Source organism: Protopterus annectens, chromosome 17.part0 (genome assembly GCF_019279795.1).
Source record: "Protopterus annectens isolate FY-2018-M chromosome 17.part0, PAN1.0, whole genome shotgun sequence".
Lineage (NCBI taxonomy): Eukaryota > Metazoa > Chordata > Ceratodontiformes > Protopteridae > Protopterus > Protopterus annectens.
In genome coordinates this window covers 419,818,713-419,962,891 of record NC_056751.1, presented here as the reverse complement: position 1 = coordinate 419,962,891, position 144,179 = coordinate 419,818,713, and positions in this window count along the sequence as shown.

Genomic DNA, 144,179 nt, shown 5'->3' with positions numbered 1-144,179 from the left:
GGTGGCTTCAAAGGAATCATCCCATTCAGTCAAGGGAGCTGATCAGCCTACAAATCAGCAATCCATTGGCTCTTCAAAACCTGTTTTATTATATAAATCACCACCTGAGGATTATCATGTACTAATTTTAATCCCATAAATATAAACTTGTGTTGTACATTTGCTTGGATATGTTTAGACAAAGCACTAGTGTCTTTTCTTAGTGTAATGCAGTGGCGGCTGGTGACTTCAAATCACAGGGGGGCTGCAGGAGACAGCTGAATGGGTGGGGTCAAGGGGAGGGGGTGTGGTCAACCAGAAAGGGGAGGAGCTATGTACAAAACCACAAAAAACTAACTTTAATTAAATACGCTGCCCTGGGTGGCAAACCATCATTATGAAAGTCCAATAAAGACAAAAATAAGTGTAGAAGAATAAAAATATTTCAATGCATTGGCTGTATGACAGCTTACTTAATATCTAGATGGAAACAAAAGGTTGTGAGGCATGAAAAAATAAATTACTTTTGAAATACATTACTGGAATGCCAGTCAAAATCAAGTATAAGAAAAACCAGAAGCACTCAACTCAAACCACTTCTCCTTGCACTGCAGTCCTAATTATAATATATTCAGCTTTATTAAAGCACCAAGTAACATGCTGAAAGTAGAAATCTATGTGATGCCCCCACTTGTAAAAATGTTTCTTATCCAAAAAGACCTGCTGCCTGACAACTTGTTTCATGGGGAAAACATGATAAAAGTAAAAAATGAAAAGCAAACAAGAAACAAGCTCAAGATACATTGCTTAAAGGATTACTGTACAGGTTATGGACCACACATGATTGGCATTCTGTTTAGTTTACGGGTAAAGTCTGTAGAGATGACTGGAAGTCTCCAACAAGTGTAATGAGCTTTTTAAAATAATGGAATCCTGTCCTTTAATACCCAAGGCTTATACATTATCTAGTCAAGTATTCTCTGCATGGCAACAACAGAAAGGCTTTCAATGTTGGCAATTCTTTAACAGTATGCTTATTAAAGCTTACTTGCATCTTACGATCTCAGACAAGCTTACCTTATGGTCATTAAAGCATTGCTACTTAAAAACACAGAGCAACAGGCACTTTGAGTAATAAGTATAAAGCTGAGTAATAAGCATAAATCAACAGTACAAAAATATGACAGAAACCAGACCATTCTGCAAAATCAAGGACAGATGAAAAGCCACTGTAGTACTTATGCAGTGTGTCCTCCCCATCCAAGGTGGATACAACTACTCCTTGCCTTGCTTGGACACATCCAGAGTCACTACATGGGGGAGTGGGGTGCAACAAGCATGTCACAATTTGAAATCTCTCTGGCTGACTGTGATGGCCCTGACGCATTTGTCATACCTCTCAACCTCAAGAGCAAGAAATCTAGACAAAGCCATACACAGAAGTGGGACAAAGGCCCAACAATAAGGACAATTTTTAAATATTGCTCTAATAAACTTAGAAAGATAATAGAATAGGTCTTGCATTAGTATGAATTTTCTGAAGGGTATAAAATCTGAAACTCAAATGTCTGTCATTTTCTAACTTCAGTCTTTAGTGATTTGTCACTAATTTGCCAAAAACACAATTTTATGAAAAATGGACCAAAAATGTGATGCAAAAATATAAAATAGACACACAATACAGCTGCTACCTGTCAAAGAAGGGACACTTTAATATTAGTACTGCTACCTTGAGCAGCTGACAAAATATAAAAGAATCTACATGCATTTCAAGTAATCTATAACTTTGATTATTACAGTTATTTCTTAATTGTAAACCCTCCACGTTTTCTTCCAAAATTGCTATTTTGCGGAGGGATTATTAGGGGGAAGAGCAACATTTTGAGCCAAAAATTAGGGACAGTTGAGAGGTTGGCTATGCCTAATTCTATAAAGCAATTTATTTGCATGTACCTCTCAACCTGTTAATGCAGTAAATCTGAACAAGGCCAAATATATTGGGGCACATATAAACAGTACTAAAATTGCTCTTGTATAAATTGAGACAGTTGATAGAACAGCTCTTACTTTAACATGCATTTTCTGAAGGTTATGAAGTCTGAAACTTATTATTGAGTGACTTCTGGCAAATCATTTAGGAATTAAAACTACAAATTTTATGAACAACAAACCAAAAATAAGAAGCAAAAATCTATTCATTCTTTGAAAATCTGGACAGTTGGGAGGTACAGTTCAGCTGGGCCTGTATGAGTTTGCTGCCCTTCCCCCCTGACAAAATAATGGTTGAATGGAGCCTCTGCAGCCATTCCAATGAACCATTATACTTGGCTATTTCACTCCATTTACCATAAACACTAATGTGCATACTGCTTTACTTCTATGATGAGTTGGACTTCATTTGAAAGTTTTATTTTGTATTTTACAGCACAAACACTAAGTCATCTGTTAAACAAAGCAATGCAGTCTCACAATGAAAACTTAGCATTAAAACTTCTCTGCCCTTGAAACTCACATTCATTGAAACAGCATTGAAACCCACATTCAAAGAAAATACATTTTGCCAGTGGCAGATAAAGATTAATTTTGGGCTGTTTTCGAATCATAGGCCCCTTGCATATGAAACATACATGTGCTCTTTGATACACCTTCCTCATTGTACTAAAATTATATTCCTTGTACAATACAGTACACTTGTTAGAGGGTGTTTTAAATTTGTTTTGAACATTTTTCCAGTAAGCAATGAAACAAACCATATGCACCCATAATGGCAAAACTGCCAAGATGAGAACATTTATCATAAAAGTCTACTCAGACTTCCACAGTCCACCATTATTAGTAAATATACACAATTCTACAGTCCACCATTATTAGTAAATATGCTCAATTCCACAGTCCACCATTATTAGTAAATATGCACAATTCTACAGTCCACCATTATCAGTAAATATGCACAATTCTACAGTCCACCTTTATCAGTAAATATGCACAATTCTACAGTCCATTATCAGTAAATATGCACAATCTCTGAAGTAAGTCATCTAAATAATTCCACATTAAAGAAATCTGTAACTAATGAAGCGGTTGCTGCTAGCAATCACCTTTATATTTCATGGTTTCATCGAAAAATAAAGTGTCTGTTGCCCTCAGGAATAAATTGCCTATATTACATTAAAAAATGATAAGCTAGTAATAATATTGCAAGAGGAAATGGATGGCAAACTGATAACGAACTCATAGTTAGTATCTTCACCAAGGAGAACATTCTCAGTACGGCAGCAACCACCCCTTGTGGGAGTAGAACCCACAGCCTTCTGCATCAAAAGCAAGTACACAACCTGTTGTGCTATAGTATTAACTAGGCAAAGCACTAAACTTCTATTCCCCTGCAGCTCTCAGCTCCTTGTAAAATCTACTCAATACTCAACTGCATCTCAACTTCGCAGCTCAAGAAAACTGGAAAAAGCCAAAATGTATTGGGGGGGGGGTCAAAAGCCCAAAAAACAGGGACACATTAAACATTGCTTGCATAATCTTGGAAAGTTGCTAGAATAAAATGTTGTGTTGCCACCATATATTTTACTGCCAAGGTCCCTGAGCAAAAACAGTCAGAGTAACATACCACTACGCCACATCAGCTGCTTTGTAAAAGAGAGGAAGACTGAAACTTAAATGGCTATCATTTAGTGAATTCAGTTCTCACCATAGCTGTCAACCTCTTAGTACAAAACACCTGGACAAACCCAGTAATGAGGGAATATTGTGTGACCATCAGTATAGTTATGGACAGAAATGTGTGATTATACCATATAGCTATGATGAATAAAGAGGGTTGCAGCATGCATGACTTGATACAATGACTTGATCCTTCATCTCTGGAGCAGATATGCAGGCTTGCTGCTGGATAACATGCTGAAGACGTCCCCTGCCATCAGTCTAGTCACGGTTTTCTTTTGAATAATTCAGAGACCAAGTTCATTTCTTGTCACTGTATCTGTTTATAAATTATGCTGTATAATAAGGAAAAGAATTCTCCTTCCTCTATTCTGAAAACCTAAAAAATGTCAGTGTTTCTTATGCATATTCTTCCTAGCTGTATGCTGTCTCTAATACTGACATCTGCTCTCAGACCCACAATGTCAGTATAACTGTATAGATTACCTGTATCCTATGGTTCTTCTTTTCCTAATGTATTGCAGGATCTAACTCTGTGTAAGGCTTCCCTGTTGCTCCAGTTCCCTTCTATATTCCAAAAGTATGGTGCTAACCTGGCTAAAATAAACTTTCTCACTATCTGCCATATGTATACAAGAGGGCAAATGACAACAGATGTAGATTTCACAAGATCGGTGCACCTTATTTCCAGTGATAATCAAGAGAGTAAAACCAGAAACTTCACACGGTAGAAATAAATGATGCATTCTAACAGCTAATTCAAGTTTCCATCTCAAGCAAAACATTAAAAAAATTCTTGGTTAAAGCCAAGTCATTCCACACTTGGGTTTACTTTGACTCTGACTATTACTAATCTGCCCACTGTCATGCCATAAATCCACTAGCTGCTAGCCATCAAGAACCCTAACTCCTGGCAAAGTTCTTAGTCTACCATGAGAAGCAGTTGTCTCTGTTTTCCTGGGCAACAGCCCTCACTTTTAAGATCGTCACAGACTGTGCTACTGCTTAGTTCCTGTTGGTTTGCACTTTGCATCATATGCTTTCAGTTACATTTCTTGTAGTATGAATTCTTATTCAATAATACTTTATATGAAGAAAACAATATGTTTACATCAAAAACAGTACTTGAACAGAAAGCAGTATATTTTTCATTTCCTTAAGCTAAATATCCCCTATGCTGCAATATACATGTTTGTGCATTCTGTAACTGTAATTTTTTTAATCATGTTTCCACTTGTTAGTCAGGGGATGGGAAAATGGGTAACCATTTGAAATGTCAGGACCCATTAGAGTGAGTCCCAAAATACGGGGACTGAATGGTAGAATGCATAGACTCGCATATACAAAGTCTGCCATGCTATTTCTCAGAATATTCTCTTTTCCTCCGAGTTGGTATGTATTAGAAGTTTGAGGGGTGTGGGAACTTGTCCTCCTGTGAAAATATTTTTTTTTATGGAGAAGAGCAATTATCATGATTCTCTCTTCTCTGGTTGTTTGCTCTTTGTTTTTGGCTTTTCAGCACACGTCATTTGAAAATAAGTAATGAAATAAATAGTAAAAAATAGTAAATAACTCACCTGTTGATTCCAGATGAAAGAAGCAGGGAAGGCAAGCAGCAATAATAAATCCACCAGGTCCACCACAGTTGTTGTCTCACGCTCTTTGTCTCTCGTGTCAAAAAATAAAAAAAAATGTTTATAATTGTAAATTTGTACTGTTAGTTTAACAGGAAAAAAGGTCACAATAGGTCCAAGTTACGCCGAAAACCGACTGGCTGATTCTCGCTCTTTTCCCAGGACATAAAGCCCGGGAAGAGAGCGACAACCAATCAGCAGCATTTGCCCAGCAAGCACGTCATGACGTGCCTGCGGACGTCGCAGTCTGAGCCCCTTCCATGTCTATGCGGTTTGTGTCTCAACCGCATAGACTTCTGGGGAGTTCTGGGCATCACAATGATGCCTTCTTTGCTCCCCCGGGCTGCAATCAAAACATTGCAGCAAGAATTAAAAAACGCTGTTGCGCTAGAAGCGCGCAATGCGCATGTGCGTAATTTCGAGTCGCGGACTCGAAATTTAAAGTTTTAACAACAGATTTAATTTTTTTTTTTTTACATTAAAAATAAAATAAACTAAGTACTCAGCTGTCTAGCTGAGGGGGTTGCAGTCCGGCAGCCCGATGCCACGAGCCGCCCCTGGTGTAATGTCACTAAGGTGACATAGAATTCTATCTTTGAACTGCCGATTAGTCTTACCAACATAAAATCCATTACAGAAGGTGCAAGTAGCTACATAAATAATGTTTTTGGTGTTACAATATGCATAGGTTTTTAGCTGATGTAACCTTTTTGTAACAGGATGTCTAAAGAATTACTACTGTTAATTGAATCACATGCCCTGCATTTCCCGCAGGGAAAAGTTCCATTCTTCAAGTTTGTTTTCTTTGATGGAACCCCATCCTTATAACAGAGAAGTCTCTTCAAATTCATCTTATTTTTAAAACAAAACCTCGGAACCTCACCCACTATATCCTTTATTTTGTCATCCATTGTTAGTATGCACCAATTCTTCTTAATAATCTCACAAACCTGTGAGACATTACTGCTGTACGTAAGCAGGCATCTTAGGCCACTTTTATTGCTGTTATCTTGCTGTGGTATGGGACAGGTTGGTTCTGATGCAATATTCTCTGAAAAGTAAAATGTCCTCTTGTTATTCTCATATTCCTACTGGTTGTGAGTCCCTGTTGGACCTTTTGTTGTGTATAACCATGAACATGAAGACATTTTACTAACTGTTCAGTTTCCTTCATATATACTTCATCAGTGCATGGAGGTATGAAGCAACTGTCCCTTGATAATATACTGGTATACATGTGCAGAATGCATACTTGTCCTATGCAGAAGGTGGTTCTTCCAACAGTCCTTTTTATGTATCCATAAATCTACCCTGATCATCCAATAACAATGTTACATCTAGAAACTCTATTACTCCAGTGGATCTATAGGTTCATAGGTAGGTACTAGGCTATCAGCCCTGGGGCCTATATAAGCCTAGCCAAAAAAGTTATCTGGCTTTCTAAACCCAAGAAAGTTATTTTCCTGCACCCCTATCTAGCAGAGCCACAGAAGTGATCCCCATGGTGAATTTCCTATTTTCCATCCAGTTGTCAAGATTTTTCTTAAAGAGGGCTAATTAAGAGCTTTGCTTGACATGAATGGGTAGTCTGTTCCAGAGCATGGGAAGTCTCTGGGACAGGAATCTATCCCTCCAGCATATTCTGTTTATTGTGGTGGCAAGGTTTAGGTCCCTGGAGCGTGTGGCTCGGAAGGATTGGGGTTTCTTTAAGTGTAGCATGTCCAACAGACATGGGATTGTATGTTAGGCAGAGGTCGCCTCTGAGTATGTGATAAGCGATGGAGTAGAGCTGGAGTTTTTTGAGACGGTTTGCGTAAGGCATTTGTTTGAGAGTGGTAATCCTCTTAGTGAGTTATTTCTGTGGCCTTTCTAGTTGTTGTAGATATCTTCCAAAGTACATGCCAAATGGGGCATTGTACTCTATAATGGGTCTGATGAGGGATGAGTAGAGAGGAGACTTTTTTCTGGAGGTGAATCCCTTTGTGATGAGGTGTGCCACATACAAGGATTTCCTGACTACTGTGGCGATGTGACTATCAAAGGAGAGTCTACTGTCCACCTGTGTCCCAAGGTCTCTTATCACACTTTTGGTGTTTAGTAGGCTACCGCCTATGTAGTAGTTCATGGGTACAGCATTTTTCCCAAAGGGGATGACAATGCACTTCTTGGCATTGAGCTTGAGGCCATGACTTTGACACCAAACATGTCTCAGTGAGGCCCCTTTGTAGAATGTCCACATTATTAGGTGATTCTATTATGGCGCCTAGTTTGCAGTCATCTGCGAACTTCATTAGCCAAAGACCTACTGTATTAGCCTGGACTTCTGAGAAGTAGATGCCAAACAGGAGAGGACCCAGGACTGAGCCCTATGGTACTCCACTTCTCACTGGTCTGAAGTTGAATTTGGAGTTGGCTATTTTCACTGTGTGAGTTCTGTCAGTGAGCCAGTTGGCCACCCATCTTATGAAACAGGGATTTATGTCCAGTTTAGTGAGTTTGTCTATAATTCCAGAGTGGGGGATGGTGTCATAAGCCTTGGTGAGGTGAAGATAGGCTGTGTGCACCACCTTACCCTTGTCCATGACTCTGGTGACTGCTTCAAAGAGGTCAATCAGGTTTAGGAGACATGACCTACCTTTTACAAACCCAAACTGAGTGGGGTCCAGAGTTTGGAGGTTACCTATGTCCTTGTTTATAAGCTCCAAGATGATAAATTACATGGCCTTGCAGACCAGGCTTGTCAGACTAATGGGGTGGTAGTTCCCCTGGGTCTGTGGTGGCACCCGCTTTGTGGAGTGGGATAACCATTGCTGTGTGCCATTCAGTAGGCACAAAGCCTGAAGTGGGGCTATGATTGAACATGGTACTTAGGTGGGGTGCCAGTTTGTTCTGTAGTTCGTGCAGAACGCAGCCTGGGATGTTGTCAGGTCCCATGGATGCTGTGTTCTTGGCTTTGGAGAGTGCGTCTTTACTCATGCAGCTGTGATTACAGGGGCTTTGCATTCTTCCTGTATAGTGATGGGCCCTTTGGGGAGTGGGGGGTGGGGGGTGAAGTTTGCACTGAACCTATCTGTCAGGATGTTGGCAATATCAGTTGGTTCTGTATATCTAGTACCATTGTGCTGTAGCTCAGAGCAGATCTGAGTGTCACCATTGAGATTCTTGATATAGCTGTAGAATGCTTTGTGGTTATCTTTAGAATCAATGGCAATTTTATTTTCGTAACTAGCTTTGGAGGGTTTTATGAGGGATCTCAGCTTCTGAACTGAGTCTGACCAGGGAGTTCCTGCAATCAGGGGATTTTACTCTTTTCTGCAACAGCTTCTTCCTTCTGTTGTAGAGAATGTTTATGCAGGGGACCACCAGATTGGCTTCCTTGTTTTTGGAGGATAGCATCTTGGTTCTGTTGGAGATGGCACAATCCATGCACTCATGTATGTGCTTATACAGTGCATTTGTATAGGATTCAGTAGTCGTACCTCTATTTTCTGTCTGTATGGGTGTCGTGAAGCTTGCCACTTCTGTCTTAAGAAGCATGAAGTTGGCTTTGGAGAAGTTTTTTACGGTGGTTTCCTTAATGGGGGTGGGGGGTGGGGGCAGGATATTGATGTCTGGGGTGATTAGCTTGTGGCTGGATCTGAGCAGTGAGGAGTTGACCTCTGGCATGGAACATCGGTTGCCCATATTGGTATTGACCAGGTCCAGGATATTGCTGCCCCTGGTGGGGGTATGGACAAGCTGATCTAGGACATTGGAATTTATGAAATTCGGAAAGCGTTGAGCAAATGAGTTAGTACATGAGTAGTTTTCCCAGTTGATGATGGGGTAGTTGAAATCGCCCATTATTAGGGTATTGGGCTGTACCTTAATATTACCCAGTATATCAAGAAACGTGGAGTGGGCATCCTGGGGCATGGTGGGAATCTGTAACAAGCTACAACCTGGACTGCAGTCTTGCCCAGTCTTAGTTGCACTTGGATAATTTCGGATGCATTATGTTGAGCAACTAGCCTGGATGTCTGGATATCCTTAATGAATATGGACGCGCCTCCTCCTTTAGTGTTTTGGTCCAGGTTATGTGGTCGAAAGCTGTGGTATGAGTTATAGCCTGGTAATGCAGGGGTGCTTTTTGGAGCCTTGAGCCAGGTCTCTGTCACTGCACAGATGTCGATGTTCTCCATTTTAAGGAGTGCCTTGAGTGAGTGCATTTTGATGTTTAGACTTCTAGCACTGAGTAGCATTACCCTCAGATTTTGCTTGCTTATACCTGCTGTGGTGGTGAGTTTGTCATGCAGACCTTGCCTAAAAAAGGCACTATAGAAGTGGCAAGAGCCTTAGCCAGTATCAGCTATACCAGGGGCAACAGGTGCGAGCCATCTCTGGCAAAGCATCGTGGTCTGCTGATCATGTCATCCCAGGCAGACAGACACTGGATCCCCTTAGAATGACACCAGAAACTTAGCCAATTGTTGAAGTCAATCATTTTGTCCTTGTATTGTGGTATCATTCTGGGTGATGGCAGGATGCTACTCAGGGCTAGGGTCATACCTTCCTGGGCTACAGTCATACCTGCCTGGGCTACATGATTCGAGAGCTCCTCCATGTCTCTTTTCATGTAGTCCAGGGAGGTATGTCTCAGGTCATTCACACCAGCATGGACAATGCCAGAGTTATATTTGTACTTGTTGTGGAGTGACCTGAGTGCTTGCGTTATGCGGCAGATCCTGGCACCTGACAGGCAGCTGACTTTCTTCTTGTTTAGCCTGGTGAGTGGAACATCAGTGTGCCCGACTATAGAGTCACCTATGGCTAGTGTGTTGGGTATGTTGTTTTGCCGTATGGGCTAAGGTTGAGTGGAACACTGATTTTGTGGGCTATGTGTCATTTGGGTAGTGTTGGGGGGTGGTGGTTGCTTGCATTTCAGCTTTGGAGGTCTCTGTTGTTTGGCCAGATTTTTATTGAGAGCCTCCACAAATGTAGGTGTGTGTTTTGTGTTACTATGTGTGGGTTTAGGTGGTGTAGGTTTTGATGGACTATGTGTTGGGTATGGTGTGGTGCAGGTGTTTACCTTCTCCTCTTGACTGCCTAGTGCAGTCTTGGCTGGAGAGAGCTTGGCTTCCTTAGGTGTTATAAGTGCATCTTTCACAGGTTGTAGTGTTGGGTGGTAGGAGGAGAGGGTTGTCAGTGTACATGAGGCAATTGCTACATTGCCCCAAGATGCCCAGATTCATCAGGTGGACAGGGGAAAATACCGGGAGCTGACCCTTAGACATGCCTGGATAGGTGCTTATTAATTTAAGTACTAAAAACTGTTTTCCTCCTAACAAGTGAGGAAAGTTTAGTGCTGTGATAATTTGTAGATTATTTAGTGCTTGCAACAAGTTTTGAACAACTGCTGAGCACAAGGAAACAGTTTTGAGTGCTAAAACTAGAAAGCTGGCTAGTTTTAAGGGAAAATTAGGAGAGCAGACTTTCTGGCACCGGGAATAGTTTAACCCTAGTTAAATGGTGCTGCTCGATGTGCAAAACCAAGCAAACATGAGTTTTTAAACAGAATGATGAAAGGGATAGAAATAGCCCAAAATGGCCAGTAAAACTACAGATTCTGAGCTGAAACCACTCCTCCAGCGACAGATAGGCTGCTCAAAGCTCACCACTCTCACTGATGAACAGAGAAGCTTCCTTCTATCTTAGCAAAGTCTGGGCAACACAGAAACTACAAAACAGCCCAGAATTCAGCAAAATCTGAAAACCGGACTCTACTGGTTATAGGAAGGTGGGAAACAAGTAGAGAGAGGATTTTATGGGGGTTTTTTTGTTTTGTTTTTTTCAAAAATTAAACCAGATACAGTAAAACAAATACTTTTAAAGCAGAAAAATGGCTATCGCACTTGAGTGTGTAGCCTTCAACAGTTCAACAGCTGAAAAACACTTACAAATGATCAGTTAAAGTGCAAACAGTATTAGAATTCAAAAAACAGTTCAAATAAGTTGCAAAGTTAATAAAAAATGCTCAGAATAGTGCGGCTAGCGAAAATAGGCAATTAAAAGCAAAACAGAGGTACTTAATCCACTCTAAGTCTCACTTTTCTCTCCCTGCTGATGCACAGCTCTGCAGGACACCCAGGCAGGATCTTGCTGAGGTAATACAAGTGCAAAAACAGTGCAAACATTGGTTTTTAAACATAAGGATGAAAGGAATAGAAATAGCCCAAAATGGCCAATAAAACTACAGCTTCTGAGCTGAAACCACTCCTCCAGTGACAGATAGGCTGCTCAAAGCTCACCACTCTTACTGATGAACAGAGAAGCTTCCTTTTATCGTAGTAAGGTCTAGGCAACACAGAAACTACAAAGCCCAGAATTCAGCAAAATCTGAAAACCGGACACTACTGGTTATAGAAAGGCAGGAAACGAGTAGAGAGATAGGATTTTTTTGTTTTTTTTTTTTGTTTGTGTTTTTCAAAAATTAAAACAGATACAGTAAAACAAACACTTTTAAAGCAGAAAAATGGCTATCTCACTTGAGTGTGTTGCCCTCAACAGTTCAACAGTTGAAAAACACTTAAAAATGATCAGTTAAAGTGCAGACAGTATCAGAATTCAAAAAACAGTTCAAATAAGTTGCAAAGTTAATAAAAATGCTTGGAATAATATGGCTAGTGAAAATAAGCAATAAAAAAACAAAACAGAGGTACGTAATCCACTCAAAGTCTCCCTTTTCTCTCTCTACTGCTGTAGAACTCTGCAGAACACCCAGGCAGGATCTTGCTGAGGTAATACAAGTGCAAAAAATGCATAAACATGTTTTTTTTAAACAGGAAGATGAAAGGGATAGAAATAGCCCAAAATGGCCAATGAAACTACAGATTCTAAGCTGAAACCACTCATCCAGCAACAGATAGGCTGCTCAAAGCTTACCACTCTCACTGATGAATAGAAAAGCTTCCTTCTATCTGAGTAAGGTCTGTGTAGCACAGAAACTACAAAACAGCCCATAATTCAGCAAAATCTGAAAATCTACTGGTTATAGAGAGGTGGGAAATAAGTAGAGAGATAGGATTTTTTTGTTTGTTTTTTCAAAAATGCAGTAAAACAAACACTTTTAAAGCAGAAAAATGACTATCACACTTGAGCATGTAGCCCTCAACAGTTCAACAGTTGAAAAACACTTAAAATGATCAGTTAAAGTGCAGACAGTATCAGAATTCAAAAAACAGTTCAAATAAGTTGCAAAGTTAATAAAAAACGGACATCAACTTCCAAAAATGTGGTGGTATTTGCTATGTACTCACCAAAGTAAGAAAGTTCATTATCACTGCCACACCACAAGAGAAAAATGCCAACAAATTGTCCATAATAAACAATATTGTCCCGCCATATATTCTTGGCATTGAAAGTATAGTCAGATTTCCATTGGGCCATCACTATATTGGAGTGGCTGTTGGCACATGAAGTGCTCATTGCCACTCCCCATTTCTGTTAAAAGAGCTCACAGCCATATAAAAAGTTGTTATTACCAAGTATAATATCCAAAAGTAGACACACCTGTAGATCAGTGTTGTCTTCTATAACATTATTCTGTCTTAAAAATTCCTTAGTAGTTCCAATGCCATGGCCATTAGGGATTACTGTAAATAGATTTTAACATCCATGGTCCATGGTAACTATTATAAGATCCATGGTGTTGTTTCATGTTTGTACACAACAATACAGAGCATCTAAAAACTGTGAGGTGTCTCTTAGAACAGTAGCGGCCCTGGGTAAAACTTGTTTAGTAAATGCTCCACATAAATAGAAGCTGGTTCTGTAAGCCATCCACCTCCAGAGACAGTCGGATGTAGGGGTGGGTTTTGTTTATTCTTGTGTATCTTGGGCATGCCTTTGATAGTAGGTATTACTGGATGTTCGACCTTAAGATATTCATAGAGGTCCTGACTGATATTCCTCTTCATAAGCAAATCATGTTAGGTGTGTTTTACCTTCTGGATGATTTTCTTGATCTCCATTTTCGTACTTTCAGATAGGTGCATGTATCCCTGAACATTTCAGCCATTCTTCTATGATAGTCATCTGCATCTAGAACAGCAATGGCCCCTCCCTTATCAGCTGGCTTAATAGCGATGGCATCATTGTGCATCAACTCATGCAGTGCTCTGTTTCCTTCTGTATTCATACTGTAGAAGCCTTTATGGCTATTCCCATGTTTCATGTTGGCTACATCAGTCTCACACATATGTGTAAACATCTCAACCACTGGATGAGAGGCTGGTACAAAGGTATTAAGTTCCTTGAAGATAGTAGTACCCTCCTCTCTAGTGTGCTGACCAAACATATTCTTAAGAGGGATGTTTTTGCTAAAACATTTTATATCTAAGGTAAATTTACTTAATCGAGATTTAAGGGCTGGGATGAATGTTAACCCTTTATTCAATAAGGACATGTGCTCTACTTAGTGAACATTTAGACAGATTCACATCCAAGATGTCACCAAATATTAAGCCTTCTAATGTATAACTTTCCTTTTCTTCCTGCCTCGGTTCACTGAGAGAGTTTTGTATGGGAGATGCTGTCTGAGTTGAGCAGGTATATCTGGAAAAAAATGGAATATGAGAGGCATTTTCCTTAGCTTTTGTTCCTAAATTAAGGATGCTCAGTCCAGAACCTTTCTTACTGGCTTTTGTCTCACTCGTTCCAAATGTTATGTCATTCGAAGGGCTTTGTGGCATACATTTGCTACCTTGATCAGATGTATTGTCAGCGCTGTTATTTTTTAGCATTGTGAGCTGTCCATGAATAATCATCTTTAGAGTTCTGAGAAATGGTCATTGTAGCTGTTTTAGACATTTCAGGATTTATATCCTTCATTCTGCCATCCACTTGTGTTCTCAGCCACTCAAAAATATTCCCTTGTTTAAAGTCCAGGTAATCCTGGCTAATTTCTTGTTCTTTACACTTTTTAACTTCGCATCATAAAAAGATAGATTGTGCTATAAGGTTTCAATCTTTTCCAGGAGCATATCGGAAAGGGACGCAGTCTCCAATTCTGACTGCTTTGTTTTAATGAAACTAGCTGCTTCACTCTCATAAGATTTAAAGTAATCTATCAATAAATGGATATACTGAAAACATGTCTCAAGATTGATTGCCTGCCATCTAGCCAGTAGCTCAGAGTGAGAGCTACTGTAGGTAGGCATGCATTTTATCCTCAGACCCTTTGGGATAATGTGATGGTGCAAACATGCTTCAAGGTAGAAATGCTGCCACTGTAAACACTTCAGTCTATACTCTTCATTTTCCACTTCTGAAAAAATCTGATTAAATGCTTCACTATTAACAGGTGTGCTACTTCTGCTGCTATATCACCAAGATTTAATTTAAGCGATGGGTTAGTCTGACTCACCAATACATTTGGCAGTGTCCTGGGTTGAATGGAATGATTCCTTTGAAGCCACTGTTGAAAGGGAGGAGACTTCCTAGATAAAAATTAAAATTTTAATTGGCTGCTTTTTGCTTCAAAGGGGAGGAGTACTGGCAGCAATGTAGAATTTGATGAAAGGGAGGAGACTTCATAGATGAATTTTAATTTGATACTTTTTGCTTTAAAGGGGAGGAGTACTGGCAGTAATGCGGGATCTGATGAAGGCTCTATAAGTTGAAAGCGCTTATCCCTGTTTCTATGCCTGTGCTGCTTTTATGCCATTTTATTGTTTTATTAGTCACTAAATGTTTCTCTATGGTGGCCTAGCTCTGCTTGTTTTCTGAATATTTTTGTTTGGTTGAGCAGCCTTTAGTGATCTGGAGTTTTTATATATTTCTATAGTGAACTGGCTATTATCTGCTTTCTCACTGCAATTACACAATGTTGTATTTGGGGATTCCAAGATGGTGGACGTCTTCTGACCACTGTTTCCCTGCAACTCTCATTACCAGAAAAAAATAATTGTTGAACAGCCATCAGAATAACAATCAGAAAGTCTTCAGAAGAAGTGCCAAACATTATCTGATGCAGATGAAGTAATAACTGGGGAAATTAACAACCTCCAAGCTCAAAATACCTTAAAAAAGTAAGTTAGAAAATCGAATACCTTAGAGCACATGTGCTGAGGCCTACAGCCGTTACAGGAGAAAAGAAAAGAATATGCAAGACTTTATAAAATATCTCAAACAACTGAGCAAATGAATTTACAAGCTACAAAAACCAAGTTGTCACAAATTAACTCACCATACAAAGAAACAGTTATCAAAAGGTAAAGAAACCTCAAAACTGAATACTAAAAAAAAATCAGAAGCATCTTATAACACAGATGAACTGAAATCTGCACTCCTATGTAGGGTTTTTCAGAACAGCTAACTGGGTTTGGAAATAACCTAGAACAAATAGCCAAACATCTTGAATAACAGAAGCCAAAGCTATAAAAAAATGAAATGAAAATAGAAGAACTTCAGAACGAAATAACATCTAAAGCATCCATAAAGGAAATCCAAGAAAAAGACACAGAAATAATCTGTTAATAAGAGGTATACCTGAAAAATATGAACAACACCAACTACAAGATGCTCTTACACAAATCATAAGTATTCTCTTAGAAGGTGAAGAAATGGCAAAAAATGGACATTGAGATAATACATAGAGCTCTCTGCAAATCTCAGGACATAAGCAAGCCAAGGCAAGTGTATGGCAAATATCTTAACTTTCAACATGTGCAGAAAATACTACATGCAGCTAAAACTAAAAAGTTTATAATCTGGAATGGACATAAAATTATCTTTGCCCAGGATTTGCCAATACAAATAAAACAACAAAGAAAAGTACTTTCTCCCTTCTATGCATTCCTAATAAGCAAGAAAATCAAGTTTCAAATGAAACACCTCAGCTGCCTTTCCTTTCAATACAAAGATTACAGATTCATGGTTAACTCAACAAAAGAAGCAAAACCAGCATTTCTTCAAGCTTTCAGCTCACTAACTGACTAGTGAAATCTCCAAGCATCAAATGGCAGCAAATCCATAACTTAAAACACCAAATGTGGCAAGTATATTCAAGAAAAAACAAAAAACAAAAATAAATGAAGAAATCCCCATCTCATCATTCTATCTGACACAGCAAATTCACACATTAACAGGAAGTAGACAGTGTGTATTGAAAAGAAAGTTTCAAACTTCACTTTTACACCAGGTCCCATTTCAAGGTGGAACACTTTCTATTTCTGCTGCCAGGACAATTCACAGAGCCTGGGACGACAATCAAGAATGAAATGAAAGAAACCACTCCACTCCACTGGAAAACAATGAAAACAAAGTGGAAATAGAGTGGAGAACTCTTACACTACCTAGAAATAACAGGAAGCTCAGCACAAATCCCAAGACAGAATGCTTTACTAATGCAATATTTTGAGGTATTGTATGCTGTTACTATTTCTTTTCAACAAGGTCATAACTAATTAAAAAGCCTTTCCTTGAAAAAGGATAAGAATAGACATAAAATAGACTCTAAGGACACTAAACTGAAACCTGTGACCTTGATATATGTATGTATACTATGTATATAATATGTGTGTGTGTGTGTGTGTGTGTGTGTTTCTTTTCTTTCATTACTGTATATATAGTGGAATGTTGCTGGTGAGCAAACATAAGACAAATGGGTTGATTAACTTCTAAAATTGCAGAATATAGCAGTATTAGAGTGAAAACATCTCAGAATCATATGTAAACACTAATAAATATGTAAACCAATCTCTGGAATATATTATATATAGGGCTAGCTCTCTGATTTGTTATTTAAATGTTTGGCATGGTTTTTACTCACAATCTAAAAGGCACTATTGAGAAACTGAGAGCAGGAATTTAGGATACTGTGTTGTACAGGAATATCCAGATATTGAGTGCATTAGAATTTGTATTATAAAGTTGTGCTTTTAACTTATATCATCTATTACATAAAAGTGGTATAACGTTACCTTATGCATACTGCACTAATTGAAATGTTTTTGACACTTACATTTTTGATTCTCTTCCAGATGGGGTAGATAAGGTTAGGCACTAGAGTTTTTCTGGAGGGACCAGGTGTTGCAATAGCTATACCTAGATTAATGAAAACAGTTATTAAAACAATCCAACAAAGTATAGGGGAATTTGCTAAAGTTATTTTAACTATAACCTACAATGTAGAGAAAAAATGTGGATATTATTTTAACTATAACCTACAATGTAGAGAAAAAAATGTGAATATTATTTTAACTATAACCTACAATGTAGAGAAAAAATGTGAATATTATTTTAACTATAACCTACAATGTAGAGAAAAAATGTGGATAATCAATTCATGGAACGTAAAGGGACTCCAAGATAAAACAAAAAGAAAGCTACTTATGCACCTACTTTTTCAATCTAAGGCAAACGTAATATTTTTACAAGAGACCCAAATGCTTGTTGAAGATTGGGAAAAAGACAGAGAAAAAATGGCTATTTAAAATAATAGCATCAGGCAATAGTACAAACTCTAAAGGTGTTGCAATTCCTATTAAAAAATCCTTCAGTTGGGAAATAACAGAATGCTTGGTAGACCAAAATGGCAGATGGTGTTACTTTATTTGTACTAATACCCACTGTTTAAAACCTGTTTTATTTTTAAATCTATATAGCCCATGTGTAAAACAGCAAGATTTTATTACTGAGATATATATAATATCTTAATGAAATTCCCAAGCTACTATTACATACTAGGAGGTGACAGGAACATGGTTTTGAACCCAGGAACATGGTTCTTAATCCAGAAACAGACAGAGCTACTAAAAACAAAATATACAACTCCCAATTTTTATTAGCCCTAAAGGACCTAATAATAGATTACAAACTAGCTGACCCATACAATTTTAGTGACAGCAAATCCTCAATTAATAAATATATGGATTACTGTCCATGTTATAAATCATAGTCTAGAATAGATTTCTTCCTGGTCTCCGAGATACTTCTTGAAACAAAAACGGACTATAAGATAGAACTCAGATTCCTCTCAGACCATTCTAAATTTACCATAGCACTGATCCCACCTAGCGACAAGAACAATAAACCCAAATGCCCATCATGGTCCTTAAATCCAAACCTCTTGCAAAATAAGGATGTAGTCCAAGAAATACAGTAAATAATATACTACTGGAAACAGACAAGAATCCTTTAGATAAGAACATACCGTATGATGTACGGTGGGCAGCTTGCAAAGCAGGAATGAGGGGAATATTAATTCATAAAGCATCCGATTACAAAAATATATACAGAGAAGAAGAATATAAACTACAAACCAAGTTGAAAGACATTGAAATGAAAATTCCAATCAAATACAGCTCAGACCTAGAAACACAGATGATAAACTTGTAAAAAGAATTATACCTCTTACATTGAAAACAATACTCTTTTGTTGAGATGAAGATGCTAGCTAGATATGCTGACAGTGCTCAAACCCCTTCCAATCTCCTAGCAAGAATAATCACAGCCAAACAAGCAATACCAAATATAACAGAATTAGATTATGAAGGAATGAAAATTAGTACAAATCAAGAAATTGTAAAGACCTTTGAAGACATATACAGAAACTTGTATGGACCATAGAAGCAAACTAAATCAGAAGATTGTACAAATTTCCTAAGAAACTTAGCCTTCTCAAAAATACATGAACAACAAAATGAAATGTTAAGAACACCATTCACAAAAGAAGAAATTCTAGCTGAAATAACTAAACTAAAATCAAGTAAGGCATCAGGACCAGATGGTTTCATGAATGAATTTTACAAAACCTTTGCCCAAAACTTAGCAAACAATTTACTAAAACTATACAACCACATCAGGGAGTTTGGCATTATAGATCCATACCTAAATGTCTCAAGCACTATCTTTATTCATAAGCCTAACTCATAAAAATCAAATCCACTAAACTACAGACCAATCTCACTAATAAATACTGACAACAAAATCCTAGCTGCTATCCTAACAAATAGACTTAAAAGAGTATTGTCAGTAATCACTCTCCAGAACAAGCTGGGTTTATCCGCTCTTGGCAAACCTTAGATAACACACTTACCCTAGATGCAATAATGAAACTATGCGAAAAACAAAATACACAAGGTATGCCCTGGATTTAGATGCTAGCAAAACCTTTGATAAAGTTAATCAAGAATTTCTATTTGAAACACTATCATTCTATAATATTCCAAAAGAATTCACTGACATAATTAGAAAGACATATAAAAGGTCATACAGCAATTAAAATAAATAAAATAGAATCCAAACCAATAAGAATCATAAATGGCACGAGGTAGGGTTGCCACCTCCCTTCATACCTCTTCTGTTTATATATTGAACCTCTATTCCTTCTCATATTCCAGTGCACATATCATCACGTACCACAGCTTCTAAATAATAACATTGACCTAACAGCTTTCGCAGATGATGTCAATATATATTTCAAAACCCCTAATACAGACCTCAGTAAAATTATGAAATATATTAAAAATTTCTCAGAAGTATCAAACTATGAAATTAACACATCCAAATCCAAAATCTTTCCAATTAATCCTTTAGGCCATAAAGAATACTATATTCTGAACACACCAATTCAAATTGACTACCCCCTCAAATTTTATTTATTTATTTATTTAACATTTGTTAACCAGGAAAGTCCGACTTGGAACAAAGCCAATTTTCAGCGGAGGCCCGGGGAGAAACACTCCAGATGCATGTCTTTGTAACTTAGCAATAATCCCAAACAATTTAGGGAAACTATGGACAGAGGTAAACCAACACTTCTATAGATGGAAAAATATGAAGGTATCAACCTTAGCTAAGGTTTGCGGTCATTAAAATGAATGTTCTTACAAAACTGATTTATCAATTAAATGCAACAAACACTAACATCTCTGAAAACTTCTTTCACAAAATCTGCACAGAAATAACTAAGTTCTTCTGGTACTCGAAATCAGCAAGGATCAATACTCTAAATTAATCCTACTGAAAGAAAGAGGGGGACTGGGTCTTCCAGATTTCAAGCTATATTATGATATAATTTACTCTAACAGTATAATACAGATATCAGAACACTCTCCTATGGCTAAAGAATGGTCACCAACATAGGTTAAACTATGTTAAATCATTAAATATTAATCCCAAAGTCCTACCTTTTATCCAGAAAGAAAGTACAGTTTTGTACCTACCATAAATGTAGATGTTCGAGGATCCCCATTGCTGCAGTCCTTACTATTGGGGTATAGTCCGCATCCAGTCGGCCCGAATACCAGAGTATAAGGCTGACGTCGGTCAGGGCGCATTAGACTGACGTCAGTACGTCAGGGTACTAATGCGCATGACCGACGTCATATCCTCAGTCTTTTCTTGCCCCAGATGTCAGAAGACCTTAAAAAGACAAGGCCCAAAATACCTGCACCAAAAATATGTACAATATATACAAGAATATATACAAAAAATATAAGCATGTAACCTCACCTACACAACCACCCCTAAACACAGAGGGGAAGGAGGGAGGGTAAATTGGACTGCAGCAATGGGATCCTCGAACATCTACATTTATGGTAGGTACAAAACTGTACTATGTTCTTCGTTCCCCATTGCTGCAGTCCTTACTATTGGGTAGAATCCCAAAGCAGAGGTAAGGGAGGCTGGCAAATCATAGAGAAGCAGGAGCTGACAACATGCCTTGCAAAACAGCTGTGGCAAAACCAGCCCTAGACTTAGAGTAGATAGGAAGGTGATAATGCTTAGAGAAAGTATGCACTGAACTCCAAGTAGCTGCTTCCAAAATATCCTTAGTTGCCACCCCTTAGAAATGCTGTTGAAGTGGCAGTAGCCCTAGTGGAATGAGGCCTAATCCCAGCTGGAATCTCCTTGCCATGATGGGAATAACAAAATGCAATGCAAAAGCCAATCCACCTAGAAATAGTTTGTTTTGACACAGGCTTGCCCTGCGAACTCAAAGCAAAAGAAACAAACAACTGCTGAGACTGCCTGAAATCCTTAGTCCTGCTTAAATAATAACGCAATTGCCTGTGTACATCTAAAGTGTGCAAAATCTTTTCCCCTTTATTTTGGGGTCTGCATAAAAGTAGGCAAATGAATAGCTTGGTTTAAAGCCACACTAGAAACCACCTTAGGCATAAAGGAAGGATTAGTACGTAATGATACCCTATCCTTATGGAAAATCAAGATGGCTCTACTGCCATAAGGGCCTGCAACTCAGACACCCTTCTTGCAGAAGTAATAGCCAACAAAAAAGCAGTCTTCCATGACAAATATTTCAATTCAGCAGTAGCCGCAGGCTCAAAAGGTTGTAGAGTAAGTTTTTCCAACACAAAATTGAGATCCCAAGCAGGAGTAGGAGCTCTACGTGGGGGTCTTATATTCTTTGCCCCTCTAAGAAACTGCTTGAACAAAGGATGTGAAAACAATGGTGGGTCACAATCATAATGAGCTGAAATTGCTGCAGCATGAATCTTAATGGAAGAGAAGGACAAACCTTTGTCCAATAACTCAGTAAGGTATTGAAGAGCCACACTCAAATTAGGCTCAGAAACCTGCAAATTCTTTGCTGTACTCCAAAATAAAAATCTCTTCCATTTTTCTGCGTACACTTTCCTTGTACTAGGTCTCCTAGCTTCCATAATCACATTTAAAACTTGTTGAGGAAGTTGAGACCTGCTGTGTTTCAACACAGAATATGCCAGGCTGTTAGATGAAGAGAGTGAAGCTTGACATTGAGCAGATGACCATCCTTCTGAGATAACAGATGAGGAATCAGAGGTAAAGGCCATGGAGGCTTCCTTACCAGACTCCGTAGTAGTGGGTACCAGTGTCCGAGGCCAATCTGGAGCTATCAAAATCATCCTTGGCCTGTCTTGTCTGACCTTTAATAGTACCTTTGGAAGAAGAGGCAGAGGAGGAAAGGCATACACATGAAGGTTTTTCCAACTGAAAGACAGAGCATCCACTTTCCAAGCTGTGTGATGAAACCCCTTTGTGCAATACTGTGGCAGCTGGTGGTTTAGTGGAGAAGCGAACAGATCTATGTCTGGAGTTCCCCATGACACTGTCAATTTTGAAATACATGAAGATCCAGTTTCCACTCGTGGGGATCCATGATTTGTCTGCTTAACACATCTGCTAAGGAGTTCTGTGCTCCGGCAGAAACCTTGCCTGAAGAGTTAGTTGCAAGCTTAGCGCAGTCTCCCATAAAATCATTGCTTGCCTGCATAGAGGATAAGAATGTGTTCCCCTTGCTTGTTGATGTACCACATGACAGTTGTGTTGTCTGTTAGAATCAACACCTGCCCTGGAAGAAGTAACTCCTTGAAAGCCATTAATGCAAACTGGACTGCTAACATCTCCTTCATGTTGATATGTAGATGCTGTAGTCTGGCAGGCCACTTGTCTTGTATCCACTTTCCATTTAGATGAGCTCCCAAGCAATGTCCGAGGCATCTGTCGTTAAAATCTGACTCGCCTCTGGCCGGGTCACAGAGAGTCCCTTGTTTAGGTGACATTCCTGAGCCCACCACAAAAATTCTTTTGAAGGCAAGGTATTATTTGAATGACAGTGTCCAAATCCTGGCAGTGCTGTGTCCATACATTTTGAGATACCATTGTAGCTTCCTCATATGCAGTTTGGCATTGGGAAGCACCAGAATACAAGATGCCATGAACCCTAATGCTTGAAGGACTGTCCTTGCAGTCAGCACGGACTGATGAGATAGTTGATGGAAGTAAAGTGATAGACTCTTTTGTTTGTCCGGGGTTAAAAAGGCCATCTGGGCTGCTGTATTCAGTCTCACACCCAGAAAGCACATGTCTTGAGAGGGTACTAGACTGGACTTTATTTCGTTCACAGAATACCCTAGGCATCTTAGCACTGCTATGACATATCCCAGATGCTGTAGAAGGTCTTCCTTTTCTTGAGCCAGAATCAGGCAGTCGTCCAAGTAAGGATAGATTTGAATTCCTTGAAGCCTGAAGTAAGCTATCACTGGAGCCAGAACCTTTGTGAATAGTCTGGGCGCAGTAGATAAGCCAAAGGGCAATGCAGAGAACTGATAATGAGAATTTCCAGCTCGAAACCGCAGATACTTCCTGCAACTTAGCCTTATAGGCACATGAAGGTAAGCTTCCTTGAGATCTAAAGTTACCATCCAGTGATCTTTGCCCAGCAGAGGTAAAAGCTGTTGTAACGTCAACATCTTGAACTTGGGAATGTCCAGAAAAGTGTTGAGGAGAGATAAATCCAAAATTGGTCTCCACGTGTTCCCCTTCTTTGGTACTAGGAACAGGCGAGAATAAAATCCTAGGCCCCTTTCTGATACAGGGACTGGCTGAATGGCCCCCATCTGGAGTAACTGAGAAACTTGCTTGTGAGCCTCTTTTCTTTGTGGAGGAGGAACGTCTGGCATGCCTTTGAAAGGGGCATTGTATGGAAATAAAATCTGTAACCGTGGTGAATGATATCCAACACCCATTTGTCGTGAGTAATTAAATCCCAATTTTCTTTGAAAAGAGACAGTCTTCCTCCCAAAGGAGCTGCCAGGCGAGAATCTACTGGCAGCTGAAAAGACAGGTCATTGGGTCTGTTTACGAAAGGACTGACCCCTGCCCTCACCAGAAGTCTGAGCAGGTGAACTCCCTGTTCTAGGCCTAAAAGAACCCTGAGCCCTGCCCCTACCACGTCTAGACCTACCCCTAGACTGGGAATCATAAGCAGGATATGTCCACCCCTTAGCAGGCCAATTTCTACTAAACTTCGGTGGCTGCACCTGCAAAAATCTTTAACAGTTTGCATAGACTTAGCTTTGTCCTCCATTTTCTTTAAAACTGCTTCCACAGGCGATCCAAACAACACATCAGACTGTAAAGGAGCATCCAAAATCCTTGTCTTAACATGCTCAGCTAAATTCTGATCCTTCAACCAGGCATGCCTGCGAAGAACAGAACTAGTAGCAGCCACCCTCGAGGAGGCCTGTACAGCATCAAAACCACATTGCAAAGAATGCTTACCCACTTGTTCAGACACATGAACCAAATCCAGCAATTCTTTACACTCAATACCTTCCGCCAAAGCATCCACCTTAGATTTTAATTGTGAAAGGAGATAATTCTGATATTTTAGCATGTGAAACTGACAATTCAATGCTCTCATGGCTAGAGTGGAAGAAGTATACACTTTCTTTCCCCACCTATCCAAAGCCCTTGCCTCTTTATCAGTGGGAACAGGATTTTTAATCACAGAAGCTTTAACACCTTTAGGCCCTTGAGAAATAGTTTCTGGGTCCGCCCTAGGACTCTTAAACAAATACTTATGAGCTTCGGGCACCCTATAATACCTATCAGGCTTAACAGGAGCAGGAGGCAAAGAGTCTGGGTTTAGGGAAGCCTCTGCAAAACATCTTCCACCACATTCAACACAGGAGGAATAGCTAAGGGCCTATGCTGGGGTAAAAACAAGAATTCCCTAAGCCTTTTCCTGGAATCAGAGTAATCCTGGCCTTCCCATTTAAAGTGCTCCCTCATGGAATGCAGAGTCTCTGAAAATGAGAAATCCTCAGGAGGAGAAGCTGTAGGAGTGGAATCATCCACATCAGAATCAGAATAAGTAGGATACTCCTGCAAGTCTTCCGCAGAAGACTCTGAAGCCTCTGAACACTGTTCAAAACTATCAAACTCCAGTTCCACCCTAGGCCTCTTATCAGGCGGGGGCATAGAACCTCTAATCATAGTAATCAAATCTTCTGCCATTTTAAGCATATGTTTCTTAGGTACAGAACCCGAAATGCTAGGAGAAGCCCCGACTGAAGCTGAACTAGGCCTACCTCTCAAAGAAGTTTTGGCAACAGAAGGAGAGGCTCTAACTACCTTGGGAAGAGAGGGAAGAACAGTTACCTGAGAAGCCCCCTCAGCCTGGCCTACCTCCTGAGAAGGCACATCCTGTAACAGTAAAGTTTCTGCCTGAGACTCCATGGAAACTCCTGGCAAAACCTCTGGCTCCACTGAGCCTTCTAAAGAACCGACGTCCGGGACTGCCGGTTCATCAACCCTAGGCTTCGCTGTTTTGTCCTTGCGCTTCTTGGACGAAGCGGGCGTCGGAGCATCCGACGGCATTTTATAATTGCAACGCTTCCCAAACACTAACCTGGCACAGTCTAACCTCCTCTTAATAGTGCGTTTGTTAAACCTAGCACAAGAGCGGCAACCAACAACGTCGTGCTCAGGCCCTAAACAAGGTATACACAAGGTATGGTAATCCCTATGAGGTATCTGTTTCCCACAAGAAATACAGTTATTCACTTTTTCTGACATCCGGTTAAATACTGAGGCAAGAAAAAACCAAAATGTTCCCCAACGGGGTACTTAGCCAACTCTGTTTCGGTCTGAAACTCCGGTCTCGGAAATATTTCAGAACGCCAACCTGCACTCGCAAAATTGCTTCTGCATCGGACCATGCGGCAAAAAAGACTGAGGATATGACGTCGGTCATGCGCATTAGTACCCTGACGTACTGACGTCAGTCTAATGCGCCCTGACCGACGTCAGCCTTATACTCTGGTATTCGGGCCGACTGGATGCGGACTATACCCCAATAGTAAGGACTGCAGCAATGGGGAACGAAGAACATCTACTCAAGACAATTTGATTACATAAATCATTAAAAAATAATATTATATTCTGGAAGTTACTTGAATCTATAAACCTAGTACATACTTTGACTCTTCTGCAACCTATACATTTAAATCCTAATCTCAAATTAAATAACAATATGATAAATCTCAATCAATATCCACATATTACGAACTATGTCATATGGGACATTCTCAAAATGAAAGATTATACTATAGAAGACACCAGAGAAAAGCTGAAGCTCAGCAAAAAAACATATAATTCTGAAACAACTTAAATATCTGGCTGCCATGCTGGGTAACTTTAACAATTGATTACAAGCAGATATAGATACTACAACATCACTGCTACAATGCCTTTCTTATTAAAAGAAAATGCTCTCTAACACATACAAGTTAATTACATCCATCAAATGTCAATCATCTTTACTGTTGTCTGTCTACTGGAATGAGAAAAATGAAAAAATTATCGATGAACAAAAATCCAAAGCGATAGAAACTACACTATAATTATCCCCTTTCAAGAGTTTAATTTATACACAATTGATGATCAACAATAATGCCTACTACACACCAGTGATTTTAAATAAATTTAATTCAAACTACTCCCCAAACTGTCCTTATTGTCCAACAGTGAACAGTGATCTCTTTCACATCCTATGGGGCTGTAAATTTACATACAAGTTATGGTGTTCTCTGAAGGTGAAGTTAGAAAAAATGGGTTATGAGCAGTCAACATTATCGTGGGAATTTGCTATCCTACATATAACTCTCCAAAAATTACTTAAGCAGGACACACGGGTATTAGTCACATTATTTGCGCTAATGAAACTATATATCACCCAGAAATGGACACATAGAACCAAACTATCATGGGAGGAATTCAAGAACAAAGCTACTAGATATGTTACAGCACATAAATTAATCACACCAGATAGTAATAAATGCACGTATTTTCAAAAATACTGGAGTCTCTTTCTGAACCACATTCTAAAAGGATGAATATTTTTCAAAGAATTAAATCATCACATTGTATACGAAATTCCCCTATACTAAGTAAAATACAAATCAAAGAAGTTTAGACAAGCAACTTAAGGATGAATCAAATACAGATACATCTCTCTCATGCTTCTGCCCTTTAGCTGCTGTTGCACCTGCTGAAAATATTGTCTATAATGTGTTAGAGTTTACTACACCCATAGGCGCCGGAAGCTGTTAAAGATGGGGGGGCGACAGGGGCACTTAGTGAACTAAAAAGGGTAATTTTTTTATAACTATTTGCTACCACAATATAGGTTCACTTGGACAACATTTTAAGCTTAGCCAATTCCCTTTTGGTGCTTGAATTAACATTTTCTGATTGGTCTTAGCTATCCTCATGGCTGATAATAAGAAGTTATGTACCTACCATAACGTTCCATGTTAGTTGTCTTCTCTCGCCTTCTTTCTTGCTTGATGGGTTCGGAGCCGATCCTCGGCTCCGACTCGGCACTTGCTTTAGCTCGAGAACTCCTTTTACCAGCTCGAGGCAGCCCCATATCCCATGATGCAAGGCGGTAAGTACCCAGATCTCGTTTGTTGACAAAGGGCAATAACACCAAGCATAAAATACTTCCCAAAGGAAGAAGAAACTTACAGATGGAAAAAGGACCAGGTCTGAATGGTCTTTAGCATAATAGTTTCTTATACAAGGTCTGTCCAGGCCAGGGGAAGGAGGGAGGGTCGCAGAAAGAAGGCGAGAAGACAACTAACATGGAACGTTATGGTAGGTACATAACTTCTTAATGTTAAGTTGTCAATCTCGCCTTCATTCTTGCTTGATGGGACCGTCCCTAGCACCTCTATCCTGGGTGGCTCAATGGAACAAACTCTTGAGGACTGTAGAGCCAAAACTGGCTCTGTCCCTGGAGGCCAAGTCCAATTTGTAATGGGAAACAAAAGTGTGAGGAGTGGCCCAAGTGGCCGCTGCACAAATAGTGTCCAAAGGAAGTCTAGCTTGAAAAGCTGTAGAAGTAGCTAAACTCCTAGTTGAATGTGCTTTAGGTTTTGAGCACAGCTGTTTTCCCCTGAGTATAAATTTCAGTGATGACCGAAGAAAGCCATCTGGACAAAGTCACTTTAGAAACAGGAAGGCCTTTTTATTATCCGCATAGGAAACAAAAGTTGATCAGATTTTCTAAATTTTTGTTCTGTCCAAATAATATCTAAGTTGACGGTGGGCGTCAAGATAATGTAGCTTTTGTTCAGCTCTATCTGAATAGTTAGGAAAAATACAGGAGATCAATGGATTGATTCAGATTGTTCTTTGAAGAGACCTTAGGTAAAAAGGATGGATTAGTTCTCAAAGATACTCTGTCTTTGTGAAAAATCAAATAGGGGGTCGAACCGAAGAGCATGAAGTTCAGACACCCTCCTGGCAGATGTAATAGCCACTAGGAATAAAGTTTTCCAAGAAAGATATTTCAGGGAACAAGAAACAGCTGGCTCGAAGGGGGGAAGAATCAAAGATGTCAGCACTAAATTTAGATCCCACTGAGGAGGAGGATTCCTGATTGGAGGCTTTAGTAGGAAAATTCCTTTCAAGAAGGCCCTGCAGAGCCTATGGGACATAATATTATGATCTGCTATCCCGACATGAAAATTAGAAATAGCAGCCAATTGAACTCTGACTGTGGAAGAAGAGGAGCCTGCATGAAAAATCTCTGCTAAGAAGTCCAGAACTGCCTGAACAGGGGCAGTAAAAGGATCAATATTTTGGGCCTTAGCCCAATAAGAGAAACGTTTCCATTTGCTTGTGTAAATCCTCCTGGTAGAGGATTTTAGTGAAGCTACTATGATGTCTCTAACTGGGTTAGAGATCAAAGGAAGCCTGGCTAAGGAAGGAAGTGGAGCAACCATGCTGTGAGGTTGAGAGAAGGGATTGACCGGTGCAGCTGACCGGATTGGTGAATCAGTAGATCTGGCACTGGGTCCAGATGCCACGGCTGCACCAAAAGGTGATGATGGAGGAACGGGAACCAAACTTGTCGAGGCCAGTAAGGGGCAATGAGAATCAATTTGGCTCTCAAAGCGGTAGCTTTCTGGATCACCTGAGGGATCAGAGGAAATGGAGGAAGGCATAAAGAAGTCCCTGGGGCCAATCCTGGGTCAGAGCGTCTCTGGGGATGGCCTGATAGAGGAAGAGGCTGAAGAAGTCTGGACATTTGCTGTTTTGGGGAGTAGCAAAAGATCGCAACATGGACGACCCCATTCCAGAAAAATCTCTTCCGCTATAGATTGCTTGAGAGACCACTCGTGAGGCATGAGGATAGCTCTGCTCAATCTGTCCGCTATAATGTTGGTTTTCCCAGGGATATGCGTTGCTACCAGAAACCGATGAGAGGAGATCGCCCATTGCCAAAGTCTGAGCTTCTCGACACAAGGGGTAGGACTTGGTTCCGCCCTGTTTGTTGATATACCAAACTACAGACATGTTGTCTGTGTGGACTGCAATTGTCCCTACGGGAAGAAAGTCGTTGAGGGCTTGCAACGTTAAAAGCACTGCTCTCATCTCCAGGACATTTATGTGCAGATGGTACTCGAACGGTTGCCACGTCCCATGAACCATCCTGCCCTGATAATGACCCCCACCCGATCAGGGAGGCATCCGTGGTGACAGTGGCTATCGGGACGGAGGTACAAAGCACCTGCCTTGGTGAACCTGAGACGATGTGATCCACCAAGCAAGATGTTCTTTGCATGTTTGTGTCACCAGAATCTGGTGACGCATTGGAAGTTGCTGGTATGACCACTGTGTGAACAGCATCCACTGAAGAAGGCGCATGTAGAATCGAGCCAGGGAAGAAGTGTAATGGCCGCAGCCATGAGACCTAATACCTTCAGAACCATTCTGGCCTGTATTTTCTTGCTGGCCAGAATGATCCTGACATGAGTCTGAATGTCTGAAACTCTTTGTTCTGTAAGGGTAGCTGACATCCGAACAGTGTTTAAGTTTGCGCCTATGAAGGTAATAGACTGGCAGGGCGATAAGGATGACTTTTCGAAGTTGATTGAGATGCCCAAATGAGAACAAAGGTCTATTGTGTAATCCCTGGCTTGTATAAGCTGATGCCTGGTGGTGGCTGACAGGAGCCAGTCGTCGAGATACGGAAACACCTGGAATCCTTGACGTCTCAGGTGAGCCGTGACCACTGCCATGCATTTGGTGAACACTCTGGGGGCTGTAGTGAGACCAAAGGGCAGGGCTCTGAACTGGAAATGACTGGACCCCAGCCGAAAGCGGAGAAATCTCCTGGAGCGTCTGTGAATTTTGATGTGATAGTACGCATCCTGAAGATCTATTGAGCACATCCAGTTGTCCTTCTGTAAGAAGGGCAGAATTGACTGAAGAGTGACCATTCGGAATCTTGTCTTCTTGACAGACTTGTTGAGTCTGCTGAGATCCAATATTGGTCTCCAGTCTCCCGTCTTTTTGGGACCAAAAGAACCTTGAGTAGATTCCGGCTCTGAATGGTCTATTGTAACTGGCTGAATGGCTCTTTTGCAGTAGTTTTGCGATTTCTAACTCTGCAATGTCCCTTAGACCGGGTGGTACATCTGGAAGGGAATTTGAGGGGAAAGGATTTTCCTCGAAAGGAATTATGTAACCCTTGGATATGATCGACTGTACCCATCTGTCTTGAGTGAGGGAATGCCAGGCTTCTGGGTACAGTGATAATCTTCCCGACTGCCTCCAAGGAGGGACAGCCGGGCAACACCTCAGGGATGCTGAAAGGGCTTGTCAGAGAGAGGCTCCCTGTTTCCCTGGTTCTTCGGACCCCCTCTGCCTCTACAGCGGCGTCTGTTATTGTTACCCCCTCTGCCTCTAGGGGTAAACTGACCACGTGAATCCGGCGTGACTCCTTGGGATTTACGGAACCACATCTTCCCACCCTTCTGTCCTTTGGGATAAGGCCTAGAAGGGGTGGTAAAACGGACTCCAACAGCAGAAAGAGTCTTGCCGTCCTGCTCGCACCTGGTCAAGGTTTCCTTCACCTGAGGGCCAAACAAAGCTGACCCATCAAAGGGAGAATTTGTGAAGGACGCCTTAAAGGGATCCGCAAAATCACATAGCCGCATCCAGGCTTGGCGTCTAAGAGCCACACCTGTGCCTGCGGCTCTACTCTCCATCCGCAGCATAAGATATTAGCCGCATGGAGGAGTTTGCAATGGAATTGAGGGTTCCTAGCTGAGAAGCAAATTTTTCTTGAGCCCCTGCAGCTGTAGGATCCTGAACTACTTCTCCCAGCTCCTTCAGGATATCCCTTTGGAGTCTGGTGAAGTGACATAGGTAATTCAGCGACGCATAGCAAAGGTCGCTGAGGAAAACATCCGCTTACCGCACCTATCCATGGTCCTAGAGTCCTTATTAGGAGGATGGACGGGCACGGAAGGATCTGCAAGTTCCTTTTGGTGGCCGCAGCCACCACCATGGCATCAGCGGGACACCCTTAGTAAGGAATTGTTTGTCGCCGGGGCAGTGATAAATTTTGAAGGCCTCCTAGGGACTGGCTCTACAGAGTCAGGAGCTGCCCACGCCTTCGTGCAATCACCTGCATAAGGGGTCGAAGGCGGAGATACCCAGGAGGTGGAGGGCCGAGATCCAAACGCCTCTAGGTATACTGACTCATCCTCAGAGGGATTGTTGGTGGGCCAGTTTCCCTCTGTTTCAGAAGTTCTAGGATGTCTGAGAAGGAGACATCCTCAGAGGGGGATCTAGGGGATCCCTCTGACTCATCAAAGTCAGTATCCGAAGTGACAGACTCGGGGGAGTCTACATGCTTCCTCTTACAAGTCCTCTTCCTAGGAGGATCTCCCGAAACATCAGGAGAATCCTCGGAAGAGGGGGAAATTCCCAATGGGGAAACCTGAGGCGGAGGATCTCTGGGTCCTGTAGCAAGAGAAGTGGCAGAGATGTCAACAGGTACTATAGAGGGAGGAGCTACGGGAACAGACTGCTGATACCAGTGGCCAGTACACTCTTCATCACCTCGAATGCTCCCCTCCCAGGCAGGTCCGAGAGAACCCGCTCCGAAGAGCTAGGTACTCCAGGGACCACCGAAAGGGAAGTCTCCGAGGCAGATGTCGGAGCCGAGCTCACCAAGGCCGAGGCTCCGAGGGGAAGAGCGGGCTCGGACAAGGGTCCGATGCCACTCACCCCCTCGGAGGAGACCATGGAAGCCCGACCACCGAATCCCTCTAAGGAAGGTCTCGAAGAGGAGATAAGAGTAGAGGCTGAAGGAACAGAAGGGGGTATCCGTCCTCCAGCCGTAGCAGTAACCACTCCCGAAGACTCCAACTCCAAGCTCTGGGGTAGAGTTGAAGGAGGAACTGTAACGGGGTGTGGACCAACAGTCGTCTGCTGAGACGGACTGTGTAACATTTGGGCCAGTACCTGTGACTTGAGTAATCTACTGACCACTCTCTAGGTCATGATCTGACAACCTGGATGACCTTGAAGATCGGCTCCGATGGCTCCGTTCCGATAGAAGAGGTGAAGTCGAGCAAGTATCGGCTCCAAGGAAGGAGACCTCGACCTCTTCCTGGAATGAGCCATCGGAGCCGATACTACAGATCTTGTCGGAGCCGATTTCTCGGAGCCGACAGGAAGCCTCGATGTATCGGCTCCAGCCGGAGCCGATACAGCCACCAAAGTAACGGTGTCGGAGCCGATCGGAGCCGACACCGATGCCTGTGCCACATGGGTGTCGGAACCGATCGGAGCCGACATCGAAGTGGACAATACAGATTCGGCACCGATAGCCATCGGTGCCGAAGCTGTCAAGCCAGAATCGGCTCCAGCCGAGCCGATCTCGACTCAATGCAGTCGGAGCCGAGGCCGCAGGCTTAGATACAGAAGCCTGGGCCTTGGCAGGTTTTGTTGATTTTGGTGGAGCCGACTTAGCCGGAGAGCCCTCCGGCTTAAGAAGGCCCCTAAGAATCAACTTATTCTCTCCTGCAGGACTCTCTGGCTGAAGGAGTGACAAATAGCACAGGAGTCCTGCAGGTGAAGAGGGCCCAGACAATACAGGCAATAAGTGTGACCGTCTGTCAGAGACATCTTCTGACAGCACGAGTCACACTTCTTAAAACCTGAGACCCTCTCCTTTGACATGGTGCCGAAAAACACAACACACACACACACCAGTCAAAATTAACTTAACAAAATACCAAGAGGTATTCTATAAAAAACCAACACACACACCCTAACAGGGGGGGGATGGGATAGGGAAAAAATTTGACTAACAAAAAATTAAAGAAGACAGGGAATTTCTGTCAGAAAGGTTAGAAAAATAAACTTAAACTATCAATAAATGAGTTTTAGACTAAAAAGGGGCTTAAATATCACAAATGTGAACAACTTACCAGGAGCTGGTAAAAAGAAGACCTCCCAAGCGAAGCGGCAAACGAGATCAGGGTACTTACCGCCTTGCATCATGGGATATGGGGCTGCCTCGAGCTGGTAAAAGGAGTTCTCGAGCTAAAGCAAGTGCCGAGTCGGAGCCGAGGATCGGCTCCGAACCCATCAAGCAAGAATGAAGGCGAGATTGACAACTTAACATTTGTATATTAGCCCTAGTGAGAACAACTGTGATCATACCATAGATAATTTGAGGGGACCATGTAAGGGATGCAGCATTTAGGAACTGCCTTTATCCATTAGTGGCATGAGGAGAAATCCTGGAGTACATTTTCGATTACCCATCCTTAGATCCGAATTGCATTTGAATATGGATGGATGAGCTTTGCTTTATTTTTATGGATATTCTGTTCTGGAACAGTGGTAGCCTCTGTGATATATATCCATCTCTCCACAACATTCAGTTTAGGTACCTGGACTGAGTATTTCTGATGTCATTTGACTTTCTGATGTTCAGTAGGTCTGTTTGTATTATGTCGCAGGATGCTTTGTATGCCAGACATGTCACCTCTAAGCACTCTGTAATACTGAGTATAGTAATAAATCTTTAAGGTGGTCCATGCAAGACCTATTGTTTAGGACTTGTATCCTTTTAGTAAGGTATCTCTGAAGCTATTCCAATTGTTGCATGGGGCTGGACAGATACATGCCAAAGTGGGCATTATACAAAATGATTGACATAATGAGAGCTTTGTAAAGGGGGACAACAACATCTCTAGATCTAGTCACAATCAATTTGTTTATAAACTGTGCAATATAGAAAGGCTTTCTTATGACTCTGGGCACATGTTAGTCAAAAGTTAGGTCACTGTTCACACAAGTCCCCAAATACCAAGCAATTGGATCAGTTCTCAGAGGGCATTTTCATGATTTTGACACCAGATATTTGGGACAAACCTTCCTGCATGATGGTTAAGTCATTTGGGGATTCAATAACTTCTCTTAGCTTGCAGTCATCTCAAACTTAGCTGGCCAAAGCTCTTTGGTATTTCCTTTTGCTTTTGAGATGTATATGCCAAACAGAAAAAATCTCAGCACCGAACCGTGGGGGAACTCCATTGGTGACTGGTCTCTTCCCCTGTTTTGATCTCCTGCATCCTGTGAGCCAAGTTGGCAATGCAGCTGATGATGTAAGTGTTTGCTCCTACGTTATTCATCTTTTGTACTACACCTGAGTAGGGGATTGTGTCAATAGGCAAGGTAATGTGGTGTGAACTGTTTTACCTTCATCCATTGCTTTGGTAGAAAGAGTAGAGCTTAAAATCTGCCCAAAATTTTGAGCCTTTCACACTTTCCTCTGGGCTGTTTTCAAACACATTTTTAGGGCCATGCATACATGTATGCATTTCTTGATTCACCTTCCTGATTGTATTAATTTATATTCCTTGTATAATACAGTACACTTGTTAGACTTAAGTTTGAGTGCATTTTAAATTTATTGTTTAAACATTTTTCCAGTAGGCAATGAAACAAAAATGCATTAACCAATAATGACAAAACTGCCCTATTCATAACATTTCCATCATAAAGTTCTACTCCCACACACAACTGCATTTTAAATTGATTGTTTGAACATTTTTCCAGTAGGCAATGAAGCAAAATGCATGCACCAATAATGACAAAACTGCCCTATTTAGAACATTTCCATGATAACAGTCTACTTCCACACACAACTGCATTTTAAATTTATTGTTTGAACATTTTTCTAGTAGGCAATGAAGCAAAATGCATGCACCAGTAATGACAAAACTGCCCTATTCAGAATATTTCCATTATAACAGTCTACTTCTACACACAATATATAAATACAGAATCATAGTAGTGTAAGCCATAGGCATGTTGCACAGCTTCTTGAACTTATTTTCAATTGGGGGGGGGGGGGTAAAAGGCCAAAAACTAGGGACACATTTTAAACATTGCTTATAAAATTTTGGAAAGTTGTTTGCATAAAATGTTGTATTACCACCATGCATTTCACTGCCAAGTCTTGAACCCAGAACCATGTGCACAACAGTCAGAGCAACATACCACTAGGTTAAACCAGCAGTTTCTTGAAAGACAGGAAGACAACCTTAAATGGCTATCATATCACTTAATGAATTCAGTTCTCACTTCTCACCACAGCTCTCAACCTCTTATCACAAAAATACAGAACAAAGCCAAATAATGGGGGAATACAGCCCCCAAATAGTGGCACATTTCAAATACTGATTTTATAACTTTAGAAAATTGCTAGAATAAAAGGTGTTGTTTTACCACTCCTGAAAACCAGAGGAACAGAACAAAAGTGTGATGCATAAATTCACAAGTGATGGTGGCTAGGGACTTTAGGCTCTTTTTACTTGTATCCAAGGTACAGGGTTTGAGCCTGAGTACCTCTAGCCACCAGATGTATTCCGTTGGGGGCATTTACACACACACACACACACACACACACACACACACACACACACACACACACACACACACACACACACAAGTGTCTCTCCCAGTAACACACACACATCTCTCTTCCAGTAACACACACCTTACTCACTCTGAAAATAGTATGTTTTTCTCCCAGTAAATCCCAACTCCGTCCTCCGATTTTTCACACAGGCAGCTTCTGAAATGAAATCCTTCAGCAGCATTTCACCCAGGCATCAGGCAGCTTCCGAAATTAAATCCTTCAGCAGCTAAATAAAACCATCTGTTCCCACACAAAAGCATTCAAAACCAGCTGGAAATACGTGTGCCATGAGCTCAACTCCGACAGGCTGGTAGCCCTGATGAGCTGACATCAGCTAAAGTGTGAAAAATGAAAAATAATTAAAAAAATAAAGATGTAATTCGGGACAGTTGGGAGGTGATCTGCAAATGTGGGGGGGGGGGGTCCCCTCCCCCCTCACTCTATGGTTCCGGCTCCCATGACTACACCATGCAGTTAGGATAATTCTATACATTTTCCTGTTAAAATTTGAAAATAAATAGTAAATGGGTTTTATTCTATGTGACTTAGTAGAAATATGACCTGACTGCATGTTGAAACAAATATTACTTTATATCTGACAATTTTCATGATTTTATGTATTGTTATCTACTGTAATATACTTTTGGAAAACAAAAATAAATATGGAAAAAAAAAACAATGTTGTATTTAACTTAATGTTTGTATGGCTAGAAGGCAAACAGAGCTTCACTTTGGTATTTTTGTGGGAACTTCTCTCATTAATTTTGTCTGAGGTAAAATTCTATTCAACTAATCTTTTTCTTGTTACTGTTTTTCCATGTGAATATTGTTTTCCTGTACTTCTGTATTAGTAGTAAGTTTTTAAATGCTCATATATTTACTTTTTATTTATTTAATTGTGTTCCTAGGGTAGGGAGCTGTTTCAAGTGACCAGCCCAATATTTGCAATCAGATGAATAATGAGCAGATGGATGCAGTCAAACTGAAATGTAAGTAAACACTGGAATTCTGCAGGAATGTTCAAAACAGAAGTTAAATGTTGACCAGATTAGGCCCATTAATCCAATGACCTTTTTTCATGGGAGACCTGAGGTGGTAGTAATACTAAGTAGGGAAAGTTTGGCCAAGACACTGGAGAAGCTCCCTTACTCTTTTCTATAAGTGGGGATACAATAATGGCTCCCAGTTTGCAGTCATCTGTGAACTTTGTTAGCCAGAGTCCCTTAGTGTTGGCCTGTACTTCAGAGAAGTAGATGCCAAACAAGAGCGGTCCCAGGACTGAACCCTGAGGTACCCTACTTGTCACTTGTCTGGAGCTGGATTTGGAGTCGGCTACTTTTACAGTGTGGCTTAGTAAGTCTATCTATGATTCCAGAGTGGGGGATGGTATCAAAGGCCTTGGTGAGGTCCAGATAGGCTGTGTGGACCGCCTTACCCTCGTCCACGGCTCTGGAGACTGATTCAAAGAAGTCAGTCAGGTTCAGGAGACAAGATCGGCCCTTCACAAACCCAAACTGGGTGGGGTCCAGTGTTTGAAGGTTGCCTATTATTAAGCCAGCTTGTAGGACGATGGACATCATTGTCTAGGGGAAGGGCAAATAACCATATCATTGACATATAGCATAATAGGAAAATATAATGGATCCTTGAAACTCTCCCTTAGTTAATGGGAAACTGTGAGAAATTTCTAAACTTGAACATGTTTTAATTGAGAAGGATTTATCTGATCTGTAATTACTGAGCCACTGGAGAGAGACAGAGAGAGTTGGAGCTAATTCCTTTCACAGTTAGATCATTTAGCAACATTATGTGGTCTACTGAGCCAATTGCTTTTGTAAGGTCTGTGAAACCTGGCTTTTCCCCACATTCATAAACAAACCATACAGTTGCATAAATGCACTCCCATAACTATGTTTGGTATGCCACCTGTCAGAATGGTGGTTCATAGTCAGTGATCACAATACTGAAATGCAGTGTGCAAAAGAATGCCTTTTTATATAAGTGGTACACAGCTGCATATTATACACAATGGTGTACTATGTGTAATCTAGTGCTAAAGACATTACTCATCATTCTGTTGCACTAAAGCACTGTACAGAAGGGAACAACCATTGAAGAGCTATGATTTGTCTACCTTGCTAAATAATGGTTTCTTGCTGTGCTCTGCTCCTCTGCCATAGGGTCATAGGTTCATAAGTTGGTACTAGGCTATCGGCCCTAGGGCCTATACAAGCCTAGCCAAACAATTCCCTGGATATCTCTTCCCAACAATATTTACTTCCCTGGACTTCTGTCTAGCAGGGGGACTGACGTGATCCCCGGGGTGAATTTCCTGTATCCCATCCAATCGTCAAGGTTCCTTTTCAAGAGGGCCAAGGAGGTGCTCTGCTTGACATGTATGGGCAGTCTATTCCAGAGTATGGGGAGTCTCTGGTTCAGGAACCTATCCCTCCAGCATGTTTTGTTCATTGTGATGACAAGGTTTAGATCCCTGGAGCGTGTGGTTCTGAGGGACTGGGATTTCTTTAAGTGGAGCATGCCCAACAGCTCAGGGTTTGACATGGCCTTGTATGTTAAGCAGAGATCACCTCTGAGTAGACGATATGCCGCAGAATATAGCTGGAGTTTTTTTAGATGGTTGGCACAGGGCATCTGCTTTAGGCCTGTGATTCTTTTAGTGAGGTATTTCTGCGGCCTTTCCAGCTGATGCAGATGTCTTGTGAAGTACATACCAAATGGGGCATTATACTCTATAATGGGTCTAATGAGGGATGGGTACAGTGGGACAATGACCTCCTTTTTTCTCGATGAAAAGCCCTTAGTGATGAGGTGTGCCACATAGAAGGATTTCCTGACTATTGTGGCGATGTGGTTATCGAAGGTGAGACCACTGTCCGCCTGTGTCCCTAAGTCTCTCATCGCACTTTCAGTGTTTAGTGTACTGCCACCTATGTGGTAATTCATAGGTACATGGTTTTTCCCAAAGGGGATAACTATACATTTCTTGGCATTAAGCTTGAGCCCATGGCTCTGGCACCAAGCATCTATTTCTGTAAGGCCCTTTTGTAGAATATCCACATCATTTGGGGATTCAATAATGGCTCCAGGTTTGCAGTCATCTGTGAACTTTGTTAGCCAGAGTCCCTTAGTTTTGGCCTGTACTTCAGAGAAGTTGATGCCAAACAAGAGTGGTCCCAGGACTGAACCCTGAGGTACTCCACTTGCCACTTGTCTGGAGCTGGATTTGGAGTTGGCTACTTTTACAGTCTGGGTTCTGTCAGTAAGCCAGTTGGCAACCCATCAAGTGATGAAAGGCTTTATGCCCAGCTCAGTAAGTTTATCTATGATTCCAGAGTGGAGAATGGTGTCAAAGGCCTTGGCGAGGTCCAGATAGGCTGTGTGGACTGCCTTACCCAAGTCCACAACTCTGGAGACTGATTCGAAGAAGTCAATCAGGTTCAGGAGACAAGTATGGCCCTTCACGAACCCAAACTGGGTGGGGTCCAGTGTTTGAAAGTTGCCAATGTCTTTGTTTGCAAGTTCCATGATAATGCATTCCATGCCCTTGCAGATCAGGCTCATCAGACTGATGGGATGGTAGTTTCTGGGATTCAAAGTGGATCCTCCCTTGTGGAGTGGATAACTGTAGCTGGGTGCCACTCAGTGGGCACAAAGCCTGAGATAAGGCTATGATTAAACATGGCACTTAGGTGAAGTGCCAGTTCATTTTGTAGTTAATGTAGTACACAGCCTGGGATGTCATCTGGTCCCATGGATGCTGTATTCTAAGCTTTGGAGAATGCGGTTTCTACCTGTGTGCCCATGATTACTGGAATTTGGCAATCTTTTGGTATTGAGATGGGCCCTTTAGGAGGTGAGAGGGGGGTGAAGTTGGCACTAAGTCGATCTGCCAGGATATTGGCAATACCCTTGGGATCAGTATATTTAATGCCATTCTGTTGTAGCTCAGAGCAGATCTGAGTATTGCCATTTAGATTCTTGACATAACAATAGAATGCCTTGTGGTTGTCTTTGGAATCTTTGGCAATTTTATTTTCGTAACTAGCTTTGGAGGATTTTATGAGGGATCTCAGCTTTTTACTGAGGCTGGTAAGGGAGTTTTTTGCATCCTGGGATTTTCCTCTTTTCTGCAACAGTTTCTTCCTTCTGTTGTATAGTTTGTTTATGGCAGGGGACCACCAGATTGGCTTCCTTTTTTGGAGGAGAGCATCTTGGTTCTATTTGGGATGGCATGTTCATGCAAGAGTGGATGTGCTCATACAGCACCTTAGTGTAGGATTCAGCAGTCGAACATTCAGCTCTTGTCTGCATGGGTGCCATGAAGTTTGTCACTTCTGACTTTAGTAGCATGAAGTTGGTTTTGGAGAAGTTTTTTACGGAGGTTTCCTTACTGGGGGTGGGGTGGGATGTGGATGTCAAGGGTGATTTGCTTATGGTCAGACCTGACCAACGAGGGGGTGACCACTGGTGTGGAGCATCTACCTCCCATGTTGGTAATGACCAGGTCTAGGATATTGGAGGCCCTGGTGGGACAATGGATTAGTTGATCTAGGGCGTTGGAATTTATGAATTTCAAGAACCGTTGGGAAAGGTGTTGGTACCCGAGTAGTTTTCTCAGTTAATGGCAGGGTAGTTGAAATCACCCAGTATTAGGGTGTTTGGTTGTATCTTAATATTTTCCAGTATGTTTAGAAAGGTGTAGTGAGAATCTTGGGGCATGGTGGTGGATCTGTAGCAAGCTACAATTTGGATTGCAGTCTTACCTAGTGTTAGTCGCACCTAGAGAATTTCAGATGCATTGTGTTGGGCAACTAGCCTGGTGGTGTGAATATCCTTGGTGAATATGGACACTCCTCCACCTTTAGTGTTTCGGTCTTGGTTTGGTGGCCGAAAATGTGGTAAGAGTTGTAGCCTGGTATTGCAGGGGTGCTCTCTGGAGTCTTGAACTAAGTCTCAGTTACTGCACAGATATCGATGTTCTCCATTTTTAGGAGTGCCTCGAGAGAGAGTGCATTTTGAGGTTTAGACTTCTAGCATTGAGTAGCATTACCTTCAGGTTTTGCATGCTTGTATCTGTTACGTTGGTGGTTTTGTCCTTGGAACAGTGCCTAAAAAAGGCACTATAGGGGTGGCAAGAACTTTAGCCAGTAACCTGAATCCCAGGGGTGACAGGTGCAGATCATCTCTGGCAAAGCATCGTGGTTTGATGATCATGTTGTCCCAGGCAGACAGATACTGGATCCCCTTTGAATGACACCAGCAGCTTAGCCAATTGTTGAAGTCAATCATTTTGTCCATGTACTGTGGTATCATTCTGGACGAAGGCAGGATGCTACTCAGGGTCACATGATCTGAAAGCTCTTCCATGTCTCTTTTCATGTAGTCCAGAGAGGTACATCTCAAGTCATTCACTCCAACATGGACAATGACAGAGTCGTATTTGTACTTGTTGTGGAGTGATTTGAGTGCATGTGTTATGTGGCAGATCCTGGCACCCGACAGGTAACTGACTGTAATTTTCTCCTTGCTCAGCCTGGTGAGTGGGACATCAGTGTGTCTGACTACAGAGTCACCTATGACTAAAGTGTTGGGTATGTTGTCTTGTCTTAGGGACTGTTGTTGGGTGGCACACTGGTGTTGTGAGCTATGTGTCACTTTGGTTGTGACTGGTGTGTGTTTGCGTTTCAGCTTCGGAGGTCCTTGTTGCTTGGGCAGGTTAATGTTAAGGGCCTCCACAGATGTGGGTTTGGTGCTGCTATGTGTGGCTGTTCATGATGTGGGTTTTGAAGGGCTATGTGTTGATTGAGGTGTAATGCAGGTGTTACCCTTCTCCTCTTGACTGTCTAGCACAATCTTGGCTGGAGAGAGCATTGCTTCCCATTTGGCTATGTAAGTGCATCTCTCACAGGTTGTAGTGTTGGGTGGTAGGAGGAGAGGGTTGTCTGCATACATGAGGCATTTGCTGCATTGCCCCAGTATGCCCAGAATCACCAGGTGGACAGGAGAAATCACCGGAATCTGACCCTTGGACATGCCTGTTTAGGTGCTTTTTTTGTAAAGTACAAGAGCTGTTTTCCCTTACCTTTGCAAGGTACTTTGCAATTATAGGCTGTTTAATGCCTACGATTAATTTCTCCTTATTAACAAGGAGAGTTGCGTGCTTGTATCAGTTTAAGGCTTCCTAGTGCTTTCCAGCAGGTTCTAGAGCAAGTGCTAGTGACAGGGGTTCAGATTTTAGTGCTACTACAAGCTAGTTCTAAGGGAAAATTTGAAGAGCAGACTTTCTGGCAGCTGGAATAGTTTAATCATAGCCCCACTGTGCTGCATGATGCAAAAAATGCACAAACACACACATTTTTAGGCCAGAAAGTTGAAAGGGATAGAAAATCAGCCCAAATGGCTAATAAAATTACAATTTCAGAGCCGGAAACCACTCCTCTAGTGTTATGTCCAATTCAGAATTGATGGACATGTTCCACCTAAAGAAATCCAAGTCATTGCGAGCCACGCGCTCTAGTGAGTAAACCTCGCCACAACAATAAATAGAACATGCTGGAGGGACAGATTCCTGTCACAGAGACTCCCCATGCTTTGGAACAAAATTCCAAACAACATTAGGCAGAGCCCCTCACTAACACTTTTCAAGAGAAACCTTTTCGAGTGGATGGGTAACAGAAAATACACCCCTGGGATCACTTAATTGGCTCTGCTTGACACAGGATCAGTTAATTAATCAATGGGGTGGCAAAATCCAACACACTCTGGCTAGGCTTATAAATGCCCTCGGGCAGATAGCCTAGTACCTACCTATGAACCTATGAAACCAGCAAAGCCTGGGATCTGGACTATACTAGTTAGGAAAGGCAGGAAACAAGCAAGATCATTTTTTTTGTTTTTTTGTTTTTGGTTAAAGCAGGCTAAACAATGCAATAATACAGTGAATAAACACAGAAAAGGCTAAAGCACTTGAGTGTGTAGCTCTAAACAGTAAATGCAATTAAAACTCTACAAAATTAGCAATTTAAAAATTTTGAGTGAAGGAAGGCAAGTGCACAACTGAAAAATGATTTAAGAGGCAGTAATACAGTTAAATAAGTAGCTAGTCTACATATACAGAAAAGTCTATATATACAGAAAAGCAGCTAAAACACACTAAAACAATTCAGATGCAGTGCAACCTAGAGCACTTGAGTTGTAGCAATATTAAGGCAAATACAGTTTTAATAAATGCACTAAAATATACTCTATATTTCCAAAATGTTTGAGAAGCACAGTCAGAACACAAGGAGATTCAGGCTTTTTTTTTTTTTTTGGTAAGAAAGGGAAAAAGGAGGAACAGAAAGAAAGAAACTAAGTGGGTTGGCCTCAGATGTTCTCTCTGTATTAGGCAGAATGCGCTAATGACACTAGACTGGGAGGAGTGTCCCAGATCAAATTTACAGTAGGGGTGGGCAACTGCAAAGCCACCAAGTATAGCAGGAAGACACCAATAGGCAAAAATGATTCATAACTGAAAAAAATGATTTAATAGTAGATTTGTTAATGAAATATCAGGTATCATTATGGAGGCATCCTTGTCTCCAGTGCTTGCAAATTTAGTGTTAACTGAATAGGAAGATGAATTTCTGTACAAGCTAGAATTATTTCAGAATGTTATGTTTTTCTACAAATTGTATTAATGACCTTTTCTTTACATGGAAAGGTAAAATGGATCAATTAAAACTATTTTTCACTATTTTAGGACAGAGTTCCAATTTTACAGATTACATATAGCTACATTTGTTATAAACTGTTTTAATAGCTTTTCATCTTTTATTTATAGAAAAGAAACATTTATTAATTTATATATACACTATCAGAGTTGCCACTGTAAGAGCCAGTTTGTAAGACTGAGTAGGCTGACTTCTGATAATGAGAACTATGGTGCAGTTTTAGATAAAACCCTTTAACTTGATTAAGGATGTAAATGAAGAGGTGTTAAGAAAAAGATTAGTGGAACAAAAGGAGATGGGCTCATTAATAGTAATGTCTTTTGGCTTTTCTTGGTTAGGCATTGCCACAGTGGAACTCCGGTCCGCTAATGATTGGCAGTGGATTTTTACGATGCCGAGGTGCCAACCCGACGCCCAATCATCAAAGAATTCACACACGCACCTACCAGCATGTTTTTAACATCACTCGACTGTGGGATGGACATGCAGACTCCACAGAGAAGGCGCTCCAGCTGAGAATCGAACCGGAGAACCTCTTGCTGTGAGGCAACAACGCTAACCGCTGCACCACCACGGCCTCATTAATAATGGGTTAATTCGAGCCCATTCTGTAGAATCATTAGGTATCATGGATATCATTAGAAATAACTGGAAATATTTATGGATGAGTGTCCTGAATTTATAAACAAAAAAGGATATAATTTAAACATTTTTTTAGAGAATGAGTGCCTGACTTTTAATGTTAATTTTGAAAAGAAAGGAATGTTACTATGTTGGATCTATAAACAATGTAGGTATATCATAACTACAACATCCTTTGAAATAACTAATTTTTTTTAAGCCAATAGCACATATACTTGCAAATCGATGAATGTTGTGTACCTGGTGAAGGGCTCAACATGTGAGACATTTTATGTGGGCAAAACATCTAGGCCACTGCCTAAAAGGATTTATGAACATTCACTTGCAATAAAAATAATAACATGAATAATGCTTTAGACAGGCAAAGTAGTGAATGTACAAATGTTAAGAAGTTAAAATTTTTAGTCATCAAACATGTCAGCTTGGATTACAGAGGTGGTGACAATACAATTTTAGAATCCAGGGAAATTTCATGGCAGATTACATTAAATGCCCTGATTTGATTGGATGTTTAAATATCAAATGTGAATTAAAAAGAAGCAGAATTTTAAATATTATGGAGTGTGCTTTAAGAAACGGACATGAGATGAATGGAAGTTTTTGTTAGTTGCCTGACAGATCATGTGTTTTTGGTACATGTATGTAATGATTTATTTCGTGTTAGTGTATTTGTTTCTGATGAAGTCTTAAGTATTAAAGACAAAAGCACTAAAGTATTCATTCACAGTTGTGACTTTTTTGTGTGCATTTTAGTTTTAATTTATCATTTATTAGGCACAATGAAGGAGCTAGGATTACCATATTATAACAATTATGGGAATCTAGTGCTGTTGGAGTTCCCATTTGCAGGAACTTTGGAGCAGAACAATGTGGGGGCAGGGAAAGGAGTAGTTATGGTAGCATGGTTGCCCGCATCATACAAACCTATAGTTGTTTGTTGTTTAATTTGTTAATTGTATGCTTTTTGGTTTTTGCAAGTAACGTCTTTATCTCTCAATTGTAACTTTGAGTTAAACTGTTGATCTTGGATTTTCGATTTCCATTTTGTATTAATTAATAAAACTAATAAAGATTATGGAAAAAAAGAAACATCCAGTGCTGGAATGTTTTTTTTTTCTTCTGTGCAAACATGTTTTCAATTTAGCATTGATGTGCTTCTCAGATGTGGTAGCTAACCAACATATCAGCAGCACAAGAGAATTGTGTGGTCATAAGCATTTTACCATCTGTAAACAATATGGTTTAAATATCTTAAGTTACTCCAACTGGACCAGCCTATATGCTTTTAGTGTAGAGGTTATGAATTGCTTACGCTTCAAGGAGGGGGTTGCATCTGAATGTGTACTCTATACATGGAGTATTGTCACTACACAATGAGGTAAGCCTTCATACAGCATCTTACATCACTATGTACTAATTTTCTATGACTCTTGTAGGGCTTTGGTATGCCATTCTCTTGTGTACCAGCTATACTCTGTGACTCGTAATGTTTATGAAATAATTTCCAATGTTATTTTCTTTTACCATATTTAGAAACATGCCACCAGTTACAGTACATATGTCCGTCATTGTACTTCTGCCTGTCCAGAAAGTCTGCTGATGTCTGGATACTAAGTTGCATTTAGAATGAAAGTGGCTAACTGAATTTATACCAGTTTTCAAAATAATTTGCCTAGGATGGATAAAATGGAAATTGACCAGAACTCATTGGCAGAAGCAGACTTGGAAACTTTAGGAAGAGGATATGCTGTTCCATGCTTCCAGACACTTGTCATGTTATCATTAGTAAGTCAAAGTTTAAAGATATGTTGAATAAACTCAGAGTGGGGACCATCTGACCCAGCTGGACTACCTGCTGGAATTTGAGCTAAAACCTTTTTCAATTTTCTTTTGGTTTAGTGATCTGAGAAGACTGGAACAATAAAGGCTGGTGGTTCAAAGGTTTGCTGATGGTCATTTGAGGTATGGCTTTCAGTCTGATGGAGTAAAGAAAGTTATTTAAGGAAGTTATACGGAATAAAAATATCCAAATTGTTGATTGCACTATTGTTGCTGAGACTGATGTGTTTCACTCATCTGGTGAAGCTTCTAAAAATGTTTGGGTAATTTTGAAGTGATTTTTGTTGTGATTGCAGATGGCTGACTTTGTAGTGCCTAGTGTTTTTTTTCTTCAAGATTTCTCAGGGTAATGAACTTTTCTATGTTTGGACATTTTTCCATTGCTGTTAGGCAGAACTGCTAAGTTTAAATGGAGCTTGCAATTTTTTTAGTTATCCACAAACTGTAGTGAGTAAAGCTGAGTGGGAAATGCACATCTTGTAGTGTTAAAATTTATTGGTGAGTGATTCAACAGCTGTAGAAGGATCTGTAGAGTTGTATGACGGTGACCAGTCTGCTGAATTTAACTTGAGGTTTGAGAGCTTTTCCATATCTCTGCATACTTTGTTCTACCTTGCCTACTCAGGCAGTATATTTACTTGTCTAGTAATATCCAGAGACCCCACTTGTTTCTTTAATGCTAAAATATCTTCCTACTATATGCCATTGCTTCTCTTTTTAGCTACTATATCACTAAGTAGCCTTAGCTATTTTGGTTATATCCAGCATAGGCTATAACAGCCTGCCAGCTTCCAGAGTTTAAGGGCTCCTACCACATGCCCAAACCATTGGCAGCTTAAACAGAGCTGAAGAAAATCAATGGTGGGGGCTCCAAGCCCTTCAGAACTTTCCTGCCTCAGAACAGTGCTCCGCTTTTGGGCTTACAAGGATCAACAGTGAGCTAGTGTTTCTCTATTGCTGGGCAGATAAATTCTCTTTGGGAAAAAGCCTTCAATATTTCTACTTTTTAACAAACAACTTTTTCTGTAAAAATTATTTTAAACAAGGAAAAGATGTTTTATTGGACTGTTTTATGACATTCAGTCACTTTTTACAGAAAGGTTTGACTTTTTCTTTTTGTGGAAAAAAAGTTGTTAAAATGTGTATTTTCTTTGTTTTTCAACTTTTGTTTGTAGGTTCATAGGTACTTGCTATTGATCCACTAGGAGGGTCTGTTCAGGCTCTGTGATCAAGGCAGAGATCACCTCTCTGTAGCCTGTATGCTCTGCAGAAGAGAGACAAAACTTTAAGATGGTCTACATTTTTTTTTTAATTATGTCCTTAATTTTCTACTAAGAAAGTGTTGTGGGCATTCAAGTTGTGTCAGATGTTTGGGCAGGTGCATATCAAAAGGGCATTAATGACTGGCTTGATGAGTGCAGAATGCAGTGGAATGATCACATCCCTGGAATGGGACTCCATTCCCTTAGTAATAAGTTTTGCAATAAAAAATTAATTTCTTATAATAGTAAATACATGGTGATCAAAGGACAGTTCATTGCCTACATAGGTTCCCAGATCCGTAACTAATGGATCAACTTTCAGGGATATGTTGTCAATGTGATAGACATAAGGGACTTCTTGTTTGCCAAAGGGTACTGTTATACATTTCAGGCATTCAGTGTTAGTTTGTAGTTTTGATGCCAGCTATTGGTTTGGGAAAACCCCTCTTGGAGGATCTAGTTGTCTTCTGGGAAGTTTATGTTGGCACTTGGTCATTCATAAACCCTTAACAGTAACCTTAACAATCTATAACTCCCTCAGTGTCCATCTTACCATTAGCAAAACCCTTTATTGCATCATGGCAAACAATAAGAACTCCTCTATGTCCCAAGGAGTGGCCCAATGGGATGGTGTCAAATGCCTTTGTGAGGTATCTATATATATATATATATATATATATATATATATATATATATATATATATATATATATATATATGGTGTGTACTGATATGCCCTCACTCATTGCTTCAGTAACCTTCTTGAATAAATAAGACAGGTTAAGTAGGCAGGATCTGCCTCTGACAAATACAAACTGGTTTGGGTCAAGAGTCTGAAAGTTAACTATGTCCTTTTTTATTATTTATATAATGATCCTTTCCATAGCCTTATAGATGAGGGTGGTCATATGGGTCTACTTCAGTCTATCGAGTGTTTACAGAAATGAAATTTAAAAGATTGAGATGAAAAGATTGATATCACCAATGAGCAAACCTTTACAATGCTGAAAGTCATAAGAACAAAAAAACAACTACGTGGAGTTTCTGAATGGAGATTGCGGTACAGTGAATATTAGGAAATTTACCCTTTTCCCCACTGTAGTGTGATCTCGAAGTTGGTATATATAATTTGCAGGGGGTGTGCGGAGTGCAGCCTCCATAGGGGGGTGCAGAGGGGGCTTGCCTCCCTGCAAAAATGTACAAAAGGTAGATTTTTGTTTTGAAATGATGTGTTTAAATGGAACAGTTTTTTTTTGTTTTTATTTCTTCTGGCATTGTAAAAGTTCATTCATGTGTGATTCCGATCTTTTCCTCTCATTCTTTTAAATTTCGGTTATGTGAAAATTTGGTAGACTGAAGTAGATCCAGTCAGACATATGGGTCTATAATTTTCAGAGACTGTTGATGCTCCACCTTTGTACAAGGGGATTGTAGATCAATATGTGTATATACCTTTGAGAAGCTATGCAAGGGCTAGCACAAGTGTATAAATAATGAGCACGTGCAAGTCTGACTGCCATTTTGTAGTTAGCTGTTGAGATGTAAACATGCATGTATTTAAGGTCTGTCTGTTAACTAGTTCATTCATATTTAAAGATGCTGCTATTCATCCTGATGTGTTTCTATGTATTAAAGCATCAAAATGAAACCCCAAGCCTTCTTGTCATATGTGTTAGAGCCGAACGAGCGACAGGGATGATACTTGTCCTCCATTCATCCGGTGCAAAGCCTGTTTGGAAACTGACAATGAATAGCCTCAATAGGGGGGTCTGACATGTCTTGTTTCAGGCTGGCCAGTAATCAGCCCAATATATTATCCAGCCCTACAGAAGCAGTGTTCTTGGCTTTGGATAGTGCTTCGAGGACGAGATTTGGAAATGTATGTACAGTTAGAGCTAAATGTATCCACCAGTATATTGGCTATGCCCTCTGGGTCCAAGTATTTGATATTATTTATTATTAACTCTGTGCAGTGCTGGATATTGTTTCTAAAGTTTCTAACACAGTTTCAGAAGGATTTATGGTTGTTCTTTGCTTGAGTGGCTAGTTTTACCTAATATCTTTGCTTGATTTGATAAGGGTCCAGAGTTCCCTGTTAAGTTCATTAATAGTTTTTCTTGCATCTTGAGAGTTCTATTTACTTTTACATTCAATTACTTTTTTTCCCTTTTGTTACACAATCTGTTTATACTTAGGTCCCAGCATACAGGTTTGTGTTTGAATTTGACATTTTATTTACTTTGGAGGGGAACAGATGCATCTGTGCAGTTATTCATATGTGCATAGAATTTGGTGGTAAAGGATTCTGCAGAAGTAGTGGGGTCATTCAGTTAGACCAGGATGTTGAATTTAGCCAGCTCATCACTCAGTTTCAATAAATTAACTTTGGCATAATCTCTAAATACTGAAGTACTGCAAGATGTTCTAGCGTCAGTCTTAAGGCGAATGCAAGTGATTTGTTGTCTGATTTCACCAGGGATGGAGTTACAATTGGTAAGGAACAGAATTGTCCCATATTGGTGAAAATCAGATCCAGGATGTTATCACTCCTGGTTAGTGTGTGGTCTAACTGGTCCAGAGAGTTTGTATTGATGAAAACCAGAAATATGTGGGCATACATGCTAGAGGGTATATAAGTATCAAGGGTATTGGAAGGGTAGTTGGAAGTCCTCTAGGCGAATGCTGTTTAGCTTAATGTTTAGGGGCTCTATACTAATTAAGAAGGCATTATGGACTGAGAGAGACATAGAGGGATTCCTAGAGTTTGCCATGATGTGATAAAGGGTCTTACTAATGGTAAGCTGGACATTGAGGAGTTATAGATTGTTACCTTGTCTAACTAGTCTGGAGGTGAAGTGAGTTTTTACAAATATGGAGATACCACCTCCTTTAGTGACTTAATCTGATGTGGTAGGCCTGAATGTGAGGTAGGAGATGATATAGACCCTAGGTTGATGGTGTCTATATCAGAATCGTGAATTCTGTCTTTTGTGAATACATGTTCATCGACACATATACGTCAAAGAACGAGAACAGTGATGTACCAAAAGAGCAAAATGGAGAATGCCAAATGGATTTTTTTGGCCAGCAGGGTGATCGTGGGGATGAGGAAATGAATCCTTTTCCCCACTGTAGTGCAGTCTCGGAGTTGGTATATATAAGTAGGGGTTGTGGGGGGTACAGGGAGGCTTGCCCCCCTGCAAAAATGTTTGAAAAAGTGTTTTAGGTAAGGTTTGTACAGTTAGGTTTACCTTACCTGTATGGCGCTGTTACGTCCTGGAATGCATTTGGAGCTCTCCGTTTCACTTTTTTGGTACTTCGCTGTTCTCGTTCTTCAATGTTTATGTGTCGATGAACATGTATTCGTGAAAGACAGCTTTTGCGATTATAATATAGACCCGATTTCTGTGACAATGCATATAGCAATATTTTCCATGGTAAGGAGTACTTGTAGGGGGTGGTATATTTTGCTAAGGATCCTAGCACTGAGCAGCAATACCTTTATGTTATCCAGATTCTGTTAAGTTATATTGTAAGCTGTTAAGGTTTCATGTTAAAGCACTTTTGGCAGCTAGGGTAAGTATTTATGTTGCTTTTCACTGTGTTTTTTGGTGGGCAAAAATACTTTTTTGTTACTTACCTGTTTTACCAAGTGCTGCTGTCAGTCTTACCTGGACCTTATGTTTCACTTCCGGCTTCACCATGGAACAAGCTACAAGTTCCTCAGTTCTTTGTTATACCAGACATAAAAAGAATAATATTTCCAGAGAGCCTTTGCCACTTCAGCAGGCTACAAATTTGCCACAGATGGGTAACTCTGCTGTGGCCATTTTTGGTTCCTCAGACCATTCATCTTATACCATGGTTCCCTCTGGTGTGGTCTTTTCAGCCATCATGGACCTGGGGTTAGACGTTCTCTGTGGCTGTTGAAGTGCAATTGATGGGTAAAGGAGAACCACTCTTGTCATTCTCTGAGGAAGGAGTAGGGAATGCCTGTTTGTCTAGCCAGACTGGGATGCCTGTCCTCCAGGGGTGATATCACTGTCAGGAGTTGGTCTGCTTCTATGGAAATTCCTGTTAAAAATTTGCAGAAAGTTAAACATTTATTTTCTTCTATCTTTGTTACTTTAGACAGGAAAGATTTATTAGACTTAGCTCAGGGCTTACTGCAAGTTCTCGAACCTTCTAATTCTGGTGTTACTGGTAAGAAGAAAAGGAATTCTTTATTTTCTGAAGATTCCCAGTGTACTGAACAGGAAAATGACTGTGAGAGGACAGCTTTTGCTTTCACTCCTCAACTGACTGATTCTGACTCTGAGAAGAATGTTTTTTATAATAGTTCCTTGGATGAATTTTCTTTTTCTGAAACCATATCATGAATGAACCACTTGTTTTAGTGGGGAAAATCATGACATTGCATTGTACTTGAAAAATATAATAGTTTATTACAACTGGAATTTCCTGAATCCACTCTTGTTTCTACATTTGAGGATATTTTTATAACAGCATACAATTTGCCTGATAACTAGCCTGCTGCTCTAAGACAGCAGATAAATTGCATAAAGTTGCTCAGTCTTGTAAGTTATTTTCTAGTCTCAGATCTGATCCTGTTGTGATTTTTTTGATAAGTCTTGCTGCTTAAACATCTGGCAAATGCTAATCCCTCTCCCTCTGATAAGGATTGGAGTGCTTTTGACAGATTTGGGAAAAACGTTATATGCTTCTGCCACATTTATTTTAGAATCTTTAATTTTCAAGCTCACGTAATAAAGTTTATACTTGCTTCATTTGAGAATATCAGGACATTAGAGGTGCCTTTCCCTCTTCTGAGGAAACATCCACTATGACTATTCTTATTGCTTCTTTATCTCAAGGGACAAAACACTCTTTGAAATGTGCTTATGATCCAGCTGATGCCTCTTTACGAGCAGCTTCTATTGGAGATGCTATGAGAAGGTTTGCTTGATTATGTGTGCAAAATCCACCTGTGGATATTAAAGCTAAAATTTGAAATTCTCCTGTAGCTAAGACAGATTGTTTTTGGACCATCTGCTGCTGAGATCCTGAAAATGTGTAATGGGAGAAAGAAGCGGATTCAGGGGTTATTCAGATTTTACAGCTTTCCAAGTTTTCAGACTTGAATTTTCAAAAATATTCCAAGCTTATCAAATGTTTTACGACTGCCTCTGCACCCTTTTATAAAAGCAGAATAAGCAGACACAGCAAGCTTCTGGTAAGTAGACATTCAAAAAAAAAAAAAAACAATGGTAAGGAGGCTAAAAAAAGAAAAGAGAGCCCTCCCAGTAACAAGGACACTCCAACAAGTCTGAATGACCATCTGCAGAATGCTCCCCAGCCCCACACACACAAACACACATCCTGTCAAGCCTATACATCTTCCCCAAAATCTGGCTCTCAGCTTTTCTCTTTGGCAATTGATAATCTCAGACAAACTGGTTCTGTGATTGATACATCAGGGATGCAGATGGCAGTGGGAATCCAGACTTCCTTTTCAAGGGATTCCCATTCATCCTCCAAATCAAATTTATTTTTTCCTCCTCTCATTCAGCATCTACTAACTCATGGGGTTGAACCTCCTTCTCTTACAGGGACAGTTTTTTTTTAATTCGAGAATGTTTCTTATTCAAAAGAAAGACGCTGTCTGGAGACCAGTCTTTGATTTTACTTTTCTAAACCAGTTTGTGAAAGTCCCAAAGTTCAAAATGCTATGCCTTCATGACCTCTTTCCTCTGAATCTCCCATTAAGTCTTTTTAGTAATGTTAGATTTAAATTATGCTTATCATCACATTCCTATAGCCTCAGATTTCAAATGTTTCTTAAGGTTTTCTGCGTCTTGATTGCACTTTTGAGTTCTCTGCATTACCCTTTGGGTTATTCACTGCTCCAAGGGTATTCACAAAGTATCTAACCCAGTTGTTTGCATATTTCAGACTGCAACGTGTTCATATTTTTTCCTTATTTAGATAACTTGCTTATCTTTGCAAAGTCTTTTTGAAAGTGTCAGGAATCTCTCAGTTGGTTGAGAGATCTCCTTTACAATTTGGGGTTTCAAGAGAACATCCAAAAAATCTTGTTTGATTCCTTCTCACAGGATTGCTTTCCTTGAGTGTCTCCTAAGAACCTCAGTTCAAAGAGATTTCTTTTTCTTCCACAGGAAAGAAAATGATCACTATCTAGGTCTATTCTTGAGTTTTTCTACTCAGGTAAAGCTTCAGCAAGGGAATTTTTCAGGATTCTAGAATTTATGGCATCCATATTTCTCATGATTCCTCTATCCAGACTCCACATGAGAAAGATTCAGTGGTACCTAAAATCTATAGGATCCCCAATGTCATCATCCTCTGACATTCTTGATTCCTATTTTGCAATTTGAAAAAGGGAATTCCTTTGGCAAAGAGACTAGTTTTATCTTAACCCAGGTCTCCCATTTCCCTTCGAGTTCAAGCACAGTTTGAAGCACAGTTTGTAACTACAGATACCCAAGAAATTGCTTGAGGGGCTGTGTCTATGGGAGTAAAAGTGCAGAGTCTTTGGAACAAAAAGGACAGACCAAAACACATACATGTAAACGAGCTATTCCCAGTAATAAATACACACAAGTCTCTCAATCATCTAGGGTCCCTTGGACTATTACAAGTGATTATTGACAAAACCACAGTAATGTGGTACATAAAAAAATGGGTGGGAGGGAACCAGACTTGTAGCCAATTATATAACATTTCAGCACAGTCTCTCACTACAGTCGTCTTACATCCCACTGGAGCAAAACTTTGTAGCAGACAAGATGAGCAAGGCTAGGATAGACCCTCACAAAAGAAAATTGAATGGTTCTAATAACATTCAGACTCAGGGTGAACATAAAGGGTTTACACAGGTTTTTATGACACACAGAAATTACTTCATATGCAACCTGTCGAGAGGAACCATGAAAATTATGGATACCAAGACTAGTATCCTGAGATACTCCCTGGCTGCAGACAGAAACCGAAATGAGAAACCTAGGAAGAAAACTAAATACTAGTTAACTTTTGCCTGGGTTAAGAATTTTTCTGAAGAAAATAATCTAGAAGACCTCTTAGAAAAATCATTCTTAAAGACAGAAACAAGGAGGAATTTTTGACAAAAAGATAACCCAGGAAAGGAAGGAGTTGAGACCCTCCAGAAAGAGACTCCTAACAAGTGAAAACCAAGGAGTCTGCAAGAGTGAGGATAATTAAGAGGGGAAAAAGCAGGTCTTCTGCAACCAATAAAAAGCTACCACTACAGATAGACATTATGTTGACATCCTCACCTTTGAAGGCAACTCATAGGGTAAAACAAAGAAAAGACAAAAGTATCCCCATGACAAAAATCTGAGGAAACAACTAAACTCTTTGGAACTGTTGCCACAGGGGCAGGTTGAGAACTAATCTTTGAGGAAGGAAGAAGAAAGTGTCCCAGCATTTTTATGAGATCCTTAACAGTCACATATGCTTTTTATTGGTATTTTGTTGCAAAATGGTTGATAGGGGCAAACAAAACTCCTGACTCAAAGGAAAGAGAAACTTTTACAGAAGAAAAACGTTCTGATAACGTACCAGGATACACGAGTCATCACAACAGATGTAACAGATACCTTGAACACAGATACAGTGTAATCATAAACATTTTTAGGAATAAGTTTAAACTCTAGAGAAAAAGTAGTGGTAAACAAGTTCAGAAAAATCCACTTCTTGAAGGTGATGAGACCGAGACAGAACAGTTAGTTAAATAACCTTAGGTTGCACATAATAATAATAATAATAAGGGTCTAGTAGTTCCAAAATATGTATAAAAACCACAGATGAAACAGATAAACATTCTCTTGCCACAGCATCAAAACTTTGCTATTCTTGTACAAAGGAGAAAGGTTGATCTAGAACAGAGCTTGTAAGAGGGTGGCAAAGCAGACTAGGAATGTGAAAATAAACATTAGAGAGACTGTGGAATTTAATAAGGTTTGTCTATGTTAACGAGGACTGCAACTGTAGGCATCCTATAACACTGGCAATAAATAAATGTAGAAGCAGAGAGCAGAATATATGGCAACAGCATAATTCACCTAAAATAAAAAGGAAGTCTCACAAGAATGAATTATCTATCTGGAGCACAGTCTCAGTAAGAAAGAATTCAACAGCTATGGAACATTAACTCAAGGACCAAAATTGCCAGGAGAGTACTTAAATGCTGCTGCAAAACAGTGGGCTGCCCTATAGTCATTCTTATTATACCATGACCCCCCATTAATATTCCAAAACGTGCACGCTGATTGGCCAGCATGCAAGTTGTAAATCGACTTATACTAATGGAAAAAGGTCTGGTCACCCAGACTTTTTCCATCAGTATAAGTCTTTTTTAAAACACTGTCTCGCTATGTTAAAGGAGTTTAACATAGCGACACAGGTTTAAAAAAAGCAACAGAGATCTCTGTTGCTTTTTTTTAAAGCTATCTCGCTATGTTAAACTTCTTTAACATAGCGACACAGTGTGTAAAAAGCAACGGAGATCTTGCTTTCTCCGTTGCTTTTTTTTAAACTTGTCTCGCTATGTTAAATGGGTTTAACATAGAGAGACAGCTTTAAAATAAGCAACGGAGATCGTTGCTTATTTTAAAGCTGTCTCGCTATGTTAAACCCATTTAACATAGTGAAACAGTTTGTAAAAAGTAATGGAGATCTTGCTTTCTCCGTTGCTTTTTTCAAAACTGTCTCGCTATGTTAAATGGGTTTAACATAGCGAGACAGCTTTAAAAAAAGCAACGGAGAATCTCTGTTGCTTATTTTAAAGCTGTCTCGCTATGTTAAACCCATTTAACATAGCAAAACAGTAAAAAACAATGGAGATCTTGCTTTTGCCCACAGCTCTGATGTACTGCATAGGCATACACATGCGCAGTACATCAGAACTGCCATTGAATACCAGACAGCTGCGGAAGGGCAGCAAGGAGGCATTATACAATGCCATTATTTAAGAAAAGTAATTATTTTTTTTCTTAAATAATGTCATTGTATAATAGCAATAACCCACTTCTGGGTGTGGGTAATGCTGGATTTACCCACGGTTGGCTTTGTTTGGTCCTTCGGGCTTTGCCCTCGGGACCAAACCACGCCAACCGTGGGTAAATCCAGCATTACCCACACCCAGGCGTGGGTTATTGCTATATTAACAGATCCCTTTCAGAAGCCACTGTCCCAGAAATCTGGAAAATATCACACATAATCCGCCTACATAAAGGAGGTAACTCCACAGAGCTTACAAACTACTGACCTATAGCGATTCTATCTCCTTTATCAAAAATCCTTGAAAAGTGTATACACTTCCAAATCATTGACTACTTGCACACACGCAAGCTCTTGTCCAACACCCAGCATGGCTTTTTACCCTTCCATAGTACTACCACTGCCTTATTGTCCTTCTTCAATATAGTAAACTCTCACAGAAATAATGGTAAATTTGTTTCTGCCACCTTTCTTAACCTATCAAAGACCTTTGATATGGTTAGACATGACATTCTTATCAAAGAACTACCCAAACTAGGACTCACTATTCCCTACATAGTCTGGTTTCAAAGCTATTTAACTGGCTGTCAGCAAGCAGTGCTGTGGAATCAAGAACTCTCCCCCCTTCTTCCATTTTCTCTGGGTGTCCCACCGGGTTCTATTTTAGGCCCTCTGCTTTTCACCCTCTATACCAATAAACTCCATTCCGCCACTCCCAATGCATTGGTCGTCCAATACGCAGATGATTCTACATTAATTTGTGCAGCTACAAGAACTTCACACATTAACTCAGGAATCTTTCCTCTCTATTGAAACATGGCTATTCAATATCCAGCTCATTCTAAACCCTGCCAAAACCAAGCTACTACTCTTTAAAACCACAAGGTCCACCTTACCAACTTCTACCTTTAATATCATGTCCAGTAACAAAACTACTATCTCCCCCACAGATCATACCAAACTCCTGGGCATAGAGATTGATAATCTAAGATTTGATATTCACATTTCCCAGATCATCAAGAAAGTCCACAAAAAACTAGGTATACTCTCTAGAAATAGACAATTCCTTACTCAACAAACAAAAGCTACTATAGCCTACACTCACTTTATTTCTACCCTCCTCTATGCCTCACTTATTCGCACAACCTTAGAAAAGCAGACCTAGCTAAGCTTGACTCCTTCAACAACAAAATCACCAGAAATGTATCTGACTCCCCATTTAGATCTCACCACTGCTCATCATTGAGGCAGCTCAACTGGTTGGAACTTCCTCAACTCCTACAATACAACCAAATCTGTCTGGCCCATAAAATCCTATATCAACCAAAAAAAAAAAAACCCTGCATTGCAAAACCTACTTCACCTGCTCACCAATAACAGAACTCTTCACTCCAGTAACAAACTTGTTCTCACTGCAACTAAGTCCAATAATACTGCAGGCGATGTCCTCTTTTCTAATTATGTATCCAAAATCTGGAATGCTCTACCCGGTAACATAACTACCATCACTTCATTTACACAGTTTAAAAAAAACACTAAAACTACATCTCACTAATAACTGGCTATGCTCTTTCACTACACCAGGCTAGACCCTCCCCTAAGCTTGACCCTCCTCCACCTTTCTATTCATGCTTCTCAAGATAAATGGTAAGGAATATGTGTAATGACTGTATACATTACATACAATATAATATAAATAGATTGACGTTACAGGTTTGACTCTAACAATCTTTATGAAGCTGTTGTTTTACACATCTCTATAGTAATGATCTTGATGTTTTTAGTATCTCATTTAGAAGAGTTACGTTATTACTGTATTTCTTCTGTGTCTTACTAATAGTTTCTCCTATGTATGTACATACTGCTATTAATTAAGACTCTCAACATTTTGCATGTATTTTTCTTTGTATAATTGGTCTTGTTGTATTTCATATTACTTATTATTGATGTCTGTGGAGCTTTTCTCCCCGGGCCTCCACTGAAAATGGACATGTTTCTAGTGGACTATCCCGGTTAACAAATGTAAAATAAAATAAAATAAAATAAATAAATAAATAATAAAATAGTTGTTTCATCAGATTGCAATCTGTAATTACACCATTTGCTAAGGCAAATACTGCAATCTTAAACTCTGTCTGAATTTTTTTATGCTTTTTTCTAGGAGCATTCATGGATGAATACTGAATAAAGGATGACTTTAAATACCAGGAAATAGGTGTCTAATCTTGGCCATACTAGGAAGAACTATCTGGAAGACTCTCAGACCCAAGGAAAACTGGTTCTCCCATGCCTGAGATAGGCACTGGAGCAGCTGTAGAGAATTTGGCTAACCCCCTGGTCCATAGTGGCTAAAGGAGATACACCAAAGGGATCTAGGGAAAACAGTGAGTGGCTTGAGTAACTATCGGTAGCCACTACAGAATCACCAATTCAAGGCTGAGGTAGATAAAGAGTCCACAGAAAATCAAGGGCTCATATGAAGGAAGTTTCTTTTAGAGTACATTGGGAGAAAGAAAAGTAGGATTGTATAAGGATCTGCGACCCAAAAGAATGAGAACAAGAGCCTTTTGTCTGTAAAGAGCTGCAAGAAGGCATCAGTCAGGAGGTAAGTATGTATTCAAATGATAACAAGCACAATGTACACTTACCCAGTCCCACAGCAGTTCCACAAAAGTAAGGAAAACAGTTCACTTTAACTCCCCTAAAATATAGGAACACCTTTCCTAGAACATATTAACTGCAGAAAGATTCAGCAGATAAGTTCTCACGATATGTACACAACAACATGCAAACTTACCCTGCCCAACAATCATTCACTTAAACAGCACAAGCCAAACACAAATAGCCTTTATTGCCAGGAATAAGTAGGAATATATTTTGCTAGAAAGTCTAACTGCAGAAAAGTACATCAGGAAAGTTGTCGAAAAGTGTCACACAGGCACCAAACACACATGACCCTGCTAGTCTTATTATTTTGAAATATGTACAAACATACATATTTTAGTGTCTGCCAAAACTAGGAACACCTTTCACTTGAAATTGTAACAGAAGAAATATATGGAAGCTAAGTTCTCACTATGTGTACGCAAGCAGGACTCATAAACATAGCAAAGACCTTTCCCCAAGTCTTTTTTTTTTAATACACACATATAAAAAGCAGCATATTAGATCAATCTTAGTAAAAAGGTTTCTAGTCTAAAAATTCTGCTAAAATGGAAATGCGTTAAAAAGCCAGGCCAGTTTACTTAAAGAAGAGACTGTCTTCGTAAATGTCAAAATGCACAAATAAAATACAAAATATAAATAAATAATTTTTTTGCATGGAAGGGTTCCCCATTGGGAACGTACCTGCCAGAATAGCAGAGTAGGAGACGACCACTAATCCCATGAAGCCCAGAGGAGTGCTCAGGCTGCAAGAAGGTACTGAAGTTCTTTCATATACAGACAGCTGTTTTCTCCCACTAGAGCTTCAGCTACATCAGCCAGGGCATGATTGTGGAGAGAAACTGGAGACTTTTGAAGACTGGCCAGTCATTATATCCTGAGCAGGGTATCACCCATATAGCTTAAGCTACTGCAACAGTATTACTGAAGAACTTCTCACCATAACAGTAGATGTTCGAATAGATCACTGTTGCAATAATGCTGACCAATGGAATATATCCTGACAAATATACCATATGTCTTGCCAGTACACCAAAGCTCAGCTGATCTTTTCTCTGCATATGTAAATCTGACCTTAGATCTATGCACAAACGCTGCATGCTGATACATAAGGGATGCATGGGCAGCAAAATCCTCAGAGATTTCTTGCTCCAGGAGGTTACTGAGGCTATGTACAGGTGAGACGGACTCAGAATATACAGGAAAAAGATGGGGAATGGTAGGAAATATGTATTCCATGCCTGTCAAGAAGCAAAGAAACGGTAAAGGAAGGGTGAAGTGTGAGTGCATATACTGCAACAGTAATCTAATTGAACATGTACTGCATTGATACATTCTTACTCAACTGTGCTATGTCCTTCATCAGATCATTGTTGCAGTAATACTGACCAATGGGATGATTCCCAAAGGTTTTTCTGCAGCATACAGGGAAGAGAAGAGACACTCAACTACAGTCCAGTGACCCTTGGAGAGTGGTTCTAACAAAACCAGTTCTGGCCCTGGAAAATGCATCAATTTCTTAATGTTTTATAAAATAAATGTAGAACCAATATGTTGCTTTTAAAATGGACCTGGATCTAGGCCTTTGAAAAAGGCTGCAGAAGATGCCACAGTTCTTGTAGAATTAAATTTGATGCTACCTGAGAGAGACTTACCATGAAGTGAATAGCAAAAAGAGATAACAAGGAATATCCATATGGAAATGGTTTGTCTAGAAATTGGAAGGCTTTGCTTTTTTATTAACACAAATACCCTGGACCAAATAGTGCTTGCTCCAACCAGAGGTTCAGACATACTGGATCTTGTATTTACCAACATGGGGCAGTGCTGCATCCACTTCCTCCATGTCACATTCTTAATGGTGAGGTCAGATCACAAAACTGTCTCCTTTGAAATAAAAATCAACTCATCAAACTGAACTAAACCTTTAATAGTTAGGAATTATTCTAAGTCAAACTACATCCTACTGAGCGACAATCTGTCAAAATTCAATGCCTCCCCCCAAACCCCAAGATCACAACAGCCTATGCACAATTATTCACAGAAACTGTGTACCTGTGAATGGCTGCAGAGGGGCTGCAGTACCTACCATAAGTAAGCCCATAACAAACACCAAATGCATATCACACTGCTTGAATCCCAACCTTAATAGCGTATATAACAAAAGGAAAAAACTCATGGCCAAAATCAGAAAAAGCTATTCTAACAAAGACAAGCGCTTGATCATAAATTAAACAAGAAACTAAGAGGATTAATTAAGTCCAACAAAACCAACTATGATGTCAGGATAGCCTCTCAGGCTAAGGATAAACACAAGGCCTTCTTCGGCAGTATGCCAAGTTGGTGGTACATGGCACCACCTTCACTGAGCAGACAGACATAGTGAATCTACTGGCTGACAAATTCAGCTCAAAACTTCACCCCCCCCCCCAATTTCCCCTGCTATCCACTGTGAAATCCCTTCTAACATATTGCCCCAACTATCAGCAGGGAGCAGGTCTTGTCAACACTTGCCAAAGACACTGCCTCAGTGGGCCCTGACAATATTTCGGGCTCCTTCCTAAATAGCTTAAAACATAACCTTTCAGGATCACTTGAGGCACTTTTCAACTACAGCCTCAAAACAGGTTATATACTAAGTGAATGGAGGACTGAAATGGTCAATCCTCTTCACAAGGGTGGCCCATCAACTGACCCTGGAAACTGCAGACCCATCAGCCTGACAAGTCTAATATACAAAGCCCTAGAACAAATTATCATGGAAATCATCAACAAGGCAATGGTAACTTACAGACATTGGACATATCCTATTATGGCTTCTTTTCAAGGGAAGGTCTTGCCTACTTAACCTGGTAGACTTCTTTGTGAGGGTCACCAAAGCAATGGATGAGGGGAAGATGGTGCATACCACCTACCTTGACCATGCTGTGGCATTTGATACAATTCCCCTACTCAGGTATTGACAAACTCACCAAACTAGGCATAAGTCTCTACATAATGCACTGGATTGCCAGCCGGTTCACAAATAGGACCCAAGAAGTCAGGATTGGTGAGGCCACCTCCACCCAGAGACCATTCACCAAAGGAGTACCTCAGGAATTTGTGCTGGACCCCACTCCTGTTTGGCATCTACTTATCAAAAATCAAAGCTAATGTCAAGGGCCTCTGGCTTACCAAGTTTGCAGATGACTGTAAACTGGAAGCTATTATAGATTCCCCCATGACACTAACATCCTGAAAGAGGGCATAACACAAATGACTGGTGCCAAAGCCATGATATAAAAACTCAATGCCAAGAAGTGCATTATAGTGCTCCTTGGGAAAATGCCCACACAAGCCAATTATTCCACTGATAAACACCCCTAAGAGTTGACCCAGTAGTTAGGCATCTGGGAACATATGTAGATAGTAATCTGGCCTTTGACCAACATGTGGCCAAGACAGTAAGAAAGGTATTCTATGTTGCCCAACTGATATGTAAGGGTATGGCATCCACGTCCAAGGAAGTTGTAGTACCATTTTACTTGGCTCTTATCACACCCATAATTGAGTATAATGCCCCCTTCAGCATGTACCTGACCAGGCATATAAAACAGTTGGAATGCCCACAGAGGTTCCTCGTGAAGAATCCAGGGTATTAACACACTGAAATATACAGATTGTTTTAAGGCTCTGTCTCTAAACTCATTCTCTTACAGGTTACTGAGATGCAATATATGCCTGGCATATAAAGCATCCACGGATCCAGCCCTGATGGATCTTTTGCACATCCACACAATGAAGAACACTTGAGACATAAGATCCAAGGATTTAAACTTTGCTTGTGACATAAAACATGCTGACAGAACAGATATGTGTCTCAAAGTATCCCTGCACTATGGAATAGGCTCCCCATCCATGTGAAGCACAGTTCATACATGACCCTATTCAAATGTAACCTTGACCATTGAATGGAAAATTGAAAATTCACCTCCAGTCTGGATGCCATGTCTCTAATGGACAAATGCCACTCCCCCCCCCCCAAAGCCCTTAGCTACCTCCAAACTAAGATACCCCTCCTAACAGACACCTAAGGTACATGGGGACACAATTGGCTTAGGTTGTATAGCTAGGTTTATAAAAGCCCTGGTGGTTGTTAGCCTAGTATATACATATGAACCTACAAGTAGACAAACAACAGATTTTCTAATTTTATTTGTCTTGTGCAAATAACAACTCAAATGCCTGTGTACATAAAGCAAATGACAAATCTTTCAACTTTGATTTGAGGATTAGGAAAAATGCAGGAAGGTGAAAATATTGGCTCAGTGACATTTCTGTGACTACCTTCGGCATAAATTATGGATTTGTCCTAAAGGAAAAGTCTGCATTTATGGGAAATCAGAAAAAAGGGACAGACATCAAGGCTTGTAATTCAGAAACTCTTTCAGCAAAGGTTAGAGCTACAAAGAGAATAGTTTTCAATGTACACAACTTTAAAGAAGCTGAAGCAGTTGACTCAAAAGGTAGGAAAGCCAATTTCTCAAGAAAAAACGTCAGGTCCCAAGGAGGAGGAACAGCCTTTCTGGGGAATTTGATATGCAGGACACCTTTTAAGACTTGCTTGACCTCTCATGAAGAAAGGGGTGAATCTAAAGGAAGACAGGCTGAGATGTCTAACAGATGTACCTTGACAGAGGTGTATGCCAGGCTTAAACTGCGCAACCAACACAAGTATTGGAGGATAAAATGTATCTCTAAATGATGAGGATTCCATCCTCTCTTTGTGGAACCAAACAGAAAATCACCTACCCTTAGATAAATATAATTTTCTAGTAGCAGGCTTCCTAGCTTCCCTTATTACCTGTAGCACATCCACTGAATGCTGGTGTCTAAATTGAAGGAAATGTTAATCATCCAAGCCATAAGTTTAACAGTCTTTAAGCTGGAGTGGATGAGAACACTTTTGTGTTGTGTGAGCAAGTTCATCCTGTGGGGTCAAGATTCATGATTGTCCTTGGCCCATTGAAAGACAAAGGAGAAAGTACAGTTGTGTAAGTAAACTTAGCATAACAGTAGATGTTCGAATGATCACTGCTACAACAGCCTTAGCCACATGGGTTACATTTTGCTAATGATATAAAAGCCAGACAACTTCTAAAGCTTCAGTGCCCAAACCATCAGTCAGCCCGAGCTGAGCTAATGAAACTGTAATGAAAAAGATAGGTTTGGGTGCTAAGCCCTTCAGAGTTTTCATGCCAGCAAAGTTATGGAAGTTGAGCCCTGAAAGGATAATGCTAGGAACTATGAAATATATGTATTCACACCCTGACATAAACAACACACCAAAAAAGTGAAGAGCATGGAAGGAGGGAGCAGTTACTACAGCAGTGATCATTCAAGCATTTACTGTTATGGTAAGTTTACTTACGCATCTGTACTATGTTCATCATATTGATCACTGCAGCAGTAGCTATGTGGGTAGATTACCTTAGTTACTACACTTGGGAGGTGGAATGGGAAGGGTCCAGAAGCCCCTAGGGAATGGTCCTAGCAAAGCCTGACCTAGACCTAGATAAGGAATCAAGCTTGTAATATCTAATAAATGTATGCATAATGGACCATGCTGATACTTGTAGAATACTTCTAAAGTGTAGCCATTTCCAAAAAGCTATAGATGAAGCCGATGTCCTGGTAGAGTGTGGGCCTTGCCCCTGCCTGGAATAGTTTTGTTGAGCTGAGTATAGCCTGAGACAACCACTTGGAAATAATCGGTTTTGACACGGGTTGTCCCTTCTTCTTACCTTCACAATAAACAAACAACTGATCAGAAGAACTGAAGGGCTTAGTTCTGTCATGACTGTACCTGAGTTGTCTATAGTCATCCAAGGTATGGAGTATCTTATCTCTGTCAATTTTTGGTTTAGGAAAGAAAATGGGGAGACAGATAGTTTGGCTTGAAGTAAACTCAGATACCTCTTTAGACATAAAAGAAGGTTTAGTTCTCAAAGAAACCCTGTGTCTGTGAAAACTGAGATAGGGTTCACTGACTGTAAGAGTACGCAACTCAAATAGTGTTCTTGCAGAGGTCAGAGCAATCAGTAAAACAGTGTTCCATGTTAAAAACATCAAATCATCCAGAATTAGCTGGTAAATATGGAGCTAGTTTTAGCTTCTGTAACACAAAATTAAGATCCTAAGGAGGGGCCATTGTGTTCTTGGATGCCTCTTATATAAAATCCTTTTCAAAAGCATTTTGACATGAGAATGCATTGAAAGAGGACATGCTGAAATGGCCAATAAATGTCCTCTTTCAAGACCACACAAATATTGTAAAACCAGAGAAAAAACATCTTGAAATGGTTGCTGGTTATGTTGTTGGCACCAACTAGAAAACCTTTTCCATTTGCTAATATATGATTTTCTAGTAGCAGGCTTCATTGGCTCCATTAGTACTTGCTGAATGTTTTCTGTAAGCAGGTGCCTAAAGGGAATTAAGACTCTTATCATCCAGGCTGTCAGCTGAAGCTGGTTGGGACTGAGGTGTATAAACCACTCCTGATCTTGTGTTAGTAGACCATTCTGTGATGAAGTTTGTGGTAATTGCCACTGGCCATTTCCAAAAGCAGGGAGAACCACTATTGTTCATGCCAGAAGGCAGTCACCACAATGATCTTGTGGGATTGCTTCTGAATCTTCAGAAATACACTGGGTATCAGTGGAAAGGGAGAAAAAGCATATGGGAACATTCTTGTTCAAGGAAAGGAAAAGACATCTGTCTTCCAGGCCTTCTTGCATGGAGTCCTTGAGCGGAATAATACCAGCTGAGTGTTCAGAGAGGAGGCAAAGAGGTCTGTTGAGGAATTCTCCACAGATGAGTAAAATATTGGAAGACCCCTGATTGAGTTTCCATTTGTGAGGGTCTGCCCTTGTCATGCTCAACTGGTCTGCCACACAGTTTTGCTCTGATGGAATGTATGATGTCTGTAGAGTGAGATTGGGCTGTGAAGCTATATCCTAAGCTAACATGGCTAATTTGCAAAGGAGTTATAACCTGATTTCCTCTTGCTTGTTGATGTACCTCATGACTGGGGTATTTTCTGTAACAACTTGAAGAGGTCCATGGGACAAAAGATGACTCAGAGTGTTGAGTACCATGATCGAGGCAAGTATGTTTTTATGTTTATACGCCTACATCTCTTTTTGGTGTCCCATACACCTTGCACATTTATCTTATAGGTTCATAGGTTGGGACTAGGCTATCAGCCCTAGGCCCTATACAAGCCTAGCCATAACAATTCCCTAGCTATGTCTTCCCACACTATTTACTTCCCTGGACCCCTGTCTAGCAGGGCGACTGACATGATCCCCGGGGTGAATTTCCTTTCTCCTATCCAATTGTCAAGGTTCCTTTTGAAGAGGGCCAAAGAGGCACTCTGTTTGACATGTATGGGCAGTCTATTCCAGAGTCTGGGGAGTCTCTGGGTCAAGGACCTATCCCTCCAGCATGTTTTGTTTATTGTGATGACAAGATTTGGATCCCTGGAGCATATGGCTCTGAGGGATTGGGATTTTTTTTAAGTGTAGCATGTCCAACAGCTCTGAGTTTGACATGGCCTTGAATGTTAAGCAGAGATTGCCTCTGAGTAGACGATATGCAACAGAGTATAGCTGGAGTTTTTTAAGGTGGTCAGCGTAGAGCATCTGCTTTAGGCCTGTGATTCTTTAAGTGAGGTATTTCTGCGGCCTTTCCAGCTGTTGCAGATGTCTTGAGAGGTACATACCAAACACGGTGTTGTATTCTATAATGGATCTAATGAGGGATGAGTACAGTGGGACAATGACTTCCTTTTTCCTGAATGAACAGCCCTTAGTGAGGAGGTATGCCATATAGGATTTCCTGTCTGTTGTGGTGATGTGGTTATCGAAGGTGAGACCACTGTCCACATGTGTCCCTAAGTCTCTTATCACACTTTTGGTGTTCAGTGTACTACCACCTATATGGTAATTCACTGGTACATGTTTTTTCCCAAAGGGGATAACTATACATTTCTTGGCATTGAGCTTGAGCCCATGGCTCTGGCACCAAGCATCTGTTTCTGTAAGTCCCTTTTGCAGAGTATCCGCATCATTTGGGGATTCAGTAATGACACCCAGTTTGCAGTCATCTGCGAACTTTGTTAGCCAGAGTCCCTTAGTGTTGGCCTGTATTTTAGAGAAGTAGATGCCAAACAAGAACTGTCCCAGGACTGAAACCTGAGGTACTCCACTTGTCACTTGTCTGGAGCTGGATTTGGAGTCAGCTACTTTTACAGTGTGGGTTCTGTCAGTAAGCCAGTTGGCAACCCATCGAGTGACGTAGGGATTAATGCCCAGCTTAGTAAGTCTATCTATGATTCCAGAGTGGGGTATGGTGTCAAAGGCCTTGGCAAGGTCCAGATAGGCTGTGTGGACTGCCTTACTCTCATCCACGGCTCTGGAGACTGATTTGAAGAAGTCAGTCAGGTTCAGGAGACAAGATTGGCCCTTCATGAACCCAAACTGGGTGGGGTCCAGTGTTTGAAGGTTGCCAATGTCTTTGTTTATAAGTTCCATGATAATACATTCCATGGCCTTGCAGATCAGGCTTGTCAGACTGATAGGGCAGTAGTTCCCAGGATCTAAGGTGGATCCCCCCTTGTGGAGTGAGATAACTGTAGCTGTGCACCACTCAGTGGGCACAAAGCCTGAGATGAGGTTATGATTAAACATGACACTTAGGTGAGGTGCCAGTTCATTTTGTAGTTCATGTAATACACAGCCCGAGATGTCATCTGGTCCCATGGATGCTGTATTCTTAGCTTTGGAGAGTGCGTCTTTTACCTGTGTGGCCGTTATTACCAGAATTTGGCAATCTTCCGGTATTGAGATGGGCCGTTTAGGAGGTGAGAGGGGAGTGAAGCTGGCACTAAATTGATCTGCCAGGATATTGGCAATATCCTTGGGATCAATATATTTAATACCATTCTGTTGTATCTCAGAGCAGATCTGAGCATTGCCATTTAGATTATTGACATAGTTATAGAATGCCTTGTGGTTGTCTTTGGAATCTTTGGCAATTTTATTTTCATAAATAGCTTTGGAGAATTTTATGAGGGATCTCAACTTCTTACTGAAGCTGGTAAGGGAGTTTTTGCATCCTGGGATTTTCCTCTTTTCTGCAACAGTTTCTTCCTTTTGTTGTAAAGTTTGTTTATGGCAGGGGACCACCATATTGGCTTCCTTTTTTTGGAGGAGAGCATCTTGGTTCTATTTGTAATGACACGATTCATGCATGAGTGGATGTGCTCGTACAGTGCCTTAGTGTAGGATTCAGCAGTTCAACTTTCAGTTCCCATCTGCATGGGTGTCATGAAGCTTGTCACTTCTGACTTGAGTAGCATGAAGTTGGCTTTGGAGAAGTTTTTTATGGAGGTTTCCTTACTGGGGGGTGGGCGTGGGATGTGGATGTTAAGGGTGATTAGCTTATGGTCAGACCTGACCAACAAGGGGGTGACCATAGGTGTGGAGCATCGATTTCTCATGTTGGCAATGACCAAGTCTAGGATATTGGAGCCGCTAGTGGGACTATGGATTAGTTAATTGAGGGCATTGGAATTTATGAGGTCTAAGAACCGTTGGGCAAAGGTGTTGGTACATGAGTAGTTTTCCCAGTTAATGGCAGGGTAGTTGAAATCACCCAGTATTAGGGTGTTTGGTTGTATCTTAATATTTTCCAGTATGTTTACAAAGGTGTAGTGAGAATCTTGGGGCATGGTGGGGGATCTGTAGCAAGCTACAATTTGGATTGCAGTCTTATCTAGTGTTAGTTGCACCTGGAGAATTTCAGATGCATTGTGTTGGGCAACTAGCCTGGTGGTGTGAATATCCTTGGTGAATATGGACACTCCTCCACCTTTAGTGTTTCAGTCCTGGTTTGGTGGCCGAAAAGTGTGGTAAGAGTTGTAGCCTGGTATTGCAGGTGTGCTCTCTGGAGCCTTGAACCAGGTCTCAGTTACTGCACAGATATCAATGTTCTCTATTTTTAGGAGTGCCTCAAGAGAGTGCATTTTGAGGTTTAGACTTCTAGCATTGAGTAGCATTACCTTCAGAATTTGCATGCTTGTACCTGTTACGGTGGTGGTTTTGTCCTTTGAACTTTGCCTAAAAAAGGCACTATAGGGATGGCAAGAGCCTTAGCCAGTAACCTGAATCCCAGAGGCGACAGGTGCAGACCATCTCTGGCAAAGCATCTCGTTCTGTCAATCATGTTGTCCCAGGCAGACAGATACTGGATCCCCTTTGAATGACACCAGAAGCTTAGCCAATTTTTGAAGTCAGTCATTTTGTCCTTATATTTTGGTATCATTCTGGGCGAAGGCAGGATGCTACTCAGGGCTAGGGTCATACCTGCCTGGGCCACATGATCCGAGAGCTCTTCCATGTCTCTTTTCATGTAGTCCAGGGAGGTACGTCTCAAGTTATTCACTCCAACATGGACAATGACAGAGTCATATTTGTACTTGTTGTGGAGTGACTTGAGTGCATGCTTTATGTGGCAGATCCTGGTACCCGACAGGCAGCTGACTGTAATGTTCTCCTTATTCAGCCTGGTGAGTGGGACATCAGTATGCCTGACTATAGAGTCACCTATGACTAAAGTGTTAGGTACGTTGTCTTGCCTTAGTGGGTGGCATACTGGTGTTGTGAGCTATGTCACACTTTGGTCGTGATCGGTGTTTGTTTGCATTTCAGCTTCGGAGGTCCTTGTTGCTTGGGCAGGTTACAGTTAAGGGCCTCCACATATGTGGATTTAATGTTGTTATGTGAGGGTGTTGGTGGTGTGGGTTTAGAAGGGCTATGTGTTGCTTGAGGTGTAGTGCGGGTATTAATCTTCTCCTTATGACTGTCCAGCACAATCTTGGGTGGAGAGAGCTTTGCTTCCAGTTTGGCTATGTAAGTGCATCTCTCACAGGTTGTAGTGTTGGGTGGTCCTGAAACTGCTTCCCATGCAAAATCTGAGGTGTCTGTGGTGATTGACTACTCTGAAGCAGAGAAGGAGAAGGGAAGACCTAGGTTTAGGGAAATTTGCTGTCTCCACTAAGTGATTTTTCTTCTAACAAACCTCAGCACTGCTTTTAGAAAGGACAAAGGATGTTGGTGCCAGGACCAAAGCGACATCAGATGCAATTGCATCTTTCTCAAGTGGAGTCTTGCCAGGGGTATCATGAGAATCATACATGCTATATAATCCAAAATTCTGAGGCATTCCCTCACAGTGACTGAAGTCTGAGTGGGAAACTTTAGAAACAGATAAAGATATAAATCTATTTTTTTTCCTGTGGAAGAAAAGCACTTTGAACTGAGGGCTATAGCTGACACCCCAGGAGCATGATCCTGTGTGAAGGAATCAAAAAAGACTTTTAAATGTTCTTTTGGAATTCCAGTTTGTGTAAAAGGTCTCTCACCCAAGTAAGAGATTCCAAAGCTTTGAAAAAGACCCTGTAATGATAAGCAAATCATCTTCATATGGAAAAATATAGATACACTGTAGCCTGTAATGAACTATAACTAGAGCCAGACACTTTGTGAAAACTCTTGGTGTACTTAATAGTCCAAAGGGTAAGGCAGAGAACTTATAATGTGATCTAGACACACAACACCTTACTCATGGGTGATTTTAATTATTCTACCATCAACTGGGAAACATACACTACCAGAAACAAGCTGGCTCAGAGGCTCTTGGACTTTGTCAATGCAAATGCTCTGAAACAGCTAGTCAGCACACCTACAAGAGGCTCAAATGTCCTGGACACTGTACTCACTAACATGGGCGAGTATGTTAGTGAGTACCCTGTGTGATGTCCTTCCTGGTAAGATCAGACCATAAATTAGTCTTGTTTGATAAGACAAGATACCTAATCAAGCTCAAACATGGTTAAGAATTTTTCAAGCACAAATGACCTCCTACTAAGTCATGGTATAAGAAGTTTCAAAGTACCTTGAATGTAGATAACATGGATTCCTATCCAGAGGTGTTCACCAATGCCTTGTAGAACCGCTAGAGCTGAAATATAGAATCATCTGTACCTGACCGGATTAAAGTCAGGTCTTGCTGAAAAAACAACTCACCTGGTGGACCCCTAGTATAAACAGGCTATATGACAACAGAAAGAAACTAATGGCCAAGAACAAGAGGAAACTGGCTTAGCAGTGAAACAAATCCCTGTCTAGCTAAAACAAACAAATCAGAGATCTTGTGAAGTCCTCCAAAGCTAATTACGAAGCAAAAACAGCCATCTTCTATCTAAGGATAATTACAAAGCATTCTTTAACTCTGTCCAAAATCTAAAAGGGAATACCTAGCTGTGCACTGAACTAGTTGCAGATGGCACCACCCATACTCAAGTGGAGGTAAGAGTCAACCTGGTAGCTGACAGAGTTGGAACAAACTTCACCCCACCCCCTTCCCCTCCAGTCATCCCCCAAAGTATAACTGCCACATCCCTCAGCAGGTCATCTCAGCACTCTCCAAGGCCAAAAACATGACATCAATGGGACCATCAACATCCCAGGTTGCCTTTTAAACAACTTAAAACTTGACCTAGCAGACCCACTTGGATCCCTGCTTAACCACAGCTTGCAAAGTGGCTATGTTCCAGCAGAATGGAGGACAGCAACAGTAATCCCTCTGCACAAAGGGGAACCATCAATTGACCCTAGGAATTATAGGCCCATAAGCTTGACTAGCCTCATCTGCAAGACCATGAAAAGAATCATTATGGACCTTATTAACAAGGACATAGGATACTTCCAAACTCTGGATCCAAACCAGTTTGAATTCATTAATGCTATATCATGCTCTTAAACATGGTTGACTTCTTTCGTAAAGTCACCAAGGCCCTGGATGAGGGAAAGACATTGCAATACCATCTATCTTGACCTAGCCAAGGCATTTGACACAATCACTTACTCAGGTATTATACAGAAACTCTCCCATTTGGGAATTAACCCCTACATTACCAGATGGGTAGCCAACTGGCTCACCAACATGACACATACTATCAAAGTGGGTGATTTCACCTCTAGCAAAAGACCAGTCACCAGTGGTATAGCACAGGGTTCTGTGCTGGACCTCTTACGGTTTGGAATTTATTTCTCAGAAGTCCAGGCAAACTTCAATAGCCCGTGGCTGGCCAAGTTCACTGGCAATTGCAAATTGGGAGCATTCACTGAGTCCCCCAAAGGTGTTAATGTACTGTGGACACAGTTAATGCAGACAAATGACTGGTACCAAAACACGGATTAGGGTTAAATGCAAAAAAAAAAAAAATGCATTATTATTCCCTTTGGGAAAGGTGTGTACTCAGGTTGATAGCAATCCGAGCTTTGACCACAGCATATCCACAGTAGTAAGGAAATCATTCAATGTGGCACATCTTATAAGTAAAGGCATCACATCTAGATCTAAAGATGCTATAATTCCATTATACTCGGCCCTCATCAGACCAATAATTGAGTACAATGCTCCCTTTTGCATTTACCTCACTAGACACCTGCAACAATTGGAGAGACCACAGGGGTTTCTCAATTACAGGGTACACAAAACAAGTCCTACACAGAAAGACTGAAAGCCCTGTCACTGTATTCTGTCTCCTACAGGTTGCTAAGGGGAGACCTGTGCCTGGCTTGCAGGGCAGTCTCTGACCCAACTCTGATGGAAATGCTACATATTCATAAATCAAACTGCACGAAGGTCACTTGCTTCAGGGATCCTAACCTAGCCTCTGACATGAACAGGTCATGCTTGTGAGATAGATACATCTCCCAGAGACTGCCACTTCTCTGGAACAAGCTTCAATTTCACATGAAACAGAGCTCCTCCATGACCTTCATTAAATGCAACCTAGATCAATAGATGGGTGACTGCAAATTCACTCCTGGGGTGGTGCTCATGTCCCTCCTGGACAGAAGAAGTTGGTATTAACTACCATAGACCCCTACCTCTGTGAACTTCATGCACCTAACCACCAACAATTGGGGCAACTTGAGATAAATACGGCTAGGCTTATATGGGCTCTAGGGCCATTGGCCTAGTAATCTTCTTATGAATCTAAGCAAACCTTATGAAACAGCTGAAGGCTGGATGAATAGGGATGTGATGATAAGCATCTTTTAAGTTTAGTGTTACCAGGAAACTTAAATGATGAAGAAGAGGTAACAGGTTGTGAAGTGACAGCATTTTGAACTTGGGCACTATCACAAACAGGTTTAGAAAATAAAGATCCAGAACTGGTCTCCAAGCATCTTCTTTCTTTCTTTGACACTAAAAACATCCTTAAATAAAAACATTTCCCAAAGTGGGAAGGAGGAACTGGTTCCTCCTCAGAAGGCGAAGGATCCTGCTCTATTACTCCCTGACAGAACGGGATTTGCACCACTGCCATCTGTAACGTTGATGACTAATATTCAGCACCCATTTGTCTGAAACAATCTGTTGACAAAGAGAAAAGCTGAGACTTTCTGGAAGGAAAAAGAGAAAATGGACTTCCAGGGTGGGATGGGGAACAAGGTCTCCTAAAAAGTCATGCTGACTTGTTGGACCGTCATTGGTTTTGGGGGGGGGGGGGTTCCTAAATTTTTTTTCTTGGAATCACCTTGCATGTCTCCTTAAATGTCTGTTTACTTGCATTTATTTATTTATTTCCTGAAATTAGATGAAGAGCTGGAGAATCCCTTAGAAATTTTGAAAAGGAGGGCTCAAAAATCTTAGAGAATCCCTGTATCAATTTATCCCTTTCATCACACTTCTTGATAATCTCTGCAGCACAGAAACCAAAAACCTAAATCCCTGTCTAAAGGAGAATTTAAAATGTCATTTTCCACATCACCTGGGAGGTTCTGAGAATGCAGTCAGGCAAACCTGCTCAAAACAGTACTAATGGTCATATCCCTGGGAAAAAGTATCAACTGAGTCATACATATACTTTAAACAATGAGCTGTGACCTGTGAAACAGAAGAGACTAAATTATTTAAAAGTAGATTTTTCCTCACAAGAAGAAACAGCAGACAAAACATTCTTCATGCTTTCACAATTAGTCAGAATAAACTTTAACATACGATTCTGACAATTCAAAATTCTGAAAATCAAAGTTGCAGAAGTACACTTTTTCCCATACTTATAAGATTAGAATTAACCAAATGTTTAGCAGAAGTAGGCTTAACTAAAGCATAACTGCTGGGTCATGCCTGGGATGAGTGCATAAAAACTTAAAAGACTGAGGGACTTTATACATTCTATCTGCCTTTTAGGGGGAGCAGGCTAACTATCAGGAAAACTGCAGGCAGTAACACACATACTCCAGAGATGACAGAGCTGCAGGAATGGGGGGCGCGGCCAAGATGCACACAGAGTAACAGCACTTCTCTTCAGCTCTGTCTATTCCAATTTTCTCTGACAGGATTTTTAAAATATATCTATCAGAAATCTAGATTTTTTTTGTATAAAAGGATACTTTATACCTTATACAAGGATAGTATAAAAAATCTTTTTGATTATTTTATTTTTTCCTGTCAAAAAACATCAGAGATCTTCTGAACTACTCCAGTCAACAAGATGAGCTTCAACAAATCTTCTCACCAGGATACAACTTTCAAAAAGGAATTACAATCTTTGTTACTTAACATTCAAGAACTAACTAGTGAAATAGATAAAATGGACCTGAAATTGGATAGTTTTAAGGAGAGCTGTACTAAACAAATGAACATTATACATGAATATTTAAAACAACAGAAAGAACAGATTTCAGGTATGGAAACAGCCCTAAATGATATGGATTCTAGGCTCCAGGAAGGTGAGCATAATATTGAATTCCTTTTAAAGCAAAATACTCACCTTTTGTCTAAAATAGATGATCTAGAAAACAGGTCACGTTGTAATAATATCAGAATCTTTGGCTTGCCAGGAGAAATAGAAGGAGATAGTATGGAAAAGTTCCTGTCTACATGGATACCTGAAATACTAGAATTACATGAGGCTCTTTCATATGGTATTGAAACAGCACACAGATTTTTGGTTTCATCAAAAAATAAAAAAAGTAATTCTGCAAGATCCGTGATTGTAAAATTCCTTTCCTCACATGATAAGGAACTTGTCTTAAAGACAGCTTTGGCAAAATCTCCAATTAAAATAAAAGATAATTTAGTTTGTTTTGATAATGACTATTCTCCTGTGGTAATTGCAAAAAGAAAAGTTTCCCTACCTTTGATAAGAGAACTTAAAAAAAATCAAATAAAATCTCACCTGTTATTTCCTGCAAGGCTTAAAATATTTTACCAGGATACGTCTAAATTACTTGAAGATATGGACAGTGCTCTTATTTTTGTTAAATCTAACAAACCTTTGGACAAAATAGAATAAATGGATTGGGCCAATGCTAACTTGAAGAGATTAGTCGAAAATGAAACTTGGAAAACCCATGAGCACAAGAAGAAGCTAAGAAAATAAAATACCTGTTCTTATATCCTTCTATTCACAATGGAAATCCAGTTTGTTTGTTCTAAACATACTAATGACCCATAAGGTCAGGGAAATTGATAACCGGAACAACAGGTAAGATTTTACCACTGTTTATTATACTTTTTAATGATAGTCTTTTCTGTTTTTATTTTGATGCTTATTATGCAAATATTTAGTTGTTGATTATTTTTGATAGGTATGGGTTACTGTTTAAATTGCATTATTATTGTAGTCTATTTGTTGCCATTTGTATTGAAGTACAGTTATATCTATAGGTTGCTACTTTGTTTGGATAAATATCTTCTTTAATAACGTCTCAGTGATTTGGTGCTTATATTTAGTTTGTATTGTATTGATAGAGACAGTTTATAGTGTCCTCAGAAAATTCTATAGACATGATTTTAGTGTATATCTAAAGTTATTTTTGCATATACTTTCTCTTATTGGCATTCAGAGCTATTTTTAACATAAATTTTGTTGTTGGTAGTGTCCGGAGCTAATATACAGCATGATATGTGGACAAAGATGATGTCCAGACTGAATTTGTGTTATGGGGTTATTCTTGGTAATGTCCGGGAATGTGGTAGGCTCAAAAGTTGCTGTTGGAAATGTACGGAGTTGTTTGGTCATATGGGGCTGACGTTGCTGCTGCTGTTGTTTCCCTCTCCTTTTTGAATGCTTTTTCTTTTTTATTTATTTCTGACTGATATGTGTCTTTTGCTGATGTATTATGGTGTTGCACTGTTTCTCTGTGATTGAAACTGGGGTGTTTTGTGTTTCACAGTGTTGGCCTCTGGTTGGAGAGGCAGTTTGGAATGGTTTGTGAGCTGCACATTGGCTTCTGTGATTGTTGTACATTCAGAAACCATTGTTTCATCACCTGCGAATGACTTCAGTGGTGTGAGTTGCTTTAAAGTTAATGTGTTTCTTACTCATTTTTTCCCACTGAAAATTTTAAAGTCTACAGTTATTCAGCTTCAGCTCGAGACCTACTTCACGATCGGTCTCTTAATATAGACATTCTCCCTTGAGTTACATCTAGATTGTTGCCATGGAAACCATAAATCCCTATACCGAAAATAAAGTGTCAGAGGCTTCAGAACACTCAAACGCTTTAAAGGGAAGAAAAAAGAGAAAAAAGCAATGGAGATTAGACATTGTTGTTATTAATGGGTGATGTGATATATTTACTTATATGCAAACAAATTTTGTTTAATAATTATAACCTGTAATTAATTTATTGGTTACTTGTGTATTATCGTACCATGTTTGGAAGGACCTGCATAAGCGGCTTGCTTTTTGATTTTTCTATGGTGAAGAGCTATTATCAGCCTGTTTTAGATACTGGTATTAGTTACCAAAGTCAGTAATTCTTAAAAAATTGATGTTACTTCATACTAAACTGCATAGAGTTGTGATTGTTTAATATTTAGGGAGAATAAGTGGTGCTTTTTCGTTGGACCCCTACTGCTTTGTGTTGGTCTGATTTTTTGCAACTTGTGCATAATATGTCTTTACTCCCTACCATCTGGCAGACATTTCATTGCTTACACAGACGGAGCCACTGAGTGGTGGGGGTTTAATGGAGGGGGTACTGAAAAGGTATAGTATCATTCAGACTTCTTTACATAGGTTGGTGGTAGTTCTTACTCTGAAAATGTCATAAATAATGTTACAGTCTGATCATTTGAAAAATATAATATGTGCAGAAATTCTCATGGTCCCAGAAAAATATCAGTTTAATGACACACTCTTGCCTAGATAGTTTCAGTATTTTTTTGTTGACAAATGAATGGATTTGAAATGAGATGCTTCTGAAGTAGGAATTGTGGGTGCGATGATACGTAACTACCAATTATTGTGACTGGTTTGCATACATATTTAATTGTCTGTTTAATTATTTTAATAAGCAGCAAAATAATACTTAGAGCAACTTAATAGGTTTGATAACGTTACTAGGGTTTGGATAAGCATAGTTAAATAGAATGATGATTAGTAAAATAAATAAAGGAAAGAATAAACACATTGAATTAGTGGTTTGAAATGGTATAAGCAACACTGTCAATAAAATATGTATGTTATAGATGAAAACTAATTTATTCCTTATATTTTGAGCAATCAATTAGAAATAATTTTTATTAACTCCTCACTTATTATTACAAAATATTTATGAATACATAAATACAATTAAAGTAAATACATTTAAGTTATTACAAATGAAAATAATCCATACCTTCACTAGTAGATCATTAATTATAACTTCTTCTATTTTCTTTAGAATATCATATTAAGAAAATATGAGAGTTTTATAATATTAATTTACTTGGTTTTTATGATTTAATTATATATAATGTATCAGCTTCTTACTTATATATGAAAAGATATTATTTCTAAATTGCTTTACTATTTTTATTTGCAATCATATCAACTATATGTTATGGTTATTTGTCTTCAATATCTTGATTCATAGTGTGACTAATAGAACTTAAATTCACTTCTAGGATAGATATGTCATTTTTTTATGGATAAATAGTAACTACATAATAGAAAAATGAAGACTGATATATGTATAAAATCTTTTTGAAGTTAGAAGTTTCCTTCACTTAAAGGTTATTGAAACAGGAGGATTAATTTATGTTAACAGGAATTAATACTACTGTACTACAAAGTGATTCTTTTTAAATACTGTATCATATTTGCCTTTTGCATAATGTTTTATTAATTTAAAATTATTAGATATTTTGATTTTCTATAGAAGCTAAGACTGATTTACCATGATTGGGAAATTTTCTCTTAGACAGATGCTGATCAGAGGTTGTTACTTGATGAGGGGTTAATCTGAGTGATTATATGTCACTTGGATTAGAAGTATTATACTCCATGAAGGTTATGGGAGGGGGGGTTGATGTTGCTAGTTTATGTTATAAAAGTTTGTTACAGGTATTTTGACATTCTTCACAACACAATGTAATACTATAGTAATACACTCATATTTTTCATATATATTACTATGCCATCAATCTAAACTTGTTCTTTGTATTCCTTTAATATTTAACTATCTGATATGTTTTTGGTCAAAATACACTCTTTTTACAAATTTTACTTCTTATGACTTCATTAAAGAGTATTTCTATTAATGTTAATGGATTAAATAACTCAAATAAGAGGGGACATTTATTCAAATATCTTAAATTACACAAATCCCAATTAATTTTCTTACAAGAAACTCATTTGAAATCAGAAGATATGTTTAGACTAGATACTAAATTGTATTCAACATTAATTCATTTTGAACATCTTCAGAAGAAAAGAGGGGTGACAATTCTGTGGAATAATACTTCACCTTGCCCAAAGATTACCAATACATATAAAGATAATAAAGGAATGTTTTGTCTTGCTATGGTTAAATTTAATAAGAAAATTTATACTTTAGTGAATTTATATTAGATACCAGGAATAGGTATCAACACAGTAAAACAACATTTGGATCTCATAGTACAGCATTCCAAGGGGTACTTAATAATAGCAGGGTATTTTAATTGCATTTTGGATAACAAAGAATCAACATCTTTAAATAAAAGAATGATTACAGCTTCAGCCAAATCATTAAACATTTTCTAGAATCATATAATCTGAAAGATATTCATTCATTTGCAGATTTTGATTCTTTACACTATACTTTTTTTCTCTCATAGACATAACACCTGTTCAAAAATAGATAGAGTCTTATTTTCTAATGACTTATTAGGCTCTCTGGTCAACGCTAAGGTTATTTCTTGCCCAATATCAGACCATAATTCAATAATATTTGAAATTTCAGTTAATTTAAATTACAATACACAGATAAGAAAAATGCCTGCTTATATCACAAAACTGAAAGATTTTGAAGACTTCTTAACTTTGGAGACACAAAATTTTATAGAACTAAATAATAATAATAACACCTCAGAATTTTTTTTGTGGGATGCCCTAAAAGTTTTTTTTATCTGGGAGAATTATTAACTGGTAGCATATAAAAAGGAAAAGTTGGGATAAACAGTTATTAGTGATTCAACTTAAATTAGATTCATTGAAACATAATCAAGAGTCAGATCTAAATAATAAAGATAAGAAAAATGAAATAAATTATTTGAATAATAAATATATTGAAATCCTAAACCATAAAAACATGATTATATTAGAGAAATATAAATGTTTAAAATTTTCCACAAATCCTAAATCATTAAATTTATTAGCTAACAAAACCAAAAGATTAAATAAAATGAATCATATAAATGAAAATGTTCCCCTAGAAATAAAAAAATGGTTTCAGACATACAAAACATTCTAGCTGATATCAGAGAATTTTTTTATTAATATTAATCAACAGTCAAAAATAATAGATTCCAATAAAAAAATAAAAAATGTATTAATAGAGTTACTAAAAAAGACTAACAAATGACCAAGCTAATTCTATAATTAAACCTTTTTCCTTTAAAGACATTCAAACCCAGATTAAAATTTTAAAATTAAATAAAGCCCCAGGAAATGATGGAATCATCCCAGAAATATATAAAATTTTACCAACTGATGCTATAAAATTACTTCATAAAGTATATAATTTTCCCAAAATAATAAGTTAATTTCCCCCCTCTTGGAAGTATACTTTTCTCTCTCCTATTCTTAAACCTAACAAAGATCCAGTTAAGTGTTCATCCTATAGACCTATTTCTTTGCTAAATATTGATTATAAAATGCTTATGTCAATATTTGCAGATAGACTAAAAATATTTGTTCCAATCTTAGTTGAAGATGACCAAGCGGGATACATAATTAATAGAAATACTTATGATAACATTAAAAGAACATTAACTCTAATAGAATCAGTCAAATATTTAAATAATAATCTAACACTAATTAGTTTAGATATAAATTGTGCGTTTGATTTTGTTAAATGGAACTATTTATTTATATTATTGGAAGAATTAAACTTTTCAAAGAGCTTTATAAATTTAATCACTCAATTATATCAGGATAGCCAATCATATATTAAAATAGGTACTAATATTTCCGCAAAAATCCCTATTATTAAAGGAACAAAGCAGGGTTGCCCCTTATCTCCCTTATTATTTACCCTTATTATGGAACCATGGGCCAATTTGATAAGAGATAATGAAAATATTCAAGGATTTAAATTAAATTCCAATAAATCTTCCAAAATACCAATGTTTGCAGATGACATTCTTATTACCCTTGGTGATAATGATTCATCTATTCATGCTCTCTTTGGTAATATTGAACTTTTTCAAAAGAAATCTGGTTTATTATTCAACGATGATAGAACTGAAATCTTATTAATTGGTCAAAAAAATTGAAATACAAGCCGCTTATAGTAAATATCTGGCAAAATCTGATGAACTACTTTATTTAGGTATTATAATTACAAAAAAACATAAAAGATATAATTAAAATAAACTATAATATAAGATTACTGGCAATAGAAAATCTTATTAAAAATGGAATAAAATTAATTTTTCCATGGATGAAAAACTTTTAATAATAAAGATGATTTTATTACCTAAAATTTTATATATTATACAATCCATCTCATTATCTCCTCCTAATCAGATTATAAAAAATTTAATTCCTTGATACACACATTTTATGGTCTCCAGTTAAACCCATGATAGCTCTATCTAATCATACGAAAAACTGGGAAAAAGGTGGTATAGCAATGCCTAATTTGAAAATCTATTCTGTTTACTCATTGTCAAAACTATTTACCAACTTATAGATAATACTTATACGGCAAACTTGAAAAATACTCTAGAAATCTTAATTAGTAATTCTATAAATAACAACAAACTTTACAAGTTAACTATACTAAGTAACTTCTTTATTTGGATTCTAAAAGAATACATCTTATCTTACTCCTCTCAAAAATGTAACTCCAATTATATAATTCTTTTGAAATCCTTTAGAAATTATATTTATAAATTCAATATTTATAAAGAGTGGATATATATTCTTTTTCCTAATAGCTTTCACACAAGGTGTCATATTTTTCATCTGATTATGATAAAATGCTTTCTTTTCAAGAGAAAAACCTAATATTTTTGGTTTCAAATGATGACTAAGAGTGATCTGAAAACTATAAATATATAAAAAAAATCAATATGAATATGATTCTTTCTCTTGGTTAGATTTACAGGAAGCTAGGAAATATATTCTAAACAAAATGGATTCTATTTATTTAACAACAAAAAATACAATACCTAAATTATTTAAATTTATGATAATAGCTTTACAACATAATTCTACATCTAAAAATATTTTATCTCATTTATATAAAGCAATCAAATTTGATTTAGATGACCCTTCAGAAAGTTACTGGAACTATTTTACTTTAATTTATAATTATCCCCTACTGACTCTGACAAAATAAATATCTTACAGTCAGCAAGTGTAACCACTTCATCACTTAACTGGAAAAGTTTTACATAGAGGTATTTGCATAGGTCTTTTATTAGGGTCTTAAAAAAGCGAATGCTGATTGATCAAACTTATGTAAGCGAAAGCTTAAAATATCGAAGTAACAGAAACCCAAATTTTTTCCTAGGGAAAGAATTTGGTTGCCCGCTTATGTTGCTTTGGTATTTTCAGTGCTGTGGTGAAAAGTTACGGGTCGGGTTCAGGTAAGTGTGCGATTGTGTGGATGTGAGTGTTAGGGCGGGTTAGGTGAGTTAGGGTTAGGGCGTGGGTTAGGTATGCGTGTGATTGTGTGGACGTGAGGGTTAGGGCAGGTTAGGTGAGTTAGGGTTAGTGAGCGAGTGAGGTCAGTGTGCAATAGTGATGGACCTTAGGGTTAGGGTTTGGGTTAAGGCAAGTGGATAGTTAGTGGTGTATGTATAGTTTAGTGTAGGGTTAGGTGTCAGATTTTAGGTGTAGGTGTATGTGTGTGGATTGCTGTTTGTTTGGTGTGCTTGTGTTGTGTGTATGTGTTTTGGATCAGCGATTTTTTTCCTAGGAAAAAAATCGCTGTTCTGACAGTTCAAGATTGTAAGCTTTCGCTTACATAAGTTCAAACAATCAGCGTTTGCTTTTTTAAGCGTCCACTGATCTAATAAAGACCCTTTTATTACCCCATTTTCTTTAAGTAAATTTAATAAAAAAGATACCAATTGTTAGAGATGTAACAAAGTTGTTAATGCAGACTGGGCACACATGATGTTTGATTGTATAGAATTAAATACATTTTGGACAAATGTCAATTCCTTTTTTACAAGCCATTTTTACAGATAATTTTTATCTTTCTAAATCACTAGTTATTTTTAACATACCTGTTCCTAATTGTATCAGAGAATCTAATCATCCTCTGATTTGGTCAATTATATACATTGCCAGAAAAATCATTACAATAATTGGAAGTCACATACTTTCCCTCAATAATTGAATTCAAAAAAGTACTTCTTGAAGTCTGTAACTTAGAAACTTTTACCAATACTGCAAGATTTTCAAGGAATACTAATTCATCTAATATGTGGAAAAAAGTATATGATTTATTGAGCAAGTAATGCAAATTATTTTATAATCTTCTTATTTTAATGCACTTGTTTATTAATATTTGATTCTCATGGAGAATGTGATTGTGTATAGTTTAAAATCTTTGTTTCATTTTCTCATTTTGTTATGTCACTCATTTAGAAAAATGTACATATGTCTAGCTTGTGTTTATTTGACAATATTTTTCTCAATAAAGCTGTTTAAAAAAAGGAACTGCAGGAATGGGTGCAGGTTCTGGAAGCTCCTTCTGTAACAGCTCATAGTATTTTCTGAGGGAGTGAGAAACCTTGGTGTTCTTTCACTGAAAGCTCTGGCACAGTCTGGAAATAGTCTCAGAGGAAGATAAATTCCCACAGGGAGAATAAGAACCAAGTTCTCCTCTGAGTCTGAATATATAATCTAAGGAGAAAACCATGTATCTCTCTTTCTTTTACCAGAAACCACCTAAAAAGAAGTATCAATAGCTTGAATTAAACCCTGAGAGAGACTCAGTAAACTACTCCTAAGAAAATTTGAGGATGAATAGATACATGTTTAGTTTTCTGTTTCAACAGTGATATTAATGGAAGCAGCAGCTTCCCCAAGGAGGTTCACAATATTCTGACAAAACAGGGATGACCAACAAGGGTGGCTCTCCCTTGATCATTGAGTGAACCCCAACAGCCTCAGAGGACATAGCTAACTCCCAGTTCATAATGGCTTTAGGTGCTACACCAGAAGAGATCCAGAGTAAAGGATGAGTCGTCTGAGGAACAAGCTAGGCCCATAGCAGTAATCTACCTGCAGCTGAAGCAAATTGCTAGCCTGCTGTGGTGGCAAAGGCTGTTTGCTTAACTTTTCTCTTTTTGTGCCTAGAAGAAGGACCAGCTGTAGGACAGGTAATTTGTTCTATGGAAAACTGAAAATGGTGCCTCTTTCATGGGGAAAACAAACAACAAGAGCCCTTAAAAATTTAAAGTCTGTAAGAGTCAGTTTTTGACACAAAACCACAGTAAAGAGCACTTTACAATACTTTGCCAGCACCCCAATATAAAATAAGCATAAGTTTTCCACAGAAAATATGTTTTTCAATTACTTTAAGCAACTTTTAAACTGTCAAGAAAAAAAGCATGCTCCCATTTAAAAGTACAGTTAAGTCTTGTGACAGTCCATTAAAACACAAACTGCTAGCTTAAAAACAACTTTCCTAAACAGGAAAGTACAATGAAGCAAACAATTTTTATAATGTGGAAGGTACCCTGAAGCTTTGGAAGCTGGTCGGCTGTTATATCCTTGGAAGGATATAACCCATATAGCTAATGGTACTGCGGCAATGATCAACATGATGGACATCCAGTGTTGTCTGGGCTAAAAGGGGGTCACAAACAGAATTATTTGTTTGCTCTTTTGAATTTTCAGGAGAACCTTCTGTATAAGAGAAAAGGAAGGAAAGGCACAGTGAAATTTCCCTTTCCAAGTGATGGAAAAGACATCCATTGCTCAGACTTCCTAGCAAGGGGTCCCGGAATGCAATATTTTGAGTTTATGGCACAGACCTGGAGACAAACAAATCTGTTTGTGGAATACCCACTGGTGGAAAAATCTGAAGGAAGACCTCCCTTAGATGCAGAGATATTGTGGTTTGGATACTAGTGGTTGATGTCAATGGACAGATGGCAACAGTCATACTTCCAAAGTACCTTCATGCATATACAGTTTACCATTAAATGTCAACGGCCATCCACTTATACAGTGCTCTGCAACTGATATGCATGTTGCCTTTAAGTATCCTGTCACACATTAACAGCATATTCTTGGATTCTAACTTGTTAATCAAGCTGACTCACTCAACATTAGCCAGTCATATAGTCTGTGTTCAGAACTTTCTGGAATATGGTAACTTTTTTCAATGTTCCTTCATCTTGTCTCATCATGCCCCCCACAGAGTGTAATTTTTTTCCTTAGACTCAACACTACTAGTGTAGCACTGATGGCTGTGTGCATAACGTTATGATAAACAGAAAATTATCTATTTTGTATTAAAGGCTTCTCTATCTTATATTGTTAAGGCTTCTCTAAAGGGCCAGGTCTTTTAGCAATTTTCTTTAATCTTCTATAAATGTTCAGTCTAGTTTATATGCAGCTGAATGACTAGCTGTAGAGATTAAATGATTAATAACATTGTGGTTTACAAATGTCGTAAACACATCTAGTACAATTAAATCTGGGAACAATTAGTCACTGACAATTTGTTCAGGCAATCCATGTCTTGTAACTGCTATTTTTTAGTGCTAATATTACTTTCACTGCCATTTTTATCTTTATCTTTTACTGCCCATCTCCACTGACCACCAACCTTCTCCTGCCAACTAATCTCCTCATTCACTCCCTTGACTGAATGCATGCTGCTGCAGTGGGGAGTGAGAGCCCTATGGCTTTGGGATGTCATCTAGGCAGGTCAGTTATCTTGTCTCTCCTTGGGCGTAATAGATGTCTCCTATTAAACTGAAGTCCCCAGTGCTGGCTGCTATGATGAGAGCATGCTTCCATTAATTCAGTGGCACCCAGGTGCAGCATGAAGTACTGTTTGACAGGTCAAATACATCTCATCGTTCCTTAGCAATTTCTCCTTTTACTTTTCCTTTGAGCCTCTGCAAAGACGCTGCCTTACAGTGAGCTGAACAGCCATCCCTATCCTAGGAAGGGGGAGTTGAAATTGGCTTCTCTTGCCCTCTGTCCCAATTGGCTCCTTCAATACCAAGACTGAACCCAGGCTGTCTGTGGTGCAGTCACTACTCAATCACTTTGTGCCAAGTAGTCAGCACCTCTGATATCATCACAGATTTTAGTCAGATCACGTCTGGCCACTTGGAGTGTAAGTTCACTGTAATTAGGAACACTGTGTTTCTTACAGTTTTCAAAATATCAGAACAAATATGTTGCTGTGGTGCAGATGGCAATTCAAAAAGATATACCAGGGTGCTAATAATATATTCTGGACCACTTCACACTTACTGTAATGTCGTTACCAGTATAAGTTCACTGAATATTACCTTGAGCAACAGACTTCAACTCTGCTGTCTCCAGGTATCCCTTGTGTATTATGTCCAGTATTTGTAACTGTAACTTTTATTTATTTATTTATTTTATTTTATATTTGTTTACTGGGATAGTCCAACTGGGACAGTGCCCATTTTCAGCAGAGGCCCACGGAGAAAAGCTCCAGTCTAAGATTACATACAAATTATCACAATAAGTAATACAGATTATAAATAAAACTAACAAAAAAATGAGTGTTAACACATTTACAGGATAAAAATGTAAAAACAAAAATATATACATAGTATGAAATAGAACAAGACTAAACACTTGAATATAGACAAATATATGGCTGAATTTATATATGTGGAGAAGCATAACATTAGTTAGGAAATTAAGCAGAAAGAAGTAGTGCACAGTTAGTAATACTTCCGTGGTGAGAGTTGCAGCTAGGAATATAACTACTTATAGAGAAGTTGTGTTGTTAGAAGGGATATGTTAACAGAGTTAGTACGTACAGCCAAATTGTATAAGTAATGCTAAGTTAGTAATTAACCTGGAGTGTTACATGTGCAAAGCCAGGATTTAAATAAGTGTCTTTTGAGAGATATTTTGAAATTATTAAGATTGCTTACGGACCTAATACTATGTGAAAGGGTATTCCAATTTTTAGCAACAAAGTTAGAATAAAGAGAGTTGCCTGCTGTATTGGATACTTTGGTTACTTCTAGTGGAATTATTATTCTAGAACCACACTTGACAATCATATAATTATCCTTCTTTATTAACAAATTAAAGCTGCAATTGATTATTATCCCTAAACTATCAATGTATGGGTAATACCTACACTTGTGAAAGTATTAGGTTGGTTCTGGCTTCCATCTACACAAATCCACTTGTACTTGATAAAAGATAACCACTGACTGGCAGTGGAAATCTCCTGACTATGTGTTTTCTCTGAATATTTATATGGCAGCCCCTGCAGACCACTGACATTACCATGTGGCTTACTTTTTAATATTAAGAAAGTAAACCCCCCCCCCCCCACAAAAAAAGGCACCAGATACACCACTTCTTCAGGACAGTTAGTAGTAATTTTATGTGCAGTTATCATAAACCTCATACCATGTTAAGTGCTGTTTACATTTCTTTACTCATTAGACTGGTAACAATTTGAAATTCTGAGGAGCACACCTGCAGTCCTTAGATCAGCAAGAATTAATGTGCAGGAAAGACATCATGTATTGTAGTATGATGCTATGGTATCTTGCAGAATTCCCCTTATTTTGAGTTGCTGTAATCTTGGAGTTAGTATATATAAGTGGTGGCAGTATAGGAGTGCAAGGAAGGCATGCCCCCTGAAAAAATGTTTAAAATATAAACAGATTTGATATTTACTGTACTCTTTTTGATTTGCTGTTATTTGTTGCAATTGTGGGGCTTACAGGTACAAGTCTTGCAATTAAACTAAGTTGCCCATCCAATCATGGTAAGGGTTTCATGACTTTCTGGGCATACTTGCATTCATTTTTCATTTACTGCCTTACAGCAAATGTTATGGGTCTCTCTGTGTTATTCTAGAATTCATGAGATAAAATGTGTCCACTTCCTTAAGATGAAACTTCACATACCAACCACCCTAATAGACAAAGATGGATCAAAGCAGATAAGCAATTTGCCTATTATAATAAATTACTTTGTTTCCTTGAAGAATGTCTTCAGTCTTCACTCTATCCCCATGCAGACCTATCCTGATAAAAGAGCGCTAGTGGGTGTTGCACTGCTAAGAGGTTCTGCAAAATGGTAATAATTCAGCCATCCTAAATAAAACTCAAACTGTCATTTTCTGATGTATAAATACATGTAGGACAGTCCCTGCAGTTTGTGACTTACACAATCCATTTCAATCAATTATATGCTGAAAATACGCAAGTTAATCTTTCCAAAGAGTTTACGTGTTCTCATTTTACACTTAACCTATACTCTTTTAACGTGTCTAGAACTTTCTGTAAATTCTCTACTTTTTTGCCATTCTCCCCCATCACTAAGATAAAATCTTGGTCATACTGAGTATTTGGAAGTACAAAATGTAATTTGGTCCACTGCGCATGACAGAATGACAGTTATAGATGCAGCTCCAAAAGTCAGTCTGCTATTCAAAGCAGTTCCTTATATTGACTAATTGTCAAAATATTTTTTGCACTCTCTCCCACATCCATTCATATAGATGAGTATATAAGTGATGAATTTTTTAAATGATTTGTTCTGAGGAAGACTGTAACATACAGTTGAAAGCGCTAAACCTCTATATCTTGTGTTGTGTGGATTTATAATAAAAACAGTTCTACATCCTTGTGTACGAGCAGTGATTCTCAGGGTCAGCTTATCCAGTTCTTTGTAATTGTTTTTCTAGTAATAGATAGTATAGACCAAACCAATGGGTATTTATTTTCCTTTACGCAATCAGGGACAATAGTATTAAATAAAGCAAGTGATTTAGAAATAAAGAATTTATCAGTAAAAAGTGCTTGCAACAAATTATTAATATCATCCCAGAATTTTCTTAAATATATGCAATTATAAAACATATGAGACCAGTCTGCATTCAATTCATTATTACCAACATGCTATATCCTTTTTAGCAAATACACTTATGTTATATGGGGTGATAGATGATCTATACAGAAATCTCCATGTGAATAATCTACACTTTAAAGATGATGTAGTCATACTTGCTGATTGTAATATATTCAATTTGTCTTTCTCAGAGGGGGGATTATTATTAATTAAAAAAATATTTCCAGTAATTATCTGAGTGTGTTTCTAAATCACATTTAATTGCCCTATAAATGTTTGACAACTTGTTTTTAGCAGGGGATTTATGCAAAACTGATAAAATCATATACTGTATTAGTTTAGGCATTGTTTTTCTAGATGTAAGAGACATAGAATCCAGTTTATTTAATACATATTGCCTAGTTTATTGAAGATCTAACCATAAAAATGTATCAAATTTATACTCTTCCAAAAGTGAACTGTTGGATTTTTAACTCATTATTTATCATAATTTGCTGTCAGAATAGTGTTTTTGTTGAAATGTAGACATTTTTGTGTAATGTGAAGAAAAAATGTTTTCTTGTGTGTAGGCTATAGGAAAAAGTAAAAAATCCAATCTTAGAGATATTATATTTAAATATATAATTTTGAATGATTTTAAGAGTACAATTATATACTTGGAGTTAAAATGAGAAGAAAATTCAGAAAAATAATCTTTTAACCTCCAAATAAAGGAATTACTGATTAGATTTAGTTTACAGGAACTATTCATATCTTTCGTACTTTTTGACAATACATCTATACACTCTTTACACTTAGCAGTGTATTCTATATCAATGAGATGAAAGATTGTATTGAACACTGATGAAATTGAATACATTTCTAAATTTGGCAAGGCTATGCCACCATTATTCCAATTATTCATATGATATGTTAGTGCAATCCTTGGTTTATTTGGTAACCACAAGAATTTCTGAATGACTGAATTAAATGTTTTGATTATTTGGTAAGAAGGGTGTATAGATAAAGACTGAGTTATATATAAGATTTTGGGGAGAAGAATCATCTTTATGATTAAAAGTTTATCATCCATACAAAAGGGTATTTTGTTCCATTTATTTATTACATTTTCTGTAAGTAATAGACTTTTATTGTAATTTACTTGAATGGTATCCTTAATATTGTTAGCAATAATTATTCCTAAATATATTATATGTTGAGATTGAGCTATATACTCTTCATATTTATCAGGTATATTATATTTTTTGGTCCTGTTAAAAGAATTTGTGTTTTATTATTATTAAAAGAAATGTTTTTTTTTGAAAATATTCCATATTTTTAAAAAGTTTTTGTATAGATTCGCTGCTACTCCCAAGAGTGAACAATTTGTTGTCTGCGGGCTTAATTCGTATCCTTCAATATCTGTATCATCTCTTATTAAATTTGCCCATGGTTCCATAATTAATGTAAATAATAGAGGGGATAAAGGACACCCTTGCTTGGTACCTTTTATTATTGGTATGTTTTGAGATATACTAGTACCAATTTTAATATAGGCTTGGCTACCATTATATAGCCGAGTAATAAGGTTTATAAAATTATTGGAGAAATGTAATTCCTTTAATAGAGTGAACAAATATTCCCAAATAACTGAGTCGAAGGCACAGCTTATATCTAAATATATCTATATAGAGTTTATATCTAAACTAACTAGGGTTAAGTTTGTTTGGAGATTTTTCACCGAATCAATCAAAGTTAATACTCTTTTAATGTTATTATATGAAGTTCTACTTACTATAAACCCTGTTTGATCATGGTCAACTAACTTGGGTAAAAATGACTTAAGCCTTTCTGCATGAATGGTCATAAATATTTTATAATCAGTGTTTAATAGGGAGATGGGTCTATAGGAAGAACACTTAGAGGGGTATTTATTAGTTTTTAATATCTTCTTCTTCTTCTTTCGGCTGCTCCCATTAGGGGTTGCCACAGCAGATCAACTGTTTCCATTTCTTCCTGTCCTCTGCATCTTGCTGTGTCACACCAACCACCTGCATGTCCTTTCTCACCACATCCATAAACCTTATCTTAGGCCTTCCTCTTTTCCTGTTACCTGGCAGCTTCATCCTTAGCATCTTTTTCCCAATATACTCTGCATCCCTCCTCAGCACATGTCCAAACCAACATAATCTTGCCTCTCTGGCTTTGTCTCCAAACCTTCCAACCTGGGCTGACCCTCTACTTATTCCTAATCCTGTCCATCCTTGTCACACCCAGTGCAAATCTTAACATCTTCAACTCTGCCATGTCAAGCTCCGACTCCTGCCTTTTTGTCAATGCCACTATCTCCAACCCATATTACATAGCTGGTCTCACTACCCTCTTGTAGACCTTCCCTTTCACTCTTACTGGTACTCGTCTGTCACAAATCACTACTGACACTCTTCTCCACCCACTCCATCCTGCTTGTACTCTCTTCTTTACCTCTCTTCCACACTCACCATTACTCTGAACTGTTGATCCTAAGTATTTAAACTCATCTACCTTCGCCACCTCTACTCTCTGCATCCTCACCATTCCTCTATCCTCCCTCTCATTCACACACATATATTCTGTCTTAGTCCTGCTGATCTTCATTCCTCTTCTCTCTAGAGCATATCTCCACCTCTCCAGGGTCTCCTCCACCTGTTCCATACTCTTACTACAGATCACAATGTCATCTGCAAACATCATAGTCCACTGGGACTCCTGTCTGATCTTGTCTGTCAACCTGTCCATAACCATTGCAAATAATAAAGGGCTCAGAGCTGATCCTTGATGTAATCCCACCTCCACCTTAAAAGCATCCATCACTCCCACCGCAGACCTCGCCACTGTCACACTACCCTTGTACATATCCTGTACCACTCTTACATACTTCTCTGACACTCCCGACTTCCTCATACAATACCAGAACTCCTCTCTAAGCACCCTGTCATACGCTTTCTCTAAATCCACAAAGACACAATGCAACTCCTTCTGACCTTCTCTGTACTTCTCCATCAACACTCTCAGAGCAAACATCTCATCTGTAGTGCTCTTTTCTGGCATGAAACCATACAGCTGATCACTAATCAGCACCTCACTTCTTAACTTAGCTTCCACTACTCTTCCCCATAACTTCATGCTGTGACTGATCAATTTAATCCCCCTGTAGTTACTACAGCTCTGCACATCACCCTTATTCTTAAAAATTGGTACCAAAACACTTCTTCTCCATTCCTCAGGCATCCTCTCACTTTCCAAGATTTATTTAAACAATCTAGTTAAAAACTCCACTGCCATTTCACCTAAACACTTCCATGCTTCCACAGGTATGTCATCTGGACCAACAGCCTTTCCATTCTTCATCCTCTTCATAGCTATCCTTACTTCCTCCTTGCTAATCCACTGCACTTCATGATTCACTATCTGCACATCATCCAACCTTCTCTTACTCTCATTCTCTTTATTCATCAGTCCCTCAAAGTACTCTTTCCATCTGCTCAACACACTCTCCTCGCTTGTGAGTACATTTCTGTCATTATCCTTTACCACCCTTACCTGCTGCACATCTTTACTAGCTTGGTCCCTCTGTCTAGCCAATCGGTACAGGCCCTTTTCTCCCTCCTTAGTGTCCAACCTTTTATACAACTCTTTATATGTCTTATCCTTAGCCTTCTCCACTTCTCTCTTTGCCATACACCTCATTTCCTTATACTCTTGTCTACTTTCTTGATCTCTCTGACAATCCCACTTCTTCTTCACCAACCTCTTTCTCTGTATACTCTCCTGTACTTCTTCATTCCACCACCAGGTCTCCTTGTCCTCCTTCCTCTTTCCAGATGTCATACCAAGCACCTTTCTAGCCATCTCTCTTACTAGCTCTGCTGTAGTTACCCAGCTATTCGGTAACTCTTCACTGCCACCTAGTGCCTGTCTTAACTCTTCCCTAAACATCACCTCACAATTACACTTTTTCAATTTCTACCATTTGATCCTTGGTGCTGCCCTCACACTCATCCTCCTCTTCTTGATCACCAATGTCATCCTACAAACCACCATCTTATGCTGCCTAACTACATTTTCCCCTGTCACCACTTTACAGTCTCCAATCTCCTTCAGACTGGCTCTTCTACATAAGATATAATTCACCTGTGTGCATCTTCTTCCACTCTTGTATGTCACCCTATGCTCCTCCCTCTTGTTAAAATACGTATTCATCACAGCCATGTCCATCCTTTTCACAAAATCCACTACCATCTGACCTTCTACATTCCTTTGCTTAACAGCATACCCACCCATCACTTCCTCATCCCCTCTGTTCCTTTCACCAACATGCCCATTGAAATCTGCTCCAATCACCAGTCTTTCACCCTTGGGTACAGTCATCACCACTTCATCCAACTCACTCCAAAATTTTTCTTTCTCATCCATTGCACACCCAGTTTTTAATATAGGGGAAATAAAAGTTTATTTCCAAGAAGGTGGAATTATCTTTTGTCCTGAACATGGTTAAATAATTTGTAAAGCAGTTTTAGAGCATTTATAGGTAATAATTTATAAATTTCAGGAATGATGCTATCATTACCTGGTGCTTTGTTTTGTTTTAATTAGGTAATTTGGGTTTGTACTTCTTTGAATGACATTTGTTTATCAATAGCAATCACTTGTTCCTCTGATAGCCTTTTTTACTGTATTTATTAATAAATGTTTTTATTTCTTCTTTAGAGTTAATTGCTTTAGATGTTTGATTAATGTTTAGAAAAAATTCTCTCAATTCAACTAAGATATTATGAAGTGCCAAGACCATCTTTTTTCTTTTTAGCGGAGACTATTTCATTAATATGATTAAATTTATTTAATCTTTTTGTTTTATTAGCAAGAATATTTAAGGATTTAGGATTAGTAGAGGAATTAATAAATTTTAATTTTTCTATAGTAATCATAGTTTTGTGATTTAATATTTCTAAGTATTTATTATTTAACATGTTTATTTCCTTCATTTTATCTGTTTTATCTTTATCACCCATACTACTAAGTTTCAAAGTGTATAGTTTACATTGTACATCCTGCAGCTCTTTATCCCAAGCTTTTCTTTTTTTGTTGTACCAATTAATTATTCTACCATATAGGTAAGCTTTTAGGGCATCCCATATGTACATTTCAGATGTATCATTTGCATTGTTAAATTCTAAAAAAATCAGTACTTCTGTAGAAATTAAGTCATTAAAATCTTTTAATTCTGTAATATAAGCTGGAATCCTCTTTATATGAATATAAAACTTTGGATTGACTACAAATTCAAAAATTATGCAATTGTGATCTGAAAGAGGACATGAAATTACTACTGGTTTGTTTAAGGAGTCTGTTAAACTGTTAGAAATTACTCGGTCTATCCTCGAGTATGAGTTATGTCTATGAGAAAAACAAAGAAGTAGTATCTGCACAGTTATAAATGTCTTCAATAAATATGTATCTGAAAAATCTTTTAATAATTTAGCTGATGTAGATATTCTGCTTTTCCCATTGGTACTGGAGTCTTTGTAATCTAGAATACAATTGAAATCTCCTGCCAGTACAATATATTCTTTAGAAAATAATACAATTTGGTCTAGATGCTGTTTAACTGTGTCTGTGCCTATCCCTGGGATCCAAGATATGTTGATCAATGCATAAATGTCATTGTTTAACTAAATGTTGACTGCACAAAACATTCCTTTATTATTTTTATATACATCTACTATTTTAGGAGAAGGCATCATGTTGTTCCATAGAATAGCTACTCCTCTCTTTTTCTTTGTATGTTCAGAGCTTACTAAAATCTTATATGTTTTGGAGTCAAGTCAGAATATATCATCTGTTACTAGGTGGGTTTCTTGTAAAAATATTAACTGGGATTTATGTAACTTAAGATATTTAATTAAACTCCTTCTCTTATTAGGATTATTTAAACCATTAATGTTGACTGATATACATTTTAGTGAAGTCATTGAAAATCATGTTAGGTAAATAGAAATGTACTGATTCAAGTAATACACAAGAATATAGCCAATAGGAATACTATTATGATCATTAAAACAAACATAGTACAATATTATCAAATGCTTTGAATTAAAGTTGTTTCCTACTACATAAAAGATGGTGTACGTCTGAAAAGTTATTAGCAAAAAATCATAACATAAACTCGAAACATAATAATCAATCAGAACCCCTCTGGAATTTAAAACTCCTGATTCGAATGACATCTATCATTCAAATCGACCCCCTATGCAAAGCAGCCTCCAATCAACATCTGCCTAAATATTTATAGTCATAACTATAAAAGATATGGCTTCTAATTAATGTCATAGAAACATCTTGCATATCAAGTATCATAAAAAATATATTCTAAGAACTACTAAAGCTAATCAAATTAAAAAAAACTAAAGAAAACTATCAGTGAACGTATTGTCATAGAAAATCAACTATGTATCTACTTATATAACAAAATATTCTATTTATATGACCCAGCTGATAAACATGAAGCTGCTGCTAATGGATGTGATTTTACTAACTGCCAACTGGCACACAGATTGTCCTGAAAGATGTGGACACTGCATTTCTTTGCCAGAAGCCAGACAGTGATTGCACAGCAAGAAGTTATAACCAGCACTATCCTGCTAGTTTTCCCTTGGCCAACCACCCCCGTGCAGTTTCTCATAGAAGGCTGACTTATAAACCTTAAAAGTCTGATCTTTCACACATTTCATTGATTTGTGTTATCTCAAATGGTCAATTACATTGAATATGAGCTACTGAATGGTCATAGTAGTTCAAGGAAGAAAGGTGCTTTAGATAGCCCCTGTGAGTTATGCAAAAACAATGCTTAAATACAATGAGCCCTTTGTTGTTTCATTATTGTATACTCTGTCCTTGTTTTTTCTTTTTTTCTTCTTCCACCAGTTATGGCCAGAGGCAAATCCAGCTTCATTAACAAAACAAAGATGAAATGTTCGCAATTACTAATGGGAAACGGACCTAACTATTATTTCCCTGTAGCATATATTTACTCTTTCCTTGAAGTTTTTGTCTTGCTTTTTGCTCCTTGACATTTCAGTAGGAAGTCACCTACAATAGCTTTGGCATCCAACTGCACATATGCTGTATATGTAATAACCAAATGCATACAATATACTTGCTGAATGTATACAACAGCTGTGACATCCTATTACACATATGCTGTATATTTAATGCACATGTCCCTGCAATATAATTGCTGTATGTGAGGAATATCTGTCAGCCTGTTACACAAATGCTATATATTTAATATCCACATGGATGTAATACATTAGCTGCATCTGTATAATATCGGAGATATCCTGCTATATACATCCATACATCTATCATTTTGTTTAGTGCTTCATGAATAGTCTGTCAGGAAGTCATCAGTTATGAAAATATATATGTACCACCAATATATGAACAGCTTGCTGCATTATTAAACCCTCAGAATATGTACTGATCATATCAAGTACTTCTGATCTGATTAAAGGCACCCCTGCCATACAAAGTGTTCTCTTTAGAATGTTGATAGAATTGTGATTCTTGCAGATGTTTCTATTCATTCTAATTTAGTATTTAAAGATGAGCTTCATGAGGAATTAACTATAAATATACATAGTTTGAAGGGAGGTGCCCAAATAATAGCATGTTATTGTAAGTCTAATATGAAATCATTACTGCACTGCATATTTTAGGGTTTACCTACTGAAATGCATGTTCCTTCAAAGTACATCTTCGTTAGGGATTTCAGTAACTTCAGCACATATTGGACATATATCTCTATAACATGCATTTTTCTCTAAGGCATTCATTGATTCATTCAATTGTTATTATATTGCATGGATGCAGATAACTAGTCAATGATAATACAAGAGGATGATCGTGTAGTCAAAAGCTCATTTGTAACACATACGTTGGCAGCCCTTAGGAAAGTCTGACCACAATATGGACCAAGACTGTTACAGTTTTATCACAAAAAATTAAAAATTAGCAGATATTTCGATAGGTGACTAGACAGAAATAAATACGCATAGCTCATGTACATATTTGATGCTCTGAAAACATGTATTTAGACAAGCACATAGTATAATGATACCCAGATTATCTAAAAATGTTTTTATAGAAAGTCTGACAATTAGATGAAGGTAGTATTCTACTTGTATCTTCTTTCCGTATGCAGTATATGGTATTACATTTGGTTCCTGTTTTCCCGCTGGAGTTCAGAGGTTATAGTATTTCTGACGCCTTCATGATGACATTTCAAGAAAGCTTCAAGATTTTCAGCCGCAATGAATACAGAGGTCTCGAACCCAGCATGAATCTAAATATTTCAATGTTCCAGCGGGAAACAGTAAGTAAAAAATTTGTTTTTTGGACATATGACATTGCTTCGAGACTCTTTCTGCACTGAAAAAGACAGGAAAGCTTTGCATACATAGCACGAAGCAACAACAACCTGCCAAACAATTGCTTCACTATACCACCAACCAAATATCTTTTTAACCATCCAGTTAATCCCCATCCAAAGCATACAGGTATTAAATCACCCAAGTCAACACAAATATCACTAAAACAGCCACCAAAGCCCAACAGCATCAAATCAGAGCCTACCAACAAATGTCCCATCACCCTAGGACTGACAACATTTCTATATTATTCCAGTCACATATAACTGCAAACATAGCAAGTCTGTAACTAAATACCGGATTTATCAAACAAGCCTCCCATACATCTAGCAAACAACCATTAAATCATCCAGAAAATAAATACTGCAATTCCATCTAAAGAAAAACTATCATCCACTATAAAAGCTAAAATCAAAGAACACAAATACGCTTCTTTATGATAAGCACCACAACAAAATTATCCGGAAGTATAGACAACTGTGTTAGAAGGTTCATTGATTCTGTGGAATTCAAACTAGTAGATATGCATTTGACCTTAATCATACAGTAAAGGAAATAAAAAATGACATCTATTCAACAAAACAAAAACACAACTATATAGTTAACTAAACAACATTATATTAAGTATAATACCAAAAGTTCACCTGGATGTCCGGTTTCACTTCCCCAGCTAAATGAGTTAAGTGTAAATATGTTATTTATTAAAAATTCATCTTTTGATTTTTTTTCTTCAAGTCAAATGTTTTCCAAGAGTTATTATCAGCATTTCTTTTAAGACTAGGGCAGGTCCACTCCATTTCATCTATCTTGTCTAGAATGTTATTGTTTTTTATATATGTAATTTCAGTGTCCAGGTCTTCAAAAGTTTTGGAACCATCTTGATAGAATATTTTCAGTTGTACAGGAAAAAGCAAATGGGTTTTTATTTTATTCTTTTTTAGTTCTCTGACTAAAGGCAAGAAGATCTTCCTTTTTGATAATAGTGAAGCAGAATAGTCATTATCAAAGCATATAATATTGTCCTTTAGTTTGATTGGGGATTTTGCCCACGCAGTCTTTAATACCATTTCCTTATCATGGGCTGACAGGAACTTTACAATAACAGATTTAGTTGAATTACTGTTGGTATTTTTAGATGTCACCATAGATCTATGGGCTCTTTCAATGCCATATGAAAGAGCCTCCAGGAGTTTTTGAACTTTAGGCAATCAGGAAGATTGGAATTTCTCCATATTATTTCCCTCTATATTATCCAGTAAACCAAAGATGGTCACATTATTCCTACGAGACCTATTCTCAAGGTCATCAATCTTTGTCTGAAGAAAAGAATTTTGTTTAAATAGGAATTCAACATTATGCTCACTCTCCCGAATTCTGCTGTCCATATCATTTAATGCAGATTCTATTCCAGAAATCTGTTTTTTGTTGCAATAAATCTTCACGTAATATGTCCATTTGGTAAGTACACTTTTCTTTAAAATAATCAATTTTTATGTCCATTTTAGCATTTAGCCCTTGAATAGTTGTTAGTAAAGATTGTAGTTCTCTTTTTATAGTTGCCTCTTGATAAGAAGATTTAGTGAAGCTCATCCTGTTCTTCTGCTGTAGAACTTCCAAGTGTAATTTTGTCAGGAAAAATTTAAATCTACTTAAAATGTTTTATATATTACCCTAATATATATTATAAAAATTAATTAAAATAAAAAAATACTATTAGGGAAGTTATCAATATTTCCCATTAATAAAGTTCTGAAGAGACAGAGCTGATAAGAAAAGCTGCTACTCTGTGCTCATATTAGCCACACCCCATTTTCTGTTTCCTTTTTGACAGGAAAAATGGGGCTAACAGAGTTATCAGTAGCAACAGCAGTTTCCTTAGGGATGGGCACAACATTCTGACAAAACAGAAAAACAAGGCCTAGCGACCTGAACTTTGTTTGTGACTTAAACAGAATATGAAGAGAGACAGATATGTATTCCAGAGACTGCCCCTCCTATGGAACAGGCTTTCCATCTATGTGAAGCTGAGCGTCTCTATTACCCAGTTTAAATGCACTTGGACCAGTAGATGAGGACTAGGACATTTACACTGGGCCTAGCACCCATGTCCCTTATGGACAAATGTAGCTTATAAATGCCTGGCTCTCAATGTCCTAATCAAAAACAGGACATCATTAGTCTTTCTGGAAAGCTTGGCTAGCCTTAGAAAGGCCCCCTGGGTAGCTAGCCTAGTAACAATCTACGAATCTATGAAACAGGTAATCCTTCCCTGTTCCCTCTCCCAGGAACAACAAGAATGACTCTCCCTTGCCATCTAAGGGAACTCCAACAGCCACAGAGAACATAGCTAATCCCAGGTCAATAGTGTTACTTGTCTTGCATATCTGAATAAGACGATGAGGCTTGGGTGTTCGTTTAAGTATTTTATTATGCACAAACACATAAGAATGGATATCAGGAACAATAAACTTAAATGAACTAACTAACTAACTGCCTGCCTAGTATATGCATGCATGCATGCTTACATCTTGACTGCTCACTACAAAATGGCACTCTGGCTTGAATATGCTCAGAACTTATATGCACATGCCTGCTGACTGGAAAGCTTCTTAAAGGTATATCACACACTCTGATCTACATCCTCCCTCTTTACTGAGCTGCCTTGCAATAATAATGACATTTTAATAGGCATGTAAATTATACAGACAATAATAAACAAAACAACATTCATGTCCAGGTTGCAGTGTATCTAGAGCTAGATCTGGAAATGCGACCTGATCTTGTAATGTAGTAGTTAGGACTGGGTTTTGTAACAGGGACAGTCACAGGTGAATGTTCTGCCTTAAGACTCTCGGGATATTCTCAGGAACAGGGATATCTGCTGAAATGTTTTCTGGTTCTGGAACATTAGATATGTCGCTCTGACAACTACAGTCTTTATCACATGCAGGATTCTGCAACACTGGCTTGGACACTGGTAATAAATGTTTACAATTCCACCTAAATTTTATTCCTTGTGATTCCACAATGTCCGATCTTAGCTTTTGACACAAACTTTTCACAAATCCAATCTGATCGTAACCTTTTGCTGTCTGCATCCTCACTATTCTCCCCTTCTTGTAATGGATTGAGCAGTTTGCTGGTCTTATTATAATAGGACTTCATGGACAAATGCTTTTTGAGGAGTTGAGCTTTCACTGCTTTGTTGTTATTAGCACATGGAACCAACAAATTGTTACTGATTGGTAGTGTGGTTCTGGTTTGTCTCAACATGAGTCTCTGGGCAGGTGAACCAAGACGATTATTGTGATGAATGTTTCTGAGATTCAGGAGATTTAGAAAAACATTGGTATTGTCTCATTTTGATTTCTCTAACAGCTGTTTTGAACTTTGAACTGCATGTTCTGCCAAGCCATTTGACTGTTCATATTATGAATAGTCCTGAATACCCGTAAAATCCCACGTTTCACCAAATCTCTTGAACTACTGACTTGTAAACTGTGTACCATTATCAGAAATGACTGTGTGTAGACTACAATGGACAGAAAAATGTCTCTTCAACTTAGTAATGACAGTACTGGATGTTAGGTTAGGAAGTAGGTCAATCTCGAACCAATTTGAATAAGAGTTTACTAATATCAAATAATGTTGACCATTCCACTCGAAAATGTCAGTGACTACTGTCGACCAAGGTAGCTCAGGAATCTGGCTCAGCTGAAGTGGTTCCTTTTGCTGACGCGCTTTAGTACTATTTCATACAGAACAAGATGAAAGTACTCTCTCAATATCTTTTGACATAGAAGGCCAAAATACTAGTCCTCTCACCCTTCCTTTTAGTAGAATCAGTTATTGGGTGGCCAAGATGCAAGATATTAATGTACTCTTGTTGCAAAGATTTTGGAAGAATCACTTTTGAACATTTTGTGATGATGATACCATTGTCAGACAAAATCTCATCTCTGTAAGGAAAATACTGTTGCACTGGTAGGCTAAATAGCTTTGAAGGCCATCTTTGACTGAGGAAGTGTTTAAGCTTCTGAAGAATTGGATCTGAAGCTGTGTCAGCTCTAAGCTCATCAAGATGTGTGAAAGAAAACTTTTTCACTTCCATGACTTCAAAATCAGTTTTCTAATTCTCATGCTGTTCAGTGTTTCTTCTGGCTGATCTGGATAAAGTATCAGCAAGATAAAGAAGTTTGCCTTTTGTGTAAACAAGGATGAAATTATACTTTTGCAATTTGAGCATCATGTGTTGGAATTTAGCAGGAGCTATGTACATTAGCATTCTCAAAATAGTGACTAGAGGTTGTTGGCCAGTCTTGATTTGAATAGGTCGGCCATAAATATAAACATGGAACATCGAACATGCAAACACAATTGCAAAGAGTACCTTCTCAGTCTGAGCATATTGCATTTCGGTTAGGGTTAGAATTTTTGATGCATACGCTACTGGTCTACCCTCTTGAACAATGACTGTACCAAGACCAAACTTAGAAGCATCACAGGAAAGAGTTACTTGTTTGTGAACATTGTAGTATCTTAAAGTAGGTGGACTGGCAATTCTCTGTTTCAGGACATCAAATGCTCTTTGGTGTTGTTCTGACCAGGACCAGGATACATCTTTGCATGTCAGCTCTGTTAGTGGTTCTGAAAGCTGACTCAAGTCTGGAATGAACTTGCCTAGATAACTGACCATGCCAAGAAAACGTTGTAGGGTTGGACATTGTCTGGAGCTGGCATCTCAAGAATTACTGTTTGCTTGGAAGGATCTGGCTGTAAGCCTGAACTGGTAAACAAATGACCAACATAAGTAACGTCTTGTAGCCTGAATTTGCATTTCTGAGGACTCAGCTTAAAATTTGCGAGCTCTGTCTAAAACTGTTTTGAGGTTTCTTTCAGGTTCGACTTCACCATTGCTTCCTACAAGAATATCATCTACTGTAATAGCACATGGATAGCCTGAAAAGATTTGTTCTATTGTATGCTGAAAGAATTCACTGGCAGAATTTATTGTAAATGGCATTCTCAGAAATCTGTACCTTCTGAATGGTGTACTGAATGTGGTTAGCAATGAGGATTTACAGTCAAGCAAACTTTACCAAAATGATCTTTTTGCATCTAAAAACAGTGGAATTTGGCATAAGTGCAGCAACTTCTTCGACTGTGTGCATTGGATGATGAGGTTGTTTTAGTGCTTTGTTCAAGTCTCGTGGATCAGTACATATTCTAATATCATCTGAGCTTTTCTTATGAGCTAGCATCATGCAGGATACCCATTCAGCTGGTTCTTCAACTGGACAAATTACTCCTTGCTGCACCATTTTGTCTAGTTCAGCCTTGGCTCTATTCTGCACAGCTACTGGAACTTTCCAGGTTGGTCTGATAACTGGGCTTACTTCAGGGTCTAACTTCATGGAATACACAACTGGGAGTTTGCCTAGTTTGTCTTTGAAAAGATCAGCAGTCACAAAATAATGGTTTGGGTGAAATATGAGCTGTTATCCTTCAAGCTTGCATGGTGGACTTCCTTACTAAATGAAAGCAGTCCCATTTTCAAAATGTCTCTGAGGCCTAATAATGACTGCTTGTGTCTCTTGACTACGTAAAATTGCAAGTCATAGCTGTTTCCAACAGAGTAACATGAAAGCACTACTGAGCCCTCGGTTTGAATTTCTTCACCACCATAAGAAACAAGCTTTGCACACTTTGCCAATTTGAGCCTCTCATCAGCTTTTACTCTAGCAAATGTTTCTGCTGACATAACATTGCAATTTGAGCCAGTATCTACTTTTAGCTCCACGGGTATCCCCTTAATCTGAACAGTACAAAATGCTTAATTCTTTGCCTACAAATCTATTGCATTGACTGTTTCACCACACAGATACATCATACAACCTAAAAAGTAGGGTCACAGCTTTCTAATTGATCAATTTGTCTCTTTGAATGCTCTTTTTTAATAAAAGAATGAGCCTCTTTTGATTTACAAAACCTTTTACATTTGTGGCACTGCTGACTAAAAGCTAAGCACTTTTCTTTTCTAGGCTCATGATTACCTCCACAATTATGACCATTGACCAAGAGGCTAGGTGGGGGCACATTCTTTGTTTTAGCTGACTCACCCTTGTGCTTCACTGAGCATGTCCACCTCGCACAGCATGCTCTAGAACTTGCTTGAAAGGCTCTGGGTTTCACTGAAGCTGCCACACCCTTTGGCCTGTACGTTTTAACCACATTCTGCATATTGTCTACATTAGCATTGGAAGGCACAAGAAGCATGGTTTTCTCATTTGTAAGCATATTTGTGTGCCTTTCTGTGAGCTCATATATCTGACAAATCTCTATAGCCTTATTCAAAGTTAAATTACTGTCTCGAAGCAAAATCTTTCTCACTGCATCATCTTTAATACCACACACAATCCTTTTATCAACTCATCTCTCAAATCACCAAAATCTGCACATTTTAGCCCTGTTTCTCAAGTCAGTTATACATGCTGCAAGGTTTCACCAGGCTTCTGATATTTTGTGTAACATAAGTGTCTTTCCATTGTAATATTCATTTGGGATTACAAATTTCTCTAAATTTATGCTTTAAACATTCAGGGTTTTCCCTCGTTTCAGCCAGTACCACTATATGGTGGTCCCCCCCCCCCCCCTGCATACACAGCAGGTACATACACAAATGAACAATCTCTTTCAGTGGCTTCTGAACCAGCTAAATTAAGCAGAATAAATGCTTTTGTATATGTGTCTTTGTTAGAAAAAGCAGCCTGTATGAAAGTATCATGCTGTTGCTCAAACACAATCCAATTTTTTGCAATATTGTTATCAATCAAAAGCAGTCTTGCTCTGCGAAATCCTTCTGCCATGCCAACAAATTATGCTTAAACAATGCAGATATATGGACCTTGCAACTATGTATGAACATGCACACACACCAAGTACTTGTAATAACATTCAAATGCACAATAAACTCTCTGATATACTGTACTGTACTGTGCAAAATACTCTTTGGAATGGCTGTACTTTGTGAAATAACTGTACACACCTGCCAACAGTTTGCACAAGTTGGATACTTTGAATAGCTTTAGTTCATGTGAAAAAGTAGCACATAGCAAAAAAATACAGTAATTTTGCCTTTTTTGTACATTTTATGCAATTCTGATATTGTTTCAAACATTTTCGTAATTACTTTGAATATTTGTATCAATATGTCACAGTTTCGGACATTTCGTTTAATTAGAAATTCGTTCTGAGCATTCTGAGTGCTTCATTTTATATTCGTTGAGTGAAAAATAATTTAAGACAGTTTTAGTACCTGGAAGTTGTTTCTGGCCTGTTTGCAAGTTGTTTGAGCAGTAGGAATGATTCGCTCCTATATATTTCTCCAACTTTAAGTGTGCGCCTCATGGTTTTAATTCTGGATGTCGTTCTGACACCATATTGCTCATCTTGTATATCTGAATAAGATGATGAGGCTTGTGTGTTTTTTTAAGTATTTTATTATATACAAACATATCAGGATGGATATCAGAAACAATAAACTTAAATGAACTGTCTGCCTGCCTAGTATACACATGCATGCTTACACCTTGACTGCTCACTACAAAATGGCACTCTGGCTTGCACGTGTTCAGAACTTATATGCACATGCCTTGCTGACTGGAAAGCTTCTTAAAGGTATATCACACACTCTGATTTACATATAGTGCCTGTAAGTAGGTGTGACACCAAAGGGATTCATTGTAAAAGATGACGTACAACAAATTGCCTCAGCAGTCACTTATCTACAGCCGAGACAAATTTACAACAAACTGCACATATTTACAACAAATTGCCTCAGCAGAGTCACCTATCTACAGCTGGGGCAAATTGCTAGCCTGCTGCGGTGGCAAAGGCCGTTTGCTTAACTTTTTATTTTTGTGGCTGGAAGAAGGACCAACTTTCGGACTGAGAGTTTGTTCCGTGGTTAAACTGAATATGGTGCCTCTTTACCTCAGGGAAAATAAGCAGAAAGTCTTTAAAAGTCACATTTTTAACAGACAAAACAGTAAAATGCACTTTAAAACTCTATGCCAGTCCCAGTAAGTAAAATACATGCAATTTCTCCACAGAAAAACATGGTTTTCAGGTACGTTAAACAACAATTAAATTGACAGGCAAAAAAGAGTACTTCTGTTTAAAAGTACAGTAGAGTCTTGTGACAGACCTTTAAAATGCAAACTCCTACCTTTACAATAACTTCCCTGAATAGGAAAGTATAAATAATAACTAAACATTATTAAATGGAAGTTTTTTTCTCCCCAAAAGGAACTTATTTGCCCAGAAAAGGAACAGTACAAGTTGATCAATCAGTGGAAGTAAAGCTCTGAAGGGCTTAGTGCCCAAACTTGTGTTTTATTCAACACAGCTCGAGTTGCCTGAGAGTTTGAGTGCATGGAAGGTGCCCTGAAGCTTTGGAAGCTGGCTGGCTGTTATAGCCTTGTCAGGATATAACCCATACAGCTAAGGCTACTGCAGCAGTGATCAATATGATGAACATCTTTACACAGCCTATCTGTCTTTTGAGGGGGAGCTGTCCGACTGTTTCAAAAGTTGCAGGCAGTAACACACACATTCTCCAAAACTGACAGAACTGGAGGAATGGGTGCAGGTTCTGGAAATTCCTTGTCTTTATCAGAAATCTGAGGAGAAAACCATGTAGCTGTCCAGATTCAGAATCTTGAATCTCTTCTGGAAAGGAACCCTGAACCAGACTCAGTAAACTATTCCTGTACAAAGAAAGTTGAGGCAAAATATATACATGCTTAGTTTTCTGTTTCTTTTTGAACAGGAATAATGAGACCAACCATATCATTAATGGCAGCATAATCAGATTCCCTGGGATGGGGACAGTGTTCTGACAAAAGAGGGAAGCCTTCCATATTCCCTCCCCCAGGACTGACAAGAATGGCTCCCCCTTGACAACTGAGGGGACCCCAACAGCCACGGAAGATGTGGCTAACCCCTGGTCCATAGTGGCTGTAGGTGGTACACTAGAAGGATCTGGGGTAAAAGATGTGTGGTCTGAGGTACAACTGATCGCCACAGCAGAGGCATCCACCTATGGCTGAGGCAAACTGCTAGCATGCTGTGGTGGCAAGGGCTGTTTAAATATTTTTTTCTTTTTGTGGCTGGAAGAAGGGAAAGACCACTGGACTAGTAGATTGTTCCATGATCAAGCTGAAATGGTTCCTTTTTGCCTGGGAAAAACACAGTACAAGCCAGTAAAATATAAAATGTATTTAAGAGTATCTTTTTCACAGTTAAAACACGGTAAAACGCACTCTAATACACCTTACTAGCTCCAAAAAGTGATTTAAACAGAAGTTTCTGCACATAAAAACAGTTTTAGAATGTTTCAAATAATTTTAAAGTGTCAGACACAAAAGTGCTCTTCCATTTAAAAGAACAGTAAAGTCTCATTTCAGTCAACTAGAACATATATTCAAAGCTTAAAAATGCATTCCTAAACAGGAAAGTAAGTTTAAACAATTACAAAGTAATTTGTGGATGTTTTTTTTTCCAAAAGGGAACTATCTGGCCAGCAATGGAATAGCAGAAGCTGACTGTCAGTCCTTGAAAGCCTGCACAGGAGTGCTCTCTTTGACTGCAAGAGACTCCCTTAAGTGAGAGCCCCTCTTGTTGGTCTTGGGAGAAAGAGTAGATAAGGTGCCCCTGCTTAGTCAGAATGTTGTGCCCACATAGTTTAGGCTACTGTAACAGTGACCAATATGATTAGCATACTTTTTTCTCCTCTTTAGCAACAGCTCCATTCTCTCTGAGCTCCTGTTACTCCCTTCACTCATTAATGCCACCACTGTCAGGGCTAACACATCACACTAAGAAGCTAAAGCAAAGCTTTGCTTCAGCATCTCAAATTAAATAGTTTCAAAACATTTCATCAGATTAACTGTGCAAGTGAAAGCCTTGCATTCAGTAACATTGTTGTAATTCAATGCAATAAAAAATAGTTGGTCAGAAAGTATACCGCAGTGTTGGAGGTATGCCACTTAAAGCTGTCTACACAGTTACCATTTTGGAAATGATGCTGGCATTGCACATCTCAGCACCACAGGGGTGAATGAATTTAGAGAATGAATTAAGCTTAAGCTTTTTTGCTTGAGATGTTTCTTAGCACTTTAAATCGTCAACCTTTGCTAGCACAATTAAATTTGGTAGTGCTGATTGTTCCTAGTATTGTTACTGGACTTGGAACAAAATAACAAATTAAATATAAGACTTGTTGATATCTGCCAGTTGCACTTATCGAGTTGTTTTTACTAAGGAAGATATTAGCACTGAAAGGAAAGCTAAAATTTGGCGTATGTAGTATTTCTCTTTAATATTTTTTTAGACAAGTTCATGTCAAAAAAGCAGAGGAAATTCTACCTCTTAAAGCAAACAACTGAGGAAGTGATTAAATAAATTTATTGCAACATTAATATGTGAAGGAAGAGATATGAAACGTTTTAAGAAACAAATAAGTATATATGCTTTATTCATGTAAATTTCTGTTCTGCGTTTCCAAAAAGCCATTTTCACTTTTTGAATCTGTAAGGCACTAGATAAATGAAAATATTGAGTTTTACAAACACAAAAGTGTTTCCCCTTAATTTCTTGCCATGCAGTCTTGAAGTTTATTGTATAATTTCGGAGGGCTATGCAGAGTGGAAACATTCATCTCAAGATGCTTTGTTTAGAGCAAAATGTTTGATATGATGTCCCAGTCCCATTAAGTAACCAATAGAAGCAGCAGAAAGAAAAAAAAATGAATATGGTACTGTCAAAGTTGTAATGCATATAAAGGGTTGCAACCAACGTGTGCCACGGGTGTTTAATACCAGTAATAACCACCCCAGGTAGAACCAGGTATTGCTAGAATCAGAATCAGAGTCAGAAATACTTTATTGATCCAGCAGGAAATTGCTTATGTTACAACTGCACAGATAAACATAGACATGACGTAGACCAAACACAGATGTTACATAATTAGATATGACAGATACTATACTCACTTATGTTACCCCACATATATAACAGTAACACCTGACATAGGTACACTGTTGACCATAGCCAAAGTATTAGATGAGTCTGGTACCACATATAGTAGTGACATGAAAGGGGGAGACTTTTGTGTTAATTACCACTCACTCTAGGATATAGGGTATTGCACACTATTATACTTAATCTACGGTATAACATATTGCAGAAAGGATAATTGCATTGATTATCAATATTGCACTTAAAAAAGGGATAAAAAGAAAGGGGGAAAAAAGAAAAACATGGGTAACAGTTTAACACTGTATTATTTGGTCTTATTCAGTAGTGGGGATGGTGCTAAGATAGTAGGAGACATTATACATTCTGATGGCTGTGGGCAGGAAGTATTTCTTGTGACATTCAGTGTAGCAGTTTATGCTTGTCAGTCTCCTGCTACAAAAACTTCTGTGTCCATCCACCACTCTGTTGAGTGGGTGGTCATTATTTTTCATGATGGACTTTAGCCGCACTAACATTCTTCTCTCAGCCACAGTTTGGGGGTGTCCAGTTCTTCTCTAACTACTGAGCTAGCCTTCTTTACCAATTTATTGAGTCTGTTTGCCTCAGCCTTCTTTATGCTACTACCCCAGCACATCACTGCAAAGAAGATAGCGCTAGCCACTACAGTCTCATAGAACAACTGCAGCATAGTGTTGCTCACTTCAAAGGATTTGAGTCTTTGTAGTAAGTGCTGCCTACTCTGTCCCTTTTTATATGTCATCTGTGAGTTTTTGGACCAGTCCAGTTTACTGGCAGGTGCACTCCCAAATACTTGTAGTCCGGAACAATCTCCACTTCAACCCCTAACTGACAGAGGGGTCTTTGGGGATGAGATTGTGATCTCCCTGGATCTACTACCAGCTCCTTCATTTTACAGATGTTCAGCTGCAACTGACTAATCTCACACCAGCTCACAAAGCTGCCCACCACCATCCTGTATTCTTCCTCATCTCCATGCTTGATACTTCCTACTATGGCAGTGCCATCCGAGAATTTTTGCAGGTGATAGCACTCAGTGTTATAGCTGAAGTCTGCTGTATACAGGATGAAAAGGAAAGATGAAAAAACTGTCCACTGTGGTGCTCTAGTGCTAATAGTACTGTGTCAGACGCACATACTGGGGCCTATCAGTCAGATAATCCAGGATCCATGAAATTAAGGGAGCATCCACATTCAACACTAACAGCTTACTCTCCAGCCTGTCTGGTTGGATGGTGTTAAAGGCACTTGAGAAGTTGAAGAACATGATTCTGACAGATCCTCCTGGTTTGTCTACGTGACTGTATGCATAAGGTGGATAATGGCATCTTCAACTCCTATCTTATCCTGGTATGCGAACTGAAGGGAGTCTAGTTCAGACCTAAACTTGAACAAAGTACTTCCAGGACCAGTGTATCAAGGACTTCCATGCAGTGTGGCAGGAGTGCTACTGGCCTGTAATCTGAAGTATCGCCCAGGCATGCCTTCTTTGGCTCCGGAACTAGGCAGGATGTTTTCTACAGAGTAGCACCCCTTCAAGCTGCAGGTCTTAAGCACCTGTGGGCTACTGCCATCAGGCCTCACTGCTTTTGTAGAGAAAGGTATTCTTAGTTCTCTGATCACCTCGTCCTCTGATAGGATGAAAGTCGAATTGCTAGCCTCTGTTTTGTCAGCTGAGGTGGAAGTGTGGGCAGTTTTTGTGCCATGAAGAGAACAAACTGGTGAAATGCAGATTTAGGAAAGAGGAAGGATTAACACACTGCTGCAAGCATCCTTCTCAAAGACATCCTACCTAAAAAAACAGTTCTGCCCATTTTCATTTCTAGAATGCACATCTAACAATATTACATGAATAAAATGAAAATGACATTCTTCAAAAGGTTTATTGTGCAACATTCTAAGAAGAGAAAATAAGAATGGCTGTTTTAAGTCATATTTATAAAATAAACAGTGAATAGTACTTAATATTTTAACATGATTATCTGCATCAGGTGCTTGAGATTATAAGTGATTATGAAGAACTGATTCAGTAACTCCAACCTCGAAATTGCAATTCATTTTACTTCTCAGCTAAGGGCTTCTATACTGTACAAAGACAGCAGCTATGTTTCCTTTGAAACACCTATACCAGATGCATCTCTGTTGTAAAAGACTGCATTATCATAACAGATGTAAAATTTTGGACTTGTATATTCTTTATAACAGGTATTTTAGAGGTAAGGACATTTTGGCAAATGAAGTCTTCAATGACAACTTTCTTCAAGCCTTCTGAATCTCTACTTATATTTTAAGACATTACCTCATAAACAAAATGTATTAACTTTTGCCTACACACCTTTGAGGCCTCCTTGAAGGGGTAAATATATTACACAGGTTATGCCCAAAATCTGGAATAGACAGTGTCAGGACCACAAAAACTATTTTATCTTAAAATGGGTCTTATGTAAGTTTTGTACAACTAGACCATATGCTTAATAAAAAAAAGAAAGGAAGAAGTCTTCAGAGTTGAGTGCCGCAAAAAAGACTTTATTTACAATAACACATGTTGAGCGTTTTTGTCCAGAAGTAATAGGACTTCTTCACAACAATATAAGTTGCAACAGTTTGAATTTTTATACCCGTGGGTGGCAGCCTCAATTAATTCATGACATCATCACCTAATTAGCTATTCAACTTCTTTATATCACAAACAAGTGTCAACTTTTAAATCCTTTTAAAACTAGTCAAAACAACATAAACAAACATTTTCCTTTAAAATAATGTGTTGGCAGTTCACTATTAATAACGTAATGCAACTATAAAACCTCTCTAAAAAAAAATACTTTGTCTTTCAACTTTTTAAGCATTGTGAATAGAAGAAATATTTTCAGCTCATTGGTGGCTGCCTCATTCAAAACAGTTAGATGCCTTTGATATAAGTAAGCTGGAGATGGAAACACAGTCATTAAGTCCTGAGAGATGAGCAGCATTGGTTTTAAATTGCCACTTCAATTCTAGGAATTTGAGGTAGTCATCCACAGGACTACCTCGTTCCCCTAGTTGTGCCTGGTCAATAATACTGAATTTAAATGTATGTCCCGGGTTTCCTTTGACATGTTTGGCCAAGGCATTATGTTCATCCCCCTTTCTGATGTTTTATTGGTGCTCGTAGACTCTCTGCCTGAAGGTTCTCTTGGTTTCCCCAATATAGAATGCAGAGCAATCATAGCAGAAAGCCTTTTTGCGGCACTCGACTCTGAAGACTTCTTCCTTTTCTTTTTTTATTACTGGTTGGTGCTTGCGGTTTTGCTAGACCATATGCTTCTTATCTCTTAATGAAAATCAACTCAGTGTTAAGTTCCAAGTTTTTCATTGCCCTAGATCTAACATAGCTTAGATTTATTTATTTATTGCATTTGTTAACTGGGAAAGTTCACTGGACCTAGGAAAAGCCCATTTTCAGTGGAGGCCTGGGGAGAAAAGCTCAACATTAATTACATACAAAAGTAAAAAATATTAAACATAGGACATTTTGAGCAGAAGTATCACTTCATTAATTACATACAAGTGATCATTCATTACATGCATGAGTGAAACATGTTAGTACATAGAATGAGGTATTTTGAGCAGTACTATCACATGAAAAGAAAGTACTAGCAGAAACAGCAATAATGTTTTACAGTCAGGTAATGATGCCATGTATTTTAGAGTAACACACAAGTATAAATATGTTTGCTGAATTCTTAGCTGGGCTCAGGGTAGAAAGGAGGTGACAGAAAGGCTGTATGAGGAAGTGTACAGTCAAGGTGACAGCTAGGAATCAGAATGGTACAGAGAAGAGGAGGGGAATGTTGTAGAAGGTTGGTAAAGGTTGAGGCTCCAGAGTGGGAAGTCAGGTGTAGGGGTTATTTGTTGTGGTACAGGAGCATAGCCAGTGAGAGGAGTGATGTAATTTGAGGGATTTTTTAAAGGAAGCAGGATTACTGATTGCCCTGAGTGAAGGAGGAATATTCCATAACTTGGAGACTACATGAGAATACAGAATTTGGCCGGCTGAGAGTGTGGGTTTCTTAACAGAGAATAACATTTTGTTTTCAGACCTGAGGTGACGATTGGGGTGATACATGGTCAGAACAGATGAGCGGAAAGGGCAGGTTTCAGATTGGTAGATTATCTTGTGGGCTGTAGTTAACTCTAGATAAGTAAGATGGTGGGGAGATTTTAGCCAATATAGATGAATTTGAAATGTTAACCTGTTCCTGATTATAATTTCAAGAACCTTGTAATCACTGTTTACTTTAAGATTGGGACCATTCAAAATTATGGGTACACACCAGCAGAAAAATGACCAAGGTCCTCCAAAACAGTAACTTTGGAGGAGAGAATCGATGATTTAACAGTAACTTTTGAGGAGCACATTCACTGTATTACTAGCGATCTACTATTTTCGCAATTAAAAGCTTCCTTTGACAGAGCTTTTATTCAGAATGAAAATGTTTGTAATAACATATTTGCTCGGACGTGTAATAAACTACAGAGAGATTTAGTACAGAAAGGGGAGGGCGTACCCAAAGTTGACCGTTGTTTCGGATAATCAGAGGCATTCCACCAATCAAAGCCAGAGTGGATCGGAAGCTGGTGTGACATACAAGGGGAGGTAAGATCAGCAGTCTTCACCGGAAGTACCAGACATTCGGCATTCACATAGACTGCAAAATAATGTGCAGCAGAAGTATTTTTCCTCTCAATGCTCCAGGAACAGTGGTTATCAGGAAACGGAGTTATGGGGACAGATATCAAGCCCAGGGAGCACATCTAAAGAGATGGAATGGTGGCCTCAACAACCATAGAGTGTACCAAGTAGTTTGTTTACAGGTAACTATGTTTATTCTGTGTTGCTAAATGGGGAAGTGGACAATGCATTTGGATTACACAACGAACTGGGAAGTGAGCTTGACTTTAACTGTGTTTCTACTGAGCCTATTCTTTCAGCGTTTGAAGGAGAAGTGGACAATGCATCAGGATCATACAGTGACTTGGGGAGTGGGGTTGATTTTAATTGTGATGTTTCAATATACTCTACACCTGGAGATGAAGGTACATTTATTACAAATGGACTTAAACCTAATTGTGCACAAAATGTTGAAATGAAAAACCTGGGCTATTTAGAGGATTCTGATGTTGCTACAATATACCCAGTGTTGAGTGAAGGAAGTCCAGTGGTGTTTAGTAAATGTAATGAAGTAAATTCTTTGAATGTTAGTTATGCATCTGATTTTATTGATGATTATTTTTTTGGATATGTTTGTCAATGAACATAGTAATTTAGACAGTGGTAATGGTGAACTGAATAATATGCATCCTGATATTGTACTGAATGCAGGGGGGGGATTTTAAAGTATTTAATTTTTCTAGTAAAACGATTGAGTCTGCACATGTAAATGTTTTGTCAAAAGCCTTTACTTTTGTGCCATCAAGAAGAGGCAATTTGGTAAATGTTCTAATTGATTTTAAACTGTTTTTGCGAAAATTAAATTTGGGTCTATATTTTAACAATCAGGTAGATACAGAAAGGAATAAAGGTGCGGTTATTAGAAGGCCTAGTGTTTTTAACCCCCCCCCCCCGCTACATAACAAATGAATTATTTTTGATAAAATTTGTGAATTGGATTTGAGAGAACACCTAAGAATATCTAGCAGTAAAAAACAGGGTTTTGATAACTTTACCTCAGATGGACAAAGGTTACTGGAGGATATCTTAAGGGACAAAAATGTGCAGGTTATGAAGCCCGACAAAGGCAATGGGATGGTAATGATGGATATGGTAGACTATGTATGTGCAATGAATGGTATATTTACTGATGGTACTTATGAACAAATTTCTAAGAATGAAATCAATATTGCCCACCATAAAACTGACATGTTGTTGGACGACATGTTATTTCAGGGCAATATTACATTAGATGAACATAATTATATGAAAAATTAATATCCAGTTATAGGTAGTATATTTGGCATACCTAAGATTCACAAGTCATTGGTAAATCCACCTTTTAGACCTATTGTTGATTCTAAAAGATCAAAAACATTTTTCATGTCTAGATTTTTGGATGAACAGTTCAAAAAGGTGTTAAAAATCTTTGATTATATTTGTAGAGATTCCTGGCATTTTTTATCTAATCTTAATAACATTGAATTGACAAGAGAATTTTACTTTGTAACTATGGATGTGTGCAAATTGTTCAGTGTTATCCCACATGTGATGGGCCTTGAATGGCTAGAAAGACGAATTGTTTTTTCGAACATTTTCGAAGGACATAAGGTGAATACATTGGTTTCCTTAATGGAGGTTGTGTTGCACAATAACTTTATTTATTCTGAGGGCCAGTTTTTTTAGGCAAAATGTTGGTATGGCAATGGGGGCGGCATGTGCCCCCACCTTTGCCAATTTAGTAATGTCCTTTTGGGAACCCAATATGGTCTTTAACAGTAATTATGCTCAATATATTACAAAATACACAAGATATTTGGATGACATCTTTTTATTTGTGTGGAAATTTATCCTTATTAGTTGATTTTTTTCATTATATTAATGATTCAGGTGGATTTTTAAAGTTCACATACCAATTTAGTGCAGAGGACATCCAATATTTGGACATTGAGATTTTAGTTGATAAAGAACTGAATACGTTGGTTTCAAAAATTTTCAGAAAGCCCACCTTTTCTAACTCATATCTTGATTCTTCTAGCTGCCACCCATCACATCAAAAGAGAGCTGTGGTCAAAGGCCAAATGGTGAGGGCAGCAAGAATGACCGCAGGAGATCAGGATTTCTATCAAGAAATTGAATTTATAGAGAGCATGTTTACAGGTAGGGTTATCCTAAACCCTTACTGACCAAAATAAAAAATGAAATATTTAGCCAAACTGGAGGCTGAGCTCTCTCAACTCAGGACTGGCAAGACCAGACAGGAGGAGAAGGCAACTACACACACCACAAAACCAGCCTCACATAATGCTACCACTCCACTGAATCAAACCCATAAACTCACAAAAACATATTTGGAGGCTCTGAGTAAAAATTTACCTAAACAGCAGAGGCCTCCAAAGCAGACACCCAAACAACTGCTACCTCAAGACACCCCACAAGCAACACATAAACCACAAAAGCAGTGTGCAAAGCAGTCACAGCCCTTAAGGCCAAATACAACACCAAACATACTTGTCATAGGTGACTCCATAGTCAGACACACTGACGTCCCACTCACCAGCCTGAGCAAGGAGAGGGTCACAGTGAGCTGCCTATCGGGCGCTAGAATCCGCCACATAACACAAGCACTCGGGTCACTCCACGGCAAGTACAAATATGACACAGTCATTGTCCATGCTGGTGTGAACGACCTGAGACGTACCTCCCTGGACTACATGAAAAGAGACATAGAGGAGCTCTCTGATTATGAAGCCCAGGCATGTATGACCCTAACCCTGAGCAGTATCCTTCCTTCACCAAGAATGATGCCACAATATAGAGACAAGATGATCAGCTTTAACAATTGGCTTAATGTCTGGTGTCATTCAAAGGGGATCCAGTGTCTGTCTGCCTGGGATGACATGCTTGACAAGCCACGCTGCTTCACAAGGGACGGCTTGCACCTATCACCCCTGGGATTCCGGATATTGGCTAAGGCTCTTGCCACCCCCATAGTGCCTTTTTTAGGCAACGCTCAAATTCTAAACCTACCACCCTAGAAAAAAAAATGGGAAGAAACTGAGGGTAATGCTGCTCAATGCCAGAAGTCTAAATCTCAAAATGCACGCACTCGAGGCCCTTCTCAGTATGGAGAACATCGATGTCTGTGCTGTAACTGAAACCTGGTTCAAGGCTCCTGAGAGCACCCCGGCACTATTAGGTTTTACCTCATATCATGCGTTCCGGCCCCAAAACCCGGACCACACCAGAAAAGGAGGGGGTGTATCCATATTCATAGGATACCCACACCTCCAGGTTGGTGGCAAGGCACGAAGCTTCGGAAACCATCCAGGTGCAACTAACCATAGGCAAAACTGCTCTACAAATTGTAGCATGCTACAGGCCACCCTCTCAAACTCAGGAACCCCACACAGCCTTTCTGAAGACACTGGAGGGTATAACTGTATCTCCAAACACCATCATATTGGGTGACTTCAACTACCCGAATATAGACTGGGAACATTACTCAAGCCCTAACTTTCTAGCCCAACGGTTCCTGGAGTTCATAAATTCAAATGCCATGGAACAGCTAGTCACTGTTCCCACGAGAGGAGAAAATATACTAGATCTCATTGTCACAAACATGGGGACAAAATGCTCCACACCGAAGTATATCCCTCATTGGTGAGATCTGATCATAAACTAATCTCACTGGAAATCCACATCCCGCCCCACCCCAAACAAAAAGACCATAGTGAAGAACTTCTCTAAAGCAAACTTCACACTACTCAAGACTGGTGTGGTATCCTTCAAGGCCCCTGAGCCAGTGGAAACCACAACCCAAGCTGCGGAAGCCCTTACAAATGCCTTCTATGAACACCTCCAGGACTGCATGGATCAGGCAATCCCAAATAAAACCAAGACTCTTTCCACAAAGGGCAAACGTCCAGTCTGGTGGACCCCAGCCATTAACAAACTTTACAATAAGAGGAGAAAGCTATTACATGATAGAACAAAATCCATAAAAGGGAAGTCACCCTGATCATTATTAGTAAAAAATACGAGCACTCATAAAATCAACTAAGGCCAATTTTGAGAGAAAAATTGCCATGGATTCAAAGGACAATCATAAGACTTTTTTCAGCTATGTTAGGAACCTGGGTGGAAACTCCCAGATATGCTCAGAATTAGTCCAAAATGATACAAAAATCACTGAACCCACAGACATTGCCAACATACTGGCAGACAGGTTCAGTGCAAACTTCACCCCTCTCCCCCCCTAAAGGAGAGATAACTATCCCAGCCGAGTGTAGCCTCCCGGACATCTCAAATGCGCAGGTGAAAGCTGTTCTCTCTAAAGCTAAAAACACAGCATCAATGGGACCGGATGGTGTCCCCGGCTGTGTGCTACACGAGCTAAATGAAGAATTAAACCCGCACATAAGGCAGCTGTTTAATCTCAGCCTTACCACAGGATACGTGCCCAAGGAGTGGCGTACGGCAACAGTGGTCCCACTCCACAAAGGCGGCCTCACGGACCCTGGTAATTACCGCCCCATAAGCTTAACAAGTCTAGTCTGCAAAGCTATGGAGAGGATCATAATGGAGCTCATAAACAAAGATATAGGGGACTTGCAGACATTGGACCCGACCCAGTTTGGCTTTGTCAAGGGAAGATCATGCCTTTTGAACTTGGTCGACTTCTTGAAACAGTCACCAAGGCCATTGATGAGGAAAGGCAGTCCATACAGCCTACCTTGACCTTGCAAAGGCTTTCGACACAATACCCCACTCAGGTATTGTAGAAAAACTTACCAGCTTAAATGTAAACCCATATGTCACAAGATGGGTTGCAAACTAGCTTAAGGACAGAACCCACAGGGTTAGAGTTGCTGGCGCTATGTCAGACTCCAAGCCGGTCACAAGTGGTGTCCCACAGGGCTCGGTCCTTGGCCCCCTATTGTTTGGCATCTACTTCTCAGAAGTACAGGCCAACATGGGAGGACTTTGGCTGACAAAGTTTGCAGACGACTGCAAACTGGGCGCCATAGTGGAAAGTGCATCGGACACGGATATCCTTCAGAAGGGACTCACGGAAACAGATAGCTGGTGCCAGAGCCATGGCCTGAAGTTAAACGCCAAAAAATGTATAGTCGTACCCTTCGGGAAAAACAAGGTAACCCTAAGCTACCATATAGGTGGCAATCCACTAAGCACAGAAGAGGTTATCAGGGACCTGGGGACCCAGGTTGACAGTGGCCTTTCTTTTGACACTCACGTTGCTAAAGTGGTTAGAAAGACCTTCTACATTGCCCACCTGATCATGAAGGGATTCACATCCAGATCTAGTGAGGTCATTGTTCTCCTGTACTCTTCACTTATCAGACCAATGATAGAGTACAATGCCCCATTCGGGATGTATCTCACCCGACATCTGCAGCAATTGGAGAGACCCCAAAAGTTCCTCACCAAAAGGATAAAGGGACTCCAAAATCTGTCATATGCTGCCAGATTGAAGAAACTCCAGCTCTATTCAGTCGCATACCGTCTGCTCAGAGGTGACATGTGCCTGACATACAAGGCCATGTCCAACCCGGAATTAATGGACATGCTTCACCTCATAAAATCCAAATCCACCAAAACCACTAGAGCAAGCGACTTAAACCTTAGCACGGATATAAATAGGACGTGCTGGAGGGATAGATTTATCACTCAGAGACTCCCTATGCTGTGGAATAAAATCCCGGTCCATGTGAGGCAGAGCACCTCGCTGACTCTGTTCAAGAGAAATCTAGACCTGTGGATGGGAGATCGTAGGTTTACCCCAGGAATCATCTCTGTGTCACTGCTGGACAGAGGCACAACAAACTAATGGGCACAGTATTTTTTCATATAAGGGGTGGCGTAAGCCACAAAAATTTGGGCTAGGCTTATAAATGCCTTAGGGCAGATAGCCTAGTATAAACCTATGAACCTATGAAATAATTGGGGAAAGGAACAACATTTATTTACCTTTTCTAAGAAGGATGGAAATGGGATGTGTGGCATCGATGAGTACAAGTGATATATCTTCTAGGATTATCAATGGTAAATTTTCTTTTGTTTGCACATACAACAGGGATACTACAGGTGCATGTGCAATTATAAAGAAAAAATGGGCTGCACTGACTGCTGATCAGGATTTAAGTAGGTTTGGGAATAATCCAGCTTTTACTTTTAAAAGAGACCTTAATTTTAAAAAACTACTGGAAGGAAATGGTACACCCTTGAAGGACATGTACTCAAACCAGAAAAGAGTTAATTTTAAGTGTGGGAGGTGTAACCAATGTACATATTTATTTGAAACTAATCATTTTTTGTGTTGAATAGATTTAAAATATTGTTCTAAGAACATGGTGTATTTAGCTAAGTATTTGGACTGCCCTGCATTTTATGAGGGTAAAACCGCCAGGACATTTAAAATGAGAATATATGAACACATTTCTTTCTGATATAGCTAAAGGAGTGAAAACTAATGCATTGAGTAGACATATAGAGAAATATAGTAGTCACAAGTTTTGATTTCTTGTTATTCAACAAATTATTAATGATGCACAAGGTAGGGTTACACCTGAACATTTAGATGCATGTGAATTATGTTGGCAGCTGAGGTTGAATGCCACTGTTTTTCCAGGTTTAAATTAATGTACCAGTCTATTGAGTATATTGAAAATGAAAAAAACATGGTTGTTTTTTATAGAGTGTTGTATGTGTTATTTATGTGCATAATTATTTATATCATATTTATGCGTAAAACACTGGATGCACTCTTAGTTTTTCTTTGGCTTCCTGCACTCTGTTCGTGGTTTATTTATATCATATTTATATCAAGTTTATTAATAGCATTCTGATTTTTTACATACTTTTAAATTTAGGGGATATGCATTTTTAAATGTAATGGAATAAAACTGAGCAATTGATTAATTAGGCAGGATATAAAAGGGAAATGTTAACAAAGGGAGTTGTTCTGATGAAGTCTGGTTTATGTAACAAATGAAAGCGCTCAACTGTATGTTCTGAATTAACCTGTGTTTGTGGAGGACCTTGCTGGTGTGTACCCATTTTGGTTTGTTTGCTGTCCACAGTTACCATTCAAAATTATCAGCATCTTTATTGCTGGTCTGCCAAAACAGATAACCAGAAATACATCATTACTGAACTGGAGACCATAATTAGGTTCATAGGTAGGTACTAGGCTATCTGCCCGAAGGCATTTATAAGCCTAGCCGGAATGCGTTGGCTTTCGCCACCCCCTTAGATTAGTTCCCTGTGCCTCTGTCCAGCAGAACCATTGAAGTGATCCCTGGGGTAAACTTTCTGTTTCCCATCCACTTGTCATGGTTTCTCTTGAAGAGGGTTAGCGAGGAGCTCTGCCTAATGTAGACTGAAATCTTATTCCAGAGCATGGGAAGTCTCTGGGACAGGAATCTAGCCCTCCAGCACGTCCTATTTATTGTTGTGGTGAGGTTTAGATCCCTGGAGAGTGTGGCTCGAGGGGATATGGTTTTCTTTAGGTGGAGCATGTCCATCAATTCTGGGTTGGACATGGCCTTGTATGTCAGGCAGAGATCACCTCTGAGTAGGCGGTATGCAACCGAGTACAGCTGGAGTTTCTTCACTCGAGCTGCATAGGGCATCTGTTTGAGGCCAGTGATCCTCTTGGTGAGGTAATTCTGTGGTCTTTACAGCTGTTGCAGGTGTCTTGTAAGATACATCCCAAATGGGGCGTTGTACTCTATGATGGGTCTGATGAGTGATGCATAGAGGGGCCCAATGACCTCTTTTGATCTGGATGCAAACCCTTTTGTGATTAGGTGGGCCACATAGAAGGATTTTCTAATCACTTTGGCAATGTGATTATCAAAGGAGAGGTTATGATCTACTTGGGTCCCCAGATCCCTTATTACGTCTTCCGTATTTAGGGGGCTACCACCTATGTGGTAGTTTGTGGGTACTTTGTTTTTTCCAAAGGGGATGACTATGCACTTTTTGGCATTTAGCTTGAGACCATGGTTTTGACACCAGGTATCTGTCTCAGTGAGACCCTTTTGGAGGATGTCTGTGTCAGCCGGAGAGTCAATTATAGCCCCTAGTTTGCAGTTGTCTGCGAACTTAGTGAGCCATAGTCCTCCTGTGCTTGCCTGTACCTCTGAGAAGTATATGCCGAACAGGAGGGGTCCTAGGACTGAGCCCTGGGGAACACCACTTGTAATAGGTTTAGAGTCAGACCTAGCTCCTGCAACTCTTACCATGTGGGTTCTGTCCGTGAGCCAGTTGGCAACCCATCTCATGACATAGGGGTTTATGTTCAGGCTGGTGAGCTTGTCTATAATACCTGAGTGGGGAATAGTGTCGAAGGCCTTTGTAAGGTCTAGGTAGGCTGTGTGGACCACCTTTCCCTTTTCTATAGCCTTGGTAACTGTCTCAAAGAAGTCCACCAGGTTTAGGAAGCATGATCTGCCCTTAACAAAGCTGAACTGGGTTGTGTCCAATGTTTGGAGGTTTCCAATGTCTCTGTTAATGAAATCCATGATGATGTGCTCCATAGCTTTGCAGACCAAGCTAGTCAGGCTTATAGGGTGATAGTTCCTGGGGTCCATTGTGGCTCCACCTTTGTGGAGCGGAATAACCATTGCTGTGTGCCACTCTGTGGGCACGTAGCCTGTGGAGAGGCTGAGTTTAAACTAAGCTGTGTTTAGGGGAGGAGTTAGTTCATCTTTGAGCTCTTGTAGGACGTAGCTTGGGACACCGTCCGGTCCCATTGATGCTGTGTTTTTGGCTTTGGAAAGGGCTGTTTTAACTTGAGTGTATGTGATTTCAGGGGCACTACATTCTTCTGGTATAGTTATGGGCCCTTTTGGGGGTGAGAGGGGGGTGAAATTTGCACTGAACCTGTCTGCCAGGATGTTGGCTATATCGGTCGGTTCAGTGTATTTTGTGCCATTCTGCACTAACTCCGAGCAGATCTGAGAATTGTCACTTAGATTCTTGACATAGCTAAAGAATGCCTTGTGGTTATCTTTGTAGTCCATGGCAATTTTTCTTTCGAAGCTAGCCTTGGATGATTTTATGAGGGATTTTACTCTTTTCTGTACTAGTTTCCTCCTCCTATTTTATAGCTTGTTTATGGCAGGGGTCCACCAAACTGGTTTCCTTTTCTTGGAGGAGTGAGTCTTGGTTTTGTTTGGGATAGCACGATCCACGAATTCTTGTAGGTGCCCGTACAGTGCATTAGTAAAGGATTTTGCAGCTTGTACAGCATTATCCTTTAGCATGGGGGCTTTGAAACTTCCCACCTTGGTCTTAAGTAATGTGCAGTTTGCTTTTGAAAAGTTTTTCATGGTGGTTTCTTTGACTGTGGGTTGTGGCAGAATGTGGATATCCAGAGTGATTAGTTTATGGTCAGATCTAACCAGCAAGGGGTTGACCTCCAGTGTTGAACACCGGTCGCCCATGTTGGTGATGACCAGGTCCAATATGTTGTCACCTCTGGTGGGGGTGTTAACCAGTTGATCCAGGGCATTTGAGTTTATAAATTCTAGGAAATGTTGGGCCAGGGAGTTCGTACTTGAGTAGTTCTCCCAGTTAATGTTTGGATAATTGAAATCACCCAATATCAGGGTGTTTGGTAGGACCTTTATGTTTCCCAGTGTTTCCAGGAATGCAGAGTGGGGGTCCTGAGACATGGTGGGTGATCTGTAGCAAGCAATAATTTGAATAACAGTTTTGCCCGTTGTTAGTTGCACGTGGATGATCTCTGAAGCATCGTGCTGTGCCACTAACCTGGAGGTGCGGGTATCCTTGATGAATATGGATACTCCCCCGCCTTTTGTATTTCGGTCTGGGTTTTGTGGCCGAAATGTATGGTATGAGTTGTAGCCTGGTAGTGCTGGGGTGCTCTCTGGAGCCTTAAACCAGGTTTCTGTTACTGCACATATATCGATTTTCTCCATACTGAGGAGTGCCTCGAGTGCATGCATTTTGAGGTTTAGATGTCTGGCATTGAGCAGCATTACCCTCAGTTTTTTTGTTACTTGTGCTATTTACAGCAGTGGGTTTGTCTTTTGAGCCTTGCCTAAAAAGGCACTATGGGGGTGGCAAGAGCCTTGGCCAGTATTCGAAAGCCTAAGGGTGACAGGTGCAAGCCATCTCTAGCAAAGCAGCGTGGCTTGTCCAGCATGTCATCCCAGGCTGACAGACACTGGATCCCCTTTGAATGACACCAGAAGCTTAGCCAATTGTTGAAATTGATAATTTTTTCTCCATACCGTGGTATCATTCTTGGTGAGGGCAGGATGCTACTCAGGGTCAGGGTCATACCAGCCTGGGCTATGTGATCAGAGAGCTCCTCCATGTCTCTTTTCATGTAGTCCAGGGAAGTATGGCTCAGGTCATTCACACCAACATGGACAATGACAGAGTCATATTTGTACTTATTCTTGGGTGACCTGAGTGCTTGTGTTATGTGGCGGATCCTGGCACCCGACAGGCAACTAACAGTAACCTTCTCCTTGTTCAGCCTAGTGAGTGGGACGTCAGTGTACTTGGCTATAGAGTCACCTATTATTAGTGTGTTGGGTATGTTATTTTGCCTTAAGGGCTGTGATTGTGTGGCACACTGGTTTAGTGAAGTATGTGTTTCATGGTTTGTGTTGGGGGGGTGGAGGTTGCTTGGATGTCTGCTTTGGAGGCCTCTGTTGCTTTTGCAGATTTTTATTTAGAGCCTCCGAGTATGTTTTTGTGTATTTATGTGTTTTTTTTTTTGCTGGTGCTGGTTTCATAGGTCTATGTGAGACTGGTGGTGTGATGCAAGTAATTCCCTTCTCCTCTTGACTGCCTGGTCCAGGTTGAGAGAGCTTAGCCTCCAGTTTTGCTGTATAATTGCATCTCTCGCATGTATTAGTGTTTGGTGGAAGGAGGAGAAGGTTGTCTGTGTACATGAGGCAATTGTAACATTGCCTCAAAATGCCCAGATTCACCAGTTGGACTGGAGAGTACATCTGAAACTGCCCTTTGGACATGCCTGGATAGGTACAGTGAACTGTTTTACTGATTGGCTGGTAAGGTCGAATAGAGAGCCTTGTCCTTCTCTACAGTATAGGTGGGTCTAGTGCTAAGGTTTATTAGTGCTTGCTATGAGTTTTGGGCAAGTGCAGGGATGAGAAGTGAATGATTTGAGTGCTTAAGTTGAAAGTTTGTCTAGTTCCAAGGGAAAAATTGATGGGTAGACTTTGTGGAGCCGGGAATACTTATACCCTAGTTAACTGGCGCTGCCTGGCATGCAAAACAACGCAAATGCAGGTTTTATAGCAGGAAAATGAAAGAAATGACAATTAGCCCAAAATGGCCAAATAAACTACTAATTACTGGGTTGAAACCACTCCTCCAGGGACAGATAGGCTGCTCAAAGCTCCTTCTCTCACAGTGAACAGAGAAACTTCCTTCTATCCAAGTAAGGTATGGGCAAACAAAGAAACTTGTAACACAGCCCTGAATTCAGCACTAACTTAAAAACTGGACTAAACTAGCTTAGAAAGGCAGGAAAACAAATATATATATATATATATATATATATATATATTGTTTTTTTTTTCAGAAAATAAAGCAGATACAATCAAAAAACACTTTAAATGCACAGAAATGGCTATCCCACTTGAGTGTGTAGCCTACAACAGTTAAACAGATAATTTAAACACAAAAATGACTTTGTTAAAGTGCAGGCAGTAAAATAAGTACAATATGTAGCTGAAACAAGCTTTTTAAATCACAGAAACTCTAGAAAATTGGTGTTTTAGGCGGAATTAGTTAGAGGCAGCAAGAAAATGCAGAAAAATGATACTTAATCACTCCAAAGTCTCTCTTTTGTCTCTCTGCTGCTGTAGAACTCTGCATGGCACCAGGCAGGAGCTTGCTGAGCTGTATACTAGCACATAAACCTTGCAAATGCAGGTTTTATAGCAGGGAAATGAAAGAGATAGAAATTAGCACAAAATAGCCAATAAACTACTAATTTCTGGGCTGAAACCACTCCTCCAGGGACAGATAGGCTGCTCAAAGCTCTCTCTCTCTCTCACAGTGAACAGAGAAACTTCCTTCTATCCAAGTAAGGTATGGGCAAACACAGAAAATCATAACACAGCCCTGAATTCAGCATTAACCTGAAAACTGGACTAAACTAGCTTAGAAAGGTGGGAAAAACAAGTATTTTTTTTTCAGAAAATAAAGCAGATACAATCAAAAAACACTTTAAATGCACATAAATGGCTATCACACTTGAGTATGTAGCCTACAACAGTTAAACAGGTAATCTAAACACAAAAATGACATTGTTAAAGTGCAGGCAGTAAAATAAGTACAATATGTAGATGAAACAAGCTTTTTAAATCACAGAAACACAGTTAAACAGCTAACCTTGGAATATTCAGGAATTACTTTAACGCTAACTTTCTGCTATTAAGTGTTAAACTGGCAACATTCTAAGCCCCTATAAACCATGAGAACACTGCTTCCTATGCAGAACTGTTCACAGAAACCTGATACAAGCATGTTAATAGCTGAACAGAGGCAGCTGTACCCACCCGGGAGAAGTACAAAACTCACTCAAACCCCCCCCCCCCCAGTGGAATCACTAAATCAATAGGCTGTATAACAGAATAAAGAAAATCATGTCAAAAATTACATGGTGCAGCATCCAGCAGTATAAAAGCACTCCTATCAAACTAAACAAACAACTCAGAGGACAAATAAAGTCTATCAAAGCCAGATTTGATGTAAATTTGGCCTCCCAGGCCAATGACAACCACAAGACATTCTATAGCTATGTCCACATCCTCAAAGACAATACACAATTGTGTGCAGAGCTCATTGTTAAAGGAGCCACTTGTACTGAATCAGGAGATATAGCAAACCTACTGGCTGACAAATTCAGCACCAAATTTACCCCTCTCTCCCCCTCAAACTTCCTTAGGAAATACTATCAAATATAACTCTCCCTGCTATCACTAGGGAACAGGTCCTTAATGCTGTCTCTAAGGCTACAAACACTGCATCACTGGGCCCAGACAATATCCCAGGATGCCTTCTAAATAGCATGAAAGATGACTTATCATGCCCTCTGGAATTGCTATTTAACTGTAGCCTCCAAACAGGCTTTGAGTCTCATGAATGGAGAACAGCAACAGTCATCTCTCTGCACAAAAATGGGCCTTCTACAGACCCTGGAAACTACAGACCCATAAGTCTCACTACTCTCATATGCAAAGCCATGGAATGAATCATCATAAAAATGATTGATAATGGTATAGTAAACATCCAGACACTGGACCCAACCAAATTTGGTTTCGTCAAGGGCAGGTCATGCTTATTCAGCCTGGTGGACTTGTTTGAGAAGGTCACCAAAGCAATGGATGAGGGCAAAATGGTTCACACTGCCTACCTTAAACTGGCCAAGGCATTTGACACAATACCCGGCTCAGGCATTGTTGGCAAACTTAAGAGATTAGATACAAACCCTTATGTCACCCAGTAGATAGGCAAATGGCTCAAGACAGGACCCAAGAAGTTAGAATTGGGGAGTTCACCTGTGCAAAGAGGTCAGTCACAAGTGGAGTCCCTTACAGATCTGTCCTGGGGCCGCTCCTTTTTGACATTTACTTCTCTGAAGTCAAGGCCAATGTCAATGGTCTCTGGCTGACTAAATTTGCAGACGATTGCAAATTAAGAGCTGTCATTCAATCCTACACCGACACAGATATTCTCCAGGAAGGGCTGACACAGACAAACAACTGGTGTCAGAGCCATGGACTAAAATTAAATGCCAAGAAATGCATAATATTATCCTTCAGGAAGTCATCCATACTGACAACACATCCCTTAGAGCTGACCCAGTAGTTAGAGACTTAGAAACACACATAGACAGTAATCTAGCCTTTGACCATCACATGTCTCCAATAGTAAGGAAATCACTCTATGTTGTGTAAGTTATAAACAAATGTAGGGCATCTATGTTCAAGGAAGTCATTGTTGCATAGTATCTGTCGTTCATCAGCCTATCACTGAGTACAATGCCTCCTTTGATATGTACCTAATCAGGCGTATACAACATTTGGAATGTTCACAGAAGTTCCTTACCACAAGAGTATAGAGTGCAAGTAACATGTCCTGTACAGAACACCTCAAGGCCCTATTCTTGTATTCTATCTCCTACAGGTTGTTCAGGGTTAGATCTATGCCTGGCATACAGGGCATTGTCAGACCCCTCTCTGATGGACCTTCTGCATATCCGCAAAACATACGGCACCAAAATTACTCATTCTAAAGACTTAAACCTTTCCTATGATATAAATAAGACCTGTTGGAGAGATAGGTATGTATCCCAGAGACTACCCCATCTCTGGAACAAGGTCCCCATCCATTTGAAGCAGAGTTCCTCCCTAACCCAATTCAAGAGTAACTTGAACTATTGAATTGTGAACAGGAAATTCATTCCTGGTTTGAGACCTACGTATGTCTCTAATGGGCACTGGCAGCCTGTAAATGGTTCATCTCCCAGGTCTCTGCTTGTAAATGTTTCATATCCCAAGACCCTGCTTAGATTTATCAAGGATACCAGAACTTGTCAGACATTTGGGATGAATGGCTAGACATGACAAGGCCCTTCTGATCATTAGCCTAGTAAATACCTATGAATCTATGAACCTATGAGGTATTAGATTGGAGTGCAGGGAATTATGGATAGGGGAGGGGCCAGAGTCCTGGAACTGTGGAAGCTTCAAATTCAGATCCAACATCCCATATGTTGAACCAGATGAAAAACAAACAACATGGATCTGTTGTTATTGTAAGTACATAACTTTTGTTTCTATATACAAACTGATGGATTATTATTTAGTGGACAAGTTCCTAATTATTGGAAAGTATCTTCATTAACTCCAATTTTAAAGAAGGTAGCAAGTTTGAAGTTAATATAGACCAATTAGTTTAACTGATTATTACAAAAATCTATGAAAGCTGTCTCATTCATTCTTCCCAGAACCCTGTTAGCAGTTACATTGGCTACTGATATGGGTCTTACTCTTGGTGTTGTGTTTCTGGGCCTTGATAAGGCATTTGATGCGCTACCTCATTATTCTACATATAAAGCCTCAGTAAGATATAACTTCAACCCATTTTGATAAATTGAAACATTACCTAGCTGATTAGTAGAAACCAATGTGTCACTATTAGAGGCATTAAATCTAACTACCTGTCAGTCACTTGTGAAGTACTGAAGTAATCAGTACTGGACCCTTTCTTATTTAATTTGGTTTCCCCATCTAGTCTTATAAGTAATGCCCGCTAGGTCAATATATATCCAGATGACTGCAAAATATGTTTTGTTTCAGCCTGTAATAATTCCTTTAATTATGTAAACAAATTTCTACAAGAGTTTGTTGACTGGTTAACTAATTCTGGTCTCCAATTCAGCAATGATACATTTCAGGTTATCTGTTTCGGCAGACCAGCAATAAAGATGCTGATAATTTTGAATGGTCCCAATCTTAATGTAAACAGTGATTACAAGGTTCTTGAAATTATAATCAGTAATAGGTTCACATTTCAAATTCAACTAAACTATGTTAGATCTAGGGCAATGAAAAATGAAAAACTTGGGACTTAACAGTGAGATTATTTTCATTAAGAGATAAGAAGCATATGGTCTAGTTGTACAAAACTTACATAAGACCCATTTCAAAATATAATAATTTTTGTGGTCCTGACACTGTCTATTCCAGATTTTGGGCATAACCTGAGTAATATATTTACCCCTTCAAGGAGGCCTCAAAGGTGTGTAGGCAAAAGTTAATACCTTTTTGTTTATGAGGTAATGGCTTAAAATATAAGTAGAGATTCAGAAGGCTTGAAGAAAGTTGTCATTGAAGACTTCATTTGCCAAAATGTCCTTACCTCTAAAATACCTGTTATAAAGAATATACAAGTCCAAAATTTTACATCTGTTATGATAATGTAGTCTTTTACAACAGAGATGCATCTGATATAAGTGTTTCAAAGGAAACATAGCTGCTGTCTTTATACAGTATACAAGTCCTTAGCTGAGAAGTAAAATGAATTGCATTTTGAAGCTGGAGTTACTGAATCAGTTCTTCATAATCACTTATAATCTCAAGCCCCTGATGCAGATAATCATGTTAAAATATTAAGTACTATTCACTGTTTATTTAATAAATATGGCTTACAACAGTCATTCTTATTTTCTCTTCTTTGAATGTTGCACAATAAACCTTTTAAAGAATGTCGTTTTCATTTTATTCATATAATATTGTTAGATGTGCATTCTAGAAAAGAAAATGGGCAGAACTGTTTTTTTAGATAGGATGTCTTTGAGAAGGATGCTTGCAGCAGTGCACTTAATCTGTCCTCTTTCCTTCATCTGCATTTCACCAGTTTGTTCTCTTCATGGCACAAACAAAAACCACCCAAACTCCCACCTCAGCTGGCAAAGCAGAGGCTAGCAATTCGACTATCATCCTGTCAGAGAATAAGGTGATCAGAGAACTAAGAAGACTTTTCTCTATAAAAACAGTGAGGCCTGATGGCATTGGCCCACATGTGCTGAAGACCTGGACCTCGCAGCTTGGAGGGGTGCTACTCAGGTCTTCAACTTGAGCCTCAGTACCCATAGGGTACCCATGTTGTGGAAAACATCCTACCTGGTTCTGGAACCAAAGAAGATATGCCTGGGCAATACTTAAGATTACAGGCTGGAACTCTTGTTGCACTGCATGAAAGTCCTTGATAGGCTGGTCCTGCAAGTACTTCGCCCAAGGTCAGGTCAGAACTTGACTCCTTTCAGTTCACATTCCAGAAGAATATAGGGGATGAGGATGCCATTATCCACTTTATGCATAGAGCATAAAGTCACCTGGACAAACCAGGAGGATCCATCAGAATCATGTTCTTCAACTTCTCAAGTGCTTTTAACACCATCCAACCAGACAGGCTGGAAAGTAAGCTGTCAGTGTTGAATGTGGATGCTCCCTTAGTTTCATGGATCCTGGATTATCTGACTGATAGGCCCCAGTATGTGCGACTGCAGGGCTGTGTGTCTGACACAGTGCTATGTAGCAGTGGAGCACCACAGTGGACAGTTTTATCACCTTTCCTTTTCACCCTGCATAAAATAGACTTCAGCTATAGCACTGAGTGCTGTCACCAACAAAAATTCTCATATGGCTCGGCCATAGCAGAAGTATCAGGCATGGAGATGAGGAGGAATACATGATGGTGGTGGACAACTTTGTGAGCTGGTATGGGATTAATCAGCTGCAGATGAATATCTGTAAAATGAAGGAGCTGGTAGTAGATCCAGGGAGATCACTATCCCATCCCCCAGTGACCCCTCTGTCAATTAGGGGCTGAAATGGAGATTGTTCAGGACTACAGGTATTTGGAGGTGCACTTGGACAGTAAGCTGGACTGGTCCAAAAACTCACAGGTGACATATAAAAAGGGTCAGAGTAGCCTGCACTTACTATGAAGAATCGGATCCTTTACAGTTGGCAACACTATGCTGCGGTTGTTCTATGAGACTGCAGTGGTCAGCGCTATCTTCTTCGCAGTGATGTGCTGGGGTAGTAGCATAAAGAAGACTGAGCAAAACAAACTCAATAAATTGGTAAGGAAGGCTAGCTCACTAGTTGGAGAAAACTGGACACCCTCAAACTGTGGCTAAGAGAAGAATGTTAGTGAACTAAAGTCCTTCATGAAAAATATTGACCACCCACTCAACAGAGTGGTGGATGGACACAAAAGTTATTTTACCAGGAGACTGATGACCGTAAACTGCTCCACTGAATGTCACAGGAAATCCCTCCTGCCCACAGTCATCAGACTTTATAATGTATCCTACTATCATAGCACCATCCCCACTACGGAAGAAGACCACTTAATGCAGTGTTAAACTCTTACCCGTTTTTCTTTTTTTCCCCATTCTTTTTATCCCTTTTTTCAGTACAATATTAATCATCAGTGCAATTATCCTTTGTGCAATATGCTATACCTTAGTTTAAGTGTTATAGTGTGCAGTACCCTATATCCAAGTGTGAGTGGTAATTAACACAAAAGGCTCCCCCTTTCATGTCACTACTATATGTGGTACCAGACTCATCTGATACTTTGGCTATGGTCAACAGTGTACCTCTGTCAGGTGTTACTGTTATATATGTCAGTATAGTATCTTATCATATCTAATTATGTAACATCTGTGTTTGGTCTATGTCATGTCTATGTTTATCCGTGAAGTTGTAATGTAAGCAATTTCTGCTGGATCAATAAAGTATTTCTGACTCTGATTCTGATTCTAGCAATACCTGGTTCTACCTGGGGTGAAGCTATCATTGGTATTAAACACCTGTGGCACACATTGGTTGCAACCATTTATATACATTGCAACTTTGACCAGTACCATATTCATTTTTTTTTTCTTTCTGCTGCTTCAATTATTGGTTACTAAATGGGTCTGGGACATCCTATCAAACATTTTGCTCTAAACAAAGCGTCTTGAGATAAATGTTTCCTCTCTGCACATCCCTCCGAAATTATATAATAATATTCAAGACTGTATAGCAAGAAATGTAAAGGGAAACACTTTTGTGTTTGTAAAACTCAATATTTTCATTTATCTTGTAGATTCAAAAAGTGAAAATGGCTTTTTAGAAACACAGCACAGAAATTTTCGTGAATAAAGCATATATGCTTATTTGTTTCTTAAAAAGTTTCATATTTCTTCCTTCACATATTAATGTTGCAATAAATTTATTTAGTCACTTCCTCAGTTGTTTGCTTTAAGTGTTAAAATTTCCTCTGCTTTTTTTACATGAACTGGTCTAAAAATATTAAACAGAAATACTACATATGCCAAATTTTAGCTTTCCTTTCAGTGCTAATGTCTTCTTTAGTAAAAACAACTCAGTAAGTGCAACTGTAACTGGCAGATATCAACAAGATTTGTATTTAGGTTGTTATTTTGTTCCAAGTCCAGTAACAATACTAGGAGCAATGAGCACTACCAAATTTAATTGTGCTAGCAAAAGTTGACAATTTAAATTGCTAAGAAGCATTTCAAACAAAAAAGCTTAAGCTTAATTCATTCTCTTAATTCATTCACCCCTGTGGTGCTGAGATGTGCAATGTCAGCATAATTTCCAAAATGGTAACACTGCAGACAGCTTTAAGTGGCATACCTCCAACATTGTGGTATACTTTCTGACCAACTATTTTTTATTGCAATGAATTACAACAATGTTACTGAATGCAAGGCTTTCACTTGCACAGTTAATCTGATGAAATGTTTTGACACTATTTAATTTGAGATGCTGAAGCAAAGCTTTGCTTTAGCTTCTTAGTGTGATACGTTAGCCCTGACAGTGGTGGCATTAATGATTGAAGGGAGTAACAGGAACCAGAGAGAAAGGAGCTGTTGCTAAAGAGGAGAAAAAAGTATGCTAATCATATTGGTCACTGTTACAGTAGCCTAAACTATATGGGCACAATATTCTGACTAAGCAGGGGCACCTTATCTACTCTTTCTCCCAAGACCAACAAGAGGGGCTGTCACTTACTCACTTAAGGGAGTCTCCTGCAGTCAAAAAGAGCACTCCTGTGCAGGCTTTCAAGGACTGACAGTCAGCTTCTGCTGTTCCATTGCTGGGCAGATAGTTCCCTTTCGGAAAAAAACATCCACAAATTATTTTGTAATTGTTTAAACTTACTTTCCTGTTTAGGAATGCATTTTTAAGCTTTGAATATATGTTCTTGTTGACTGCCATGAGACTTTGCTGTTCTTTTAAATGGAAGAGCACTTTTGTTTAGGATACTTTAAAATTATTTGAAACATTCTAAAACTGTTTTTTATGTGCTGAAACTTGTGTTTAAATCACTTTTTGGAGCTGGTAAAGTGTATTAGAATGTTTTTTACTCTGTTTTAACTGTGAAAAAGATGCTCTTAAATACATTTTGTATATTTTACTGGCCTGTACTGTGTTTTTCTCAGGCAAAAAAGCACCATTTTCAGCTTGATCATGGTACAATCTACTAGTCCAATGGTCTGTCCCTTCTTCCAGCCACAAAAAGAAAAAGTTATCTAACAGCCTTTGCCACCACAACAGGCTAGCAGTTTGCCTCAGCTGCAGGTGGATGGCTCTACTGTGGCCATCAGTTGTACCTCAGACCACACATTTTTTACCCTAGCTTCTAGTATAGCACCTACAGCCACTATGGACTGGGGGTTAGCCACATCCTCTGTGGCTGTTGGGGTCCCCTCAGTGGACAAGGGGGAGCCACTCTTTTCACTCCTGGGAAATGGAATAGGGAAGGCTTCCCTCTTTTGTTAGAACGCTGTGCCCATCCCAGGGAATCTGATGATGTTTCCATTAATATCACTGTTGGTCTCATTTTTCCTGTTTAAAAAGAAACAGAAAACTAAGCATGTGTATATTTTGCCTCAAATTTCCTTATACAGGAATAGTTTATTGGGTCTGGTTCAGGGTTTAATCCTTTCCAGAAGAGATTCAAGATTCTGAATCTGGACAGATACATGGTTTTCTTCTCAGATTTCTGATAAAGACAAGGAATTTCCAGAATCCGCACTCATTCCTCCAGTTCTGTCACTTTTGGAGAATGTGTGTGTTACTGCCTGCAACTTTTGAAACAATCGGACAGCTGCCCTTAAAAAGACAGGCTGTGTAAAGATGCTCATCATATTGATCACTGCTGCAGTAGCCTTAGCTATATGGATTATATCCTGACAAGGTTATAACAGCCAGCCAGCTTCCAAAACTTCAGGGCACCTTCCATGCACTCAAACTCTCAGGCAACTCGAGCTGAGCTGACTAAAACCACAAGTTTGGGCACTAAGCCCTTCAGAGCTTTACTTCCACTGATTGATCAACTTGTACTGCTCCTTTTCTGGGCAAATAAGTTCCCTTTGGGGAGATAAAAAAACTTACATTTAATAATGTTTAGTTATTATTTATACTTTCCTATTCAGGAAAGTTAATGTGAAGCTAGGAGTTTGTATTTTAAAGGTCTGTCACAAGACTCTACTGTACTTTTAAACAGGAGTGCTCTTTTTTTCCTGACAATTTAAAAGTTGTTTAACATGCCTGAAAACCATTTTTTTCTGTGGAGAAATTGCGTCTGTTTTACTTTCTGGGACTGGCATAGAGTTTTAAAGTGCTTTTTACTGTTTTGTTTATGAAAAATGTGACTTTTAAAAGACTTTTATTGGCACTTTCTGCTTATTTTCCTGGGGCAAAGAGGCACCATTTTCAGTTTAACCATGGAACAAACTCTCAGTCTGACAGTTGGTCCTTCTTCCAGCCATAAAATAAAAGTTAAGCAAACGGTCTTTGCCACCACAGCAGGCTAGCAATTTGCCTCAGCTGTAGATAAGTGACTCTGCTGAGGCAATTTGTTGTACTTCAGACTAGTCATCTTTACCACAAATCCCTTTGGTGTCACACCTACCTACAGGCACTATATGTAGATCAGAGTGTGTGCTATATCTTTAAGAAGCTTTCCAGTCAACAGGCATGTGCATATAAGTTTGGAACACATGCAAGCCAGAGTGCCATTTTTTAGTGAGCAGTCAAGATGTAAGCATGCATGTGTATACTATGCAGGCAGTTAGTTCACTTAAGTTTATTGTTCCTGATATCCATCCTGATGTATTTGTATATAATAAAATACTTAAACACCCAAGCCTCATCATCTTATTCAGATATACAAGATGAGTGACATGGTGTCAGAATGAGATCCAGAATTGAAACCATGAGGCGCACAGTTGAAGTTGGAGAAATATATAGGAGTGGATCATCCCTACTGCTCAAACAACTCACAAACAGGTCAGAAACAACTTCCAGGTACAAAACTGTCTTAAATGATTTTTCACTCAATGAATATAAAATAAAGCACTCAGAATGCTCAAAACGAATTTCTAATTACATGAAATGTCCGTAACTGCGACATATTGATAAAAATATTCAAAATAATTAATGAAAATGTTTGAAACAATATCCGAATTGCATAAAATGTACAAAAAAGGGAAAACTACCATATTGTTTTTGATACGTGCTACTTTTTCACATTAACTAAAGCTATTCAAAGTATCCAACATGTGCAAAGTGTTGGCAGGTGTGTACAGTATTGCAGTACAGTTATTTCGCAAAGTAGAGCCATTTCAAAGAGTATTTAACACACCACAGTATTTCAAAGAGTTTACTGTGTATTTGAATGTTATTACAAGTACTTGGTGTGTGTGCATGTTTGTACATAGTTGCAAGGGCCATATTTGTATTGTGTTTAAGCATAATTTGTTGGCATGACAGAAGAATTTCGCAGAGCAAATCCGCTTGTGTTTGATAACAATATTGCAAAATATTGAAGAGTATTTGAGCAAGACCACGATATTTTCATACAGGCTGCTTTTTCTAACAAAGACGCATGTACAAAGGCATTTATTCTGCTTAATTTAGCTGGTTTAGAACCCATTGAAAGAGATTGTTCATTTGTGTATACAAGTGCTGTGTATGCAGGAGGGGGGGGGGGCTGAAACAAGGGAAGACCCTGAATGTTTAAAGCATAAATTTAGAGATATTTGTAACCCCAAATGAACATCACAACGGAAAGACACTTATAATACACAAAAAATAAAAATCCTGGTGAAACTTTTGCAGCATGTATAACTGACTTGAGAAACAAGGCTAAAACATACAGATTTGATGATTTGAGAGATGAATTGATAAAAGACAGGCTTGTGTGTGGTATTAAAGATGATGCAGTGAGAAAGATTTTGCTTCGAGACAGTAATTTAACTTTGAATAAGGCCATAAAGATTTGTCAGATATATGAATAAATATATATATAAAGAAAAGCACACAAATATGTTTACAAATGAGAAAAGCATGCTTCCAGTGCCTTCCAATGCTAAGGTAGACAGTATACAGCACGTGGTTAAAACGTACAGGCCAAAGGGTGTGGCAGCTTCAGTGAAATCCAGAGCCGTTCTAGCAAGTTCTAGAGCATGCTGTGTGAGGTGGACATGCTGAGTGAAGCACAAGATGAGTCAGCTAAAACAAAGAATGTGCCCCTACCTAGGCTCTTAGTCAACGGTTATAATTGTGGAGGTAATTATGAGCCTAGAAAAGAAAAGTGCTTAGCTTTTGGTCAACAGTGCCACAAATGTAAAACGTGGAAGCATTTCCAAAAGTTTTGTAAATCAAAAGAGGCTCATTCTTTCATTACAAAAAAATAGTATTCAAAGAGACAAGTTGATCAATTAGAAACCTGTAACCATACTTTTTATGTTGATTGTGTGTCTGTGCTTGGTGAAACAGTCAATGCAGTAGATTTGTGGGCAAAGAATGAAGCATTTTGTACTGTTCAGATTAAGGGGATACCCGTGGAGCTAAAAGTAGATACTGGCTCATATTGCAATGTTATGTCAGCAGAAACATTTGCTAGAGCAAAAGCTGATGAGAGGCTCAAATTGGCAAAGTGTGCAAAGCTTGTTTCTTATGGTGGTGAAGAAATTCAGACCGAGGGCTCAGTAGTGCTTTCATGTTACTCTGTTGGAAACAGCTATGACTTCCAATTTTACGTAGTCAAGAGACACAAGCAGTCATTATTAGGCCTCAGAGACATTTTGAAAATGGGACTGCTTTTATTTAGTAAGGAAGTCCACCATGCAAGCTTGAAGGATAACAGCTCAAATTTCACCCAGACCATTTTTTTCTGACTCTACTGATCTTTTCGAAGACAAACAAGGCAAACTCCCAGTTGTGTATTCCTTGAAGTTAGACCCTGAAGTAAACCCAGTTATCAGAACAGCCTGGAAAGTTCCAGCAGCTATGCAGAACAGAGTCAAGGCTGAGCTAGACAAAATGGTGCAGCAAGGAGTAATTTGTCCAGTAGAAGAATCAGGTGAATGGGTATCCTGCATGATGGTAGCTCATAAGAAAAGCTCAGATGATATTAGATTATGTATTGATCCACAAGACTTAAACAAAGCACTAAAACAACCTCATCATCCAATGCACAGTCGAAGAAGTTGCTGCTCTTATGCCAAATTCCACTGTTTTTTTCTGTCATAAATGCAAAAAGATCATTTTGGCAAATTTTGCTTGACCGTAAGTCCTCATTGCTAACCACATTCAGTACATCATTCAGAAGGTACAGATTTCTGAGAATGCCATTTGGAATAAATTCTGCCAGTGAAGTCTTTCAGCATACAATGGGACAACTTTTTTCAGGCTATGTATGTGCTATTATAGTAGATTATATTCTTGTAGGAAGCAATGGTGATGTCAAACATGATAGAAACCTCAAAACAGTTTTAGACAGAGCTCGCAAAGTCGATCTTAAGCTGAATCCTCAGAAATGCTAATTAAGGCTACAAGACTTTATTTACATGTTGGTCATTTGTTTACCAGTTCAGGCTTACAACCAGATCCTTCTAAGCAAGTAGCAATTCTTGAGATGCCAGCTGCAGACAATGTCCAAGCCCTAGAATGTTTTCTTGGCATGATCAATTATCTAGACAAGTTAATTCCAGATTTGATTCAACTTTCAGAACCACTAACAGAGCTGACATGCAAAGATGTATCCTTATCCTGGTCAGAACAACACCAAAGAGCATTCGATGTCCTGAAACAGAGAATTGCCAGTCCACCTACTTTGAGATACTATAATGTCCACAAACAAATAGCTCTTTCGTGTGATGCTTCTAAGTTTGGTCTTGGTGCAGCCATTCTTCAAGAGGGTAGACCAGTAGCCTATGCATCGAGAACTCTAACCCTAACTGAGATGCAGTATGCTCAGATCGAGAAGGAACTCTTAGCAATTGTGTTTGCATGTTTCAAGTTCTATGATTATATTTATGGCTGACCTATTCAAATCAAGACTGACCACCAACCTCTAGCAACTATTTTGAGAACGCTAATGCACACAGCTCCTGCTAAATTACAATGCATGATGCTCAAATTCCAAAAGTATAATTTCAATCTTATTTACACAAAAGGCAAACTTCTTTATCTTGCTGATACTTTATCCAGATCACCCAGAAAAAACACTGAACAGCATGAGAATGAGAAAACTGATTTTGAAGTCATGAAAGTGAGAAATTTTTCTTCCACACTTCTTGATGAGCTTAGAACTCACACAGCTTCAGATCCAGTTCTTCAGAAGCTTAACCACTTTTTCAGTCAAGGATGGCTTTCAAATCTATTTAACCTACCAGTAGAAGTGCAACAGTATTTTCCTTACAAAGATGAGATTTTGTCTGACAATGGTATCATCATCATGAAAGGTTCAAAAGTGATTGTTCCAAAATCTTTGCAACAAGAGTACCCAGGAACTGATTCTTCCAGAAGAACGGTGAGGAGACTAGTATTTTGGCCTTCTATGTCAAAAGATATTGAGAGAGTACTTTCATCATATTCTATATGAAATAGTACTAACCCCCATTAGCAAAAATAACCACTTCAGCTGAGCGAGATCCCTGAATTGCCTTGGTCAACAGTAGCCACTGGCATTTTTGAGTGGAATGGTCAACATTACTTTGTATTAGCAAACTCTTATTCAAATTGGTTCAAGATTGACCTGTTTCCTAACCTAATATCCGGTACTATCATTACTAAGTTGAAGAGACATTTTTCTGTCCATGGTAGTCCACAGACAGTCATTTTTGATAATGGTGCACAGTTTACAAGTCAACAGTTCAAGAGATTTGCTGAAACGTGGGACTTTGTTCATATTATGAATAGTCCTGAATACCCGCAGTCAAATGGCTTGGCAGAACATGCAGTTCAAAGTGCAAAACAACTGTTAGAGAAATCAAAATGAGACAATACCAGTGTTTTTCTAAATCTCCTGAATCCAGAAATATTCATCATGATAATCATCTTGGTTTACGGTGACTCTTGTTGAGACAAACAAGAACCACACTACCAATCACTAGCAATTTGTTGGTTCCATGTCCTAAGAGCAAGAAAGCAGTGAAAGTTCAACTCCTGAAAAATCATTTGTCCCAGAAGTCTGTTTCAAAAGCCAAGATCGTACATTGTGGAATCACAAGGAATAGAATTTAGGTGGAATTGGAAACATTTATTACCAGTGTCCAAGCCAGTGTTACAGAATCCTGCATGTGATAAAGACTGTAGTTCTCAGAAAGACATACCAGAAAACATTTCAGCAGGTATCCCTGTTCCAGAGAATATCCCAAGAGTCCTAAAGCACAACATTCACCTGTGACTGTCCCTGTTGCTAAACCCAGTCCTAACTACTACATTACAAGATCAGGTCACATTTCCAGACCTAGCTCTAGATACACAGCAACCTGGACATAAATGTCGTTTTGTTCATTGTCTGTATAATTTGCATGCCTCTTCAAATGTCATTATTATTGCAAGACAGCTCAGTAAAGACAGCTCAGTAAAGAGGGAAGATGTAGATCAGAGTGTGTGATATACCTTTAAGAAGTTTTCCAGTCAGCAGACATGTACATATAAGTTCTGAGCACGTGCAAGCCAGTGTGCCATTTTGTAGTGAGCAGTCAAGATGTAAGCATGCGTGTGTATACTAGGCTGGCAGTTAGTTCATTTAAGTGTATTGCTCCTGATATCCATCATGATGTGTTTGTATATAATAAAATACTTAAACGAACACCCAAGCCTCATCGTCTTAGTCAGATATACAAGACGAGTACCACTATAAACCTGGGATTAGCTATGTCCTCTGTGGCTGTTGGGATTCCCTCAGATGGCAAGAGAGAGTCATTCTTTTTGGTCCTGGGAGAGGAAAAAGGGAAGGACTGCCTGTTTCATAGATTTGTAGATTGTTACTAGTCTAGCTACCCAGGGGGCCTTTCTAAGGCTAACCAAGTTTTCCAGAAAGACTAATGATGTCCTTTTTCCAATTAGGACATTGAGAGCCAGGCATTTATAAGCTACATTTGTCCATAAGGGAAATGGGTGCTAGGCCAGGTGTAAATGTCCTATTCCTCATCTATTGGTCAAAGTGCTCTTAAACTGGGTAATAGAGAAACTCAGCTTCACATAGATGGGAAGCCTGTTCCATACGAGGGGCAGTCTCTGGGACACATATCTGTCTCTCCAGCATATTCTCTTTAAGTCACAGACAAAATTCAGGTCCGTAGCCCTTGTATTTCTGTTTTGTCAGAATGTTGTGCCCATTCTTAGGGAAACTACTGCTGCCACTGATAACCTGTTAGCCCCATTTTTCCTGTCAAAAAGAAAGAGAAAACTAAGCATGTATCTCCTCCTCCTCCTCCTCAAATTTCCATAAGCAGGAATAGTTACTGGGTGTGGCTTAGGGTTTAATTCAGGCTATTGATCCTTCTTATAAGGTAGCTACTGGTAAAAGAAAAAGGGATACTTCCATTCCTGAGGAGATTCAAGATTCTGAGCCTGGAAAGAAGATGAAATGATAGATACAGGTTTTTTTTTTTCAGATTTCTTATTCAGACTCAGAAGGGAACTCGGTTTCTGATTCTTCTTGGGGGGGGGGGTCTCTTTCTCTGAGACTACTTGTAGAATCTGCTTGTGTTTTCCGTGGGAAACCTGAGGTTAATCAGTCCCTCAGAAAATACCATAAGCTCTTACAGAAGGAATTTCGAGAACCTGCACCCTTCCCAAGTTTTGTCCGCCTTGGAAAGTGTGTGTGTGTGTGTGTGTGTGTGTGTGTGTGTGTGCGTGCGCGCGTGTGTGTGTGTGTGTGTGTGTGTGTGTGTGTGTGTGTGTGTGTGTGTGTGTGTGTGTGTTACTGCCTGCGATTTCTCTGACAGTCAGCCAGCTGCTCCTAAAACGTCAGACAGAATGTATGAAGTTCCTTAACTTTTTAAGGTTTTATATATAGCTGGCTTTAGGCACCAGCAAACCCTGTGGTCACTGGGGGCCCCCTATTATTGGGGGCCCCCAACCACAGCAAGTTATCTTATCTTATCTTGATATTTTGTAACATGTCTGTCAAATCACCAAATGCTAATACAACAATCTTGTATACTTAATACACCAGCTGGGTAATAACTCTTATTTATATCTCCTTTAAAATTCAAAGATATCTCTGGTTATACTAACAGTGTTTTATCAAGTAACAGGCTTCACAATTCCATTAAATATTTTACCACTGACATAGTGCCCCTAGCTTAGTTAAACCCTGCTGGTGGATGTTCTTTCCACTAACAACAACAACAAACGACATAGCCATCTTTAGGTACCTGCAATACCTGTGACTACAGGGGGGCCTTAAATCATCCTTGACTTTGTGGGGGCCCCACAAAAGCTATTGCTGGCTGGGGAAAAATAAAGATAAAAAAATGCATTAATTTCCTAATTATGCTCTTTAACCTGAACAGGGCTGTGTTATGACCCTAATAGGATAAAGCCAATGATGAATATGGGCAAGGAAAGCACTGGAGAGATCAACAGCCCAGAGTGATCAGTTTCACTGCAAACCTTGGATTTTAAGAAGACCTGATGCTTCCAGTTTTCAGGGATGGTTTTCTCTTTCTGGAAATTTTATAAATACTGGCAGAACACCAGATACTATAACTCTCAACTTGTTTGCTGAATAATTCAGCCAGTGCCATAAATAATAGCAGAATAAAGGCTCAGAATCAGAAACATGCCTTAAATATTATTCTAATTCACTTAAAAAGTTAATAGAATAACACCGTTTGCATCAACATCCATTTTTTGGACAATAAGAACTATAAAACTCTGTCTGGATTTATTGTCTGCAATCCAGAATGATTTATCAGGAAATCAAACTTTTTATGATGGACAGAGCAAAATTATGAGCAAAATGTTTGAAATCAGGGACAGTGACAGCTATGCATTTACTCCTCTGAGGTAAATAAAAGTGACTTACCCCTGCAGTTGTTTGATGACTGCTAAATGGCAGTCAGTGATCTGGTGTTGCAGTACCACTGTTGTACAATGTATTGCCATTTGCTGAAATAAGTATGAAACTGGTATTGTTATGGCTTATGCTTGTGTGTGTCTAAAAATATCACTGATTTTTATCTGTGAACACACCAAATAATGCCTGTACATATACATTATTATATTGGGTATCAAGAAAATGCAGATAACAAGTAATTGTTTTTATTTATTTATTTGACAATTGTTAACTGGGAAAGTCCGAATGGGTCAGAAATCCATTTTCAGTAGAGGCCTGGGGAGAAAATATCCACAATACCAAAAGATCAAAAATATGCAGAATATTATATTTCATTTTCAAAGGTATGGAATAAAATATATCACAAAACATTCAAACACTTAGATCTTATAAAAATTCTGTGGCCCCCACCCCAGACTGTAAAAACAGTAGGCCTAGGGCTCCGTTTCACCCAAGTCCAGACCTGTACATAGAGTTGCTGTAATGTATCACTGTCACAACTAAATGCCAGCAACTCTAAATGTCCCTTTGTGTGGTACATAGACTTGTTGTAATGTAATAGTATCGTAGCTACAGGTAATTCTGTGCGTACTACACCTATATGTTTGCAGTATGAACTAAAAGGTTGGTTAGGAGGGGTGGCAGTGACAGGGTGATACTTAGACAGGAAGCGCCTAGAGGGTCCCCAACTTAACATTTGCTGGGGACCCCCAAAATGCTATCACCGGCCCTGGTTTTATACACTCTTTCCAAACCTGATCCAGGAGCTATAGCTTTAGTTAGTCCTTCTACTGCTAAACACTTAGTTAATTCCACTCCTACTATTTCTGATAAGGATTGAAAGATTATTGATCAGTATGGGAAAAAAGTGTATGCTGTAACTTTGATTTTCAGAATTTTGGATTATCAGGTTCATATGTTAAAGGTTGTCCTGACTATTTGAGAAAGTATTTTGTCTGCAGTTTCTTCTTGTGAGGAAAAATCTGCTTTAAATAATTTAATTTCTTCTGTTTTTCAAGTCACTACTCATTGTATACAGTGTTTATGTATGACTGTTGATACTTCTTCAAGGGCTATGGCCACTGATACTGTTTTGAGGAGGTTTGCAAGGCTCCATTCTTAGAACCTTACAGTGGATGTGAAATGGGATTTTAAATTCTACTTTGGGTAGAGATTTAGTTTTTGGCCCTCAGCTGCAGAGGTGATTAAAAAGTGTGATGAAAGGGCTAAGCTAATACAGGGAAGATTTTTCAGCCCTCCTTTTCCAAATTTTCCTGTTTTGGCCAGAAAAAAAAAACAATCTCAATGAAATGCAGGTAAACAGATGTTTAAAAAGAAATGGCAGGGGGTTCCAAGAACAATTCTGGTAACTCCTAAAACCAGGGACAGTCCAATAAGTTAGAATGACTAAGATATTTTTTCCTCCTCTGACCCTGACAGCCCTTTTTTTTTCTTCCAGAAAATCTAAATCTCCACATTTCTCTCTGGTTACAGATGGCAATAGGCAGAAATTCCTCCTCTATATGGGGTAATTCCTCATCCTGCAGACCAGACTCTTATGTCTACCTGGATTTCATTACTTGTCCCAGGGAGTGATAGAGCCAGTGCCCCCTTCACATGTTGGAAAATTATTTTATTCGAGGATGTTTTTAGTGCCAAAGATAGAAGAGACCAGTTCTGCATCTTTCTTTCTTTCCTAAACCTGTTGTGATAGTAGCCAAATTCAAAATTATGCCTCTTCACGAAAAGCCTCTTTCTCCTCATTCAAGCCTCCTGGTAACACTAAATTTAAAAGATGCTTATCATCACATTCCTATTCATCCAGATTTCAGACTTTTCTTAAGGTTTTGTGTATCTAAATCACATTATCAGTTCTCTGCCTTACCTGTTGGACTATCTACTGCACCAAGAGTGTTCACAAAGTGTCTAGTTCCAGTTATAGCTCATTGCAGCCTATGGGGTAACCACATTTTTCCATATTTATATGACTTGCTTATCTTTGCAGAGTCTTTTTTAAAGTGTCAGAAATGTCCCTCTTAGGCGAGAGATCTCTTTCTTACACAAGCTGAGATTCCAAGAAAACATTAAAAAGTCTTTCTTGACTCCTTCTCAGAAGATTGATAGACACCACAGTTCAAAGACCTTTTCTTTCACAGGAAAAATAAATACATATATAGATCTATTTCTAGGGTTTTCCACTCAGGCTTTGGTCACTGTGAGAGAATACAGCAGAATTTTGGGTCCTATGGTTTCTATGATTCTCATGGTATTCCTGGCAAGACTGCACATGAAAAAGATACAGTA